Source organism: Haemorhous mexicanus, chromosome 9, assembly GCF_027477595.1.
Source record: "Haemorhous mexicanus isolate bHaeMex1 chromosome 9, bHaeMex1.pri, whole genome shotgun sequence".
Taxonomy (NCBI): Eukaryota; Metazoa; Chordata; class Aves; order Passeriformes; family Fringillidae; genus Haemorhous; species Haemorhous mexicanus.
The window spans coordinates 2095868-2204340 of NC_082349.1; the positions used below are offsets into that span (position 1 = coordinate 2095868).

The window sequence follows — 108473 nt, forward strand, 5'->3', positions numbered from 1 at the left end:
CTGCACACAGGGACACACAGGGACAGCCAGGGACACACAGGGACACACAGGGCTGAGGCCCCTCTCAGCTGGGCTCCTCTCCAGGCTGAGCAGCCCCAGCTCCCTCAGCCTTTCCCGGGCACCGAGATGCTCCAGGCCCTTGCTCAGCTCCAGGAGCTCCTGTTCCTGCTGTGCTGAGGGACAGAGCTGGACACAGCACCCAGAGGTGCCTCCAGGGCTGGGCACAGGGCAGGATCCCCCTGAGCTGCTGGATCTGTATCCAGGGAAGGTGGCAGTGATGGAGATTTGGGGAATGATTGCTGCAGGGTGGGGAAGAGGGACAGTGCCCTCTCCTTGGCTTCCATCAGGATGGATCCTGGGGCAATTCCCCTCACGAGAAAGCCCCAGCTGTTCTCCAGGAGCACCCCTGACCTGCTGGGAATGTTCCTCCTGAAGGAACATCCCCAGCACACTCTGTTGGCTCAGGGACTGCTCGTTGTCCACCAGCACTCTCAGGCCCTTCTCATCACTTCATCCCACAGTAACCCATCCATAGACAGATTTTTGGGAAGGATTTGAGTGCTCTGGAGAACAGCTGGGGCTCTGTTGTGAGGGGAATTGCCCCAGGATCCATCCTGATGGAAGCCAAGGCCAGCAGGAATCATTCCCCAAATCCCCATCACTGCCACCTTCCCTGGATACAGATCCACCTGGAGAGGCTGAAATGCAGAACAGCAACGAAACAAAGCTGATCCCACAGAATCAGTTCAGCTGGGAAAGTGGAAAAGTTAGATTAGTGGGAAATTCTGAAGTACAGAACAGCAACAAAATAAAGCCCTGATCCCCCAGAATCAGTTAGGCTGGGAAAGACCTCTGAGATCATCGAGTCCAACCTAAAATCCCAAGAGAACCAGGAACTCCACTGGAGATCAGCAGGCACAGAGGCCCAGAGTGATCTCATCCCAGTTTTATTCCTCACCAGGAATGTGGCAAACGAATTAAAATCCATGCAAATGGGGAAAACAGCACCTGGCTGCTGTGCTGGTGACACAGGGGGCAGGCACAGGGCTGTGACCTGCCATTAAAAGGAGCCCAGCATCACAACAGGACAATATTCCATGGAATAAGTACAAAACAAATTTCCCCTTCCATGAGGTCTCAGTCAGCACCCATTTTAAAAAATAAAATAGGTTGTTCTTTTGGAAAATCCATTTTTCCTCTAGCATAGTTCCTTGCAATGTCATTTACAGCCCAGTAAATTTAGCTCTTAATGTTGTCATCATTGCTATAAATGAGTGAAGAATAATTTAAATTTTTGTAGCCATTTTTAGACATGAGGCCAACCACAAAGAACAGGCAAAAGAGAATCCAGACCTGAAACATAAAGAGTCTTAAAAAGGAAATTGGAAGAACACTTGAAGTTAAATTGGGTGTATGTGGCAATTCTTATCAAGAAAATCTAATTCTGATGGATAATTCTTGACTAGGTTCAAGGTGCCATTTTAATTATCAGCTACAGATTTAAAAACTCCACCAAATAAATTATTTTAGAAATTGCTTTAGCCCAAACCAAAACAAGTTAAGAACACAAAGTATCTTAGACTTTCATTATTTCTAAAATGAATATTAAAACTACAGTAATCAAAGGGATTTTTGGATTATTATTTAAAAATTGACAGCTGACAAGCTTCTGTTCAAGGGCTTCCTTCCTCTAATTTTTTCTCAAACAGGTAATGTTTCTCCTTTTCCAAAATTTGCATTATTTTCAATAAAATCATTGGAAATGAGAGGTATGAAGGCTTCAGTGATTATGGGATGTAAATAATTCTGGGATCATGAAAAAGGAACAGTTTTCTCCTAGGAATACTGAAACATGAAATATCTCCTCAGAAATTATCACCAGATCCAGCTATTACAACAGAAATCATGGATCTGCTCAAACATCATAAAATTTAGTGATACTAATGAAGGAATTCAAGCAGAGGAATTAATTTTACCAATAATTTTCCAGTTTGAAGGTGGACACTGCTTCACCTGTAACCAGTGCTCATTAATTCCACCTACAGCAGTTGCCTCCTCAAAAAAAGCCTTTTTTGGGTCATTTTTGGTGGGCTGCAGGTGTCCCTGAATTTAAGTCATTGAAATTTGAGGTGCATTGCTGAAAGAATTCAGAAATGAATAGCTTGGTATTAATGGCACAAACAAAATTCCTGCAGTAAATAGTTCCAGAGAAACTGGAGAAAATAGGAATATATTCAGAGAATATATAAGAGAAATATACTTTTTTTTTTTCTTGGTTAGGGATAAATATTTAAAATCTTGTATTTTGTAGGCTAAAGGATTCATCTTGTCCCCCCATGTTCATGTCCAGGTGATACCAGACTCCCAAAAAAGAGCTGTTCCAGGAGAAGAGGAGGCTGAGCCAAGGCATGCAGGTATTTCCTTAAGGAATTTCCTCCTGTTGATTAGAGGTTTCCATGAAATATTTACATGACTTTGACTCCTCTTCTGGAGCTTCCAAACCCAACCCCTCCATGTTTATGCTTTGATCCAAACAGTTTCCCATTTTCTAAAATAGTTTCATTGGGTTTCAATACTGCTGCAGAAGCAAAAAATATTGTTAAATTAATTATTAAAAAATAGAACAGTAACTTCAGTTGTGCTGCTGCACTACTGATAAACCACCTTGTAATAATTTAATTTAGTTCATTAAATTCCCTGCTAATTAAGAGTAATGCTCCCACCCCCAGCAGTTGCATTTGTAGCTCTCCTAAAAAGATAAATTCCCTGTGCTTCTGCAGCTTTGAATCTTTCCAGCCATATATATTTTGTCATTTTTATGGAATGAGGATGAACTAGAATTGTAATTGTAAATTTAAACATTCTTTTGGAATTACAGGTGCATCAGGCAAAATTGTCCAGGCTGCGCTGGTGGAAGGAGTCCCTCCCATGGCAGGGCTGGAATGAAATGGGATTTAAGGTCCCTCCCAGCCCAAACCAGTCCAGGATTCTGGGATTTTCTGGGATTCTACATCCAGAAGTACAAACAAGCTCAGGTCTGTGCACATCAGGTGAAAGCCAAGACTGAGAACATCTCTTGGACACAAGACCCACCTGATATTCCCAGGTATTTGAGCTCCTTAGGTAAGTGATGGCCTAATGAAATAGAAATTAAACAATTCAGTGTTCCCTGCGGGGGGATGTGGGACCCACCAGCTGCTGCACATTCCATCAGAAGAATGGATGTTACCATCATACCTCGTGTCAACAACACAATCCATGCCATTCCCTTTTGGCCCTGCTCTTCCTGCTCCAGCTGCTCCTTTTGTTTCATTAAGACACTGAGATTTTGGATCCAAAAGTTGCAGATTTCATTTCCACACCAATAATTCCTTTGGTGATGATCACCCAGATCACTCACAGTGCACACTGCATCCAAAATCCACCAGAGGTGCCAAAGGAGTTCCTTTATCCTTTTATCCCTACCAATTCCAACACTTCTGGCATTCTCAGGGCCCCATTCCATGACATGCCCAAACTTGGGGTGGTTCTTTACTCCTGCTCTTCCACCCAGGCACAAAAACTCTTTGCCAGACATTTGCAGTGGGACCTGCTGGCTGTGAATTTGCTGCTCCTGAGTTTGGGAATGATGGATTCTCTCAGGATCAGCCTGCTGGGCAGCTTCTCCTTGCTTCCACTCTTTAACTCAGAGTCCTGCAAACAAACAGTGGAAAGGTGGGAGAGTTCAGAGCTGTAACTTCCAGAGTGAGGAACTCCTGCAAGGAAATCATTACTGGGCTCTGCTGTCATGGGCTATTTTGGGACCTGTGCTCTCTGCAGCAGAATTTCAAACCTTTGTTGCCCCGTGCATCATTAGCAGATCTGTGTGGTTGTGTTTAAAGGCAGCAAAATAAAGAGTAAATATTAAAATAAACACCACAAAGCAAAGCCAAGTCCTTGAATAATAACAGAGAACAAAGGAAAATGAGATCAAACAAATACAACTCTCAATAAATGGCCCAGATATTCACAGGGGAACCTCTGCAACACTTTCTCCTGAATCAATGTCCTGCTTTCAATCACCATTCTTCCCACACAGGCTTTATTTTTCCTCATTCAGCTTCAAATTTACTCATTAGTTATTGGAACCAAGTGCATTTTGGCAATTTTAGTATTAAAAAACCTCCAAATGTTCCTCGGATTCCTGGCAAAAGCAGGTCCAGCCCCACATTCTTACCAGGAGTATTTTTATTGGCCAGCCCATGAATGTGCTGCAAATGGGAATTCCAAAGAAATCAGTCTCAGATTCCCTAAAAGCACCAATTTTCTAGGAACTGGAACCCTGACAGTGACAATTCACAGGGAATTACAAAATCTTTTACCACCACAAAACAGGGAAATCATAATGCTGGGGGTGAAAGCATTCCATAGAGTGAATCCATACATCTCCATCTCTGCTCCTTGGATCTGGCTAATTATAAACCTGGAGGAAATTGGCTGGGATTAACTGAGGAGCTGGGATGGACTGGGAGGGAGCAGGCATGGGACCAGCAATTTGTTTGGAGAAGATAAACCAGCCCATGATTTCTCCCTGCCAGCAGAGCCTGCAATTTCCAGCACCCCCACAATATTTTGTCCTTAAAAACTTGTTACACGTGGAAAAAAATGTGTTCAGTATGGAAAACTGGCCTAAAGGAGGTAACACAAGAGAAACATTCCCAAAAAATTTATGAGGCTTTCAAATGTTCTGCTCTTCAGTTATAAAAGGTTTCCATAGGAACTGTCACCCAAGGTGCTGTGCCTGATTTCTCCACGTTCAGACTGAAAAAAATCCATCCCCTTCCTGTTTTCCAGGTTCCCTGGCTGAGGTTTTTTTGCCTTGTTTATGGAGATTTTCTTGGCTCAGCTGCAAGAGAAATAAATGATTAAGGAGGTTTTTATTATTATTTTGCAGCAATTAGATCATGTTAATTACTCAACCTTTAATCCTGCATGTGATTTGCATGAATTATGCCAAGAGAGTGGATATTGGGAGCAACTCTGTGGCAGTGTCAGAATGCTGGAGGAGTGAAAAGCAGGATATTAAACTCTGACTGCATTCCCAGTTTCCTGCTGCTGGTGCCAGCCCATCTCAGGGTGTCTGCCCAATTTCATTACCTCAGTGCAGTGGAAGAGGTTTAAAATTGGAAAAATCCATCAGTGTTGGCCCAACTGGAAACCCTTGGCAGTCTGATGGTTCAGCTGGATTTAAGGAAAGACCACCAGTTTTTCAGGACCTTGCCAACACCTTCCTGCACATTTTTTTTCCTGCAAAGTGAATTTTTTTCTTGTGAAAAGTGTTGACTTGGCAGTTTTGGGGGCTGTTGCCTTTCTCCGTGGAGTTGCTCCAGAGCCAGGTGAAGGTGAGCTGAAAGGATTCCTTCTGCCCTGTGCCCTTGGCCAGCAGGTTCCCTTCCCTGCTGTCACTGCTGCTGTCCCAGCAGAGGACACTGCTGACCTGGTGGATTTGCCACTGCCAGCTCCAAAAACCTCCAACCAACCAGAGCAAACCAGGATTGCTCCTTCCCAGGCCAGCTCCCAGCACAGAAATGAGCCCAGGGATCTTTTTTTCCACAGGATTTAGAAGAGGCCGCTCTGAGCTGAAGAAAACCTCCAGATCCAAGGTGTGTTCTGCCTCTGCCATCACATTGCCAGCCCTCTGCTCACAGCAGGGCTGTTCCACAGGGGTATCAGTGATCCCATGGGATCTTCTCCCGAGGAGGAACCAGCAGTGCTCCTGAGCAAGGCCTGGCACTCACCCCAGCTGTGTCTGGCACCTCACTAACAAGGCAGGGCTTGGAGAACTTCACTCTTGATCTGCAGTGTCCAAATTCCACTGCAGCCTTTGCTCCAGGAATGCCAGCCCTTCTGGGCCAAGGTCCTTCCATGCTCAGCTCAGAGCACAAAGCACAAAATCATCACCTCTCATCAGCCCAAGAGCTGCCAGGCAGGAATATGAACTATTCCGTGGCACTGATGTTCCTTTTTCCCCCTTAGGGTCCCTGGCAAAGGGGGGTTTGTACAGCAAAACAATCCAATGGTTCCCAAGTTAACTGCTGCTGGAATTAATATTCCAAACATCGCTGACAGCCCAGAGCAGGCTCCTTTGAAAACCCCAGCCTGGGGATAGCTGGGAATCTCTTTTACAAACAACTGAAATGGGCAGCCAAGAGCTGGGAACGCTGCAAATTCATCTTGGAACTCACCAACAGCCTTTTGGATTACCTGCACTCTCTTGGATCCAGGACTTTTGCATCCTAGTTTTTTTCTCCTTTTCCATATTTGCTGCCAGCTTACTCCCATAGTTTTTCCTCTGACAAATCCACTTTCTGTGCTCTTGCCCATTTCTGGGTCACTTGACAGAATAAAGCCTTTGAGAGATCTCCCTTTGCCCAGTTATAGTCACAAGTCCTGCTGCATGTGAACGTCTCCTGAATTCCCATCCATCCTCCCCTTCCTGCCCTTGCCAAGCACAAGGATAAAGATAATATTTCATGGCTTAAGTGGCCTTATAAAATCTTCATGGGTAAACTGTACCAGGCTTTGCAAATCCCACTTTTTAGCCAGGCAATAACATAAGTAAATTAAAAAAAAAAATCTTAATGCATTTTCAATCAATATATTCTGCCCAAAGAAATGCTTCTCCATGATTCCTTGGATATAGGAAAATCCATACACTTGGCAGATCTCAAATACTGCAAGCATCGAGTCAATTTAAAACTCATGAACACAAATTAAAGGCAATGCTCATTTTCACTTCAAAAGAACCTTTTTTTTTGTTGTTGGGAGAATGAAAGAAAACCTACAGGAAATTATCACAACTAAGTTGGGAAAATGACATAAGTGGAAGATTAATGGCCGTAAAGTCTTATCAGTCCAGGGAAGGAGGATCCAGGGTTTAACTGCTGCTTTTATGATCTTGCTCCTCAGTCAATACAGTAAAACAATGCTGGGGAGGGAAGGCCATGGCAGAGCTCAGGCAGTAAAAGTGAACAGCTCTCATGCAGCTCCTTCCAAACCCCAATCCCATCCATTATCAGCAGTGCATCCCATTTATTCCTGCTGGGACAAGGTCAGTGCCAGCACTGGAAGCTGGCATTTGGAACACCTGGAAATCAGAGTTGTCCCTGGAATTATTTTTACCAGCAAGAGCTCGGGCTCTTCCCATCACTTCAAGCAAAGCAGGGCAGTGCAGACCCCTCAAATCAAGAACCATTTGTTCAGAGCAAACCAGGAAGAAGAAAAGAGATTCCGGAAGAAAAGAGATGAAGCAGCAGCAGCGAGAAGCTCTCGAAAAGCTTTTAAGGCAAAAGCAAAAGGGGTTTGATTGTTGGACTTCCAAGAGCTGTTCCAAGAGGCTCTGGAAGCTCCTGTGTTCCTGGCAGAGCTGCAAGAGAACCCTGCAAGCACCTTCTGCTGGCAGGGAAGGTGAGGAACCACCAAAACACCTCTCCCTGAAGTAATGTTGTAGTTCAAGCAATGAACACAATGACTTTTTCCAATGGATGTGGCTATTAATGATATTCTGATACATTTTATCAAAAATGATTTGTCCCACAGTATCCAAGCACCGGCAGGACTTTGGATTCCAAACTGGAAATGAATCCCACCCAGGGCATCAGCTGAGAGCTCTGAGAGCACAAAGCAGAGGCTCAGTGGATTCCTGCACTGCCTGCTCAGCAAAAAGCCTCCACCAAATCCTGCACAAACACAGCACAACAGCAAATCCAGAGCCACTGAGGTTTCAGGAGAGGATCAGGAAAATAAAACCCTTAAATTATTTGCTTTGGTGACTCTAAGCAGTGGCTGACCACTTCCAGAACCGGTCATTTCCCAAATAATGACCAACCAGCTAAAGAAAGCTTTAGAACTTCCATCAATACTGTCATTTGTATTTAAAGTTTAGATTTCTCAAGGCTGTTGATAAAACTGGAGGAACTGGAGTGAATTTTCAGTCCTTTTCAGCCAGAGAAGGAAACTGAAGCAGAATCATTTCAGTGCAGCCACTTCTCCACAGATCTATACTTATATACAGTTTATTTCACTAGAGATTTTAATTTTATACATAGTATAAAGGGATATCCTGGTATCACACATAGAGTTATTTTACTGTACTGTTTAAGAACCAATTTTTTACATAATACAGTATTAAGTACCATATTAATTAAAACAAGTGATTTTTTAAAAAAAACCCTACATATAAATGGATGTTTACCATATGCACAGTGCAAGAACGGCTTGATATCATTGTAATCACAAAATGTGAATCTAAAATACAACACTGTGATTGAAAACATATTGATAATTATATGCCCTTTGTTGTAGACATTGATTAATCTTTGTTTGAATTACCAAGCAAGGTTAAAATTCCAGACAAACAGCAGCAGCTTCTCATTATGGTTTCAAGGTTTCTTCCACAGTAACCCAAGTTTTACAAAACACTGGTTTATCCCTACTTGTGGTCCAAGGAAACAGAAGAATGGCACAGATTCCATTTGGGATTATCTGGTAACTAATGCTAAAGAAATTCTTTATTACTTCCACACAGGAATCCTTTAAGGATGAGTGAAGAGATGAAGATGGAGAAGTTTCTGGGCAGAATTCTCTGAATTTTAGTAACGGAGTACAGGATTTCTCCTCTGCAGATAGGAAGACAATACTGGAATAGAAATCAGGCTGTAATATTTACAGGAAACAGGTGAGGAAAAGAAAGCAATCCTAATGTAAACAGCGAGGCAGAGAGGGCTTCTTCATTTTCCCTTTGCAGAGTGGGGCACTGGCTGAAGGTCAGCTCCCAGGGAAGAGCTGTTTTCCTGGGAAGAGCCCCTTCCCCAGCACAGAATGCACGTGGTACTCGTCGAGAATCCCTAACAGGTTTTCTCCCCTCCCTCCCCCCAAAGTTTCCAGTTCAATAAATAGTAGAAAAATAATCCTTTACTTAAAAATCTTGAGATGCATTGTCCCAGGTCCCGCAGAGCAGCGTGGGCACAGGGAGCTCTCCACCTGCAGAGAAGCCAGCAGCCTTCCTGCTCTGTCTGGCACGTCTGGGCTCTCCAGCTGCAGATTCCTGCTCTTCCAGTTAAGGAAACCAAATCATCTCTGGCTCTTTATGCTCTCTCTCTGTGCTCTTGGCTCAGCACAACAAACTCCAGCTGCTGGATAAACTCCCATCCCTGTTCCTGGAGGTCTAATGTGCCTCCTGCTCCATTTTGCTCCATGTTTAGGCAGGTCCATTCATCAAGCAAGTTTGCAGGCCAGAGCCAGCCTTCCATTCGTAAAAATGCAAAGCTCTGATGCCTCAGTTTGGTGGGGAAGCCTGTGAGGTTGTCCCTGAGGAGCAGCACAGTCCCCATGGCCCTGGAGTGGCATCTGTGGTGTCCTCAGTGCACAGTGCCAGCAACCTGCAGGTGGTGGCTGCAGTGTCCTCAGTGCCACAGCCTGCAGGTGGCAGCTGTGGTGTCCCCAGTGCCACAGCCTGCAGGTGGTGACTGTGTTGTCCCCAGTGTCACAGCCTGCAGGTGTGGGCTGTGATGTCCTTAGTGTCACAGCCTGCAGGTGGTGGCTGTGTTGTCCCCAGTGCCACAGCCTGCAGGTGGTGGCTGTGGTGTCCCAAGTGCCACAGCCTGCAGGTGGTGGCTGTGATGTCCTTAGTGTCACAGCCTGCAGGGGGTGGCTGTGTTGTCCCCAGTGCCACAGCCTGCAGGTGGCAGCTGTGATGTCCTTAGTGTCACAGCCTGCAGGTGGTGGCTGTGATGTCCTTAGTGTCACAGCCTGCAGGTGTGGGCTGTGATGTCCTTAGTGTCACAGCCTGCAGGTGGTGTCTGTGGTGTCCCAAGTGCCACAGCCTGCAGGGGGTGGCTGTGTTGTCCCCAGTGCCACAGCCTGCAGGTGGTGGCTGTGTTGTCCCCAGTGCCACAGCCTGCAGGTGGTGTCTGTGTTGTCCCCAGTGCCACAGCCTGCAGGTGGTGGCCGTGGTGTCCTCAGCACTCGGCATCCACGGTGTGCACGGTGACAGCGGCCTGCAGGTGGTGGCTGTGGTGCAGGGTGGGGTGGTGCAGCCGGTAGTGGTGGAATTTGTGGCTCAGCAGCGCTGCCGTCTGCGGGGGCGTGTCCAGCTCCAGGTCCTCGTCGTGGGTCCCCACGTCCACGCCGGCCGAGAGAGGGTCGTTATTGCAGGGGGGGTTCTCGCTGTCCTCCTGGGGGCTCATGGTGCTGTAGCCTGGGAATGAACAGCAGCAGTGAGCACAGCAAGGCTGGGTGCTCAGAATTCCCAGGGCTGGCTGGGCACCCTTCATGGAATCAACACGGGGTGCTTAGAGAGGGAACAAAACTGTTTTCTTACTAGAAGAAACCCCAACAGATTCATCCTCTCCTCTAAGTCTATAACAGATCCCTTTCCCTGCTACTCCCAATTCCCAGGGCTGGCTGGCACCTTCATGGAATCACACAGAGCGCTCAGAGAGGGTGTAAAACAATTTTCTTAACAGAACAAACCCCATGAACTCATCCTCCCCTGTAAGTCCACACTGGAAGCCTTTCTCTGCCATCATCTTTGGTTCAAAGCTTTGGGGATCTGTGGTTTGTGCCACTCCAAACAGTAACAGCACCCACGTGCTCAGCAGTTTGTAACAACAGAATTGCTGGCACTAATTTCAAACCAAAACATCAAAGATACCACCCCCAAAAAATCTGTTAAGATATAACCTGGATTTATCCAAATCAGCTGTTACCACCCAGACCAGGCTGCAGGGCAAACAACTCCCCCTCAGCATCTCTAAATGCAAAACCAAACGAAATTTAAAAGGAAAAAGATCTTGCTTGAATTGGAAATAAATCCTTCTCAAAAAAACAAGGACTAAAGGCTAAGGAAGTGCTGGTGCTCCTGAGCATCTCGCTCAGGTTTTCAGCTGGAGACACCTAAAAAGAGGGTGCTAAAAATAGCAGCTGAGTCCCCAAAGCTGCCTCCCATTTCCCATGCTCTGAGTCATGGCTTGGAGCTGGCACGGAGGAATTGGGGAAGAAGCCTGGGCAGCCCTTTGAAGATGGAATTACAGAAACTAAAAATAGCAGCACACATTCCAGATGGAGGTAGACAGCTCCCCTGCTAACCCAGGATGACTAAAAGATGGGAAGGATTTGCTGGGACTGCAAGGAAAGGAGCAAAGGGAGCATTCATCTGGCAAATCTGCCTCAGCACAGGTAATCTCACCCCAAATCCAGGGTAATTCCTCCTAGAGCAAGATTGTCTAGGAGACATCTGTTCATCCACATCCCAAGGCTCTTGCCTTTGGGTTTCCTGTTCCAATTCCATTAGTGCAACCAGAGTCTTAGGGCTGGGCCAGGTCTGCTGGAAGGTCCCCAGCCTTGCAGAGCTGACAGCTTGCAGACTGCCTTGTCTAGCCCTCCTCCTCCTCATTTCCTAATAAATTAAGCCTCCTCATGGGTCAACAGCATTACACCCTTCTAGCAGCTTTCCAGATCTAAGAAGATTTAGTCTCAGGACAGGGGAGACACATCCCAACCCCCAGAGCCTAATGAGGCCCCAGCTTAAAGGTGCTGGAGGATCACAGAATCCTGGAATGGTTTGGGTTGAAAGGGCCATTAGAGATGATCCCATCCCACCCCTGCCATGGCAGGGACACCTTCCACTATCCCAGGGTGCTTCAAACCCCATCCAGCCTGGCCCTGGACACTGCCAGGGATCCAGGGGCAGCCACAGCTGCTCTGGGCAGAACAATTCCTTCCTAACCTCTGATCCCTTTCAGTGGGAAACCATTCCCCTTGTCCTGTCCCTCCAGTTCCCTCAGGGGGAAGAACCTTCTCCTGATCTCCAGCCATTCCCTGGTCCTGTGCCTGTCACAGGGAGCAGAGCTGCACTTCAGGAGGACATTGAGGACCCCAACGAGATCTCCCCCAGAACAAACCAAGTCACAACTATCCAACAGCAAAGCCAGAAGAAGCAAAGTGTCTTGTCAGGCTTTGCTTCTGCATGGAGCCAGCCTGCTGAGGGAAAGGAGCCCCCAGCCCTGCCAGAGCCAGCCTGCTGAGGGAAAGGAGCCCCCAGCCCTGCCAGAGCCAGCCTGCTGAGGGAAGAGAGCCCCCAGTCCTGCCAGAGCCAGCCTGCTGAGGGAAAGGAGCCCCCAGCCCCCAGCCCTGCCAGAGCCAGCCTGCTGAGGGAAGGGAGCCCCCAGCCCTGCCAGAGCCAGCCTGCTGAGGGAAAGGAGCCCCCAGCCCCCAGTCCTGCCAGAGCCAGCCTGCTGAGGGAAGAGAGCCCCCAGCCCCCAGCCCTGCCAGAGCCAGCCTGCTGAGGGAAGAGAGCCCCCAGCCCTGCCAGAGCCAGCCTACTGAGGGAAAGGTCCCCCAGCCCTGCCAGAGCCAGCCTGCTGAGGGAAGAGAGCCCCCAGCCCTGCCAGAGCCAGCCTGCTGAGGGAAGAGAGCCCCCAGCCCTGCCAGAGCCAGCCTGCTGAGGGAAGAGAGCCCCCAGCCCTGCCAGAGCCAGCCTGCTGAGGGAAGGGAGCCCCCAGCCCTGCCAGAGCCAGCCTGCTGAGGGAAGAGAGCCCCCAGCCCTGCGGGAGGGCCCAGCACTCACCGTGGTCGCTCTCGGTGCCGGAGCGGCCCCAGTAGCGGCGGCGGCGCTCGGGGCTGTGCGCGTGGCGCTCGATGACGGCCGCGATGAACCGCGTGTTGCTGACTGCGACAGACACAAACATCTCAGAGCATGGCAGCCTGCAGCCCTCTGCTGCACAGGGCACTGCCCAGGCACACAGCAGCACAGAGCTGGGCTTTACACGGGGCAGCATCCAGCCAGGAGCCTTCAGCTGGGCTGTGCCAGTGCTGAGGGTCCCGTGGCAACAGTGTAAGGACTTCAAAGGGAACGAAAAGGGACGTGGATGCAAGCCATGAAGCTCAGATATGCTTCACATCTCAAGTATTGTTTCAGTGAGGGCCCAGAGCCAGGGATCCATTCTGACCCTGGAGCTTGGGTGCACCAGCTTAACTTACAGCACACCAGCATCATGCAAAGTGCCATTTTTATTGGATGGCAGAGAACTGCAGGCCCCCAAATCAATGCAAAAAAGATTTACTGCCATGTTTGCTGACCATACTTGCCAGACATGGCTTCTGCTTTTCTAAGGCCAAAAAGGGGGAAGGGTTTTCCATACCCTGTGCTGTCACAGTGGCAACTTTTAAGTTGATCAGAGCTATTTCTGGAAGTGCTCATGACAGGGGGTTGTAAGGGGCAAAACTCCTCCACACCCAATGGAGAATTATCTTTTAAAAGTGAAAAATGCCATTTTTCAGCATGAGACTAAAGGTGCACTAGATGTCTGAATTAAAACATTGCTCTTTCATTTTCTACTGCTGAAGCACAGGGCTTCTTCACATTTTCAAATCTAGGGTGTTAAAAAACAAATGGCTGACTGAATCTCACAGTTTTCCCCAGTTTTTTTGGTACTTACTGATTCCTCTGTCTTCATGGCTGTCGTCATCCCTCTCGTCCCTGTCGTTTTCCAGGTTGGACATACGCACTGACATTTCTGCACAGTGTTACAAACAGAAAATACAGCTGGTGAGAGAAAGGATCTGCACCATCTTACTGCCAGCTGCCACCCCAGGAACAAGAGTGGAAGCACTCTGTGTTACTGGTCTGAGCTGGGGGTGCTCTTCTTCCAACGTGGGTGGGGCTGGGATAGCAGGAAATGTCTCATCCCACCTCCCCCTGAAAGGGACTCGTTTTAAAGTTCTGAAGGAACTGATTTACAACAGAGCTGGGGGTTGATCAAATATAGAGGTGATTAGCTCTGATCACACTTAAATTCCCAGAATGGTTTGGGTTGGAAAGGGCCTTAGAAGCTCATCTTTTTCCAGCCTCTGCCACAGGCAGGGACACCTCCCACTATCCCAGGCTGCTCCAAGCTCTGTCCAGCCTGGCCTGGAACACTTCCAGGGAGGTGTTCTCACCTCTGGATCTTTATCTCTGTACCAGTATCCCTTCTCCCAGCACAATTTTGCCCCTCTGACTTCAGTGGTTTCATCTATGCACAGACATTCCATGAACACCACATGGACCAGAACCAGGAAACACAAGTGAAAGAAGACACATGCCAAACCCAAGGCAAAAGGGGGTGAGAAGTCACTCCCAGCAGCTGGGCAAAATAAACACACGATGGATCTGCTGGGCTGAGCTGCAGAAACCTGGGATTAATGTCTGAGCTCTGGCAAAGCTTAGCTTATCTCCCTCTGGGTCTGGGCAGGTTCCCTGGGCGGCAGCAGCAGCTCTGGCTGTACCCAGGAGAGGGCAGCAAGACACAGCCCCTGCGCCGGGCCCGGCTCCCGCAGCTCCAACACCGACTAAAAGCGGGGAAAAGCTGCCACAAACCCGGGGGGGCAGCTCTGGGGTGGCTTTTCCTTTGGGTTTAGTTGTGCTGCTGGGTTTGTTTCCATGCCCAGCCCGTTGCTGAGTCCCCGAGTCGAGCTCACCCTGTGCTGCCAGCGGGGACATGTGCTGGTGGCTGCGGCGGTGGATCTGGTGCCGGTACGCGTACACGGCCAGCACCAGCACCATGATGCAGCCCATGATGCCTCCAGCCACGGGGCCCACGGGGGCACTCTTGATCATGTTCAGGGTGATCACCTCATCTCCTAAAGCAAAAGGGACAAAGCAGAGGGAGAACAACACCGTAAATGCTCTGCAGGAAGGGTAAAACCAACGTGGAATGCGGAGGAGCTCTGCAAGGATTTCTGGGTGCCTGACTGTGCTCACTTGGAATGGGAGAAGGAACTCAGAGAGGTGCAGGAAGGGTTAAACCAACAATATAGAATATAGAGAAGCTCTGCAAGGATTTCTGGGGCTGACTGTGCTCACTTGGAATAGAAGAAGGAACTCAGAGAGAAGACAGGAACGCACAGTTACACCCAGCCCTACATCAGGGTTTTCCAAAAGGGGATATTCACCACATCTCTGCTGCCTGGTGCCCTCTTTATGCTGAGGTCAATGTTATGTGCACGACCCGCTGCGTGTTCTGGGACACAAGCAGCTGAAGGCAGCACCTGCTCAGAAAGGCAGAGTTACCTATTGCTCCCAGGTCATCCACATAGGGACTCTTGGCTCCCACGATGCCACCAAAGCATTCCTTCTGAGGGGCACAGTAGGACTTGTCCAGGTGGGTCTTCCCATCGCTGTCCACCATGCACCACTCGCAGTCCAGCACTCCAAAGCAATCCCTGCATGGCAACACCCAAGCAGGACATGGTCACTTTCCAGCTTAACACCTCTCCTCTGCAAAGCTCAGTCTGGGTTAAAGCCACGAGACAGAGGGAGGCCAAAAGCATCTGTCAACCCTCAAGTACGTGAGTTTAGCCAGAAAAAATTCCATGGAAGTGCTCAAGTGCTGCAAGGGCAGTTACACAGGGAAGCTGCATTTCCAGCACCCCTTTTCTAGCTCGTCTGCTTTGGCATTTTCCTGTACCACTCAGCCTGAGCAAAGGGAGAATCCTACTTGTGACTCCTGCAATAAGACATTTCTCAGTGTGGTGAAGTCTGGCTGCAGTTCCAGCCTTTCTCTACAGCCTTTGGAAGAAGGATGAAAGGATTTGGGCAGTCTGGTCAGAGCTTGGTGTGTTTTACCCATCTCAGGTCCCTGGAGACTGCCCATAACGAGCAAAAATGAGCCCCCAGTGCCAGGAGTAGAACCTCATTCTGGCATCATGCTTCTTTTTCCCCTCTGTTCTTTTCTTTGAAACATTTAAAGCAGAGCTATTTCCATTGGCTTATTTCCACAAGAGAGTGTTCCAAGGGGTGGGGAAGGCCACCTTACCCACTCTCTGTCCTCTGGTTGCACTGGGTGTTGATGCACTGTGGGAGTGCATCCTGCAGGCTGGGATCAATGGCTGTGAAAGTCATCGGCTCCTGGTGCACCTCGCAGCTGGGATTCCTGCAAGGCACCAAAGAACAGAGCACTCACAGCACAATCCATTCCAATCACCTTCACCTCCTGCAGGTCATCTGCTTCACTCTACTGGAAGTTCTGCCTGTGGGATCTCAGCAGGGCAAACAGGGAGTTTGTTCCTGCAGTGCCCTGGCTCTCACCTGCTCTCGGCGTTGGTCAGGTTCCCAGTGCACTCGTTCACCTCCAGTGGGCACTCACAGGGACACTCACACTCATTCTGTTCCATCCTGCAGGGCAGAAAGCACAGGGAAAACCCATCAGACACCTCTGGGATTTTAACTCCACGGTGCTGCAGCTCTGGAGCAGCAGTTCCCATGGAAAAGGCTGGCAGTGACTCTGCCCCTTCCCTGGGAACAGGGATTGCTCTGTCCTGCATCGGGACTGAGGGTGACCCACCCCTGGAATCCCAAAAGCAGGGAGTCCCTCAGATTTGGATGTGAGGATCCTTCCAGGCAGTGCCACAAACACCTCAGGATGGTGTGGGCAGAACCTCCTGGATCCCCTCAACAAAAAACCCCCAATCCATGTAAAATCATGGGAATTTCTATACCATGGGAATTTCTATACCTCACCCACAGTAACTGCTCTTGAGCCACTGAATCTCTCAGTGTCTTTCAGCATGACCTACCCAAACCCCCCTGGGTTAAACTCTCTGTCAGCCTGGCAGAGATACCCTGCACCTCTCACAGGCAGCACAGCAACTCTTATTTTCCCTGGTTTCACACTGAATGAACTGAAGAACTCGCTGTGCTGTCTGAACCTCAGAGCAGGGCTGAGGACAGCAGTGTCCCAGCCCACTGTCACCTGTGGCAGTTGAGGCACAGCCTGTCCACCATGCTGCAGGCACAGAAGGCCAGCGAGTCGCACGTCTCGTTGACGATGCCCACGAAGGCGTTGGTGCCCGGGATCCTCGTCAGCCTGTACTTGGAGCAGTGACTGCCATGCACCAGGTTGGTCAGGTCACCCTGGGCAAGAAACAAGGTGTCAGATGTTGTTTTAGGGAGCTGAAGACTCTTCCCTTCCCCAGGGATCCTGCAGAGCTGTGGGGACACGGATTCTGCCACGGCTTCCAGAGGTGGTGGTTCCCCTCGGGAGTTTGGTGAGGGAGTGCCACCCTCACAAAACAGAGGCTGATTAAGGGGTGGGTAAGTTCTGCTACCCAGATACTTCTGGGTGAAAAGGCTTTGCTGAAGACAGAAAGCAATTGGCTTAGCTGTGAAAATTGGCTTAGTTGTGAAATGTGGCAGCAGAGGTGACATTTCACTCCTTCCCAGCGCTCGCTGACCTGTCCCCAGTGCCAGCCCTCAGTGACCTCCCCAAGGCTCTGATGGGAGCCACCACCATGGGCTGGAAACCTCCTGAGCCTTAGAAAAAGCCACCACAGCCCTGCCCAGCTCCTGCAGACTCCTTCCTGATTCCTTTCTACAAGCTGCTGCTCCGTCCTACACAATTTCCTTCCCAACATCACACTTCCCACTTGGCATTTCAAGTGTGGGGAAAATGTTTAAGGCAACCTGACAGAAATCAATGTATTCTGACATGACTTGCAAATATTTTCCAGTCTTCTCCCACAGTGTGGCAGCTTTGGAATCATTGTGGAGGGACTTTGGCAGGATGGATCTGTGGCTCTGGGAGGGATGACAGCCCCTGGTTTAGACTCCTCGTGAGGGGAAGCTCACACAGGATCCATGGAGAGCACAGAGGATGTAGGACCCCAAAGATTTCAGTCTCACAAATGACAGCCTGGGAATGCTCCCCAGTAAATGGATTTATTTGGGCACCTAAAGATCAGTTATTAGAGACCTGACAGGAGGATGTGACGCTGGCCAGAGCTGGAGCCAGAGGTCAGCTCAGACCCGAAGCAACACATCCCAGCTACAGCTGAAAAATCCTCACCCAGCAACAGCAAAGTGCCCTTTTTGCCCTGATGCTGGCTGAGACCCTGCAGACAGCAGCCACGCTTGGCCAGGGCTCCCACCCACAACCCCAGGATGTCAGGGGACTCTGTTTGTGCAGCCTGCTTTGTGTCTGGAGAAGGGGAACAGAGGCCAATCCCCACGGAAGGCTGGCTCCCAGCCCCGGCTGCTGAGCCTGGCAGGGACTTGTGTTTCCACCAGGAGAAACCCAACCCAAGCAAAGCCCACTCAAAAGCCAAATCAGAGAGGAACCACGCTCACCACTAAGCTGGTGTTGAATTTGTAGAAGCGCTGCACGGTCCTGTCACTGAAGCTGTTGCAGAGGTTCTTCTTGACAAAGTTGGGGTGGTTCAGGATGTCGTTTGCTACCAGAGGCTCCTAAGGGGGAAGGGCAGGATTTGATGCCTTTGGAATCAGACCCAGGCAGGAATGAAAGGTGTGGAACAAGGCAAGGGAAAGCAGGCAGACCTTGTGTGTGATGTGCTGCTGCTCCACGGGCGCGTGGCCCTTGGGGTCGATGAGGGTTGGATGTGCCACCAGGTACCCCCTGTCCTCCATGATGAAGCACCTGCCCCCAAAACACAGTGAGAGCCTCCTGTTAGACCTCCTTGGGCTTCAGGGCAACGGGGTGAAATAAAACATGGTCTTAAAGGGCTTTAAACGTTTCCATTTAACAGTGCCACGAAACAAATTCCCTGCAAAATGTCCTTAAAGGATGTGTTGGGTATTTCCCCAAAGCTTTTCCATCTGTTACTGCTCCAGAGAGCCAGGGCCATCAAGGAGTTGAAAACAGAGCTGATTAAAACCAGAAAGGAAAAGCCATCAGTGCATTGTCTGATTGGGGGAGAGCCAGAAATGAACAGAGCCTAATGAACTTGGAAAGCTTTAATGGTTTATTAATTTACTATGTGACTAATTAAAGAGAGATTTCACACTCTCCTTTAATGCCTTCCCCCTTCAGAATTCGATTTGAGTGGGGGATAAATCACTCCTGCTCCACTCCCAGCCCTCCCAAGCTTTCCTCTCCCTTTCCAGCTCTCCCCACGTTGGAGCTGTGTCCCAATCCAGAATCCAGGGAGTTCAATCCATCCCTTTTTCCCTTTCTCCCTTTCCCCTCTCTCCCGTTTCCATGGCCACAGACGGCAGCGCCGGGGAAGGCGCAGGAGCCCCGGCCAGGGTGGCACCATCAGGGGCTCGGTGGCCACGGAGGGGACAGGGGGAGGCTAAAACCCCACTTGATGTTCCCAAAAGCTCAGCAGGGTGGCAGCCACAGCCCTGGCACAGCGGGGACCCGGCTGGATCTGGGGCTGGAGCAGCTTTCAGAGGGATTCCCATGGCATGTGTCAGGTACCCACAGCAGCTCGGGGGAGCAGAGAGCAGGGGAAGCCTCTGTGCTCCTCAGGGGTACAAACTTGGGAGTTTTTGGAGGGTTTCCATTAGAAATACACCTAGAGATGTGGTGTTTGCTCTTTTTCCTGACAGGAAAAGCTTAGGAGAGATACACTACAAAACCCCAAACACCTGAGTTCATATCGAGACTGGAAACATTGGATCCAATTTCTACATCAGAATGTCTGAAAAATATCCTCAAAATTCCTCATTTGGGGAATGCAGGAACAGAATAAAGCATCTGACCTTGCTGATCAGCAGCAGTTTTTTACTGGGAGGGAGTGATGCCAAACCAGAAATCCTGATTTGTTTTTTTTTATGTGCCATAAAATATATAGAAAAATACCCAAACCAGAAAAGAACTGGGAGGACGACAGAAAACCACTTCCCTTTCCAAATTTAAGGTTTAAAAACAAACAAGGAACCAACAGCAGTGCCCAAACCACGTTATCAAGTTACTCCAGATCCAAACCAGAATTTATCCCACCCCCACAAGATTTTTCAGAAAAGGAACAATTACGATACCCAGGGGTCTGCCTGAAATTGGATACTCCAGATGAAATCAGACTTCTTCTGCCTAGGCTGTGCTATGGATTTCTGAGAAAAACATCCCAAAGTTGTATTTGAATAATTGGAGTTAAAATAACTGAGGTCCTGTATCATTCTTACATGCTCACAGGAACTAAATAGGTTAAATTAAAACAAACAGGAGAACTGGGAAGTGTGTTCATTTAATAAGGAATGTTTTTTTCTACCCAGAGTTTCAAAGAAGTCTAAATATAACCCAAAAAATCAAATCAAATCAGTTATCTTCTGCTTTTGTAATCCTGCAGACTGTTTATTTAGCTGATGGCAGTCTGATCTGGAATAACAAAAACATCCACATAATCTTTGTGAGAAGGACAAGCACAAGTTCTACTGGAAAGCAGAGAACACACACTGAAAGGATCAGAATCCTTGGAGAAATTAAGTTGGAAACGACCTCTGGGTCACCTGGTTAAAGAAAATAAATATTTTATTGATTTTTACCTGATTTTGTTCCCCCCATCTTGGTTACAAACTGGCAGCAGGTCCATGAGGACTTTGTAGAAATATCTGAGGGTGAAGTCGATGCCCATCACAGCCACGGAGTGTCCTGAGGACATCTGAGCACTGCAGTGAGGGGGAAGGGGGGAAATGATAAATATTATAAATAATAAAAAATAACCTTTATTCAGGGTAATAATAATAATAATAATAATTCCTGGTTTAGTCACCCCTTGTACAGCCAGCACAGGAGACAGCCCAGGAGTGGATCCCACCCTACACACACCCCACCACCCACAGACATTTAATCCTGAGCGACAGAAATTAGGATTAAAAATTCCCCATCCACACAAACAGAGGATGCAGCCCCTGTATTTTCCAATCCTCCCAGCTGGGAGGAGTTACCTGCACCCCTCTCTGCTCAGCCCCCAGCAGGAGGAATGAATGTGAGGGTGCCAGACTTTGAGCTAAATCCCTGAAACTCCAGAGTGTGGGAGTGACCATGAATGGCAGGCAGAAAATGAGAAGAAAATTACATTTCTTAGGGTGAGTTCTGAAAAGGATCCTGTGATGTGGTGGTGTGCAGCAGCCTGAGGCTGCATTTTGTCCTTCCTCCATTCCTAACACCCCAGTGCTCCCAGTTTGCTCCCAGCAGCACTGAGAGGCCACAGCCAGAGCAGTCCCCTCTCACCCCTGCAGGACACAAAAGGATCAGCTCAGGGGTGTGGGATTTGCACCCATGTGGACCTTACACCTCTGACTTGCTGCTCCTCAAAATTCACTTTTCTCCTTTATTTCATCTCTGAAGACAGGAATAAAAATGTTTAGAAAAAGAAAAAAAAAAAAAAAGGAGATGCTGCAAGGCCCAGCTGGACTGCACACACAGCTCTGGCCAGCCCTGCTCCATGGAAACCCAGCTCTGTGTACTGGGCTGAGGTTTGTTTGCTTTCCAAAGAGGTGCAGTGGAGATGCAGTCAAATCTCACTTGTAGACAGATAAATACAGATTTTAAAAACCTGCATTTGATTTATTGTTCACATTTCCTGGAGGAGGAAGGGAAGGATGGCAGTGAAGCAGCCCAGACACATTTCATGTGTGACAAGGCGTCAAGCTCTGAAGTTCTGCTCTGTCCTAACAGACATAAAGCCATTAGGATGTTGTAAATATTTTAGCTTCATTTTCAAGCATTAAATCCTCCTGCTTTGCTGATGCCAACTGCATTAAACCACATCAGGCATAAATCTTCTCTTCCCAGCCTCCATAAAAAGGAATAAGATACACATGAAATGGGAACGAGAGGTGTCAGCTCTGGCTGCCCTGATGTGGGTATTTAAACCCTCCCAGCAGTCCCTAATGCCAAAATTCCTCTTAACTCCACAGATTCCTCCCCACCCCTCTGGATTTGGAGCTCAGGCCTCTTTGGGGATTATAACCACATGTGACTATGAGCTTCAGAGGTCATATTTACCCAGGAATCACACTCACATCTGCCAAACTTTGTTTAACTGCTCTTTAATCATGTTCTAATAACCCACAGGAGCTTTAAGTTCTTAGAGCTGAGTAAACCATCCCTCGCTAGATAAAAATCAGAATTTTGATTAATTGCACTTCTCTCCTTACAGAAGTGTTTCCCCAAAGTAAATTCCTCTGTGAGAAGCACCACGCAGGGGCTGGGGCTGAAAATGCTCCTGCCAGAACACACAGGCAGAGGTGCAGTGCTGGGAAATCCCACACAGAGCAGGGGAATCTCTGGCAGAGTGGAGGAGCCACGTCCTGATCCCTGCTGGCTTTGGGGTCCCTGGTCCCCAGTACAGCACTGGAAGTTCCCTTGGTACTGCTGGGCTGTTGGGTGGGGAGCTTGGAGGAGACTCCATGTAAAATCCAGGGCAGGTAACTGCTCCTCTGGGAATTTGGGAGAGCTTGGGGCAGCAAGGTTGGGTCCATGTTTTATAAACTGGGCTCCTTTAACCATCCTGCATCCCTAATCCTGGCCTCAGCCTGGGGCCTGGCCAGGAGGGAGCTGGAACAGCACCAGCCTGCTCCTCCAGGAAAAAGTCATTTCTAGAACCATGGAATATCCTGAGCTGGAAGAGACCCACAGGGATTGTCCAGCCCAGCTCCTGGCCCTGCTGCTCCCACTCCAATCTGCTCCCAGCAATCCTGGAAGGGCTCTTGGAGTTTCACAGGCTTTGGAAGCCCAGAAGTGCTGGATTGAAGCCCCCAGGAGAGGAGCTCCCCAGTTCCTGGAGTGAGGACAGCTCTGTCCTTTAGCCCCTTTGTGGCCTCCAGCTCCCTTCCAAACACCTCCCTGCTCCTTAAAAGTGGAGGTGTGGGGGACTCCAGGAAATGGGGAGCTTGGCACTCCTGATGGAGAAGGACTGAACTTCCAGCAGAGAGGGAACACTGCCCAAACTGCCTCAGGAGAGCAATCCCTCCCCTCCTCCCCATTCCTTGGACACCCCACCTCGTGTTCATCCAGGAGCACTTTCCCACCAATCAATCCCTTTTTTTTTAAAATATGCTGTTATTACTCCTCTACCAATAGAGGCACAGAATTCCCATATTCCTATAAACTGGATTTCTCCCAGTGTTTCAGTGCCCCATTTCCACAAGGTCAGATGACATTTTAGGACCAGCTTTGCTTTTCAGTTCTTGAGCACACAGAGTCACCCAGCTCTGGTAATTCAGAGTCCTCCTGCCTGCCCCAGGGCCCCAGGAGCCCTCACCTGGAGGAATGGACAGTGTGGCTGATGGTCACCACGTATCCAGCCCCTCCCACGTCCAGGTAGGGCCCAGTAAAGGTGATCAGTCCTGGATTGGCCACTGCATGCAGGTACCTGGGGGAAGCCAAAAGAAATGCTCACAATCAGTGCCAAAGTCTGTAACTTCAAGACAGAATCCTTGCCTTTCCCAAAATAACTCTGGATTTTGGACACTGTGAACAACAGGCCCCAAATTATTGGTTTTTAATATCAAACAAGTGCCTAAACACAACTGGGACTCCAAACTAACCCAGACTGGCTCAGTAAGTGGTCCCCCAGTAGATCCAGCTGCATTAAAAAAGCTCAGTTTACTTCTGCACAGAACACATTTAATGTAATTTCAGACATTTTCCCCCAGAACAATGCAGGATTTGGTGCCAGCAGAGTCTCAAACTCAACCCTGGCAAAATGATTATGTTGCAAACTGAGGAGAAAAAACAGAAGTGAGGCAAGAAAATTCAGAAATATCAGACAGTGAGTATAAATTACAACCTCTTAAAACTTCCATCAGCATTAAATAAGCCACAGTCATAGGAGAGTTGGTAAAACTGTCATAGGAAAGTTGATAAAACTTTTGGCAACACTTTTCTGTAAGAAAAAGTGACCACTCTGCTTCTCCCTGCCCAGAGCACCGACCCACGAGCAGCTTAACCCCCTTCTGCTTTATTCTCAAAGTTTCACTTGCACCTCCCTCCCATAGCACCACAAATGTCAGGGCAAGCAGGGCAGGAGAGCTGCCAGGAGCACTGCAGAGCCACAGGGCTGGGATCTGTGCCCTTCCCAGCGTGGCAGCACCTGGCTGGCTCCTTCCCACACATCCCAGCCTCTGGAGCACACCCAGAGCCTGCTCCCATCTGGAATGTCCCCAGCTCTCTGCCCAAATCAGATGCTGCTGCATAATTAATCCCTCCTTGAAAGCAGTGAGGAATCCCACAGTAAACAAACAAAAAGGCTCAGAAACAAACAACCAGAAAGGGCCCAAGGAGCTCAAACACTCCTGAGTTCCCTAATCCCTGAAGGGGATGCTCAATTTCTGAATATTTATGTCCCCATCTGCCATAGCTGGGCTATGAAACACCAGCTACCCCACAAAATAAAAAGGCCTGAAATCAGAACCAATAAATGTTTGAACTTCATTTAGGCTCTGAGCTTTTTCCCCAAGGCCGAAAACATTTTTAACTAAATTAAAAAAAAAAAAAAAAAACCAACCCAAAAGCCAAACAACACCACAACTCCAAAAACCGAAACCAACTCTAAATATTTCCCTTCTTGCCCTGGGAGATGATTCAAAGCTTTGCTGCAGGGACCCTAAAAGCTCACCATTGTCTCCTGGTGGGATCAAATGCTTTGTCCATGAGGGAGCCGGGGTAGATGCGCAGCACCCCGTTGGGGGTTGCTATGTAACGCCTGACAATGTAACTGTTGAGGCCACTGATCTCCATCTGGGTCATCCATTCATCCGTGCCGTGACTGGTTGCCATTACTTCATTCCTGACAGAGAACTGCAAAACAAAGGCAGGGCTGGCAGGGTTCCTGCAGCACTCGCATGGCCAGAGAATAAAAGCTTCCCCCAGAGCCACCGGGGATCATCTCGGCTCAATTTCTTGGTTCAAGGCTTCTCACAGCAGACATTCCAAGCAGATTGTTAGAATGAAGTGTTGGTGGTGTTATCTCTGTGGCTTTTCTTAACTGGGAGTAAATGTAAATATTGTGCTGCTCGCACAGAAAATAGAGATTTCTCAATCTAAGAACACCAAGGCGTTTCTGCTAAGAACTTAACATAGCTTTGACTTTCCTAGTGTTTGTTTCAACAAAGTTCTGCCCCCTCCTCTGTCCACTCCTAGATCAGATGTTGGGAAGGGATTCCAGGCTGGGAGGGTGAGCTTGTCCAGAGAAGCTGTGGCTGCCCCTGGATGCCTGGAAGTGTCCAAGGCCGGGCTGGAGTGATGCCTTTTTTTGGGGGCTTACCTAAAAACACAGGCCAGACAAAATTCAGGGAATAAAAAGCAGTTCTGTTTATTGAGGGGCCTTTGGGTACCTTTAGGGCAGACAAAGCCTCCCAGGGGCTGCACCCAAAATGAACCATGGGTCAGGGGTTTTCACACTTTTACAAGTTTGGCCCATTTGCATATTGGGGGTCAATGTGCCAATTACAGCTTCAGCTAATGAAGTCGTTCACCCCAAGTCTGCACCCCCAGATCACTTTTGTTTCCATTTCTCAGGGCCTTCAGGTACATCTTGGGCAGACAAAGCCCATCCAGGGCTACACTCAACATGGACCATGGGTCACAGGTTTTTATATCTTTGTAAGTTTGGCCCATTTTCATATTAATGTTCCAATTACAGCTTCAGGTAACAAAGTCATTCACCCCCAGTTTGCTGCCCCAAGTCACTTTTGTTTCCATCCCTGGGCCCTGAGGCAGTGAGGAGTCCCTGACTGCCAGGCCTGGAGAGGAATTGCTGTGTCTGCCCCAAGTGGGACAGCAGCAGCTCCCACTGACTGAGGAGTTCAGAGCTCTGCACTAAAGAACTGCAGGATCACAAATACAGAAAAACAGAAAAGCCAAAATCCCAAGGCATCAGGAGCACCCTGGGCTAGGGGCAGGTGCTGGCCATGGCAGGGATGGGATGAGATGGGCTTTGAGGTGCCTGCCAAGGCTAGGTGCTGGGATTTGGGGTGCAGTGCCCACCTTGAGGCCGGGGTTGGCGATGAGCCGCGTGTTGTCGCTCAGGTAAGCCGTGTAGTGCTCCACCATCCGCTTGGTCTCGGGCTGGCTCAGGTGCTCGTAGGGGGAGGAGAAGCTGCCTGCAGACAGCATCACTGTGGGGCTCTCTGCAAACACCAGACACCAGGAGTTTCAGCGTGGGGAGCTGTACATATGGCAGGGTGGGTGTCTGTACCACGGGAGGGTGCCTGTCCTGCTGTCCTCGTGGCAGGAATGACCCTGCTGCTCCCCCACAGCTCAGCACACAAAGTGCCCAGCTGTGGAAGAGGTTTTACTGTGACTCCTGAGAGCCAGAGAGGAGTTTGGTAAGAGGATCCATGTTCACCCCTGAAAGAATTTCCTGCCAAGGTTGTTGACATAGAAACCCAGACAGAGAGAAGGATCAATAGGAGAACCCTGCAACCATTGCAATGAGCACTTTGTTTGTCTCAGGACCAATGAGTGAAGTGGAAACTTCTGAGCTTTGTAAGGATGTATAAAAAGCGTGCATGCCAGAATAAAATCAGTTTGAAGCCTCCTGGAAATGGAGTGCATTTGTATTGTCTCCATCTCAACTACAACACCCAGCTCCTGCAGGACACTCTGGACTGGGAGGGAGGGCAGGAAACATCCATTTTTCCACCCAAGCCAGAGCACTTCCCAGCACAGTTTCCTCCTAAACTCAGGTTGAACATGAATTCCTCCCCTTCTTGCCTCAAAACACAGAAGTCACAGCATCAGCCCCCTCCCTCTGATCTCTGTGGTCATTTGGTGTTCAATGCCTTTGCTCCCAAAACCTCAACAATTTCTGAATTACTGCTTTCTGTGAGATTACAGAAGCTGTTTTCCCTCAAGAAAAGATCATGGGCTAAAGAAGAAATCAAGTATCCCTGTTTAGGTTAGATGTTCCAGAGGAAAATGAAAATGAGCATTTTCAGTTCCAGAGAATGAACATCTGGAGAATCCCAAGGGCAGAAGAGGAGCTCCCCAACAAAACTGCAGCTCTCTGGAGTGGTTTTCAGGAAAAACTCCAAAGCAAACTTCCATCATGCAAAATCTGCAAACCCAGACAGCTTTTCCTTTTTAAAAATGAGAAATGATTATGAAGATGCAGGGCTGAGGGTTGAGAAGATCTTTTCTGAGGACGTGACCCATGGAACCAAAATTCCCTGTGTGGAATGGTCTCCAGAGGAGAAACTGCAGTGCAGCATGTGAAGTGTTCTGCTTTTAGTCACATTCCTCTCAAACACATCCCCACACATGTGCTGCAGTCTCCACTTCCAAACTTCTGCTCCAGCCCTTCATCTGCTTCCCAGAGCAAGTATTCTGATTTTGTGAAGTTTTTCCACTTGACAGTACTGCATTTTTGGGGTATTCTCCATTTTTATCTTTCTGGATATAAGAGAATCAAGATTAGGCAGCACATTAAACAAAACAAAACAAAAAAATCCCTGTGTTTTAAACAACTGGCAAAGCAATTTCCACAGGTTTGTCAGGTCCCTCCTCCAGTCTGCTCTCACTGAGCTGTTCTGCAGGGCTCCAAAGAGCTAGGAAAAATCCACAACTGTGCCACTACTTCACCATGAGACCTCCAAACCCTGCTACAAGCTGAAGTATTTCATTCAGAATTCCTTAGAGTACAGATCTGAGGGAGCTCCCAAGGCTATACCTAAATATGACAGCCTGCAGTGTAGGATGTTTATGTAAAACCCCTCTGCTCTTGGGATATTTCTAGGTTCTAAGTTCTCCATCCTTCCCAGACACTGCAACTTCCATGGAGATTCTCTCCTTTTCCCAGCAATGTTTGAAATCAGTCAGGAGGAGCAGAAGCAGTTCAGCCTATCAAAACCTGAGAGTTTTGAAGCAGGTGAGGAGGGTCTGGAAACCATCAGAGCACTGGAGTTCTCCTTCTCCCCAGCAGGATTAACCTCTGCCTCTGAAGGTATTCAATGCTTCTGGCAGTGGAAAAACTCCCATGAATCCAAAGCAAAAGAGCAGCAGAGTCCTGCACAGCTGCCTGGGACTTCATCCTACTCTGCTAGTGCTCAGGGAGGTGCTCCAGAGCCAGGAGAGGACTTGGGATAAGCTTGCTGAGACACCTCCACTGCTCCCACTGCACTGCCAGGGACCCTGCTGGACCCCCAGGGCATTTATCTCCCACTCTGACCAGCAGCCCCACTCAATCATCCTGCAAGAAGTGAATCTGTGGGTTAGAACCTGGTGCTGATGGTAGCAAAGTTATGGATTCAACCCCTGGGTGGGCCCTTCCCTCCAGAGCTGGGCTCCTGGTCCCAGTGGGACCCAGCTCAGGCTCTGCTCTGGTTCTGGAGGAGCTCAGCACTGAGCAGGCCACTGTGAGAAGGCAAAAGCTGGTCAGAAAATCAGCCTTGCAAATTAAACCTTCTCAGGGGAAGAGTATTTCCCATGTTTTGTGAGAAGAGCTTTACTTTGAGCTGCCACACTCTACAGAGGAGCTGGGACTGTGCCAGGGTGGCTCAGGCTGGACAGCAGCAGGAATTTCCCCATGGAAAGGGTGGAACTGCCCAGGGAGGGCTGGAGTGCCCATCCCTGGGGGTGGCACTCAGTGCTCTGGGCTGGGGACAAGCTGGGGATTGGGCACAGCTGGGACTGGAGGTTTTTCCCAAGCTGGGGATTGGGCACAGCTGGGACTGGCTCCTGGAGGTTTTTCCCAAGCTGGGGATTGGGCACAGCTGGGACTGGCTCCTGGAGGTTTTCCCCAAGCTGGGTGGCCCTGTGTCCCCGAGGTGGCCAGGCCAGGCTGGCAGAGGCCCTACCCAGGGTGGCCAGCTGCTTGAAGTGCAGGCAGGCGTTGGGCTGGCCCAGCAGGTCCAGCCTGTGGTAGAGCAGTTTGCTGCTGGGGACAGTGTTGAGGTTCTTCAGCTGCTTCACGGGAATTTCTGGCTGGATCACCACCACACACAGGATGAAGGATGTGTCCTGCACCTGCAAAACACCAGCCAGTCACCAAACAGAACCAAAGTGTGGGGATGAACAGAATTTCTGCCTCGGAGCCACTGAGTTCTACCAAAAAACACTTTGCCACAGTAAACACAAAAAATAAAAATACTGTATTTTTTTTCCCCTGAAAACCAAACAAGACTTTCATTTTGTTGCTCAATTAGCAATAATTTCTAATTCTAACACTGTTTCATGGATATTTTTTGTCACTAACAGAGGAGAGGCTGCAGGTTTCCAGTTGCTGGGCACACACTGGTGTTAGCTTTATGGAGAGTACAGACAAATTAACTCTCAAATTCAAGATTTTACTATTTTCACTCTTAATTGTGTGCTGCACGTGCCACATGTTTTACTGGTTTGGGAATTTTCAGGACTCTAAATTACACCAGACCAGCAAACCTTGGAGTGTCCCAGCTGCTCTGCAAGGGGAGTTTGGTATGAAATGCAGAGTTACAGACTTAGAAAATCAACCCCAGACATCTTCCTGTGTGAATTTCTGTTAAACAATGACAGATTTAATCTCTTAAAACTGCTCAGCTTAATCCTTTAGGTTGCATTTAACTTAATACCATGAAATGATCCACAAGTACCTTCTTGAGTTTGTTGGCACAAAGCAACCAGTTCTTGCTGGCACCGGTGAATTCACCTGGATTATGTTTAACCTCAGATTCCATTTTAACCCCAGGGCTGAGATGAGTGATCAGACATTCCCAGACTGAGGGAAGGACAGCAGCAGAGCCATGAATCCCCTCTGTGCCTCCCCACACTTGTTGTCCTCACCATTTTCCAGGCATAGCTGACATTGTAGGCTTCTTTCCCAATTTCCCTCAGCTTGTTGACGTGCCAGGACAGCGAGGAGTTCACAGGAACTGTGATGATCTGGCTGCCCAAGGGAATGCTGCAGTGGCAGATAAAATATCCAGCAGTTTATTAAACACTGAGCAAAACTGTTGGGACTCCAGCAAAATCCTTCTATTGTGTGTTTCTATAATTATCATAAGAATTGAAGGAATTAACTGTTATTTGTGCCTGGTGAAGGAAAGCCTCTGTGTGTGCTGCAAAGGCACTTATGCACCCTCACATTTTGGGCTTAAAAATTCTCAGAATAGGCAAAGGATAAAGAAAAACCCAGACCAAATAGTGGAAAATCTTCCTAACAGGGAAGAGAGAGATTAGAAGGAATATTCCCCAGATCAGCTGGGAAACACTACATAACTGAAAAAAGCTGGGAGGAAAAATCAAACCAGAATTGTTAATGGGGGGAAAAAAAACCCATCCAAGTATCCAGATCTTGCAGGAAAAGGAATTTCACCTTATATACCCTGAAATTCCTCCAGAAATGCTCCCAGTGCTGCTCATTTGGGAGCTGCATCCACTCCTTACCTGAGGATGTTCTGGCGCACCAGCTCGAATTTGGGAATGTTCTCGTAGTGGATGATGTCTGTGTGCAGGGGAGGCTCAGACAGCAGGTAGGGCCTGGTCAGGGAGGGGTGCATCAGAGTGTACCCTGAAACACAAACACACAAAAAGCCTCAAACAAAACTGAGCCCAGGAGAGATATTTTTAGGGGGAAAACAAATATGCAGTAATTCCATGGAATTTTGGCGAAGATGGCAGTGACCAAACAGTCTCGTCATCAAAGGGGTGGCAAATGAAAAGCAGCTTGAAAAACTCAGCAATAAAATAAGCTGGATCAGAGGAAAAGAGCTGGGCACACACATTAACACCAGTTTTCCCTCTTTCCCAGAAAACCTTGGATGGCACAGGTGTAGGAAATCCCCACAGCAAGAGTTTCCAAATCAGAACTCCAGGACAGAAGGTTCAAGTCATGAATCCACCTAAAATCTCCAGGAACATTCGGGCAGAACTAACCAACAGCACGCAATTAAACTTTTAATAAATATTATCACTCATTACTCAGAAATGTGAGGAGTCAGAAGTGGTGCTTCACGGGCTCAGTGGGACTAGAGGAGATGGTCTGAGTCAAAATTACCTTTATTATCAATGAGGAAGGTGTAGGACCCCAAGGAGTCCTGGTAGTAGGTGACATCTTCCAAGATGTAGGCAAGGTTGACATCTACTCCAACAATTCCCAGCAGGAGGTTCCCAAAGTAGCAGGGTTTACTGACAGTCATTATCAGGCCTGGGAGGGAGAGAAACACCACAAAACCATCAGAAATATCCTCCGGGTAATTATTTTGAGAGGAAACAGAGCATTTTGAGATGTTACACAATTAAATTTTGTATCTGTTCCTCACTGGAATGTGGCCAGGGAAGCTCAGCAGGGTTCCTGTTGCGTCTGGTTGTTGTCAGCCACTCTCCCTAATTAATCTGTGCTCCTGAGAGTGACCTGAAGAGCCTTCATCAGTCTGTTAGAACACACACCACAACTGGTGTTTGAGGGGTTGTCAGTCTCCACGTGGATCCCTTATAGATATAAAATAAATTTGTGTGAAAAGCCAACAGAGCATTCTCTTCCTTCAACAGAATTTAAGGCCACTAAAAAATAGGAGGGAAGAAGAAGGAAATGACCTTGTCCTTGTAAAGCAACAGTTGGGATGAGCTGTTTCCCACCTAATGCATAATCAGAATATTAAATCTCTGCTTAACTAAATCCCAGTATTGCCACTGTGCTGGGAATCACATCCATAATTACCCACCAGTTTGGGATTGATCTCATCCCTGAGGTGAGAACTCTGCAACACCTTCTTACTCCTTTTTTCTGAGCTTGGAAACTCAGCAGCTCTTCCCTCACCCCACTATAAAACTCATTTGCATGTACAAGCCTTTAAGTGCACTCTGAAATCCCTGTAAGACAAACCCATCTATTGCATCATTCCCAATCCTTTGTTGCTCCCGTTTTCCCTTGGATATGGCTTTGGGAGAGAGCAAGAACAGAGTTTAATCACTGAGGGAGGGAATGCAGGAAGGAGCAAAAGCTCAGACCCAGATTTCCTCAGGAACAGCCTTAAATTCAGTTTGGGTCTCAGGACAGTCCAGGTGTGCTGAAGCCAAAGAAGGGAGGGTGGCCACCTTGGGACAGAAATTAACAGTAATTAACAATCTTTCCTTGTGCCATTTGCAAGGCTGCTTTTATCATGCTCTTACACAGGGCTGACATGGATGCCATTCCAACCTATTTCCCTCCAGTACAAAAAGAATTTCTCTCCACAGATTAAATTATGGATTATTTGTTCCTATGTACCCAAACAGAGAAAAAAATTTCACAGGAATCCAAACTAAATCTGCTGACTCCATGTCTTGTTAGCACTTTTTTCACAACTAAACCTTCTGCAGATGAAAATGCTACAGACAACAAGGCCTGGAAACACACCTGGGACCAAAATCTTGTGGGATTGTGGAAGAGGTTTTACTGTGACTCCTGAGAGCCAGAGAGGAGTTTGGTAAGAGGATCCATGTTCACCCCTGGAAGAATTTCCTGCCAAGGTTGTTGACATAGAAACCAAGAAAGAGAGAAGGATCAATAGGAGAACCCTGCAATTACTGCAATGAGCACTTTGTTTGTCTCGTGACCAATGAGTGAAGTGGAAACTGATGAGCTTTGGAAGGATGTATAAAAAGCATGCATGCCAGAATAAAATCAGTTTGAAGCCTCCTGGGAATGGAGTGCATTTGTATTGTCTCCATCTCAGCTGGGACACAGGATTACAGGAAAGCAAAGAGAACCTGATCCCTGATGGTTTTACCCCAAACCCAAGGCCAGCACTCACCATCCCCCATCTCATCCGAGAAGGGCAGGCTGAAGACGGCCTCATCGATCATCCTGTTGGGCAGGTTGGTGTAGAACCTGCCCACGGTGGTCTCCAGGTTGCTGAGCTGGTTGAGGACCATCATGCTGCCCTTGGTGACGGGCAGGGCGCTGCGGTCGGGCACGCCGTACTTGGCCGAGTTCTGCTCAGCCAGGTCCCGCAGGAAGGCCAGCTCCTTCAGCCCTGTCACCCCCTCTGCAGGGACACAAAACACAGGCAGACAGCTCTAACCAGCTTCCTTTCCATCCAGGCTCCTGCCCCCTGCTCCAAAGGAGTGATCCGTACTCTGTATCGCAGCACTGAAAATTCTGTATTCTTATTTAAGTGCTTCAAGACTGGTTTGAGGAGAATTAATTACTAACACCAAATTTAAAGAGATTGCAGAAGATTTGCCATGCTGTTCACACCCCCCTTTAAACAAAGCCCTGGAGGAAAGAGACGAGTGCCCCATAAATCCACAGGACAGCTCTTTGTTCTCCACCCCTGGCTCGCCCACAGGCAGGACCAGGAGCAATCCTCAGCCCTGGAGATAACAGCCTTTGTTCTCCAGCTGAAGCATTCCACTTTCACACTTCACTCAAGTCCCAGCCTCAACTCCTGCACACAAATCAAAGCCTTTTGCAGTCTCAAATGAGTATTAAATTTACAACCAAACCATACATTGGGTTAAGCATTCATTTCCTTTCATTTTCAGCAGTACCAGGAACTTCCTTCGTGCTGAAAATGCTTTTTTGGAAGATGGGTGGGTGATCTTCATGTTTAACTTCACTTTCAGGTTGGTTCCCAGGTTATCAAAGCATTTCAGGTTTGGTTTGATCTCCCATTCACCCTCCCTGGCTGATGAAGTCACATTTAGTCCCGGCTTGCTGCCCCTGGAAACCCCCAGGAAGGTTTGCAGTTGCAATAATTAACAAATTCACCTCAGTCTGGACAATCCAATTTTATATCCCTGCAGCTGCACCGTGATACACAAAGATAGAGTGGCACAGTTATAAACACCAAAGTAACAACATCTGGATGCAGCTTCTGGATTAAATGTGCCAAAAATCCATGAAAAAACTGCTCCCAGTGAGGCCTGGAATTACCCTGGAATGAGTTTAATAAACGAGCTGTGCTGTGCCAGGAAAGGGAATTTTATGGCCTGGAACCCACAAGCATCTCTCACCATTCATGAGGGCATAAGTGAGGATCATCACTGAGTTATTGAGGAAGCTGTTCTCCTCGTTGATGACACGCAGAGTGGCTTTTTTATCATCTTCTGAGGACTCTTTTGATGTGATCCCAGCCGAGAGATAAATGATGACCATGTCAGTATCTGAAACACAATCACAGACACAGCACAAAGTGCCTCAGGTTTCTAACTCTGGTGCTGAGAGCCCTGAAATCTGCTCACAGCAGCTTCTCCCGGGGATCCACAGCACTTCCAGGGGATGAACACACTGCAGCCACATGGATTCCAGCCTTTGGTGTTCAAGCTTCACTCTTGGCACTCACCAAACTTGTGTTTGCTTTGGTGCCTGTTGGCCACCCGGGAGCGTGGGGCTTGCTCTCCTGAGCAAACCCCAGAGGCACCTTCTGGCTTTGGAATGGTTTGGGATGGAAGGGATCTTAAACCCCATCCAGTCCCACCTCCCACTGTCCCAGGCTGCTCCAGCCCCAGTGTCCAGCCTGGCCTTGGGCACTGCCAGGGATCCAGGGGCAGCCACAGCTGCTCTGGGAATTCCATCCCAGCCCCTCCCCACCCTCCCAAGAACAATTCCCAGTTCCCAATCTCCCATCCATCCCTGCCCTCTGGCAGTGGGAGCCATTCCCTGTGTCCTGTCCCTCCATTCCTTGTCCCCAGTCCCTCTCCAGCTCCCCTGGAGCCCTTTAGGCACCAAGGTCTCCCTGGATCCTTCTCACTTCCAGGTGAGGAGCTTGGCTGCCTCCAGGCAGGAGCACACAGCACCTGGAGCAGCTGCTCCGATTCCATGGAAAAGACTCCACAAGGTCAAAACCTGCACTTTTCATCTCCTGCCCCTCTGTTCTCCTTCCACCCTGCAATCCTAAGGCATGGAGCTGCACGGGACACCCTCCATGGAGCAGGGCAGAGCAGAAAGCCTGGGAATTCTGGGAATTCTCTGGAACATGACCTGGCCCCTCACACTTTCCCTTTTTCAGGCTGAGGAAGTTCCTGGCCAAAGTCCTGCCCCAGAGCCTTTGAAGCCAACAATCCAGAGCCCTGTGCTGACTCCCCAGCCTGTTCCATCACATTTATCTCAGCACTGAGAGTGGTTTGTGTTGATAATGAACAGATCAAAATCCTCCACAGGAAATCCAGAGCACTGGGCTGACGTGGTCACATCCCAGCTTTCTTCCTTCACCTGGATTTTTGGTGGATTTGCTGCACTGGTTTATTAAACGGGTATCAATGCTTTGATTTGCACATTTTGTCCTCATGGCTTGACCAGAATTTCAGCCAGAACCAGATTTTGAAACTAACAGGAGGTGCTGGTAATTAGGGGGAATTTCTACCTTAGATTTCTGCAAGGGCTAAAAGTAGGAAAAAAAGCAAAGCCAGGTATTAAAGCAGCTTTGGGTGGAGTTTAAGGAAAACTGTTGCTGCGTTTCCTAGGCTACAGCAGAGATGTTTTATCTGCAGCCAGGCATGGTGCTGCAGCCTAAAAGGAGCAACAAGAGCCAGCCCTAAATCTGCATGAGGGACCAGAGCAAGCAGCTTTTGGAGCACTCTGTCACCCTTTGGGATGAGGATCTGCTGAGCAAGACCTGAAGCAGAAAATCCAGATGTGTTGAACAGTTCTCCCACCTCACACCAGCAGTTCCCTCCTGGCTTTGCCAGGGTGAATTTGGGATTGAGGCTGTATCCCAACAGCTTCCCTGACACACCCACACATTGTTCTCTGGGAACAGGATGTGAGAAAATTAACAGTGAAATTAATTTTTTTTTTTTGCTGGGTTTGTTTTTCTTTTAAAAAGATGAAAAGATTATTTACACGAAAATGAGACGTTTTATAAACATCCTCTTCTCAAACCTATTGTGCCTCACCCCAGGAATTCTGAAATTCATCATAAACACGTTAGATCCTCACAATCTTCCACATGTAGAGAAAACCTAAATCCAAAGCATTTGCATTTTAACTTTCTGTGCTCGTGCCCCAAAACAGTTGGTTGATATGAAACCTAGTGAAGTATGAATAAGCCAAAACTTCTAATCCTAATATAAGACAGTGCCAAACATAAAAACATGGAATCCTGGAATGGTTTGGGTTGGGAGGAACCTTAAAGCTCATCTCATCCCACCCCTGCCATGGCCAGGGACACCTCCCACTATCCCAGGCTGCTCCAAGCCCTGTCCAAGCTGGCCTTGGACACTTCCAGGAATGGGGAATATGCAGGAGGATGCTCCAAGGCTCCTCAGCTGATGTTCTTGGAATGAATCCTGATGACAAATTCATCTTATCCCAGCCAGCTGCAGCAGCACTGCACTGTTCATTTTGCATTTCCTGGAGCTGCTCCCCTGCCATCATTTTGCCAGAGGATGGGAAAATCCTGCCCTTGCCAACCTTATCCTTTGTCCAGTCCCACAAAATCTCCCTGTGCCAATGGCCTGAAGCTCAGGAACTGGCTGAACCTTTGGTAGCAAAAGCACCAAGGAAAGTCACGTGGAATGGGGGTATTTCCTCATTCTTTCCAAAGCACTTCAATTCCTGGACTTTTCCTCTCTCTCTGGCTCTGCACAGCCCCTGAGCTGGTGCCCTGTGGGACACTGAGGGCTCTGCTCTCACTGGAGCAGGCACAGGGCCAGGGTGTGGGAAATGAGTTACACAATCCAAGTATCCCGATGGAGATGGCTGCTCCTCCACCCTGCTCCACTCACATCCAAGGAGCACCCAGAGCACAGGATTTGCCTTCCACGCCTTCCTGGCAAGCAAATCTGCCACTCAACTCCACACCCAACTTTTCATGTTTTTCACCACATTGTCACTACAAAAACACCCAGAAAAAACCCCAGTCTTGGGAAGGGGAAGGACAAGGCTCATAATGAGTGCACAGAGTTCAGGGGGTTGTTCTGAGATGAAGGAAAATTTAGCCAGGACAGCTTTGTGCTCCACAAAATATCACCCATAACTGGTATTCTCAAAACCTCATTTCCCTGGGAAGCAAGGGGATCCACTTCCCCAGGATTCCAGCCAGGCACATCATCCATATGCAGATGTGCCAGCACTCATTAAATGAACCTGCAGAAGCTGCAGTTTTCCTGGAAAGGCCCCCTGACCCCATTGGGATTGGGGAAATAACTCAGCTATCACACTGACCAATCCTGCATTCTCCTCTTTCAGTTCAACAGAAAGGCAGGGCAGCAAGAGACACAAATGAGAACGGACACATCCAAGAGCCCCTCATGGAGACTGGACACATCCAAGAGCCCCTCATGGAGATTGGACACATCCAAGAGCTCCTCACGTGGAGAATGGACACATCCAAGAGCTCCTCACACGGAGACTGGACACATCCAACAGCCCCTCATGGACATTGGACACATCCAAAAGCCCCTCATGGAGAACGGACACAACCAACAGCCCCTCATGGAGATTGGACACATCCAAGAGCTCCTCACGTAGAGATTGGACACATCCAACAGCCCCTCATGAAGATTGGACACCTCCAAGAGCCCCTCATGGAGAACGGACACCTCCAAGAGCTCCTCATGGAGATTGGACACATCCAAGAGCCCCTCATGGAGAATGGACACATCCAACAGCCCCTCATGGAGATTGGACACATCCAACAGCCCCTCATGGAGAATGGACACATCCAAGAGCCCCTCATGGAGATTGGACACATCCAAGAGCTCCTCACGTGGAGAATGGACACCTCCAAGAGCTCCTCACGTAGAGATTGGACACATCCAAGAGCCCCTCATGTAGAGATTGGACACCTCCAAGAGCCCCTCATGGAGAACGGACCCATCCAACAGCCCCTCACACAGAGACTGGACACAACCAAGAGCTCCTCACATGGAGACTGGACACATCCAAGAGCCCCTCATGGAGATTGGACACATCCAACAGCCCCTCATGGAGATTGGACACATCCAAGAGCCCCTCATGGAGATTGGACACATCCAAGAGCCCCTCATGGAGATTGGACACATCCAAGAGCTCCTCATGGAGATTGGACACATCCAAGAGCTCCTCATGGAGATTGGACACATCCAAGAGCTCCTCACGTGGAGAATGGACACCTCCAAGAGCTCCTCACGTAGAGATTGGACACATCCAAGAGCCCCTCACGTAGAGATTGGACACCTCCAAGAGCCCCTCATGGAGATTGGACACAATCAAGAGCTCCTCACGTGGAGATTGGACACATCCAAGAGCTCCTCACGTAGAGATTGGACACATCCAAAAGCCCCTCATGGAGAATGGACACATCCAAGAGCCCCTCATGGAGAATGGACACATCCAAGAGCCCCTCATGGAGATTGGACACATCCAAGAGCCCCTCATGGAGAATGGACACATCCAAGAGCCCCTCATGGAGAATGGACACATCCAACAGCCCCTCATGGAGATTGGACACATCCAAGAGCCCCTCATGGAGATTGGACACATCCAAGAGCCCCTCATGGAGAACGGACACATCCAAGAGCCCCTCATGGAGATTGGACACATCCAAGAGCCCCTCATGGAGAACGGACACCTCCAAGAGCTCCTCATGGAGATTGGACACATCCAAGAGCCCGTCACGTGGACCACAGCCCAAGGAAATGCTCCTTAGAACAGAAACGGGGATGGAGCACGTTTTTGTTCCTGCCCAACACGCTCCCCTCCCTCGGGCTCTGCCAAAGTGAGAACGTGAAATCAGCAAACACTGGCAAGGCCCTGCCACAGCCCGGCCTCACGAGGGGCTGGCTTACTTCCTTGTAAGCCCCTCACACAGAGCCCCTCACACAGAGACTGGACACAACCAAGAGCTCCTCGCGTGGAGATTGGACACATCCAAGAGCTCCTCACACAGAGACTGGACACATCCAACAGCTCCTCATGGAGATTGGACATATCCAAGAGCCACTCATGGAGAATGGACACATCCAAGAGCCCCTCATGGAGACTGGACACATCCAAGAACCCCTCATGGAGACTGGACACATCCAAGAGCCCCTCATGGAGATTGGACACATCCAAGAGCCCATCACGTGGACTGCAGCCCAAGGAAATGCTCCTTAGAACAGAAACGGGGATGGAGCACGTTTTTGTTCCTGTCCAACACGGTCCCCTCCCTCGGGCCCTGCCAAAGTGAGAACGTGAAATCAGCAAACACTGGCAAGGCCCTGCCACAGCCCGGCCTGCACGAGGGGCTGGCTTACTTCCTTGGAGCCGGGTGCCGTTGTTGGTGTTCCGCAGGAGCTGGAAAGCCTTCTGGAAGCCCAGGGCGTGCTGCGTGGAGCTGTCGGACGCCTTGATGCTGCTGACAAAGGTGGACATCTTCCTCTTGGTCTCGCTGGTGGCAGGGGACAGGAAGGTCTTGTAGCACTGGTCCAGGGAGCACGTGCGCACCGCGTCCGCCACCGTCAGCACCGAGATCTGCCGGGAAGAGACTCCATGGGGAAGGGGTTCCGTGGGGAAGGGGTTCCGTGGGGAAAGGGTTTCCGTGGGGAAGGGGTTCAGTGGGGAAGGGTTTCCATGGGGAAGGGTTCCGTGGGGAACGGGTTCCGTGGGGAAAGTGGTTCCATGGGGAAGGGGTTCCGTAGGGAAAGGGTTCAGTGGGGAAGGGTTTCCATGGGGAAGGGTTCCGTGGGGAAAGGGTTTCCGTGGGGAAGGGGTTCAGTGGGGAAGGGTTTCCATGGGGAAGGGTTCCGTGGGGAACGGGTTCCGTGGGGAAAGGGTTTCCGTGGGGAAAGGGTTCCGTGGGGAACGGGTTCCGTGGGGAACGGGTTCCGTGGGGAACGGGTTCCGTGGGGAAAGGGTTCCGTGGGGAACGGGTTCCGTGGGGAACGGGTTCCGTGGGGAACGGGTTCCGTGGGGAAGGGTTTCCGTGGGGAAAGGGTTCCGTGGGGAAGGGGTTCCGTGGGGAAGGGGTTCCGTGGGGAACGGGTTCCGTGGGGAAGGGGTTCCGTGGGGAAGGGGTTCCGTGGGGAAGGGATTCCGTGGGGAAGGGGTTCCGTGGGGAAGGGGTTCCGTAGGGAAAGGGTTCAGTGGGGAAGGGTTCCGTGGGGAAGGGGTTCCGTGGGGAAGGGGTTCCGTGGGGAAGGGGTTCCGTGGGGAAAGGGTTCCGTGGGGAAGACAGAGATTCCATGGGGAAGGGGTTCCATGGGGAAGGGGTTCCACGGGGAGGAGGTTCCACGGGGAGGAGGTTCCATGGGGAGGAAGTTCCATGGGGAGGAGGTTCCATGGGGAGGAGGTTCCATGGGGAAGGGGTTCTGTAGGGAAGGGGTTCCATGGGGAAGACAGAGATTCCATGGGATCACCTCCCCTGGAGGTGGAGCAATGCGCTTGAACAGCTCAGGCCGCAGTGTGCTCCAGCCAAACTGTTTTTTAGTTATTCTTATCAGGAGCCTCTGGGATTCTCCAGGTTACTAAGACATAAATTGTGCTACATGAAGAAAGAAGAGGCTGAGAAACAAAATGCCCAGACCACAAGGATTAGATAAAGGAAGGCTGTGAAGCACTGGGCTGTAACCAATCGCATGTCCTGAGAAGTGCATGCAGAGCACGTGGACAAGGCAGAGGCACCAATCAAGAAATATGTGATTGTGTGTGCAGTAGTGTTGGAATATAGAGTTTAATAGAGCTCTATATAAATATGTAAATAGAGCTTAATGTAAAGAAAAAGGGGCTTCTGCTTGATGACCTTGATTAGCTGTCCAGGAGTCCTGGTCTCCTGCATGAGAACACAGCACACATCTTTACATCATCTTTACACACCCAGACACACAACACTGGGAGAAGCCAGCAGAGGAGATTCCATGGGTTTAAAACTGCATTGTTGGAAAAGAAATGCTTGAGGCATAAATGTGTCATATTTCAAAAGGATTATGCAGAGTTCAAGGAAAAGATTTGGGTCTTTGTTTCTCTGCAGAGTCAGCTTCACCCTGCTCCCTCACAATGGTCAATGCACTGCTCTGGGCAGAGCCCGAGTGGGCCAGGGAGAGCTGACAGGGAACCAGCAGAGAGCATTTTCAGGGAAGCCTGGAGAGCCCAGAGAGAAGCTGAGTGCACAGAGAAATGAAAAAAAAAACCAAAAAAAAACACACAACCCCTCCAAGGACTGCTCCCAGCAAAGCTTTTTGTTGTTTTAATGTTTCAGTCAGAGCAAGGCGACTCTGACATCAGCTTTTCCTGTAAGTAAGTTAATGCAAGTGTTACCTCTATGCCTTAATGACATCTAACACACCAGACTCATTAACTGAGTGACAAACTTCATTAGAGAGCATGACTGAGGCAAGACAGCCCCGGAATTAAGCAGTAATGAGGTACCTGTGTAACAGGTTCTGTAACCACTGAGCTACTGACCAAGGAATAGGTGTCTTAAATGTATTCTCTGTATTAACACAAACCCTTCTGGCACTTGAATTTAAGTGCTATTAATCCTGCTGAACTGTAAGATTACTTCACCACATTAAATCTCCTTAAAAGCACCATGCTACAAGTGGTTTTCCCATACTATTCGTCAGAAGACTTAAGGCAAAGATTATCATCGGTTTTCTTCAATTTGATTTAACTGAAACTCCTCCTGCTCTCAAAAGAAAACCCAAGCAGAGAGGCTGATCGAGGTCTCACCAGTAGAGAGTTACTAAAAGACCAAACTGCAGACTTTTTACAGAAGCACTTTATGAATCCATAATTGTCTGTACTGAAAAAAATTACGGTTTATGTGACTTTCTCCCTGTCAAATGAGTACCAGGGACAGAGCAGGAAATCAAACCCAGATTTCTCAGCCCTGTGCTGGTACCTTAATTAGCTGTGAATCTTCCAAACACTAATTATGCTTCAGCTCACACCAGTACTGCAGGAGAATAAACAATTTCCACTTCCACAAGACAGAAGGAGAGGCTCAGAGGTGAAATGAGTTGCTCAAAGCGGTTTAGGATGTGAGAAGGAGTCATGTTTGGAGCACGGTTCCTCTTCCTGTTGACCACCACTGAAATATCTGCTGAGTTTGAGGAGCCTTTAAAGATTGCTCAGGTACAAGATTTTGCCTTAGATCAGTGGGATTTCCCTTCTTTCCCAGCCTGCAAATCCCCAGATGTTTCCCCTGCAGCAGAAAGTGAGCTCAAGGCTCTGTCACCCCTCGGGGCAGCTCCCAGATCCGCAGGAGTCCGTGACTGAGAGCACCACTTTGGGTGAGAGCTGAAAACCCAGGGGAAGCTGGGTTTGCCTGGAGAAAGCTCACCTTGTCGTGCTCATCTATGGAGCTGAGGATCACCTGGGCAGCGTCCTTGGCAATCTGGAGCTGTGTCTCAGTGACAGAGGCCCCGTGGTCCACGATGACCACGATGTGCTTGGACTGAGGGCGGACGGTGGAGACGTAGACGGGCCTGGGGAGGGACAAAACCAAAACCACCATCACCATCAGCCACCCTCTCATCCCCACTGGAATGCTCTCAAGGCAGGAATTAGAACACCCAAGCAAACAAGCAGGGAGAAACAATGAATTATAACAGGATTTTTTTTCCCTTATGAAAACTTGTACCAGGAAAAGCCAGCTGAGAACCTGAGCATGCAGAAATGCCCCTCAGTTTCTGAATTTTTTAACCTCACCAGGCTCTTCTCTCTCTGTCACAGCAAGAGCTTTCAGGAATTAACCCTGCTGCTTACCCAGCAGCATTGTTTGGGATCGCTGCAGCAGTTCACAGCGAGGTTTGAATGAAGCAAGAAATGCTCCTGGTAAATCCTGGCTGCTGGGAACTTCAGCCACACGTGAACTGGGTGCAACAGTGGGGATGTGCTGGGGCCATGGCAAGTAAAAACCTGTGCAGCTGCAGGGAGATGATCAGCCCAGGGTGTCTGGGCTGTTGTAAGAAGGCTCCTGGCCAAGGCAGGGAGCCCTGGGATGACTCTCACCCGGGTCATGCTGCACAAGCCCTTGGATCTGCCCAGTTTTACATCCCAAAGGGAGCTAACACCACTTTCAGTGGTGGGGGTGGGGACTTTCAGTGCTGCCATGAGTCTGTGCTAACACCAAAAATGTTGTTTTCAGATCCAGCTCAATATTGAGTGAGGTGTGAAAGAGTTCACAAGCTCCCACGCCAAGGTTTCAACCTGGAATAAATTAGGAGGATCCTCAACATGGAGGAAGGATTAAAATAAAATGGCAAGTTTCTCTTTCCTCTTTAGTCCAGACACAAAACTAGTTACAGTCAAGGGAGAGTTTTGGGATCTAAATTTCATTATATCAAAGGCAGACACAGAAATCTTATTAAAAGGAAAGGAAAGATTTGACACAAGGCCCTGCAGTAAACAACTGGCACAAATCAGTTCTTAACTGTAAAACAGCCTGCAGCTCTACCCTGGATTAATACCTGCAACTGAAACAGGGCCTTTGATCTTCAAAGCACTGAAGCATTAGCTAATTAATTCACCCAAAGTACCCTCTGAAGTAAATATTAGCAAAAAGAGACCCCTTCTTTAGCCATGGTGGGACTGTGACCCAGACAAGTGGTGGGGGTAAACCACTGATGGTTTTAGAGTCCAAGTTCTGAGCAGGACTGGGCACCCCCAGCTCTCACCTCCTCAGACCTCACCTTTCCAAGGCCCCAGAAAACTCAGTCAGCCTCAGAGCTTTGTGCTTTGATGGCACACTGAAGATACCATCAGTAAACTTTTGATTGCTCAACCCTGACAGAAAACCAAACCCTCCTTAGTGTCCCCAAAAGGTTCCTGGATGTGCTGCTGCTTCCCCTGCACAGACTGATTAACTTGTACCATTAATTAATGTGTGACCAGAGATATTAAAGCCACTGCACCTTCCCACCCTCAAGCCTCCATCAATCCCATGGTACTGACACAAAAAACAGGGAAAAATACTGGATCTCAAATTCTTAGAGAACTGAAATCCCAGTGCAGGAAACCCTGTCACCAGCTAATGCTTTATTTTTATTTTTTTATATTTTAGTGGAAGGAAATTTTCACTGCTGCTTCCCTACTACCCACGGTGTGCCACCTGAACCTGGGGGAAATGCTCCTACCTGTGTGCCCTTCCCAGGCTCCCATCCTTCCCCTCCCTCCCAAAGTGATGCACCTGCCAAATCAGCAGAATGTCTGCTCACTGCTTTATTAACAGGGGTCAAGCATGACTCAAACACAGGTCAGATTTTGCCTGCAGGCTGACCTACAACTTCCAAGTCGCTGCTGTTTACAGCTGATTTCATTTGGGAGACGTGAGGAACCTGTTTGGAATTTTAGTTTAGTTCCTTAGAAGTGAAAAGTGGTGCTTTAAAAAACAGCCCTAAGAAAACCCAAGGGGCTCCATTAGAAGTTACTCATGGATGTTGGCAGCTTGGCAAGGGCCTGAGGAATGCAGTGTGAGTGCTTTTCCCAGGAAGGTGGAAGGAGGCAAACCCTACCTGCTGCGGTGTTCGTAGCTGCCCTTGCAGCGGAACTTGTGGGCTGGGAACACGGTGAAAATCCCTTCCTCCGAGCTGAAATATTGCCACTTGATCCCTGGGTTAGACTTCAGGTTATCAGCAAGGACTGCGGGGTGGAAAGGGAGAAAGAAGCAGAGTTAGAAGCACAAAGACAGCCCAGACTCGGAGCCTCCCGGTGGAGTCTGGAGAGCAACAGCCAGGGCCCAGCATGAAACACAAACTGCTCTGCTCAGGATGGGGAAAACACCCTGGTGAAACTTCACTGATCTGCAAACAGCTCAAGAAGAAACGCAGCACTGGACTGGACAGATTTTGTGAACATGTGATGGCAGTTCCTGAATCTCTGAAGTACACCCAGGTCCTGGAAGGCAAGGCCAGAGTGAGGAAGGACGAGATTAAGGCAATTATGTAAAATATACATACACCCTACATCTCCATGTAATAATAAATACCTTGTCAACATCCTTCCCAAAAAGGAAAAAGCCTTCATGTCAAAAAATCCTGTTCTTTTTGGTGGAATAACTCCAAGATATTCAACAGGTTTGGTGTTCACAGCTTCATAACCCACGAATGGAAAGATCCCATGGGCACAGGAACAGATCCCATGGGCATTGGGAACAGATCCCATGGACACTGGGAAGGGAACAGATCCTATGGGCATTGGGAACAAATCCCATGGACATTGGGAACAGATCCCATGGGCATTGGGAACAGATCCTATGGAATTTGGGAAAGGAACAGATCCCATGGGCACTGAGAAGGGAACAGATCCCATGGGCATTGGGAAGGAACAGATCCCATGGACATTGGGAAGGAATAGATCCCACTGGCACTGGGAACAGATCCCATGGACATTGGGAACAGATCCCATGGGCACTGAGAAGGGAACAGATCCCATGGGCATTGGGAAGAAACAAATCCCATGGGCACTGGGAACAGATCCCATGGACATTGGGAAGGAACAGATCCCATGGGCATTGGGAAGGAACAAATCCCATTGGCACTGGGAACAGATCCCATGGAATTTGGAAAAGGAACAGATGCCATGGACATTGGGAAGGAACAGATCCCATGGAATTTGGGAAAGGAACAGATCCCATGGGCACTGAGAAGGGAACAGATCCCATGGGCACTGGGAAGGGAACAGATCCCACTGGCACTGGGAACTGATCCTATGGACATTAGGAAGAACAGATCCCATGGGCATTGGGATTTCTGCCTCATGGTGCACTGGGAATGTCCCATGGACCTTGCCTGCTCTCCCTCCAGCCTGGATTGATGTTCCTCCATGGAATCACCAGTTTTGCCACACCACTGACCTCAGGCAGCTCTAAGTCCTTGAAAACCAAAGGGAAATGCTCCCAGGAGAGAGGGAATGGGAAACCATTAGCATGGGAGGCACCACAGCAGGATCAGGATTATTTCCCACTCAGGGCTGAACTCCTCTCTGCTTGCAGCAGACTGAAAACAAAACCTGGAAATATTTGAAATCTTACGTCTCTACCGAGCAAATAAAGTGGATCACACCAGCTAAAAATGCATGAAAAAAAAGAGAACATTCCTTTGCCATTTCTCCTTTCATGTTCTCTGATTGCAGAACTCAAAGAACTGGCAGAGGGGGGCTCTGATTTCCAGGGCTTCACCTTCTGCTCAGCATTTCCCTCCAGCATTCCCTCAGGACTGGCAGTGAAAACAGGCCAGTTTCATCTCCTTCATTATCAAATCTGCCAGTATTTGGGTTGGAAGGGACTGCAGGGCACATTCAAAGCCTCAGCCAGACACTCTACCCAAATACCCACAGTGAGGGCAGTCTGAGCTCCACATCCTCCACACTTTAGCACTTACTCGAGTTTCCCAGACTGGCTGTGGCTGGATGTTCTCTCCACATCCAGCCCAGTGTAATTACCCTGCAAAAACCACTGTCCTGGCCTTTCCCCACTCCTCTTTGCCACAGTATTTGACACTTCCCACAGTGCCTACAAATCCCACCGGGATGCTGGGCTGGGACTGCTGAGCTCTGAGCAAAAATGCAGCTTCTCATGGGAACAATTCCCTGCCTTGATGGACCAAGGACTACCAGAGATTCCTCATTCCCCTCCAAAATCTATTTTTCCTCTGAGCTGCTGCTTCCTCCTGCAGACAGAAGGGCCATGAAACTATAAAACATTTAAATCCTTCTTTTTATGCCCAGCCACCAGGATTTCATCGTTCTGGGGCCAAGTTGTTTTGTATAGGCTGAATTTCTGGTGTTGAAGTTTTTGTTTTGAGTTACAGAACTTGAAAAATGTCACTTCAAAGTTGACATGTGAACACTCAGTGAAAGCCTGGATGAAACAACTTGTCCAGTCTCATTTTACCAACAACATTACAATAAAGGAGTTTATAATTTAAAGGCTTTGGCTTTTTTTAATCCTTGCTATATTAAAGATAAACTTCTCATTCCTGCAAGGCCATGAGCTGTATTTATTTCCCCACGAGAGTATGTGGATTTAAAAGTATTCCTTTTCCCCATAAAACAATTGGTTTTGAAACTCAAGCTCTGCTGTTCTTCCTTTTCATACAGTTGTGCTCATGTTTCCTCCAGCGAGTGTTAGTTCAATAACACCCTCCCCAGGGACCACCAATTTTATCCTAACTCTGCTTTTCCTCCTTTTTTTCATTTTCCTATGACCACAGCAGACAATCTCCCTGCAGATAAGCCATGGCTGAAAAATCCAGACTTTTTCTCTTTAAACACATTCTTATTTTCCATCCACTCAAGCTGCAGGAATGCCCTGCAGATATTCCCTCAATTCTTGCCCCTTGCCAGGACACACAGTCGATTTTTTTTTTAACCTAAACCTCACTTACCCCAAACTTTCCACGCCCTCAGTGCCTGCAGTTTATTCCCACCTCCTCCTCCCAGGAAAACCAGCCTCTGGACAGGTTAGTCCATCCAAAAAAAAGCTGATCCCTTAGTTCTGGACACAGACTGGGAATAAAAGTGGCCAGCTGCCCATGAGGTGGCATTGCCAGGTCACTCCAAAGCCTCTGTCCCCTCCACCTCCCCTGCAGCAAGATCTGACCCCAAACCCTGCTGCAGACTGGAAAAGCTGGGCAGTATGAAGATGACAGCATTTGAAATGATGGTTCTCTCTAATTATAAATATCTCACGAGGCAAAAGGGACTTTTAGGAAGAAAGCCCTGTGTGGTAGAGTTTATAAACTTCAAAGGGAATGCGATATGATAACACTTAGCACTTCTAGATACCACTTTACATCTTCAAAGCACAGCCAAATCATTAACTAATTAATCTTCAAAGAACAGCACAAACAGTCAGGGGGAAAAAAAAGGAACTACTGAACATAATTGCTCGTTACAAAAGGGTTTCTCACAGGCCTCCTCTTTAGCATTACATTTGCTGAGCTGCCACCTCGGCTCTCATCCCACAAAAACCAGGGAAGTTTCATTTCCAGCTCTCCTCTGACAAGTCCCTCCACTAAGAACTCTCCTGGTGAAGGAACAGCACAAAGAAATGTGTTTATTGCACGAGTGAAGACATCCTCTGACTCTCCAGACAGATCTGATCCAGGATTTCCCAAGTCAAACCCAACTGCAGCTCCTGTGCTGTCACCAGGAATAAAAGCTCTGCGGCTCAGCCACAATTAACATTCTGCTGGTGGCATGAGCCAGGACAGAGCCCTGCTCAATCCTCAGGACTCTGAAGGGAAAAGAAGCTAAAAAACCCTTTCATTTCAAGGAATGGGACCAGATTCCTCCTTTAAAAGGATTTGGAAGGAGGGGTGTTAACTCTTCTGCTCAAATAACTCCCAAGCATTTCAACTCAGCCCAAAATCAGTGTAAACCACAGCAATTTAAGGAACATTCCTCATTCTGGACTCGACGATCCCTTCCAACTCCAGATATTTTATGATTCCAAGATTTGAGATGATCAACACCTCGAATAAAGCAGACAAAATTTACAGGGCAATCTGTGCCATCTCTGCATATTTCAGGGGAGGAGCCCTCTGCCAAAGCTGCCTGACTTGGAACAGACATTTCAGCACTTTGAAGGATGAGAAGGAGAAAGATTTACTGGTTCCCTGTTTATTCAAAAGGCAAAAAAACCTCCAGAGGAATCTGATAACATAATGCACTGGCTCTGGGGAAGATTTAATAAATAAAGGACTATTCAGAGTGGTGAGGACAGATCTCTTCATCTAACTGCCCAAAGCCTGTGTCTCCATCTGGAGAATAAAGACTTTCTCCTTATCTCTTTTGTAGTAATGGCTAAAAGTAATCCAGATGCAAAACTCCAACAAAGATAAAATAAAATCTTTTCAAGACATTAAACAGCATTTTAAAAGCCACCTAATATCAAGAAAAAACAGTGGTAAAAGTGATATTTTTTAAAGCTGAGGAGGCACATCGATTTCTTTCTCCCTCCCCTAAGATTAATGTTTATTTTAACAAAAAAAAAAAAAATCCAATAATAATGGAAAAAACAGATTTGAAAGCTTCATGAGCTCCACCACCCCTCTTAACACCCTGCCCAGGGTGGAATTTGGGGTTGCTGTCCCTGAGGGCTCTCCCAGGCTCTGTTCCTGTGGCTTTGTGGTGCAAATTCCATTCCCTTCCAACACCTCCAACTTCAGCACTCCCATCCCACCTTTTACTCTGGGCCAAGATTAACATTTCCAGAGCTGAGCCCGAGGTCGAGCGGAGCAGAGCTGAAATTTATGTTTTGCCAGGAGCTTTTTATAGGCAGGATTATTTAAACTGCAGAGCTCACGTGGGAAAAGGGGGGATACTCATGGGAATTTTGTCCTTTATGTGCAGAATGAAATGAAAACTCATTGAGGAAGACAACGATGAGAACACCCAGATGTACCCACAGGTTTTAAAGCATAAAAATAAATGAGGCAGAGGTAGAGCCCAAACCCAAAGTGCAACAGAGATTCCTCCCCAGCTCTGCATGAGGATACTTATGAGAGAAGAAAGAAAATTATGGGATATGGGGAATTTTTTTGTATTTGATCACCGTCTTCCTTCAGAGGTGGTTATGGTTTAATGTGAATATTGATCAATTTATTGAGAATTGACTCCTGTGCACACCAAGGGCTCTGCCCTGAGGGTACCCTCAAAGGTAGGTGGTCCCACAGAAAGATAAAATTAGGTTTTAAGACACAGATACACTAATTAATACTTTAAAACCCCATTTAGAAGGTGACAGCAGCTGCCCAGCTGGGGGGATGCCAGGGCACTGGGAGCACTCCATCCCTCCAAGCAAAACTGCTTCCCACTCCATTTCCATCCCAAGGCAATTCCTGTCCCAGGCAATTCCATCCCAGGAAATTCCTGTGTGCCCATGAATTCCTTTGGGCACACAGGGATTCCCTGGCACAGGTCACAGCCCAGGCGACACCAGCCAGTGCTACAGACACCAGCAACACAACACCCTCAGCACAGACACCCAAACTCTGCCCACAGAACCCCCTGAGCACACACAAACACCCAAATTCTGCCCACACAACCCCCTCAGCACACACAGACACCCAAACTCTGCCCACAGAACCCCCTCAGCACACACAAACACCCAAACTCTGCCCACTGGGTTTATCCCAAGCCCCAGCTCTCCTGCAGTCCCGCATTGTTCCAGCCTGCCCAGCCCTTGGGAAGGGGCTGGCAGCTGGAGAACTGGGTGAGAAGGGACCCCTTTAGCCCTGACAGGAATTCTGTCAAGGTCATGGGCATGGAAACCAGAGGAAGAACAGACAAAGCAGGGCCTGCAGCTGGAGCTTGGCTGAGGACAGTGGTGGAGACTGCTCTGCGCCAAGGAGCGCTGGGTGGATTTGTTGTGAGCAAGAATCAACTTTCCCAAAAGGTAAAACAGGTATAAAGGACAGCCTGCTGTTAAAATAAACAGAGAGAAGCCTTCTGAAGGCATGGTGCTCTTCTGTGTCCCACCAGTGGCACAGCCCCACCCCAGCCGTGCCCTGCTTGCCCTCCTGGCTGTCCCCAAGGGTCACTCTGAGCCCGTGCTGGGCTTGGGCTGGGTGGAGGGGCTGAGATGAGGAGCAGGGATGGGAGGGTGGAGCTGTCATCAGTGCCAGCTGGGGCTGCCCCGGGGTCCCTGGCAGTGCCCAGGCCAGGCTGGAGCAGCTGGGACAGGGGGAGGTGTCCCTGCCATGGCAGGGTGGCACTGGGTGGGCTGGGAGGTCCTTCCAGCCCAACCCCATCTGTGCCTGATCTCCCAGACTTTTAAACACAAGGAGCAAGGATATTCCTTGGCCTCACCTACACAAAACGTCTCTCTTCACTAGGTGTGCACCCAGTACCAACTTCTGTTCCTCAAATTAACCATTTCCATCCCATTTTCCTGCCTCAATCCACTATTTCCATCCCGTTCCTCTCTTACAGACATTTCCTCCCTAATCAAAACCTCCCCCCAAGGCTGATTCTGTAAAAGGAGAGCCAGAGCAGAGTCTGCTGTCAATAAATCCCTGCTCCTACTCTCCCTCAATTCCCCCTCCTCTCCTGCTGCCCTTTCCTGCAATGCCATGTTTTGAAGGTTCTCCTTTCATCAGGAATCTTTCAAGCCAGAGGCAAGGGAAGAGGAGGCACTTGAGCCTCACTGCTGAGCCAGGACAGCAGGAACCTTGAACACTCACTCACTTTATTTCTCTGAGAATTCAAACCAGAGATTTAAATTTTGTTTACAAGAAACTGCAATTTATTTGCTTTTCATCACTCAAAAATAAGGAATATTTCTTGAATACTTTTTTTAGCCTCCAACTTCTGCAGCAGAAAAAGATTTTTTATTTAATTTAATTAAAAACCATGAAGTGATTCATTGTATGCTTTGCTCTTACAACAGTGACTCTAAACTTGCCTTCAAAAATTATTCTGATTAATTAACAACTGCATGTGATTGAAACATTATTTTAATGAGTTGTTTGGGTTTGGTTTTTTTAATAAAGAGATGAGTAAAACAAAGCCCAGCAAATCACAGAGAGTGAACAAAGAGTGCCTGACTTTAGGATGGAAAGCACCACACAAATCATGGCTTGTCAGGAAATCAGCCTGGCCAGCACCTGCATCCAAGATGTGGGATACCATGGATGGGATGGAAAACAATCCATGGGGACTGCTCATTTTTATATTCCATTAGAAATCCAGACAGCAAAGCCATAAGAAGAGAAACAGTAAAGGAGTTTATAAAAATGTGGGGTTCTTTCCCCCAGTTTGTTGCAGGATGGTGAGGGTGGAATGGCAGGGTTGCCACTTCATCACTCAAGTTAATGAAATAAATCAGCATTTTATTCCAAAAGACCTCTGAAAATGAAATGAAAATAAAACAAATCCCAAGTCTGCATTATTCCCCCAAAAGAATGAACAAACAACACCCCCCAAAAATAAAACCCACAAGGTCTGTTAATGTTCCCTAATTTACAGCACCGAGCACCATAAAAAGTTGAAAAGTCAGATGGAACAGCTGGGGCAAAGTCTGACTAAACCCAGCTGAAATCCCTGCATTAATCCACACTGATTAGGATGCCAAAAAAAAAAAAAAAAAAAAAAGAAGAAGAAAACCTTGCTGCAGCAGAGGCCCAAAAGCAGAATTTTTCAGGGATAAGTCCTTGTGCATTTTGGTTCTAAGCACATTTCTAAGTCCTTAAATGTGTTGAGAAAAGGCCCTGACAAGACAAAGACAGGAAATATTTTAGGATGCCCTCACATTTGGTCGTTTTTGCATATCACTGCAAAGGCAGCCTCACAGGGGCTGAACTCAGCTAAGAAGATCAGAGAAACTTCCCCGTGTGGCCCCTGCAGCAGCTGACACTGCTGATGCCAAAGCAGACAGGCCTAGGAAGGAGAAAACCTTTGGGGGGAAAAAAAAAAATAAAAAGGAAGAAATAAAGAGTGCAGAAACCACAACAAAATCATCCACGCTACGCTGGAATAAAATCTTCATGACATTTTTATAAAGTGCTCAGACTGAGGGCATTACTTTAGGTATCAGCTTTCAATCATGAAATCTCAAATTAAGGGCAGTGTGACACTTGCAAGGAGAAATAAAAGCTTGTTGCTATGGCAATCAATGCAAATTCTCAGTGCCAAGGAAATGCTGGAGTCTAATGGGAAAAAAGCCCTACAACAGTAGGAAAAACCCCCAAAGTAGAACTGTGCTGCTCACCAGAATTTAAGTCACGTCCAGGATTGAAGGCTCTGCTGTTGACAGTGGTCGAGAGTCGATCGCAGCTGATGGTCCTGGAAACGTTGGTGTTGAAATTCCCATCAAATCTGGAAGGACAACAACAGGATCAGCAATCAAACATTATTTATTGAACCTACATTTACAATGGGAACACAGCTTTTTAATGTTTCATTGTAAATAACTATTAATAGTAAGAGATTGGTGCTGGAATTCCCATCAAATCTGGAAGGACAACAACAGGATCAGCAATCAAACATTATTTACTGAACCTCCATTTACAATGGAAACACAGATTTTTAATGTTTCAGCATAAATAACTATGAATAGTAAGAGATTGGTGCTGAAATTCCCATCAAATCTGGAAGGACAACAACAGGATCAGCAATCAAACATGATTTATTGAACCTACATTTACAATGGGAACACAGATTTTTAATGCTTCAGTGTAAATAACTATTAATAGTAAGAGATTGGTGCTGAAATTCCCATCAAATCTGGAAGGACAACAACAGGATCAGCAATCAAACATTATTTACTGAACCTCCATTTACAATGGAAACACAGCTTTTTAATGTTAAATAATGTAAATAATTATTTATGGTAACACACAGTTGAAATTCCCATCAAATCTGGAAGGACAACAACAGGATCAGCAATTAAACATTATTTACTGAACCTACATTTCCAATGGAAACACAGATTTTTTTAATGCTTCAGTGTAAATAACTATTAATAGTAAGAGATTGGTGTTGAAATTCCCATCAAATCTGGAAGGACAACAACAGGATCAGCAATTAAACATGATTTACTGAACCTCCATTTACAATGGAAACACAGCTTTTTAATGTTTCAGCATAAATAACTATTAATAGTAAGAGATTGGTGCTGGAATTCCCATCGAATCTGGAAGGACAACAACAGGATCAGCAATTAAACATTATTTACTAAACCTACATTTCCAATGGAAACACAGCTTTTTAATGTTTCAATCTAAGTAATTATTTGTAGTGACACAGAGTTGAAATTCCATCAAATCTGGAAAGACAGCAGGACCAGCAATCAAACTTCCATTTCCAATGGAAACACAGATTTTTAATGTTTCAGTGTAAATAACTATTAATAGTAAGAGATTGGTGCTGGAATTCCCATCAAATCTGGAAAGAGAACAGGACCAGCAATCACACCTACATTTCCAATGCAAACACAGCTTTTTAATGTTTCACTGTAAATATTTATAGTAACACAGAGCTGAAATTCCCATCAATTATGGAAGGACAACAACGAGAGGAGCAGCAATCAAACATTATTTATTAAACCTACATTTACGATGGAAACCCAACTTTTAATGTTTCAGTGTAAATAAGTACTAATGGTGAGAGATTAGTGTTGAAATTTCCATGAAATCTGGAAAAAGAAGAAAAGGATGCAGGAAAAGATGATTATGGAATCAAGGAAGGGTTGGAAAGAGCCTTAAAACTCATCCCATTGCACCCCAACACCTCTCACTGTCCCAGCTGCTCCAGCCTGGCCTTGGACATCCCAGGGATGCAGGGACAGCCCCAGCTGCTCTGGGCACCTGTGCCAGGGCCTGCCCACCCTGCCAGGGAGGAATTCCTGCCCAATTTCCCACCCAACCCTGTCCCTGCACGTCCCAAGTCCCTTTGATCCCCTGCCTTGTCCTCGCTCTCCACAGCCAGGAAGGGGAACGGACAGACGGACGGACAGCAAGGTCTCCTGTCTGTCCTGGTGCTCAGCCCCAGGCTGAAGATCAGCCTGGGATGCCCTGAGAGACCCAGGGCAGCCAGACCTGGAGCTCTGCACGGGCTCATCCCCTCTGCTGGAGCTCTTTGTTGATGTTATTGGCAGCCTCCTCCCAGAGAACTTCCCGACCTCTCTCTGTCGAGGAAAAGACATTTCCCAGGAATGCAGCTCGTGGATGGAGGCTGTGGCTTCTCTTATCACCCTCAAAATGTAACCACTTCAAAAAAAATCAAGGCTCTTTCCAAGAGAGCAAAACTGCTGCTGATTTTTTGTTGGCTGGAGGATCTCCAGCCCAAGATTGATTGGTAACGGATGGGTTCCACAAAACTCGTGTTTATCTTGGGGCAAACCCAAAAAACTGCATATTAAACATCTCCATCCTAAAGAAATATTTCCGAGCAAGGCTGAGGAACAACCCCACAGTGAAAAATAATGACTTTTCAGGATGTAAATGGGTTGTCCCAGAGCCCCCATCAAAATCTATCAGTGATGGCAACAGGATGCCTTGTTAGCCACCAACATTATTCATTTATTGCATTAAAATGCTTCAGCATGCTCCAAAAATCATCCAAGGCCTCAGCTCTTCTCAGGAAGCCACTGTCAGTTACCCACCAGGAAGATGAATTTGTGGATGTTGAAGAAGGAAACAAAACAATTCCTGCAGCCAATCCCATCCCTCCCTCTTACAGCAAAAAGGAAATACAGTTAATGAGGAAAGAAAGTATAAATAAAAGATGAAAAAATTGTTTTCAATCCCATAAATTGAAGACCAGACCTGCCTGCCTTGAGCAAGGGCTATCCCAGACTGGGCTAGGTGGGATGTCTGCCTCAAACCTCCTTTCAGCTGCTCTTTGCCCTAAAATTGACTTTTTGCACCTTGCAATGGAGTGGTTTTGGTTCCATGGCACAAGGACCTGGAGGAGAGAGCAGCTCCCACCACAGCTGAAAATGAGGCCCAGGAACTGGCAGCACTGTGGCAAATCTACATTGCAATATTTGTCATCATTTTAATGCCACTGGAGCCTTTTCCACGTGCTTCTAAGTTTAATTCAGAATTATTATATATTAATATATTTGAGCATCTTCCCCATTAAGGCCACAATTAAATCCAAAGCCCCAGCCCTGCTAAGTGGCCTTTCCAACCAATGTTTGTATTCTTTAGCTGTAAATACTGGTTTTACCTTTCCTACCATGTTCATACCTCACACGTTTTCCCCTCAAGTTTCAAACTGTACACACCTTCCCTTTGGAAAAAGTTACAACACCAAAAAAATATTTGTATTTTAATATTTGAAGAGAAGTATTGACCAGCAGCTTTCCTCTGCACAGAGGAGACAATTTTTACCAGTGTCTCCTAAAACTTTTACCAGCTCCTCCTTTATATTTTACCAGTATCTCCCTACATTCTTACCTGTGTCTCCCCTTTTTACCAGCATCTCCCTTAATTTTTACTTCTCTTAATTCTTAACTGTCTGCCTTAATTTTTACCTGTGTCTCCCCTTTTTACCAGCATCTCCCTTAATTTTTACTTCTCTTAATTCTTAACTGTCTGCTTTAATTTTTACCTGGGTCTCCCCTAATTTTTACCAGCATCTGCCTTAATTTTTACCTGTGTTTTCCTAAATTCTTACCTGTGTCTCCCTAAATTTTTGTCAGTGTCTCCCTTAATTTTTACCAGTGTCTCCCTACATTCTTACATGTATCTCCCTTCATTTTTACCAGTATTTCCCTAAATCTTCACCAGCATCTCCCTTCATTTTTTGCCTGTGTCTCCCTAAATTCTTACCTGAGTCTCCCTTAGTTTAACCCGAGGTTCCCTTAATTTTTACCTGTGCCTCCCTAAATTCTCACCAGTCTCCCTTCATTTTTACCAGTGTCTCCCTAAATCTTCACCAGCATCTCCCTTCATTTTTTGCCTGTGTCTCCCTAAATTCTTACCTGAGTCTCCCTTAGTTTAACCCGAGGTTCCCTTAATTTTTACCTGTGCCTCCCTAAATTCTCACCAGTCTCCCTTCATTTTTACCAGTGTCTCCCTAAATCCTTACCACCATCTCCTTTAATTTTTAGCAGTATCTCCCTTAATTTTTCACAGTGTCTCCCTAAATTCTTACCTGTGTCTCTCCATTAACTTCAGCCTGAGTTTCCTTTAATTTCCACCTGTCTCCCTAAATTCTTACCACTATCTCCCTTCATTTTCACCAGTGTCTCCCTTGATTTTCACCAGTGTTTCCTTTGATTTTCACCAGTGTATCCCTTGATTTTCACCAGTGTCTCCCTTGATTTTTACCAGTGTCTCCCTTGATTTTCACCAGTCTCTCCTTGATTTTCACCAGTCTTTCCCTTGATTTTCACCAGTGTTTCCTTTGATTTTCACCACTCTCCCTCGATTTTCACCAGTGCCTCCCTTGATTTTCACCAGTGCCTCCCCTGATTTTCACCAGTGCCTCCCTTGATTTTCACCAGTGCCTCCCTTGATTTTCACCAGTGTATCCCTTGATTTTCACCATTGTATCCCTTGATTTTCACCAGTGTATCCCTTGATTTTCACCAGTGTATCCCTTGATTTTCACCAGTCTTTCCCTTGATTTTCACCAGTGTTTCCTTTGATTTTCACCACTCTCCCTTCATTTTCACCAGTGCCTCCCTTGATTTTTACCAGTCTCTCCCTTCATTTTTACCAGTCTCCCTTCATTTTCACCAGTGCCTGCCTTCATTTTCACCAGTCCTTCCCCTGATTTTCACCAGTCTCTCCCTTGATTTTCACCAGTGTCTCCCACTTTTCCCAGAAGCACAACTACAAGGCCAACAAAAACCTCTTGAGATTTCACCCAAAATATTCCAGACGACAACACTTAGAAAAACCCTCCAAAATCCTCATCCAAAACCCCACACCAAAATGATCAAGCTATAACTTCGAGGGGTTTTTTTTTAACAGATTTAAAGCTAATAAAAGACATGGGCTGAGATTCCCTTCCAATCCAGCTTCCTGCAGCCCATCCCCCTTCTCCCTGCGCTGCTCCTGGATTCCCTTTAATGAAGAAGGGATGGAAGCTGCATCCCGAGGGAGCCAACAGAGCCGCCACTCCCACTTTGATCTGGTCCCCACGGAGCTCCCCTCTCCCTGCCTGCCTCCCCAGATCCTGCCTTGACTGACGTTGGCTCTGATGTGCAAACTGCTTTGAACTTCACAGATGAAATTCCCACCAGGCCGTGCTCATTCCCATTCTCCTTCCGCGGGATTTACGGGCGGGCGGAGGAGATAAAATGAATCTGCAGGAGCTTTGAATCTGACATCAAAACAGAGCTCCAATTGGATTTTGCTCGGCCTGAATTTACAGTGTAAATCAACTTCTTTTGTGTGTTTGGAGTTTAGGGGGAAAACGAGGGAGATGTGGCACTTGAGCAGCTGCTCAGGGCTTCGAATTGTTTTAATGCTCATTTTTTTCCTTTTCTCTCCCTCCATACAAATTCAAGCTGACATTAATATGCAAATGAAATGACATAAGTTCACTCAAAATTCAGGGTTTCCTTTGAAATTCCCAACTAGGCCTTGCGTTCTTGATTGCAAGGCAAGATTTTAACTCCTATTTTACATAAATACTTAAGTATAGGGTTCTCCCTGCATCTAAACAGAATGCTGCAAAACAATGTTTTTATGAATAAATTCAGCCAAAAAAAAAAAAAAAAAAAAAAGCTACTGATGGTTCAGTTACACAATTTCTTCTGGCAAGGCACCAAAGCTGTTCCCATTATTTCAAGTATTCTTGAAAAATCCAAGTATAGCTGCTCTCAGCTGTAAAGAGAATGTTCTGTTGGAAGGAGGATTCAACTCAGGAACACAAACTATTCCCAACCTCACTTTTTCACAAGGAATTTCTATTCCAAACCCCCTTTTTTCATGAGGAATTTAGCCACATTAGAAGCAAAAACAAGAGCCCAGGAGAGAAATTTCCTAAATACCTGCAGCACTGTATGACAAATGCCAGGACTGTGGAGAGTCCCTACATCTCCTAGAACCCCCTGGGCTGTGCTGCAGCCTGAAACTCTGTCAGAACAGCAAATACATCTTAAATTTCATTTATGGTGGCTCCTCTGGAAGAGCAGCTCTTCAGGTACTGCAGCAGCCCAGGGAACTGAAGGGGACTCTCGTTATCTCCCACTTAACTGCTCCAGAGAGGAAAGGTAAACACAGAAAGAGCTGTGATAAAACTGAACTGCAACAGCAAATATTTAACCATCTGTTAAAAAAAAAAAAAAAAAAAAAAAAGGCAAAAACCAGACCACTTCTGAAGGCAGTATCACAGCCAGGGAGTAAATGATTTTCAAATAGAGGTTTGTAAACTGCCTTATTCAAACAGCTCCACTCATGTTTGCAATGCACCACTGCCAAGCAGGGTGTTTTACCAACAAATATTTCTCCGTTCCAGCTCCTTCCACAAATCTGGATAAATGCATTCCCCAAGCTCTTATCAGCATAGTTAAATAAAGAGCAAAAGCAGATTTCCAGCTGCCTGGCAAGGCAGCCAGAGTGGGAGCATCCATGAACACCAGTGCCCCGGATTTGGGAGAGCTGGGGCAGCTTCCCATGAACACCCCGCAGTGAAATCCATCCAGGGGAGGAGGGGGATGAGTCCAGCAGCACACAGGACCATGTCCAACAAGGAGGAGCAGTGAGGGACACTCAGGGCAGCTTCCTGGAGCTGCCACTCTCTCCCTGCTCACATCCCATGGAAACTGCATTTCCTTTCTCTCCCAGAGCTGAGGACAGGACATGCTGCAGCACATCAGAGGGATGGGTCTTAAAACTGCATCAAAATTAGTTCAGGGAAGACTTTTTGTGTCCCTTCAAAAGCATCACCTGGTTTTTACTGGAAAAGCTGCAGGAGGAGCTGCATTTCCTCACAAAAGGAACTGAACAATCTATTTTCTGGAAGGTGATCCTACTGCAGCCACTGCTGTGTTAGAAACCATGGGCAGGTGCTCTAACACAACCAACTTCCCTGGCAAGCTGCAGCTACAGAAAACCACCTCTGGAAGTCTCCCACAGGAGAGCATCAGTCACAACTTCTCCAGGAAAAGACATTTTGTGTGGTGGGTAGAAGACAAATACTCAACCACTACCCACATGTCCAACTTATTCTTAGAGTGGAAGGGGTTTGATTTCCTTTCATCTGCAAATGTTCACTGTAAACCACCTCCTGATCTGCCTGTTGTCATCCAGGCCAGCAACACCTCCATGAGTGAAGTTATTCCAGTCATCACTCCCCAGCCAGACCATGCAGACCTGCCAAGGTAGAACCCCCTAAAGCTTCCAAACCTGCTTCCCAAAACTCATTTCTTAAATCCCAATTTAGACACTTCCCACAACTGACACACATCCCAGGAGCTCCCACTGCAGCTACTCAGGACTTTTGATAAATAAATTCTGTTTATTCTTTCCCTCCTTTCTTGCTGCTCCACCAGCCCATTCCAGATCCAAGATTCCCTCAACACCTGCTGAGGCCTTTCAGGCACAAAACCCAGGAGACTCCAACTTGTACACAAAGGCTTTTATCCTCTTCAGGAGAGAGACACTTCAATTAAAACACTGTAGGGTAAATCACCACCCAGTTCCATGGTGATAGGAATGTCTGGAGACAGCATGAAACCCACTCCTCACATGGATATTCCTCATCCATTCCTGCTTATTGAGCAGCCTGTGCTGGTGGGGGACACGAGGCTTGTTTTTCCAGCAGGGATTTCCTCCAGGATTAGCAGATGCACCTCACTTGACATCCATTTTCCTTATCTCCCATCAGTTTGCTGAGGGCCCCGAGCACTTGATCCAGATTAACTCTGTCTGCTTGGAGCAGCCTCTTCCCCAGTGCCTGGGAAAAGGAGCTGTGCCCAGGTCTGACCCCAGGGACACAAACACAGCCTGGGTGCTTGGGCAGGCACCAGTGTCCACACCAACCACGTGGGAAGAGCTTGGAAAGCTCTGCTCCCTGCCTGCCCCTGTGCCACTGCCCGGGCTGGGAAATGCCAACAGAGATCATCTGCCTTTGGAGAAAGGATCAGCAGAAACCAAAGGGGAATGGGGGATTTGGAATGCATTAGAGATGGGACCTCTGGGCTGCTGCAGATGAGGGATTTATTTTTTTATCTTCTGCACAGGCAGGAAGGGTGAGTGGGGCTCCCATCTTCACTGCATGGCTCAGAGGGTCACAAGACCTCTACTCACAATCCTTTTAAGGGTTTGTTAACCAATAGAACACTGCCAACGGGGATATTTATGCTTTTGACCCAATCCTTGCATATTCTGTCTTGTGGACTCATGCTACAGCCTGAGCTTTCTTAGTTAATCCTGTTATGGCACACAAACCTTCAGTGCTGCATCCTAAACTTCCTGTGACCTTTGTAACTACTTTTATTTTTTCTACACCTTAAACTCTAAACCTCTAAACTTTCCTGTGCTTAGCTTAACGTGTCCCTGCTTTAAAAATATACATTTATTTCATAAACCCACATTCTCACTTCTGGCACCTCAGTGTGGGAGCCTTTCCCAAGGTCTCAGGTCAAATCCTGGGTTTCATTCCAAGCTTTGGTTTCCAGGCCCAGAGCTCTGAGAGTTCCCTGCACTTTGGATTCCAGCAGGGCACCACAAGTCCTGCCCTGCTCACCCCTCTCAGCAGCCCCTGCACACAGATTTAGGCCTGGGAATATTTCCCTGTGCCCAAGCACATTGGGAGGCTTTGGTAAAGCAGCTGAGTGTAATTTTATCAGGAAATGTTTGTTGAATTAAGGCCTTGCCAAAACCACTCGATAGCCACCAACTGTGCTGCCTCATCCAGCTGGGTTTGCATATTCCAATTTATTTCTTTTCACCACTTTCCAAACCAAGGTAGCTCCATTGCACAACCCTGCCTTGGAGGGGGCACAAACACACGGTGCTGCTCTCACACCAGTGAAACCAGAATATCTGGGCTACAAAACAGCCACCAAAAGCCCAGCCAGGCTGGGGATTCCAATCCAGACTGGAATCAGTGGAAACTCACTCATTTGGGCTCTTCACTGCAAGAAACAACACCGTGTAATGGCAATAAAATAAATATTGCTTTCCCTGTCGTGTCCCACCACTCATTAAACAACCAATTTAAATGCCAGGTTTGTGTTCTAGCCCAGCTTGTGCTTTGGTAGGTCCTGTTTTCTCTCATTTATTTAGAGCCACCAGGTGTGGAAATCTCACAAGCAACATGACAAAGCAGTGCTTGGATTTTCAGAAGAAACAGAAGAAACTCATGGATCATTTTCTTAATGGCAACAACAAATACAAACTGAAGCCAGCAATCCATTTAAAAAAAATAACAATAACAATTTAAAAATCCTTTCCCTACAGGATAGTTCATCCTTCCCAAGTTAATTTTCCCCAGACCAATCCAAACTTGCAGCATTTCCATTGTCAATAAATTGGACAATAAGAGGGTGAGCACCATGTGACAAACAGCCTCAAACGCTGGGGGGAAAACCTTCAAATCTACCTAAAAATACCCAAAAATACACTGAAGGTAATGCACTTCTGACACTGCTCTTGCCCCAAATCTTTGCTCAATGGAGAGGCCACATGAGGAAACATTCAGAAAAAACCCCACAAAAATAAAAATACCTAAAAATACTTTAAAATACCTAAAAATACCTTGTAGATAATGCACTTCTGACACTGTTCTTGCCCCAAACGTTTGCCCAATGAAGAGGCCACATGAGCCAGATAAAGAACACAAAAATAAAAACATGTAAAAATACCTAAAAATACTTTAAAATTCCATGTAGATAATGCACTTCTGATACTGTTCTTGCCCCAAATCTTTGCTCAATGGAGAGGCCACACAAGGAAACAGCCAGAAAAAAACCCCACAAAAATAAAAATATGTAAAAATACCTAAAAATACTTTAAAATACCCAAAAATATCATGCAGATAATGCACTTCTGACACTGTTCTTTCCCCAAATGTTTGCTCAATGAAGAGGCCACATGAGCCAGATAAAGAACACAAAAATAAAAACATGTAAAAATGCCTAAAAATACTTTAAAATTCCATGTAGATAATGCACTTCTGACACTGTTCTTGCCCCAAATCTTTGCTCAGTGGAGAGGCCATATGAGGAAACAGCCAGAAAAAAACCCCACAAAAATAAAAACATGTAAAAATACCTAAAAATACTTTAAAATTCCATGTAGATAATGCACTTCTGACACTGTTCTTGCCCCAAATCTTTGCTCAAATGAAGAGGCCACATGAGGAAACAGCCAGAAAAAAACCACAAAAATAAAAATATGTAAAAATACCTAAAAATACTTTAAAATACCCAAAAATACCATGTAGATAATGCACTTCTGACACTGTTCTTGCCCCAAATCTTTGCCCAATGGAGAGGCCACATGAGGAAACAGCCAGAAGAACACACAGAGTTCAGGAGCTGTAACACAAACATTTCACAACCCTCCAGAACAAAAACCACAGCCCTGAGGACTCAGACAAGGCCAAGGCTCAATCTGAGGCAAAGGATCTCATGGAAAAAAAAAGAAGATATTTTCACAGACAAATCTGGGTCTTTTTCCACGTGACCTCTTCTGCAGTTAATAAATACTTTAACCAAAAAAATTTAATTATTGTTGCTTTAACACTGACATTAAACATTTTAAACACCAAGGATGAGCTGTTCTCAGCAGTAGCACATCCAACTGAACTTCCTGCAAGTGCAGGCCCATGAATTAAACATGGAAGAATTCAAAATATGTCACAATATCCAGGTGACTCAGCTTCTCTCCTGATATTTAACCAAAATGGGGAATCTCCCAGAAAGGTGACGCCACAGGGAAGGAAAATGAAAGGAAGAGCACCAGATGGGAGAGGCAGAAAGGGGAGAAAAACTGAAATGATGGCAGAAGCATTTAGATGAATCAGGCAATGAACAAAGCGTGGAGCTAAAACTTGGATGTTTCAAACAGAAAATACATTTTTATGTTATTTTTTTTTTGTCTTGCAGAGGATTTCCTGCAGACAGCACAGGGTCCAGTGGTCAGAGGAGCCTCAGCCAGGCCTTGCCAAGGTCCAGAACAACCTGCAGCTGATAAACTGGTCTGGGAACCATTTAGTTATTGATCCAGGCAGCTAAATGATGAGAATCCCATAGCAGAGCCTGAATGAGGAGCTGTGCCAACAGCAAATTCCCCCCTCTGCTTTGCCAGCTGTTTGTGCCTTAAACCTCTCACTGGGAAGGATTCTTATGCAAGTTCACCACAGGTAAAGAAATTTCTGAAGGACTTCCAAGAGATGTAATTTTGGAGGAGAAAGTGAAAAGGAATTCACTAAAGTTGCAGACTAAAAGCAGACTTCTCTTTTTAATGAAAAATGAGGCCACACTGACCAGGGGGTGATAAATCCCATTTCTCCTCCCCCTCAGCCCTTGCTTGGAAGGTGTTCCTGCTGCCTGGTGATTCCTGCATGGATTTTGTGATCAGAGCACAGGAAGGTTTTCATCCTCAAAGAATTCCTGACCCTTTTTGTCCACGCTGCCAACAGCCTGGATGTGGCTGCATTTTCCACAGGCACCTTGTCCAGCAGGAACTGCACAGAAACTCCAAACCTGTGCCCTTGGAGTCACCTGATGACCCAAATTACCTTCCTCCCTCTCAAATGTGCTTAAATCAGACTGAGGTATAAACAGCAAAAATCAGTTTGCATAAATGGAAAGTTACTCTTGTTCTTTTCGAGCCCACGTGGAAGCAAATGCTTAAAATGTTCAGGATTTCAAGAAAATGACTCCTCTTTAATTGGAAAAATCAGGGCTTCCATCGCCCATTTTACAGTTAGAAAACCCAAAGAAATTTCTGCAAAAATGCAGCACAACAGAAATGATTACAGACAGCCAACTGCCTGGATTTAGCCTCCTCAAAACTCCTGTACTTGGAACCAAACCGAACTGAACAGGAGCAGGCGCAGTTTCCAAGCAATGGACTGGATTTCATTAAACCTCTGCAGCATGCCAGCCTGACTGGGTTTCATTAAACCTCTGCTATCAAACAGCAGCATGCCAGCCTGACTGGGTTTCATTAAACCTCTGCTATCAAACAGCAGCATGCCAGCCTGACTGGGTTTCATTAAACCTCTGCTATCAAACAGCAGCATGTCAGCCTGATTAAAGTGGAGCACAGTGCTGCCCAGCATGTGAGGGACTGACCAGCTCGTGACTTTGGCCACTTCAAAGGAGAGGAAGAGGTCCCATGAGCAGCCTGAGGAGAGTTATTCAGGGCAAGCAGTGCAAAAAGGGTGTCTTGGATCTAGAAGGACTCTTTGTGTACAGAGCACTGTGAACAAGCTTTCTTCCCTTGGCTGCTTCCAGCTGATTCCCAGCTCTTGTTTAAAGCCCATCCTTAAACACTGGTGTGGCAGAAATGTAGAAGAAGAAGAGGACAAGATAAGAGGCACCTCTGGAGTTTTTCCTTCTCTGGTTTTACCCAAAGTAGCAGAACACTCAGGAGTAAGAGCCTGAACGAGGGATGTGGGACTCCAGGGGCTCTCCAAAATGCAGTTTATTCCATCCAAGGTGTCACAGCAGTGCAGGGTGGTGGGTGACAGAGCTGTGCCCACAGCTGTCAGCTCCAGCTGCAGGCAGGCCTGCAGACCCTTTGGGTTTGGTTAGAATGCATTATTTACTTTTCTTTGCTGAGCATATTAATATAGTAGAACCAATCTATACCATGACTTTTATCTATAGCCTATCATAACTATTGTGATTACCATATTCTTGTTACTGCTCTCCAATCACTAAAAGTCAGTACATTACAGTTTCAGCTAGAAGTTGTTTTTCAGTTTTCTTGCAGTGGGAAATTCTGAGACCTTTTTTCTACTTGCCACTTCAGCAGGCTTGTTTGCCTGTGCTCTCTTCCTGCTTGGTACAAACATCTTCTTGTTTGAGGTGGGCTTATCCTGTGCTCTAGGCCATAAAACCCCTTCTCACTAACACACCCTTTGCTCCTTGGTTAGCCAGCAAGACTGGCTCAGCAATTCTTTCCTTCTCTATCAAAACTTGCTTCCATCTCTGTTCCTTCATCAGATTCTACATTCAAAAATCTTTCTGCCAGGCACACATATCTGTGAGACTTCCTTGTCAAACTCTCATCCTTCCCAACACTCTGTTTTGCAAAGAAACCTTTTTCTTCCCAGAGTAAACGAGGGCATGAGGAATTCCAGGATGTCATACTCACTCCATCATGGACGGGGGGATGGTGCAGCAGTCCTGGATGGCAGTCAGGGGTGAGGTGAGGTGGGCAGTGTAGGAGGCTTCCACCACCTGCTTGTTCCGATTCACGACGTCCAAGTAGCGGTTGAACTTCTCACGGATTTTTTTTGCCAACTGAAAAAAAAAAAAAAAAAAACACATAAGGAAGTTTAAAATCAGCCCAGTTTCTCTGTATGACCCCATTCCTTAACCAGCAATTAGAACTTGTGGTAAAGACAATTTTTTTCCTGATTTGCTTGCTGTGTACAGCCCACCCTTAAACACTGGTGTGGCAGAAATGTAGAAGGAGGAGAGGACAAGATAAGAGGCACCTTTGCAGTTTTGACTTAAATTTTTGTGGCTTAAGCAAGAAGTCAAGTAATTAATATTGGCTGTAGCAGCAAGGAGACTATGTAAGAGAATAAAATACATTTACCATCCAGCAAAGGGTGCTTCAACAGAGTTTTGCATGAGTAATAAGTGTGATTTCCATTATACAAACTTCCCTTTCCCTAAGAACTGACAGCTGGATGTGACACTGGTGCTTGCTCCAAGGCCTGACAGGGATGTGATGGAGAATAAACCAGGCCACAAGTGAATTTATTGAAGTTCTACACGTGGACACTTCAGGAAAGCCCAAATAATGGTGTTAGAACTGTACAGAACTCCTGAACTCCTGCTGCTCCAGGAGCAAAGAGCAAATCTCCCACGGATGGGAGCAGCCTCAGGATCCAAGGAACCCAAATAACCCCAAATACTGCCATGAACATTCCTCTTCATCAGGTGGATCTGTGCATTTCTCCACTCTTTCGTGGAGATCTGGCCAAAACAACCACCCCAGCTTTTGCTTTCCAGCTGCATTCCCTGCTGCTTTCCTGGGAGGCTGAGCAGTGCCTGGGGGGTTTCCTCATCGATCCAGGGCTCGCTGTGCCAGCTCACAATCCACAGCTTCAACCACAAACTGAGAAATCTCCAACTGATGCTGTACCACAGCAGCAAGAAAATAATGACAGAAGTCTTGCACCAGGGAAATTCCTCCTGAAGCCTTTGGTTGTCAGAGGGACACCTTATAAATCAGGACAAGGTTTAGAGGTGACACTGTGATTTGTAGGAGCCAGTTTTTGCTCCTTTCAGAAAGTGAAAACAGGTTGTGGCCCCTCCCATGCAATTCTCAGACCATTAAAAAAAATCACTTTGGAACTAGCAAATCGGGTACTTCAGCCCTTTTTAAAAAATACTTCTGAAAAAAATTAAAATAAAAGTAAAATGAATGATTTTTTTCTGGCAAATACTTCCAAGCTGGTGTGATCTGAGGGCTGGTGGTGCCTGTGCCCTCTGCATGCCAGGCAGATTCCAGGCACTGGGAAGGGCTGAGCCTGCTGGGACACATCCCAGGCTGCTGCAGTGTCAGTGCTGTCACAGAAGAGCTCGTTTGTGTCCCTGCATTAGGCACTTCCCAACGAGCCTGACTAATGACTGCCAGGGAAAATGAGAAAGGAAAATCTGTGGCTGCTCCTGGAGAAACGTGGCAGTGAACACAGTTATCAGGAGGTACCAGGTTTTACAAGGAACATTTACTGAGACTTTCTCTCCTGTTCTTTCACCAAAGGCAGGAATTGATGAAATGGATCAGAAATGGATCAGGCTTATTTTTGTTAATCTGCATTTTCTGCATCCCTTTCACACCAGCCAATGCTATATTTAATAATCAGCCAGACACATCCCAAATGAAAGAATCATCTCTTAAGCAACAGACAGAGGTGTTGAACAATCAGAAATACTGTTTTGCATTTCTGCAAACTCCTCCAGAGCTCAATCAGCTCCTCAGTGCACAGCACTCCTCTCTGCTGCTCCCTGCACACCCCAGACCCCACAGGGGTGAGGGAACAGTGCTGCTGCTCTTGTGCTGGCAAACAGCCCTGCATTCTCCAGATCCCTGCACTAACAAATGTCTCTCCCAGCTCCCACCACCAGGCCATGATTTACCTGGTTCTGGGGCGCAGGAGGCCTCCCTGATAACAGCACTGCTCTGCCTGCCTGCTCCAGGGAATGCTGGAGACCGTGACAGGTCTCCAAGGAGCACAGGTTTAATAGCACCCTGCTCAAATGACTTGCAGAATTACACCTAATTAGTTCTGTGGAATGATTTATTGCCAAGGCAGCAGAGGGCTGCTAATGGGTTCCTCCATGTTCGACATCCAGCACTACTAAAGTAAATTGTTCCCAGTTGTTAGGATAATAAGCTGTTGGGGAGATCTTTCGCTGGTTTCCAGTAAACTTTCTTTTTGTCTGGCTGTACCCCTCAGATGTGGAGTCTCCTGGAATTGTTTAAAGCCCACCCTTAAACACTGGTGTGGGAGAAATGTAGAAGAGGATGAGGACAAGGTAAGAGGCACGTTTGGAGTTCTGCCATCTCTGTTTTTATCCAAAGTAGCACAAAACTCTGGCTATTTTGCAAAGAATTCCTCCTTTTCTTTACAGATTAAATGACAGCACGAGGAATTCCAGAATTTCAGACTCACCCCATCATGGGGTAGGGGATGCTGCAGCAGTCATACAGCACAAATTGTTTGTGCTCTCAAACAAACACAAGCCAAGTTCCCTAAATCAAAGCACTCAGATTTGGTGTGTACAAAGTTCTCCTCTCAGGCTGGGTGAGTGAAATGCCAGGGCAAGCCAGACATTTGAATCTGAGCTTTCCCTCTTGGTTTCCCTACCTGAAACCAGGAAGAGGGGAGAGAGCTGAACTTTGCTGAGCATCATGAGCAGTCATAAAACCATCACAGGGCCCCAGAACAAAAGGCCTCTGGTTTGGAATCAGAGCTGCTCTCTGATAAATGAATGCTGCTCAAGCTGAGGGTTCGGTGTTGATGAGTTTTCACCTTCTAGGTTGAGCGATAAAAGCGCCCCACAGCCTTTGAATTTCACCCTGCTGTGCCGAGCCTAAAGATCTGACAAATCTGTTTTTCAGAAGATCCTGTACTTCAGAAGCTGACAAAAAGCAAATGCTTTGTTCCCAAACTGTGTCTCCCATGGAAAAAGCTCGGAATGGCTCAAAGTCGCTCTGTTGTTTTTCTGGAAGGGGATCCAGCGCCTCGCTCGGGGCAGGGAGTCAAGTGCGTGTCAGCAGCGAGGGATCTGAAACCTCCCAGAGCTCCAGACACCATCCCCTGCCCACAGCTGCGAGATCTGACTTTGTCTAATCTAAAGAACTCCAAAAATATTGCCCTCTGATACCAAGACAATGCTCCCAACAACCCAGACCACTTCAAAACCAGCAAACCCAACAAAGTCACCGAGGGCAAGGCGATCCAAAAATAATTTTCCATTGAAAATTTCTTCAAAGGAATGAACTGTGATAAGAAACTGAGGGTAAAACACCAATGAAATACTAGAAACAAACGGTTCTAATTAATCAAATTGAGAAGCATTGCCCAGATGAAGCTTAACAAAACAAACCTTTCTCCCATAGCTGGGCTTCTCTTCCCTCCCCAACTTTATTCCCCTTGCTGGGTGATGGAGCCTGTCACAGTCAAAGCTGCAGGCTTAAATCACCTTCTCCTCTTTCTAAATAAAAACCTGAAGTTTTTATCCAGCACATACCCTGCTTTTTTTAACCTGCCTGGAGCTGGAGAGCTGCTGGATGCTGATGGATGCCAGACCCACAAAACCTCCAAAGTAGAGAAAGAGAGATAACAAATAATGAAAGGACAGAAGACTGAACCATGAAACCATGCTTACATAATTGCTGAAGTATTTTTAAGGCAAAATGGAAAACTGTGCCCTCAGTCAGGCCCAGGAAAGGGGCAGGGGTGTCCCACACCTGGGTGGGTACCAGGTGTGACAGACATTTCCTGCTCCCACAGAAATGCTCCAAATTCACCCCTTTGAATGGAGACTGAAATAAACCTGGATACCTTGAGATTGACATAAAATATTCTTATCCCACACAAAGTGCTCTTTGCCTCATCTCAGAAACAACAGCAAGGGGAAGCCTCTGTGGGCATTTTTGAGATTTCTGTGTTTTCTCCTTGATTTTAATAAACAAAACAATGAGCAGGGAGTGCTCTCTGTGAACAATGCAGCCATTAGCCCTGTTTTCCCTGGATTTCCTCTGGCAGCTGACACGCAGCCAAAGCCCCTGGGTTTGCAGACAGGTTGGACTGTAACACCTGTTTCTATTACTGCAGCACCCCTGGGTAATGCACTTCAATTGTCACCATCTCCACTGACAACCTTTCATCACAACATCACTGAGCTCCTCTAATTTTCCCAGAGACATTTCCCTCATTTGCATCCTTCCCTGGAGCTTTCTTTTAAAGCTTCTTCCCCTCAAAGCTCCAAAGCTTCCCTTTGCAGGGAGCTCTGAGGGAAAGCAGAGCTCCGAGGTGAGGTTTTATTTCTGGCTGTAGCTTGAAAGCCAAGGTGTGTTTCATGTTTCCAAGCCTGTATATAAAATATGCATCAGTGGGGTTGACAGGCAGGGATGCCAGGACGGACTCACAGACAGGGATTTGACACTGTCAAGCTCCTTGGAAAGGATGGCTTACACATGGAAGAGCTGAGTTAGAATTCTGAGGTTTAAATTTCCTCTGTAAACCAGAAAAATCTGGGAAAAAAGCACCTCTCTCCAACACCTACCAGGCATTCATCCTGCTGCTGTATCACAACTGTGCATCCACAGGTTCCTGATCTAGGAAACTTTTAATGTTATTTATTTTAAATAACACATGGCTCTTGAAGCAACCACTGGTTTCATACTAGCCCTGAAGAGCAAGAGGTCAGCAGGGACATGGCTCAAGGAAGGATCACAGAATCCCCTCCAGCTCCATCCCACACCTCTGTTTTAAAGGATTCTAACCATTCATGGAATCCTGGAATGCTTTGGGTTGGGAGGGACCTCAAGGGTCATCCTGTTCCACCCCATCATGGGCAGGGACACCTCCCACTGTGCCAGGGTGCTCCCACCTGGCCTTGGGCACTGCCAGGGGCATCCACAGCTTCTGTGGCCTCCCCACCCTCACAGAGAGGAATTTCTCCCTAAAATCCCATCTAAACCTCCCCTGTTTCCATTCAAGTCCCTTCTCCCTTGTGGAAAGTCCCCGTTCCTGCTTCTCTGCACGACACTGGGAATATATTTCATTATTGCCCCCAGGATGCAGGAAACCACTTCCCAATGTGCATTTTGTCACGGAAACCAGCACTCATTTGAGGTTTTCTACTGGCCAGTACCTTTGGCAAAGCTTCCCAAGACTAATTCCAAGGAAGATGTTAAACAGGATGCACAGCAAAACCTAGAGAGAGGTCCCAGTTCCTGAATCATTCTGGAAGTACATTAAACCCACAATAATTGCCTTTTATTGTGAGGCTCACAATTCATTCATGTGTGTGAACACACCACTTCTCACAGCCAGGGAACATGCTAAATGCAATTTTTTCAGCACCTTTCAGATCTATTTCCTCCCCAAAGCTTTCTTTGCCCAGTCCAAAACCAAGCAAACTAAAAATCCAACCCAGTGGCAGCATGGTCTGAGCTTTTCAAGCCTTTTCTCCTCAAAGTTGGTAAATCTGCTCCTGCTTGAGAGCATTTCAGCCCCTCTCCTGCGTGGAGCCCGGATCCCTGCTCTCCACATCATGGAAAGCAGATGTCTGGCAGGACACTGAGCACACTCTGACTTCCCTGAACTCAGCTAATGCAGATTTTCCCCTCATAAAACTCCTCCTGTCCCACTTTATTGACATCACCAACTCACAGCACTGCACTCTCATATCCTATGAGAGCTCTCTGATACTGAAATAACTCCCAGGGAAGGGATCCAAGTTAGTTTTGGCCATTGCCATCCCATTTTTAATGACCTGCTCAAAGCAGAAAAGGTTTTATCTCTCAGGTACAACAGTAATTCTGTAACTGCAGACCTTAAAAGTGTAACCAGTCCAGTGCTGAGAGGTAAAACTGCTCCTTGTGTGGCACGAAGAAAGTATTGAACAGTCAGGCCTGAAGGCCAACAGCTGGAATCTTTCACTTTTTCAATAAACTGAGAGTCATTATTTACATGGTTTGGTACAAAAACCCACCACCCCCACAACAATTCAGTGCTCTGCCAAAAAAAAAGAAAAAAAATCCCAGCTGACATAAAAGTGTCATTGATTGCCTTTGGATATCAGTTGCTACAAAAGTGTTAATGAATGAGCAAAGCAGGAATGAGATTTCTCTGGCAGGGGGTTTCATCTGCTTACATTTGTTTGCCTTTGCTCAAGATGATCCCATTCAATGTCCTACTCTTATAAAATCCAGGTTCTGTTGCTGGGGATTCATTAGGGCTAAAAGATCTGGTTATTAATGAACCAGGAGTGCTCAATTATTCTTCCACCCACTTCACTGCAGAGCTTTTAAGCACAGTAATTACACTTTAGCAGAGCCCCGTTTTCTGCCCTGACAGCCCCAAATCCATCACCCCACCTCCAGTGTTTGGACAGCTCTTGAAATCCACTTGGGGTGAACACAGACATCTGCTCTGGGAAACAAGGACTGTCTTTTCCGCAGTGGAGAATCCCTAGTCAGGACTTCAAAGAAGTTTTAATCCAGTTTCTTGGTTTCCCAAAAACAGTTTTGCCTTTCAAAAGCCATCTGATCCATCTGATCCAGCCCACATGGCCCTGCTGTGGTGCACAGACCACCCAGAAACACTCCTGGAAATGCTGCTGCCCTCCAGAGCACAGAGCCCCAGAGCCCATCCTGAGGGATGCTGGGATGGTTTGGGATTTTAATTGCTAAACTCAGGTGACAATTACATCCCCATGGCCCCTCTGCTTGCAAGCACCCACCTGGGCATGCCAAAACCTCCAAACAGCTGGGAAGGGGCTGGAGCCCCAGGAGAGGCTGAGGGGGCTGGGAAGGGGCTGGAGAATTCCTGAGGGAGCTGGGAAAGGACTCAGCCTGGAGCAAAGGAGGTTCAGGGGGCCCTTGTGGCTCTGCACAGCTCCTGCCAGGAGGGGACAGCCGGGGGGGTCGGGCTGTGCTCCAGGGAACAGGGACAGGAGGAGAGGGAACAGCCCCAGGCTGGGCCAGGGGAGCTCAGGGTGGATATTTGGGAAAATTCTCCACAGAAAGGGTTCTCCAGCCCTGGAACAGCTGCCCAGGAGTGCCCATCCCTGCAAGGATTTAAAATCCATGTGGATGTGGCACTTGGGGACACGAGGTGGCCTTGGCAGTGCTGGACTCGATGGTCTTAATTTCCAACCTAAAAGTTCCTCATGATCCCACTTGAGCCAGCTCTGCTTTGACTTTTCCCTCAGTAAAACAATTAGAGAAGACTGGAAATGCCACCGTTTCCAGGAAGCACACAACCTGGAGTGTAAATGATTTCTGTATTCCAGGAGCAGCCTGAACCCACATGGACATGCCATGCTCTGGGAAACCACAGTGGGGCTTCCTGCAGAGCTGGACTGAGCTCCCTCTGCCCCAGGGAAAGCCCTGCCCTGAGGAGCTTCTGGTTTCTCTGAACATTAAAACTGGTTTGATAGGGGTCTAGGGAGGTCAGGTTACTCCTGGATGTTGAGCAAGTCCATGCTCAGACTGGCAAGAAAAGCTGGTTCTTTGTTCCTTTTCTTTGACCAAAACCCATCACCTTTACCACAAACTTAACTGGGACTTTAATGTCTGAAAGGATAAAACATGACCTGCTTGATCTGTTTGAAAACTGATCCAAAATTAATTTTAAAAATATACACATGTATTAAAATGCAAGCTGCCCATGCATTACCTCAGTGATAAATGTTGAAATGTGCTCCTGTAAAACCCCACAAAATTACAAGCACCCCTCAACCCCACCTATGGTGCAGCAGGCAGGAGCTGTCCCACACTTCCACATCATAACAATATGAATGGGTTTACTTTGAATTTGAAATTTAACAAGAGACCCTTCCAACATGAAAGCCTGACAATCAATGGGAGCTCCTTCAGGAGGGCCCTTTTGTTTCCACGGGACAGCCCCACCCTAAGCAGGTGGAAAAGCTCTGCAAAATCCTCAAAAGCATCATCAGCACACGCACCCACCCCCAGTTCCATCCTGTTCCTGGCTGTGATCTGAGCCTAGCAAGGGGCCACAAATGCAGACAGAAAGAATTCCCTGAGCTGACTCTGCCACTGGAGGTGGAGGGGCTGGGACTCACCTGCTGAACTTCGCTTTCTCCATTTGAGATTTTCTCCGTGTACACGAAGGAGTTGAATATCCTCTGCAAGAAAAACCAGAGAGGAAGTGTGAGAGGCTCTTCTGTCACCAGTGTCCCAGGAAAGCAGCTCCAAGGGGTGGGTGGGTGAGGAAATGGGGGCAGAGAAGGGCCTGGGGACTCTCCCAGCGCCAGGCTTCCCAAGGGAATCACGGCTCCATGTGGATCTGCAGGCAGAGGCTGACTTTGGAAGGCAAAGACACAACAGGGTTTTTTCCCCAACATCTGTTTATTTACCAAACTGACCTAAGGTGCTAAAAACAGTTCCACGTGCAAACCATGACCCTTCTTTAGCTAAACATTCCACTCAATATAACTACGTTTAAAAGCACTTGTTTCCAACTAAAACAGGAGAGGCTGGGAGCCAAATTCAGACAAAAGTAATATGGGGAAAAGAGAGGAGTGAGACCCAAATTGAACACAACCAGATCAACCTCATCAATAGCAAAAAAAAAAAGCAACAGAAGATAGAAGTGAGAGCTGTGTCCTCCTGTGTGTGGGAAGCTCAGTTCCCAGGGGGACAGGTGACAGCCACGCCGCCATCCCTGTTTACAGACACAGAGGAAAAAACACCCAGCACCGTGTCACATTCTGCCTCCAGGCTGAAAAATAAGGCTGGAAAGATTTGGGGTTCCACCAAGAGCATTGCTAAAAGGTTTGCCCGATCATCTGAGCTTCTCTTCCAAGATTTCTCACTGCCAAGGGCAGCTCTCCCCTTGGGGACAGTGGGGCTGCTCCCATGGAAAATGTACAATATCTCCAAAATATTCCTTTGCTCTCTTAACAGCAATCAGTGGTAACAACAGCCGTATTAGCAATAAATGGAGGCAATTTAGGCTGCTAAGACATTTCTCCAGGGGAGCTGGGGTTTCACAGAGGGGATGGATCCCAGTTCTGCCAGTGCTGAGTCACACACCACATCTGGCCAAGGACAGGGATTCCTAAACACCCTGGATCGCATTATCAGCACTAACAACTGCAATTACTAAAAAGTTTCAATTTCATCCAAATTCATCTCCCTGACAACTCTTGGAGTCCACAGTTCCAAGTGTTTTTTTTTTTGATGCAGGTTCAGCTGATTCCCTCCCAGCAGTTACAGGCAGCAAAACCAGCCCGGAAAATCCTTTGGTGTGCTCCCCATCATCACTTCCCCTTATCCCTCTCCCTCCTGAGGACTTGAGGAATTTCAAAAATGTGAATTCTTCATTCTGAAGAAGCATTTGGAAGGGCAGCAATAAATCTCTTTGGCTCACAAGGCTCAGAGAGCCAAGAAAGGGGGGAGCAGGGAAGGGGAAAAAAAGGTTTCTACTCTTAAAAGCTGCCTGTACATCGAGACTTCATCGAGACCTTTGTTTAAAGTTCTGCTTGGGTACTTTAACTACAAACACGTTGGCTTTTTTCTTCCCTCCCTCACCAGATGAAAAGATAACTTTAACATCAGAAGGAAATACATTAAAGCGTGTCATTTTGATGCAAAATGTTTTAAATGAGTTGAATTTTTTCTGTCCACGCGGCGCTTAGTGTGCAGACATCAAAAGGAACGAGGAGGAAATCAACTGTCAGCTCCTGAGAATGGAGCTTTCTGTCCCTAACACAAAGCTGACCCTTCTTCCACCCTTCTCACATGGAGCCCATTTATGAACTTGCAAAATAATGCCAAAGAACATCACCCCATGGTTATGTAACAGTCACAATGCCAGCAGGAATTTATTTGGCTCGGGTTTAACCTATTTTGCTTGACTTTGAATTAGTTAATTTCTTTAAAATGCTCTGGTATATTCTGTTGCTTTAATTAAAAGCACTGTGCATGGCTGAGGGGGGGAGCAGGAATTCCTCAGTCCAACTAAACACACATAATGAGTAAACCAACAGTAAAAATCGAGTAAGGATTGAGAATCCAACCCCAAGGCTACACATGAACTGCTCAGCCCCTGCCTGGGTCCAGTCCCTACTCGGGATATCTGCTGCCTATTCAAGAATTCCTGGGCACAATTCCACCCTAGGGGGAAAAAAACATCTTTAAGCTAATTTCACTGACTTAAAAGTGCCCTAACTCTAACCAGAAAATCAGAGCTAAGTGGCAACCTCAAATGAAGTGGAGGGAACTTCAGAGAGCGGAGAGAAAGTCAGCCCCACACACAACCTCAGGAAAACAGTCTAAATATTTAGGAGAACTTGCCCTGCAGTTTACACAGCCCATTAGCATCTGTACTTCATTCTCCCCACCCCTCTTGTTTCATTGGCTCTGTGGAGCAGATGGCAGCAGGCTCAGCTCCCTCACAGAACAACCCCACACGTGTTCAAGGAGATGCTTGCCCGGCGCTCTTTGCCATCACCCATCAGCACTCGCCCTGCCAACGTGGGAAGGCTCTGCTGGATCAGCATCTGGATCAGCACCAACCTCTGCTCTGGATCAGCACCCAGCCTTTCTCCTCATTCGGTGTCCATCCTCTGCTCTGGATCAGCACCCAGCCTTTCCCCTGGATCAGTATCCAGCCTTTCCCCTAGATCAGCATCCAGCCTTTCCTCTCATTCAGTATCCATCCTCTGCTCTGGATCAGCATCCAGCCTTTGCTCTGGATCAGCATCCAGCCCTTCCCCTCATTCAGTATCCATCCTCTGCTCTGGATCAGCATCCAGCTCTTCCCCAGCCTGCATCCAGCCTTTCCTCTGGATCAGCACCCAGCCCTTCCCCTCATTCAGTATCCATCCTCTGCTCTGGATCAGCGCCCAGCCTTTCCCCTCATTCAGTATCCATCCTCTGCTCTGGATCAGCACCCAGCCTTTCCCCTCATTCAGTATCCATCCTCTGCTCTGGATCAGCGCCCAGCCTTTCCCCTCATTCAGTGTCCATCCTCTGCTCTGGATCAGCACCCAGCCTTTCTCCTCCTTGGATCAGCATCCAACCCTTTCCCAACTCAGCACCCAGCCTTTGCTCTGGTTCAGTATCCAACATTTCCCCTCATTCAGCATCCAACCCTTTCCCAACTCAGCACCCAGCCTTTGCTCTGGATCAGCACCCAGCCTTCCCCTGGATCAGGATCCATCCCTTGCCCTGGTTCAGCCTCTTCCCTTGCCCTGCTCCTCCCCCAGCCATGGAATATCTCCATCCCCACCATCACGCCCAAAATCCCAGCAGACACATCCTCAAGCCCTCAAATGCCAACTTATTTCCTTCATTTGCCTTTGTATGCAGTAATTAACTGGGAAAAACCCCTTTAGTTTTACATCCAGGTGGAACTATCCCAGTGCTGTGACTGCAGCAATGTCTACTTTCCAATACTAAAAAATTAGTGCTGGAGAGTTTGATTCATCCTGACACTTTCCACAACAGCAAGAGGACAAGTGCAAAGAGCCTGAAGTTGAGACAGGAGATTAAAGTTTGATACTAGCAAATTTTTTTCATTGTTTTTGGGGTCAGGCATGGGGATAGGTTGCTCCGGGTGCTGCTGGAGTCCCCATCCCTGAAGAGTTCTGGATCTGGGAGATGTGGTTTAATGTTCCAGTAGGGGTGGGGAAACAGCTGGACCTGATGATGTTAAAGGTCTCTTCCAACCCTGATGATTTTCTAATTGTACCATTTCAAAGCTTATTCTAATCTTCCTAAAGATTCCTTTGGGATTATTCACACGCTGGAGAGCAACAGCACTTGCCTGGCTGTACCTGCAGCCCTCTGCTCAGGTTTAGGCTCAGTGCTGCTGCCAGGGGCTGAGCACAAAGCCCTGAACCATCCCCAGGGCCTCTGGCAACACCCAAATCCTGGGCACATCACTGCTGCTCCAAACCCTCCCCAGCCCTCCTGCCTGGCCACACAAACACAAGCCCAGACAGAGAAAACCCTGGGATCTGCAGGGATCCATGACAGCTCAGGAAAGCTGGGAGATGTGGCCCTGTGAGCCTGCAGGGAGCCCTGAGGAAGCTGAGGTTTGTTTTCCAAACACACATTCCCAGAGTATCCCACTCTGGCTTTCCCAAACTCTTGAAGTACCTGGCTGGGTCAAAGCACCTGCAGCTTCCCAGGGAATTCTTCTGTGGTACCTCCATACATCCTTCAATGACTCCAGCTGCCTGGACAGCAGGACAAGTACTTGATAAGAGAGAAATCAGGAAGGAATGAGGAATTCAGGAGCAGGGGGCTGGGACAGGGAGGATTTGGGCCACCAGCATCTAATGCCAGGCACAGGTGGGGTCTGACAGTGATGGATGGGCCCAGCACCCCACCCACATCTCAGGCTGGGATGGAGTCAGGTTTCCCACCAAGCCAGAGATAAGCTGGAGTTTAGCTCTGTGGTGTCCCAAAAAATCCTTTTACTTGAGAGACTTTTATCTGAAACTGAAGGAAACTCAGTTTTAAATCCGGGAGAAGACTCTAAACCAAGCACAGCATAAAAAGTAAAATGCTAACTGGCTCATTCCCTCAGGATGAAAATGCACTGCAGTGAGAAAAACACTTCCAAAATCCCCAGTCTGACTGTCAGCACAGCATCAGAACAAACAGGAAAATCCAGCACCCCCAAATCTCCAAGGCCCCCAACCAAACATGGGCACCAGCTGCCCTGCAGAGCACTCAACCATTTGCACATCACTCTATTTGCCAGACAAGGCACGAATCCATCTCCCTGACAACAAAAATAACATTTTTTTGAGACAAAGAGAACGAGGGAAAACAAACACAGGATTAGTAAAGTAGCCACTGAGCTGTAAATATATCAAAGCTGCTTCACCATCCATACAAGCCATTTAAAAAACCAAAAAGACCCCAAAAAAACCCAAACCACCCTCCTTTCTGCAGGTTTAGGGCACGGACTGCTGTTAGCTGTCATGTGTGGGTAAGGACTCCATGACAAAAACCAATAATATTTAAAAAGTTACGCAGAACAATGAAATGTAGGTGTGTAAAACACGGGCAGAATCAGCTCAGCAGGGCTGTGGTACTCTCTAAACTTCAAGCAGCCCCTAACCAGGGTCTGCTTCCTACTTGAAAGGTTAATGTTTTAAAAAGTGGTGAGCCAACAAATATCCAACAAATCCTTTTCCTGGTGGAGCTCACCCCGTGAGGTTGTTTTCAGGGAAACCTGCGGCTTCTGCCTGGAGTTTATTTTTGCAGTGTCTGAAGCCATCTCGTGTTCTGTTTTGTTACCATTTTCTAAAACCAAGGAACATTCACTGGAGACTTCCCAGGAGATCAGGGACACGCTCTGTGCTTTCCTCCAGGAATTTCCAGTGAGACACGGAAGAAGCTGAAGTGAATTAGAGGAAAACCCAGGGAAAGGCAAATCCAGAGGGATGGGAGCACCGAGGGCAGCAGCTACAGACCTGAAAGGAATATCCCAGCACCACCCCTCAAATGCCTTCCTCCTCCTGTGGGTTTGGAAAAAAAAGCATGTTTTCAGAAGGGTTTTAACTAATTAATGCTCTTTCTCATTACATTATTTATGGAGCAGCCACAGACACCTGAGTCAGAGAGAAAAGCGATGCTGAGCTCAGCTCAGGCCCTGCCTTCTCTTGGAAATTAAAACTTTCCTAATTCATTTTTCTAATTAATTCACTTTTCTAACCAATTGTTTTAATTAATCATCAGCAGTGTGATTTCCACTTTAGCCAGCATGTAGCTACCTTTCTTCTCAGACTCACATTATTGGAGTTTGATTGGAAAATTGCTGAAATTTGAAGTTTTGCTGAACTAACCCTAATAAGCCTCAACGAGGCTGAGAACTGGACACCTAAAATGCAGATTTTATATCCCTCCAAGGAAATGCTGCAGAAAGCAGAAGGTAATAAGGAGCCTAACAAAGACAATCAGCATGGACTGTAAACTCCATGTTTGGGAAAATTATACTAAAAATATACTAAAAATACTGAAAAATGTGGATTAATTAACACGAGAACTGAGAAATCAATAACCATCAGAGGGTAAAACACTAATTAATAAAGAGAATTATGTGAGTTAGAACCAGTGAACATTGCAGGCTCCTAACACACCTCTGGGTGCACACATTCCCCAGTATTTAAGATTTTAAGTGGGAAAACATCATCTCCCTTCCCATTTTTTAATTTCATGAAGATTGCTCATCGAGTCCCTATTTGGGATTTATCCCAAATTTTGAGTCTTATCCCTACAAGGCTCAAGCTCCCACCACCCTCCACCAGGTGCCCATCACATTTCTGCAGCAGTGTCACATACTCTGGGCAACACAGGAGAGCTGGGACTCAACTTTGACCTTAATTTTGATGGCCAAAAGCATCTCATTTTTATATTTATATATAAATATATACAGTTCACATTTCTGTATCAGCTGTGGGGGGTAAAACCCCGTGGGATCATTTCAGGCCTCAGAGGGGAGATGGGGAGCAGGCACAACACTGAAAAGGAGCAAAGGAGAGCACAATCCTCATTAATTTGTTTCCTTGGAAAACTCTGGGCATTTGCAAGGAGAGAAAACTCTGGAAAACTGAGTAAGTGCCAAAAAATGCAACCAGGAACCAGCAGGTTTTTGGGGTTTTTTTTGTCCTTTTTTTCAAGGGAGCAGAGAAGAGGAAGGGGAAAAGGGTGAGAGGGGAAAATACCCCAAGAAAATGAGTTGCACATGTTCAAGAGATTATTCATTTAGCCAATGTAACTTGACTAAGGTTATTCTCCTGACAATGTGTATGGCAGAAAAAAAGAAAGTCATGCTACCCAGCCCTTAAAACACAAAGCAGATGGGCTTCTCAATGGCACTGGATTTCTTTTCCCTGCCATTATTCCTCATTCCAGCCTCCAGGACGTAAAACTTAAATAATTTTTATGGTTTTTTTTCAGATTGAGAACATTTTGATTAGTGAGCTCTTTTCACCTTACTGCATCTCGTTGCTCCTTTTCCTTTTAAAAGAACCTAAAATTGAGCATTTCAAAGGAGCAAAATTGACCAGAGCCTTCATTCAATTGGGAGAACTCTGGGTTTCAGTTTTCTGGTTTGCTTTCAAACTCATGCCAAAACGACTCAAAACTGGGACAACGTTAAGCAGGAGCCCAAGACTTGTAAATAGCTGCAATCCTAGAGCCAGAAGGGTTTGATACCACTTGAAGTGTAATTACTGTGCTTGTCCAGTTTGTTCATAATTCAACGTACAGCAAGTCTGCAGGAAAAAAAACCATGGATCAACTGATGTAACATTCCAGGCAGGACTGTGTAATTTTACAGTAAAGTCAGGAAAAAATCCCAAAGCACAAAGGGACAGACACACCAAGAGAAGTGATTTTTCCCTCACCAGTTTTACATAATTCAGGATTTTGCTTGGAGAAATGCTGCAGCACGGGAACTGTAAAAAAACAATACCCAAGCAGACAACCTTAAATCCAGGGATTTAAAGACCATAAATCACAGGGCTGAACTTCTGTGCATGAAATGAATGGGCTGATGGCAACCTAATTACAGAAATGTTTGCTTTAAATGTCCAAGAGTATAATTTTTCAGGATCTCTCAGCAGGAAACCATCAGCATCCACAGGATAAATGTCCCAAAAGCCTTCCCTACAACCCCTCTGGAACGGGAGCTGTCTCCCAGTGCCTGCCCTTGGAGAGACACCCACCTTTAAAGTTGTAACACAAACTGCAGTCCACGTGCAGGTTCTTGCACCAAAACAGCCAGACTTTTGTCAAGAGATAAATAATTTATGAGCAGTAACCTGAAAAATGCTGGCAGGACATAATTATCTCCCCGTGAGCCAGTGTCTGCAATAAAAACCACAAGGCTGCTCTCATTTATAGTATTAGTTGTATTAATAAGTGCAGAAGTTTTAAGGTCACCTGCTTAAATACCTCATCTGCATCATTTTTATATGATATTTGTATATTTGACTATTTGTACATTAATTATATTTGATATAATCCCCACCCTTCCCTTCCTGAGCAGAAACGAGGGGGTGCAAATCTGTGCCACTTTAAATTCCCAGGCTGAATCTCTCACTTGAAATTTAAAAGAACTTTAAAAAACAACTCGGGAAGATAAAACACTTTGCATTAATCATGTCAATCACTCCCCGGGTGTAAAGTTATTCTCCAATAAAAAATTCCATTCCAAAGTGACTCCAGACACAGCAGGAGAGGTGTCCTGGCCAGGCAGGGCCTGAGGAGCTCAGCAGGTCTGGGGCCACCTCAGCTGCCCTGCAGCTCCCTGGGGACACGAGGCCAGCCCAGGGCTGTGACCCCACCTTTAGAAGGGGGGTCAGTCCCAAACACTTCCAGAAGCAGAGCAGAGGCCATTTAAGCTGCACTGGTCTGACCTCGGGATTTGAAATCCCCCGGGAGGCTCTGTGGGCTCCAGGAAACACCATTTTGCCACACTCCAGTGCTAATGAAAAGGGAATCACTCATCCACCAGCACTGGAAATGGGTTATTTTCCCCTCTGCTCCCAAAACAGGGGAGGAATGAACTCAGACGTTGAGCACAGTGATGGATCTGACATCTTGGCATTCCATGGGCCAGAATTCCACCTGGAACCACTGGTGCCTTCTTGGGGCTACCTAAAAACAGAGGCCAGACAAAATTAAGGGAATAAAAGGTGGCTATATTTTTTGAGGGGCCTTCAAGTTTAATCATAACTTTGATGGCCAAAAGCAGTCAACATTTATATATCAGCTGTGGGAGGTAAAATCCCATGGGATCATTTCAGGCCCCAGAGGGGAGACGAGGAGGAGGCACGAGATGGAAAAGGAGCAAAGTAAAGCAAAATTCTTATACATTTGTTTCCTTGGAAAAATCAGGTACCTTTAGGGCAGACAAAGCCCCCCAGGGGCTGCACCCAAAATGGACCATGGGTCAGGGGTTTTCACACTTTTACAAGTTTGGCTCATTTGCATATTGGGGGTCAATGTGCCAATTACAGCTTCAGCTAATGAAGTCGTTCACCCCAAGTCTGCACCCCCAGATCACTTTTGTTTCCATTTCTCAGGTCCTTCAGGTACATCTTGGGCAGACAAAGCCCATCCAGGGCTACACCCAACATGGACCATGGGTCACAGGTTTTTATATCTTTGTAAGTTTGGCCCATTTTCATATTAATGTTCCAATTACAGCTTCAGGTAACGAAGTCATTCACCCCCAGTCTGCTGCCCCAAGTCACTTTTGTTTCCATCCCTGGGCCCTGAGGCAGTGAGGAGTCCCTGACTGCCAGGCCTGGAGAGGAATTGCTGTGTCTGCCCCAAATGGGACAGCAGCAGCTCCCACTGACTGAGGAGTTCAGAGCTCTGCACTAAAGAACTGCAGGATCACAAATACAGAAAAACAGGAAAGCCAAAATCCCAAGGCATCACCACCAACACCCTCCACACACTGACAGCACTGACAAACTGCATCCTGCAGCCCAAAAAAACAACAGGCAGGTGCAAAGTAGCAAAAAATTCCAGGGTAAGTAAAGCAAAGAAGGTGATCCCTGGAAGGAAGTGCTCAAGCACCGTTCCAAGGTGCTGAGCTGTCTCACAGCACCCAGAGGTCCCCACAGCCCCTGGGACTGTTCCTCCCTCATTTTTCCAGGGAGCTGTGGCCCAGCACAAAAAAAATTCCCATTACCAAAAGCTTGGGAATGCTCACTGGGAGCTGCTGAACTTCTCCCTCGTGTTGAACTCATTATCTCGGGACACAGGAGGAGGCAGAGCAGCCCTCAGAAAACAAATGTAATCTCCTGGAAAGAGCACAGCCATTAGATGTTATCAGTGTGCAAAAAAAAATTAAAGACTGAGACTGGAGGAAGCTCATGAATTGAATTCTTACAGCACTTCAAAGCAATTTGTGCATGAATGCAAGCATTTATTCTTCTAATTAAAAAAGGAGAAAAGCAAGCAAAATAGCAAGACATCATTTACATGAAAGAGGGGGGAGTAAAAAAAACCCCAAAAAAACAACCAACAACCAAAACTCAAACAAAACCTCCAGTGTTAATCAAGCCCAGTGTGGATTCCAACCCAGAAAAAGGAGAGAAAGCTCCAGATTTAATGAGGGAAGGCGAGGATGAAGGAGAGGAGCAGAACTCGCCTCGGTGCTTTCTCAGCCATCCCACAGGAATTTCCACAGCCAGCCTTTGGGAGCAAAAAACCATCAGATGCTGTGCAAAGCAGGGATTTGATTTTATTCCTGCCCCCTCACTGTTTTCCAAACAAGCCAAGGCTGGGGGCTCTGGGGTCCTGGCTCTGGGTCCCAGGGGATGGGATGGTCCCACCACAGCAGGGATGGAGAGGGGGTTTTGAAATATGTTTCATCCTAAATAAAGGTAAGGATCCCCACCTTCTACAAAAGAGCAGTGCTGAAGTGATAAGGAATATATTTACCTTTCAAACAGCCAGTAGCAAGAAGCTACCCTCAACTCCAGTTTAAAAATCATGGTGTGCTCTTCTGAGGAGCTCTGATTAACAACCCTGAATGATTTCTCTGTCTCAAATTAGCCTCAAATCAGCAGCTGAAATTTGTAAGAACTGCCCCCCAAAAAATCTCACTAAAGGCATCATTTCACCTGTGCAAACACAACCCCTCCATTCCTATGCAGGATTTTTTCAGTTTCCACTCAGGCATCTCCTCCTTAGCCAGGGGAGGAGTTTTCTGCAGTTATTTCAATGCCAGGGATGCTCTTGGCCTCCAGCTTCCCACAAATTCCAGCCACACATCCTTGGAGTCACTGCAGGAGGAGAGTTCTGCTGGGTTATCCCAGATTTCCCACTGGGTATCCTCAAGTTTCCAAGGGAGAAATGCACTACCTGCAGCTTCAGCTCTGCTTGGAAGAGCTGCCCATTTCTATGAGGTCAGTGTTACTGATCAAAGACAGAGGAAAAGATGGGAGAGAAATCACAGAAATCACAATGCAAAAAGGCTACAGAGCACAGAGGGAAAAGAAACCAGCTTTCAGGATGTTTAGAGACAGCCTGGGCTCTTTTGGAACATTGTTTTTTCCTCTGCTCTGAGTTGTTTTTACCTCCCCAGTGCGAGGAACAGGCTGGGCTGAGAGCTGCACAATCCCAGCTGTGGAGGATGGAATTAATATCTCAAATTGATATCAGATTCATGCTCTGCAACCTAAACCACAGCAGACCTTGCCACAAACCAGTAAGCACAGTGCTGGGACCCTGCCCGTCCACACAGTCTTGTAATTTCTGGCCAGCAGAGCACAACATCACGAGGACAGGGCAGCCAGCAGAACGTGGGAGCAGATTTCTACTGTAAAAAAGGGATTGAAACTAGAGGGAAGCAGCTTTTCAGAAAAAAACCAAGGCAGGAAGTTGACAGTGGCAGCATAAATTCCTTTCCTGATGTGATGTCACTGCCAGCTGGGTTGTACCTATTAAAAAGATCAAAAAGGCCTCAAGTGCACACACACTGTTAAAATTCAAGCAGTGACAGAGGCAATTATTATTTTCCATTCCCTCTATAAATATTACCACAAGCTGCTTTTTCACAAAACGTTTACAAACTAGGAAGCAAATCCATGCTCCTAGTAATGAACACAAACCAATTTCTCTTTCAAAACAGGAGAGAATGGTTTGACCTCTCTTTTAATCTCCAGTCACGTTGAACTTTGTCTAAATAAAAATATTTTGGAATCCCTGGAGAAAAGGCTGCTCGTTTACTCCAAACAAATCTCTGCTGTGATTTCCTTCTATGAACTCTCCTATTGGAGAAGCACTCGTGCTGATCACGGCTAGTGTCATCTCCATTAAAGATAATCAAGAATCCCCAGGCAGATATTTGCACTTGAAATGAGATGTTTCATAACATTTCAACGCTTCCTAACATCCATTCATATTTAATTCTGGAGGGTGCTTCAATGCACATCAAATATGGATCAGCCCAAGCAGTTTCCCAATTAGAACTCGTTCTGAGCACGAGGCCAACAGGACTGAGCGGCAAACCTGAAATTGAATTAAGGCTTTAAGGCAGGATAGAGACCCCCTCCAGCTCAGCAAGCAAAGACATTCCCTTCCTGCTGCCTTTCTGTGCAATTATCTGTGTGTTGCACATCTGTCTGAGCATGCAGGAACGCCACCATAATCCACTTTGGGATCGGGATTAGCCAGTTCGGGCTCCAAGGAGAAATAAAGGCATTAACACTGCTTTGAATGGAGAATGGAAGTGGATTAATGCTGCTCAGGGAATGAATATTCCTGTTGTCTCACAGTTACTCCTGCACTGGTAGCTGGATTTCACTGTCAGGAGGCTGAGGGAGGGAAAAAAAACACTTAATGGGCTGAAAAACTTTCATTACGCTGATAGTGATAATTAATCTTCACAAATTAATGAATAAATTTTAACTTTAATAAATTGTTAATACCCAGGAATTAACTTAGGTTTCTGTTTCAGCATGGAATCTGTATGTTAATTTCCAGATTCCATGTGTGTTTTCAGTAGTTTTTGCACTGAGAGACAGTGGAACAGCTCAAAACTCCTACCTCACCTCCCCAGCTGGACTTTTATTCTGGTTTTTCACTCCTAACAAGGACACAAACACAAGGCTACAAAGCCAAAAGCATCAGGAGATACAAAAGTTCAAAACATTCCAAAAAGTGATGCCCATCCTCAAACACAGAGGATGAAAATGAAGGAGTGTAAATTTCAGAGTCAGGATGATTTGAAAAAATATTGAATTTCTTATGAAGAAAAAGTAAATGACGAAAATTCTCAGAGCCATGCAAGGCAAATCCTTCCTCCAGTGTCTCATAGCACATTCAGTCAGGGTTATAAATTAGGGGATGTGCTCCTGTTTCTCACTTGCAGATGAATGAAGTGGCAACAGGAAGCAGCTGCCTGTATCTTACTGTGTGTGAGTGGTAAGAATTCAGGCAAAATTTAAAATAAAAAGGACAATGTGGCTGCTGTAACAATATCACCAATCCCAAGGGCCACTGCCACCAGTTCCCAGGGTCTTTTCCACATTTCCTGGCTCTGCAGTCCCTCATCCCCCCGTGCCAGGCTTGGCTCCCTCCTCCACAGCACGTTTCCAGTCTGAGCATTGTCTGTGGGAACACCAATTGTCCCCACAGAAAGGGCCCCAGGGTGTGTTTGGGTTTGCTCTGCTCCACGTGCTTGCAGGTACTGCAGGTGAGCCCTGCCCCAACCCAAAAAATGGGGAATGCCAACCCAATCCTCCCAAACACCGAGCCAGGGGTTGATAAATGAGAATTACTGCACCCCAGCACAGTGTAGGAGTGCATTCTCATTGACAAACACAGCAATCACTAATTGCTTATGTTAATTGGATATTTTTTTATGTGTTTGCATCCAATTTCCAACATTATTAACCACAAGCTACTATTTCTATAAAAGTGATTGGATCCTCTCATTTAACTAATCAAAAAAGAGCAGGAGACTCCCACAATGAAGCTAAAAAATAAAGTGTAGAAGAAACTGGGGGAAAGAAAGTTCCTGAATTAATTTTGCTGTGTTCCTTGTGGAGAGAGGGGACACAATGAAACAAGTGGTTTCGACAGTGTCAAGGCCATTTTAAGTTAACAAGTTGCAAAAATAGTTTTGTTTTTAGAGTTTGGCATACCCTGATCAGGCACTAAAACTGCCCTGAAAGACAAAACCAAAACAAACCCACACAAAACAATAACACCCAACCTGCTCGGTTATAATTAACCTATTAATTAAAAGTTAATATTCAACTGCTGACAAAACCCTAATGAAAATTGAGATATTGGTTTTAAAAAAATCCCAAAGCTGCATTTAACATACCCCCCCCAATTAATCAGCTGTTGTTCCACCTGGTCTGAAGATTCATTTTACATTAATTTTACAGCCCTGAATTAACAAAAAAAGAGGTTTCTTTGACATTTGTGGAATCCCAGACTGGTTTGGGGTGGGAGAGACCTTGAAGCTCATCCAGTTCCACCCCATGCCACGGGCAGGGACAGCTTCCACCAGACCAGGCTGCTCCGTGACTCAGGAGATAAAACCCAGATTATTTCACTTAGTTTGAAGTAAGAAGATGAAATATTCTGCATGGAAACGTCAGGAGGAGAACACAATGCTTGGAAATAGCACCGAGGAGCTGGGAACACTTCCAGGACCAGCAGGGCCATGGAGAGCACACCAGGTCCCCATCTCAGACTGCTCCTACAAGTTTCCTGCCCAGGTATTCAGAACTTCCTGGGAAAACCAAGGTAACCCGCACAAAGTGACAAGAAACCCACCAGGCACAGCTCTGTGACACCCCAGGTGCTGCAGCAGGAGCAGCCACCACCACCTGAGCCAGAGGCTGCCCCCTGAGCAGTCCCAGCTCCTTCCACAGCTCAGCTTCAGGGGAGTCCATCAGGATTTACCCCTCCACTCAAAACCAGTCCTGAGATTCCAACCATTCATCAAAAAGTCCTCATGCTACACCAAGGCTTGATCCCTGCATGGGTCCTTTCCAACTCAGAATTATCTCTGCTGGCATTTCCCTCTGTTTTAAATATTTATCCCCTTTGCCACACCAGGGGTGATTGCTGGATGTCAACAGACACCAGAAGAGGCTGCTCAGATTTCAATTTCTCCACCAAAAAGACACATTTCTACCTCCTTCTGCACAGGGCCACAGTGGCAGAGGAGGAGCCACAGCCACGGAGAGACGTGAGGAGCCCACGACCTGCAGCTCATCTGAGAGCAGAAGAGCTGCAAACAGCCTCCAACCACTCGTTTTCTGGGGTAGAAATGCACTGAGCAAAGGAAAAACACACACAAAAAAAGACAAAATTGCCATTTTCTTGCCCAGACAGAAACAAATCCCAGCACCACATCTCACAGAACAAGAAGCTCTGCTCAGATTTGACAACTCACATTCGTTCCAGCAGATTTTTATTTTAAATAGGAGCTTCCCCCCACAAAAAAGCCACATTTAGGTTTTCAAAGATTCTTAATTTTCCTTTCTGTGGGGTATTACTGTATTTCCTTGTCCTTGGAGAGTTTTATCTGGGATTACACACATGTACCAAAACACAGCTGTTCCACTTCTTGGCTCCTTTATTTCTTTCCCAGAGAAAAACCTGCCTCTATCAGGCACCCAATTAGCTGCTCACTATCAAAAGGCTGCTTGGGCCTTTCATCTGCTTGAAAACTGGATTCAAGTGAGAGGGTGTCATGGAAACTGTGGCTGGGGTCATTTCCTGTTGCAGTTTTTCAGTCACCAAAAATAAAATAGCAATAACAATAATAGAAGGTTTTTTGCTGATTAAAAAAAAAAAAAAGAGTATTTGTTATCCCAGCTTGCAAAGCAGCAGCTGTGTGAAAAGGAAAATTATATTATTTTTCATGAGAAATCTTCATCTGACAAAGTAGAAGCTGATTTCAATTCAAGGTTCAACACTCCCTTAAAAAACTGAAGATCACACGTGCAGAACACAAAACTTGCAGCAAATATGCAGTGAAATTAATGAAGAATTTAAAATTAAAAGGCCAGCTCACAGACTACCACAGACTGTTTGTTTCTCTAAGTATTTCACAGAGCAAGTGGGATAGAAAATGACAAATAATTATATAGGAGGTTCTAGCTAATGAGCTAAGGATGGTACTGAAAATTAAAACAGAAAAAAAAAGGGAAAGTTTATGAACCAGGGAGCTTTTTGGCCTTAAGATGAGTCATAAATAGAGGTAATTTAAAAAAATTAGAAAACTTCAGTCCTTTGCCAGACTTTCTTCTATTTTGATGAAAAAAAGAGGGAGAGAAAAAAAATTTGCACAAATTCCCAGAGAATGGATTTCTTAAACACGGAGTTAAGTGGGGGGAAACAGGGAAATACAAATAAATTCCTCTTAGAGAGGAATTAAAACACGGATCTGACTTCTGCAAGTGATCTTTGGTGAGAGAAGCTTGAGGAATACCTGGCACACATCCATTGATGAGCACTCCTAGGAAGGTCCTCACTTGGCTTATACAGAAAACGCCACAAGTTCACTTGGCAAGAAGGCCTGGAGTGCTCCATCTCCAAAAGCTTCTCCCAGCTATTCAGATGAAATTCTCCTCAGCTCAACACCTCCAGATTGGCTGACCCTGAGACAGAAGGGCTTCCAAGCCCTCAAAGAGCAGAGCCCAGCCCTCTGCCTGTTCCCCATGGCCATGCACGTTCCCCTGGCAGCATTTCCCAGCTGAATTCCCTTCCAACCCCCCTGAAGGGTTGGAAGGGAATTCAGGAATCAGCCCTTGGTTCCCTCTCAGCCACCACACACCCAACAGCTCTGCCCTGGCAGGAGCTGCAGAAGCTCAGCTCAGGGCAGACACAACAACTTTGGCTCTCTCGACACCATGGAATCTCCAGCTTGGAACAGCCAGAGCAGACACATGGATGAGATGGAGACAGGCAGCCCCAGGCAGGGGAGGTTCACTGTGGTATCCACACACACCTGCCTGGAGCTGTCCAAGCGATTCCTGGACCTTCCTCTTAGGGATATTTCCTTGGGAACGCACAAACAGCGTTTGCACACTGACCTTCCCACCAGGGATGGCTCAGGGTGGACACCAGCAGGAATTTCCCCATGGAAAGGGTGGCCAGGCCTTGGCAGAGGCTGCCAGGGAGGTCTGACTGCTCCAGGTGGACACCAGCAGGAATTCCTCCATGGAAAGGGTGGTCAGGTCTTGGCAGAGGCTGCCCAGGAAGGTCTGACTGCTCAGGATGGACACCAGCAGGAATTTCCCCATGGAAAGGGTGGTCAGGCCTGGGCAGGGGCTGCCAGGGAGGTCTGACTCCTCATGGAGACACCAGCAGGAATTCCTCCCTGGAAAGGGTGGTCAGGCCTTGGCAGAGGCTGCCAGGGAGGTCTGGAGTCCCCATTCCTGGAGGTGGCACTCAGTGCCCTGGGCTGGGGATGAGCACAGCTTGGACTCCACGGTCCTGGAGGGCTTTTCCAACCTTAATGATTCTGGGATCTGACCCAACTAGAATCACACCTATCCAATTTCTAATTTAATTAAATACCTGCATTTTCTTGTGTATGTTCCCCCATCTCCACAGTTTGGGGGTTTTTTGTTAACAATCTTCTCTCACTTCACCTTTACTCAGCCATTTCCAAACTGGAATAGATTTCCTGAAGTTCCTGCAGGAGCTGAAACTCTCTCTGCTTGTGACCCCACAAAGCACCACGTGAATTATCAACAACAGACAATTGGGGTCTTTTTCTTTACCAGACAAACCAGGATTTTTTTTTTTTTTTTTGCTGAAGTTTCCATCCTTTTGTTAATGGAAAGCTAAATGTATGTCCATTAAATTCTTGTTCTCGTGAAGATTATTGCCAGGCCATGCTGAGCACATCCATGACCTCGCAGCCTTATTTTTTGAGGATGAAAGACAAGGTTAGAAAAAGGATTTTTAAGAGCCACAGACAGGAAACAAAACGTAGCTGAGAGATTAAACAGAAGATGAAAGACAACATCAAATCTCAGCTGACAAAAATAATAAATAACAAAATATTAAATTAATCAAATGCTGTTGTGCTAAGTGGCCATTACAGACAAACCTGAGAAATAAAGGACTGAGAAAAGGTGTCCCAGTGTCCCCAGGTGTGGGGACACAACCCGGGAAGGTCATTGGGAATGCAAAGCCCCAGCTGGGGCAGGAGGAGCCCTCCCCCACTGCCATCCTGCTCCCCATTATTCTCCACTCGAGCTGAAAGCCACAAGGGCTTTTCCTCGGCCCCGCCGTGTCAGGCAGACTTGGGAAGCTGGGCAGGAATTGCCGAGGGATCCAGGAAGGCACAAAAGGCTCCTGCCACAAAGGGCCCTTTCATCTGGGCCATGTGGCCATTAAACACGTCCTGCTAATGTGCATGAGCTTTATAAAGTGATTATAAAGTGAGGGCTCAGTCACTAACTCAGCTGCACCACGAGGTTTTTAAGTCTGTCACTGGAAAACTGGGATTTGAAGCGAGGAGCTGGGAATGCTGCACAGGGCCTGCTAACTCAGCTGAACGTGGATTTTGTGTGTTTGAAGGCTTCCACTTCTTCATTTAGTGACACTCAGGCACCTCACACTGCTCAGGAAAACATGGAAAAGAGGATCCAAGCCCTGACACTGCTCCTGCACCAATGATGCTCTGAGGACATTGGAATCGCTGCTCTGGCAGGCTGGAAACAGAAAGTTAATAAACTAATAAATAATAGAAATAATAGATCAGATCTTGCTGTTACACCACGGATCAGGATGAACTGGTGAGCTGCCACCCCTGCTCTTACCAACACCAAAGCAGTGCACGGCCTCTTTCTCCATCTTTTGCCTCCCTGTCCTCTTCCACCAGGGGCTCAGCATCTCCTGAGATTTTGAATAACTAAGCTAGGTATAGACTCCTGCCAGCTCTGTGAGAAAGAAAGTTACCTTCTGTCCACCAAAAGGAAAAAAATCTTTTTAAGAAAGTAATTTTTAAAAAATCTTTTTCTTTCTACATCACCAAGCAAAGGCAGAAGTTGGGAATCCTCCCCAGCATGGGTGTGGCTGTGGGCCAGCTTTGCATTCCAGCCTGTGCAAACCACAGCCTTGCTACAGCAAGGTTTCCAGATTTTAAATCTGTTTTTAGACTCGGGGCCCGATGCTGACACTGGCTCCAACTTCATTTCCGAGCAGGGATCCCAAACAGGCTGTGAATCTCTTCTCCTCTCCCAGGGGCAGCAGCTAAATTCCAGCCCAGCTCCTCATGGGACAAGGAGGAAGAGTGGATGGTGGCAGAGCTGCTGGGGTTTGTCACACACACCAGCATCAGGCGTGTGCTCCATCCACCCCCATCCCTGCAGGAACAGGGAATCCTGGAATGGTTTGGCTTGGAAGGGCCTTCAATCCCATCCCATCCCACCCTGCCATGGCAGGGACACCTCCCACTGTCCCAGGGGCTCCAGCCTGGCCTTGGGCACTGCCAGGGATCCAGGGGCAGCCCCAGTGCCAGGGCCTCACAAGGAACAATTCCCTCCAAATATCCCAGCTAAACCTGCTCGCTGTCACTTTCAAGCCACTCCTCCTCTCCTGTCTCTCCATGCCCACCTCGAAAGCCCCTCATGGATATCTGCCACCAAGCACCAAATTCCAGGGCATCTGGTGGCATCCTGTTATTCCATTCCCTATTGGAGGAATAATAATAATAATAATAATAATAATAATAATAATAATAATAATAATAATAATAATAATAATGATGATGATGATGATGATGATGATGAATAAATGTAATAGTGCACATAAAAATAATGTGTATAATAATAATATGTTAAAATTATTTATATCATTTATATACATACTAATGTATATACAAATAATACATTAAATATATATTTAATAACATACATAATAATGTATATACATTATTATGCATATAAATGATATAAATAATGTTATTAATATCATTTATATACATACTAATGTATATACAAATATTGTATATAGGAATAATATATAAAATTGATATATAATTTATATATCTAATGTATACAAAATAATAATGTCTATATAAATTATATATTAAAATTATATATATAATTTATATACAGAACAATGTATATACAAATAAAAATGTCTATATGAATAATATATTGAAATTCTATATATAATTTATATACATAATAATGTACATAGAAATAATAATGTATATACAAATTATATATAAAATTTATATGTATAAATTATATACATGATAATTTATATAAAAATAATAATGCATATACAAATTATATATAAATTATATACATGATCATGTATATAAAATAATGCATATAGAAATAATAATGTATATACAAATAAGATATATAAATTATAGATATATAAAGTATATACATGATAATGTATATAAAATAATAATGTAGATACAAATTATATATATAAATTATAGATATATAAATTATATACGTGATAATGTATATAAAAATAATAATGTAGATACAAATTATATATATAAATTATAGATATAGAAATTATATACATGATAATGTATATAAAATAATAATGTATATACAGATTATATATATAAATTATAGATATATAAGTTATATATGTGATAATGTATATAAAATAATAATGTATATACAAATTATATATATAAATCATAGATATATAAATTATATACATGAGAATGTATATCAAATAATAATGTATATACAAATTATATATATAAACTATAGATATATAAATTATATACATGATAATGTATATAAAATAATGATGTATATACAAATAATATATATAAATTATAGATATAAATTATATACATGATAATGTATATCAAATGATAATGTATCTACAAATAATAATGTATCTACAAATAATAAATAGAAATTATATATATAAATCATAAACATGATAATGTATAAAAAAATAACAATGGGTATTATGTATATCCATTATATAATGTATATTATTTGTATATACATTATTATTTGGATAACGTATATACATTATCCAAATAATAATGTATATACAAATAATATATAGACATTTTATAGATGTAATTTATATATAGAGAGATAATTTATAAACATGATAATGTATATAAAAATAGTAAAAATGTCTATAAAAATACCACTGTAGGAGAGGTCCCTGGCACCTCTGGTTTGGATCCAAGGCCCTGGACGAGCAGGGGCAGCTCTTGTGGCAAAGCTGCAGGGAGATGTGGGGAGATAAAAACAGGGAAGAGCCTGGAAGGAGCCTGTCCTACACAGGGTGCACCTGCACTGAACATCCAGAGCAGCTTTCTTTACAACTCCAAAGAATCCCAAACTCACACCTTCCTGCACTAAATATTTCAGTCACTGTTATCCCCATCCTGCTGGTTTTTCCTCCTCTTCACCCTGACTTTTCAGGCTCTGTGAAGCCACCAGACAACACACACAGCCCCCAAGCAGGTCTGAGGTTTCCAAGGAGCCCTCCCAGAGCAGCTCTGCATTCATTTCACCCCCACATCTCCCCTTCCCAAAATAGCTGCTGCACCTTGGCTCCTCCAGGAGAAATCCACCATTCCAAGCACTGGACACCGTGGTGATGGATGTTGGGTTTCATTTATTTTTGGAGGCTGAGATTCTATTCTTGGAAAGGCAGGAAAAAGCAGCATTTCAAAGTCTGAGGTTGCAATTACCAGAATATACTTTTTTTAAAAAAAAAAAAGGTATTTCTAGACTTTCAGCCAACCCCTTGCTGAATAAATACATAAATAATGAAGGGGGAGGCAAAATTCTATTTATGTGACATCACAGTGAGTCGATATTTTAAAATTCATGAGATTGAATTTCACAGCAAATAAAAACAAACAACTGGCCATTTCTATTTCTATTAAACAAGTTATCTCCTATCATGGCTCTGCTGGGGTTGCTTTAATTTTGGCTTTGCAGCCAGCAGCTTTAATGGAAATACAACATCACCAGTATGTCAGTGTTTAAAATTTCAGAAACCAAACACAACTTTTGGAATAAAATTCTGTGTTCCCAGTGGTGAGCTCAGCACAGCAGAGGTTCCTCTCTGCCAAGAACAGCTGCATCATCATGAACTGAATTTAACAACTTCAAGACCATGGAGCACATCCATCAAAGCAGCTACTGAAATGATCTAGGGATTGTAAAATATAACAGCAGCAGAATTCAAAAGGAAGAGCCAGAATAAGATCATTCATAATTATAGCTTCATTACAGTCAAAAATAAAAAATTAAAGAGAAGATTTCTTGTTTTCCCTCATTGCACTAATGAGAAGCTTGGCTACTTGGTGCCATTGGGTTTGGATTTGCAACCTCCACCTTGGTGAAGCTCATCTGCAGCTAAAAAACTCTCAGAAGGTCACAATTTCCATCCTCCTCCTGCAATGCATGCAAATATCAACTCTCTTCCATTTTTAAAATCAAAACCTCCTTCAAGGAAGACACAAGAGACTGTGTACCCAGGAATAGGAATTTCTAATTTCAGTCACACAGATCAAAGACTGAAATCCACAGTTTAAAGCCAGCTGCCTGACCACAGCTGCCTGATGTGACAAACAAGCATCCTCAGGGCTTATTCCTGCCTGCTCCAGAAAGTGCAGTTTTCCCTCTAAAATGCTGTGTGCAGCTGAACTCCACCAAAAACAGACCCAGGGAATAAATCCCACAGCACACCTGGCAGTCCTGGACAGCCACTGGCAAAAGGAATCAAAGGCAATTCTGAAATTCGTATTCCAGACAATTCCTTGGGCAAACAATGTGCCCAAGGAAGCTGAACTACCTCCAGCTGTAGCTTATTTGAATTAAATATCCTTTCTTTGTTAAAACTGCTAAGTGTATTAACCTCAAATTAAAACCCTATTTTTATCCTTCTGTGCCTTCCATACCACACAAAAATCCTGTCTCCAGAATGGTGGTTTGGCCCCTCTGGAACACACCTGTCCATGAGGGCTTGACCAGACTGCTGCCAACTGGAAATAGAGAATGGAGGAAAAAAATTGCCTTTTTAAAATTTTTTTTTTTTTTTGCAGTTTCAGCTTCCAGTAACAGAATATGAACTGCAATTTAGGATCCATGGAGTGGAAGTGGTTTTTCCTCCTCATTTCACACTCCCTGCAATGATGATCCTTGATCCTGCAGCATCCTTGATGATTCTGCTTCTTTCTTATTCTCCCATTAGTCTTTATCAAAAGTCAGAAATCCCACATGATTTCAATATTGGAGAAAAGAGGAAAAACAATCTGTTAATTCACTGGCCACCAACAAGGCAACAAAAATATCCTGGATGTGACCTCCTTCTGTACCCACCTCCCACCAGCAGCCTGGGCTGGCTTGCCATGGACAGGCAGCCAAAGAAAACAAAAGTTACTTTTAGGAAAATTTCCTTCTGCTCCCACAAAATGCACAATTCCATGGCCGCCCCAAGGAGTCCATTGCAGGGAATTCCCAAAAAGCTCTCCTGGCTTCCAGCACATCCAACACCTCAGCAGCCCAAGAAACCTCACAGCACTCGTTTTTCTCTTCCAGTACAAGCCAGTCACGACCACAATCCCAGGTTCTGGGAAGCACCAGGAGCTGAGCCACCATCCCACACTGGAGCAATCCCACCTGACACAGCTCCAGGGAGGGTCCCTGGGCAGGAGCAGCTCTGCTGGCACCCCACACTCTGCTCAGCTGCAGCACTGCTTGCCCAGCTCCCAGCTCACCATTGCAGTGCCCAGTGCTGCTCTGACACTCCTGCCCCACACGGTTTGGGGCTCTGCTACAGACATATTTTATGAACATTTTTTCTGCTAAATTTTTTTCTTTTGAGAAGCTGAGATGCTTCAGCTTCTCTATGTTTTGTTGTTTTGGAATGTGATTTAGAGAATTGTTTATTTAGCAGGCAAAATTGTTTTTACTTAATAACTAATGATAGTTACTCCTGTTGAAGCTGTGAGCAGTCACAAAATTTTATAATCATTCCATTCTTTTCTTTTCTAGCCTTCTAATGAAATCCTTTATTCTTTCAGTATAGTTTTAATACATCATTTTCAAACACCTCCCCGGGGTTTGTCTGCCACTGAGGTGAAGCACAGCCCAAAAGGAAATGTTCCCAATTCTTCCTTTGCTGAAAGGGACAGAAGCAGGGTCTGAGCAGGGCCAGGGAGGTCATGGCAGCACCTCAGCCCTTTGCTGTGGTGCCACCACATCATCTCTGCCAGGCTGAACTTATCTCTGTGTGCACTTTGGTGTGAAATCCCCCAAAAACAGCACAAAAACAACCCTACAGCACAAAAACAACCCTACAGCACAAAACCAGCACAAAACCAGCCCTACCCGGGGGAACACACCAGAAATTCTGCTCCAGGCATTCCAGCTCCTAGGAACTTTTCTGGCAACTTCCAGATGTGTCTATTTTGAAGGGTTTTTTTTGTTTTTTCCCTTGGCCTCATTCCCACCTGTGACAAGCCAAAGAATAGCCAGAAATTCCTACAGCATCGCAGGGATATGTGCAAGAGAAGGTCAAAGCTGGACAGGGAGCATGGCTAGACAGTTCTGCAGACATGCTGAAAGGAAAATTGCAGTTTTTTATCCAAAAGGTGGAAGGGAGCTCAAAACAAACAGTCCAAGTTGTGCAGATCTGTGAGCTCAGAGGCCAAGAGCAGCACAAAAAGCTGTTTTTATCAGCTGCTCCTGGCTGGGAAGCTGCTAAAGGGAGATGTAATAGTTTGCTTTTACTAATTATTGTAATTGTGCAAATATACTTCTGCAAAGCCTCTTGGGAGACTCTCCATGGAGGCAGTTGATAAAGTGACTCCATTAACACTTTTCCTGGGATTGGAAACGAGTGCTCCTGATTTGTGGCACCAGGACTGTTTCAAAAGTCAGCTCGGATTTTCACGGCTAAAGCAGACCCGTAATTTCATCCAGATTTCTGCAGAGCACAAGACTCAAGCAATAACTTGGCTTATGCTTTATATCAGAAAAGGAAAATTTCCACAACAGACATTGCATAAGCAGCCGTGTTTTTATACTGTTTTCCATGGAAAAGAGAACACAAGGATATCCTTTCAGATTTCACTAACACTGCAGGGTCTTGAACAACAACAAGCTACAGGAAAATGATGACTGAGGAATGCAGGCTCTCTATATTTTTACACTTTATTCTGCATTAAATCTACAATGCAAGAGCCATTAATCAAAACCTCAGCAAAATTTTTGACATACAAAACAAAGATTGATGCATCAGATAAGTCGCTAAAATTGCAATTATTAAGTTATATTATTCTTCTACAGAAAAAAAAAAATAGAAAGTAAAAAGAAATCTAGTATTTTCCTATTCAGATGCACCAAAATAAATCATTCCTGGGCCACGATCCAAGCCTTATCCAGGAAGTGTTGCCATTTCCAGGCTTCACAGAGACCCAAGCTCGTGTAGCCCCAAATCCCAGTCCCAGCTATGGAACAACCCAAGAATGGAAAGAAACAAAATTTGGGGTAATTCCTTAGAGCTGGGCAGTTCCATACAGGAGGGCAATGAACTGACAAGGCTCTAAGCATTCCTTGGCCAATTCCTCCCCAAAAACCCACGAACAAAACAAATCTGTTTACTCTTCATTCTCCCTTTTAACACACAGGAATAAAAGAAAAACTGGGAAACACACACCCAAGAAAACTTCCTAATTTTTTTCCAGTTCAAACACAACTTGCCTCTCTGAAAGAAGAGAATGTCTCTATGTTTTTTACAACAAAAATCAGGGTTTTTTTTCTCCCCATCGCCTGCCCAGGCTATGACAGCAGAGCAGCTTCTCAGGCACCAACCCCTCCAAAAAAACCGAGTGCATTTCCTTGTGTGCCTTCCCTGTGTTATCAGCCCTGCCACAGCTGAGATCCCCCATCACCTCCCGGGATATCTGAATTCCTGCTGTCCCCGGGAGCGCGGGATCCTCGGGCACAGCTCACTCATTATCTGCCAGCCCACCTTGCTGCTCCGCAGCCCAACTTTTATCTGGCCGGGCCAGCTGCATTCCCGGTGTTTGAAGTGGAATGTCAGCCCTGGCTGGTGCCACGGCACTAAGGATGCCCCGAGCCCTTGAAGAGACGGCTGGAAGCCGAATTAAAAATTCAGATTTGGTCTGCCCTTCCACCAGGACCTCTCGCTGTCTTTTGGAAATGTTTCATGGTAGGAAAAAAAAAGGAATATGTGTGGGAAAGGATAAAAAGCTTGGGCTGTGAGAGAGCCTGGGATGAAGCTGCTGTAGCTGGACTCAAACTAAGGCACAGTCGTGGAAAACAGATGAGGTTTTGCTTTACTGGTTTCTGCTCTGTAATTATTACTACAGCACACACTACTTCCAAATAATATTAAAATAACCCAAAAAGGTACAGCTGAACACTTAACAGCCTTCCTGACTTATGGGGTTTTTTTGTATTTCAGCTTCACAAGATGAAAATAATAGGAAAAATAAAAAGGAAGCAGTTTTTTGTGCAGAGGGTGCACAAGGTCCAGGTTTCAGAGCTGGAGGACGTGGGGTTTTACACCACTTGCTGTGCAAGTGCCTCACAGTCACCACAGATTTATTTATAAAGAGCCATCAAAAGAAGTGGAGAAATGTGTGAAATTTCAGAGATGGAGGACCAACATTCTGGCATTTAAACTGGTCAGCAGGACAGCTCAAAATGGGATTTATCTCTTCTAAGTAGTAAATCCATTAGCCAGAAGACAATCCCATTGGAAAAAATAAATATTGCTGCATTCTGTCAGCGCTCATTTTCAAAAAGATCGAATTAATGGACAGTTCTGGTGACTCCAACTCTTTTCCATCACCCAAAAATCCTCAAAGAACGTGGATTTTTCAGCCCATACAAACCCTTGGACGTGTCTCTGTGTTGTGCTTGTCTGAGCACAATCTGTTCTTCTCGAAAAACATATGGCCAGACAAGCTATTAGGGAGACAAATAAATAAAAAATATGCTTGCCAGTCAGCCAGGAGAAGCCTGTACTAAGCTGTTATTTTACACACCACTGCATCACCTGATGTATTAACACATTATTGTTTGCACAGTAGCAATATCAAAAATAAACAGGGAAAAAAGTGACCAGCAAACTGCTTTTTTTTCTTTTTTTTTCAGATTCAAAATGCATTTTTTTAATTCCAGCCCCCAAGATCAGTAGCAGACAATGAGAGAGGGCTGTGCTTCCCTCTCAGAGTAGGAGCTAAGGATTAGGATGGCAGAGCTGCCTTCACAAATATTCGAGGCCCTGTGGGCCTACAACTTTTGTTACTGTCTGGCTGGAAACATCAACATGCATTTTGAGAGTTATAGAGGCATTTAATGCTTTTCATCTTCAAAGCATTTCTCACTCCTTTCAACTCTGCCTGCAAGTATTATATCCCTGTTTTGGAGATGGAAACGTTACCTTGACCCACAATACCAAAAATATTCCTCACCTCACCCAGAGCAGATTTAGAGGGTTAAACACCCCCAAGACCAAACCAACCACTCACAAAAGTTCTGGTGTATTCTTTTCCTTGCCTTCACCTCCCAACTAAAGAATTTGAGTTGTTTCAACCAACCACCTACTCTGTAATTTCAGCCAGGCCAGAGAAGCTGGGATCAGACGAGCCAGGTAACAGCAATGGTAAAACTCCTCCCGCAGACCAGGTCATGCCACAACCACCAATTTAGCTGTAATTTTAGTTAAAAAAGCCTCTTAACTTTTAATTAGTGCTGAGTGTCAGCTCTGCCCAGGAGAATATATTCCAGGACTGTCACACAAGTAGTCATTGAGCGAGCTGCAGCCCTTGGCAAGCCATGCCATGGGATATTCAGAGTTTGCTGAGGAATGACAAGAACACGGAGCTGGGAGTGCACACTGCCTCCCAAGGATGCAGCCTGCTGCCAGAAGCGTTCCCTGGAATGACAGGGATGCTGCCGAAAAACAAAGGAACAGTTACAGGTGACCGTGGTACAGCACAGCCCACAACCCTCCTCCAGCACCCTCCGTCCCACAGCAGGGAGAGGGAGGGAAGAGGCTGTGGGGAGGTTGTTTCTGCTGCTTTGGGAAATCATTTTGGACAGAAACACAAACAGATCACCCCTCCTGCTCAGGGCAAAAATCCCTGTAAAGATGGGTATGTACACATCGCTCACACCCCAGTGTGTGAAAGGGAAGACACAGAATATTAAGACACAGCAACGTCATTAACCGGGGGTTTGGCAGAACTGTCAGACAGGGGGAACAATAATTAATCAGAGCAAGGGAGAAAATCAGACAACTGATGAACTTCCAATATTTAACCACTCCTGGAGAAAGAACACAGAGGCAGACAGCCAGGAACCCACACACACTGCAGAGCCCAGCACGTGTTCTCACTAAGGGAATCCCTGGTAGGGTACAAACGTGTACCTTCTAATTGGAAATTTAAATAAGAAACTCTTAAGCTCCTGTTCAACACATCCAGCAAATGATGCAACTCACGAGTTGTCACCTACACTACATGATCCTCAGCTGCTCTAGGCAGTGCCATTCAAGGAATAAATTCATAAATGAAACCAGAGCATTGCATGGGCGAGGAAACAAAGCACTCCCCAAAGGTAACAGTCAGACACTGCCCTCATGCAAGCCTCTGGAAATAGAAAGCAGCAGTGTGAGAGCCAAAACCAATTGTCACACTGGTGTGCCACCAGAGACCTCTCTCATCCTCAGCCTGCCTGTAGCTTCAACCTCCCTTCCAGCTGTACCTCACTCCTCTCAACAATGTAAAACGATGTGATTTTCTGAGAAACAGTCAGTCCTGACTGCTGCTGGAGCAGTGCCATGAAGCACAGGTAGGAGAAGGTGCCACAGGAAGGAACCAGCAGAGAAGGAGCTGGTTCACAGCACCGCCAGCACTCCTGCAGAAATCTGATTTATTTCATATCCCACAGCTTCCACACTCATTACTCCCTGCCCCTCCAACAGGCATTTAAGGCTCACACATTCCATCCTTCTCCTCTTACCTCTTCCACTTGCTCCTCTGCTGTCTGCTCTGGAGACTCCACCTCACCCTGCCTTCCTGCACTTACAGAGGCTCTGTCCACACTTTCCTCCTTTCCCAGACTCAAAACACACCCAACCAACCTCTCACCTTCGCTCTACTGAAGCCTTTCCACCTGCTCCCGCACTCATTGGATGCTTCCTCCCCACCTCCAGCTCAGACCGACCCTTCCTGCAAAGCCCTCTGGTGCCACCACCTCCTGCCTGCTAGCAGGATGTGCAGATGTGGGAGCCACAGCTGGCAAGGACCAGAGCGTGGGGAGAGCACACAAGGGAAGCACTAAATCCTGCCACTTCCTCCTCTCTGGTTTATGAAGCGAAATAAAACTAAGGGCTGGATGTCAACCCTTCCTCCCACCACCACAGCTTCCCCTCACCAGTCCTGATTTGGGACCTGTCACCCTCTAAACCAGGACAACACCCTTGGGTTTGTATCCAGTTAAAGCACAGAAGGGTTCTCACTCTCCTTCCAAAATCCCACACCTTTCTTTTCTGTCTTTTTCTGCAAACACAACCTGTCTGCCTCACCCCAAGTATCCCCACAGGGGCACCTGGCACCAGGTGCTCACCACCACTCACCAACTGCCCTGAACACGCAGAAAAAAAGGGGAATTCTGTGCCAGCTACACCCATTCCTGCCTGAGCAGGCTTTGGAAATTTCAGCCCTAAAACCAAGTGAGAAGCACGGGCTGCAGTGACACATGTCATAACATTTTTTATTCTACTGTAGGAGGTCAGCAAAAAAAGCTTCTAAAATCAGGGGAGGTTTGTTCCCACCGGTTTTTAATCTTAAACAGCTGTAACAATGTTCCAGGGGGGAGCAAAGGACAGGCTGGGCATTAGCGTGATGAGAGTTGAGACAGTCAAAATATGAAGCATATAAAAATAGAGCTGAGTACGAAAAGGCTTTCAGTTTAACTACCAGTTCCACCACATTAAATTACTTCAGGGCCTTAAATATCCAACTAATAGCAAACAGAATTTTGACATTATTTGCATCTCGGTGCACTGGAATCCAGATTGTTCCTGAGCTCGGATCATCGGTGCAATTCTTGGAAAGAAAACCTGGCTCATCCTATGGTTAATTCTTGCAACAATGTATATTTCTATGAGCTGCTTTTTCAAATACAACACACGTTGAGGTGATCGCATTATAATTTTTTTTAACGCCAAAAACGGATTTAGCAATGCAATTATACTGCCTTAATTTGCATTAACAGAGACTCCACCAAAGCAAAGGATTATGCTTCTATCTTTTGAGGGCAAATACACACATGCGTATGCACGGCAGAAGGGGGAAAAAAAGGACTTCCTTGAATTCAGTACATCAATAATGTACCTTGTTAAGTGAAGTCATTTAAATCCGCGTCTTCTCAGCATCAAGGACAAGAGACAGCTCAGTGTTTGCCCGGACAAAACGAGCCCTAGGAGGCCGCCCAGCACAATGATGGTCCAGAGGTGAGAGAATGCAGCCAGTTTAGAGAAGATAAAAGGCCATTTGGGTAGAGACCCCCGCTGATCCTATGAAAGTGTCTCCTTTTCAATCTGGGAGGCTTTTAAAACTGCATTTGCTACTGACCATACCTTCCCCCTGAAAGCCGCCCGGGATCCGATTTCACTTTTCCCCCCTCCAGAGAGGGTCGGCAGCCGCCGGCCGCACCGCAGGTACCAGCGCTCCCTGCAAGTCCTACCAGCCCCCGGCAGAGCACCCGCAAACAACGCACAACTCCCGGCAACGAGAACAGCCTTCCCCCGCATCCAGCATCCGAACAAACTCCTCCGGCCGCACTCTGAGGCCGGGAACCATCATTTCCCCCGATCGCCCCGCAGCTCCTGCCCGCGGGATGCTCGGCCGGGACCGGCTCAGCGCCGAGTCCCCGCCCGGAGCTGCCCCGGGGCACGGCGGGCTCAGCCCCGAGCCCGGCCTCGGGCCCCTCCGCGACCGCGGGAGGCGGTTTTGGCTACTGCTATCGTGTAAATCGCAAATAAAAAGAAAAACTGCCCGTGCCCCGCCGCTACGGCCCCACTCGCCTCCGGGCGGGAGGTACTGCGGGGGAAGCGGGGCCGGGGAGAACCGGGGCTGAGGGAGCGGGGCCAGCGAGAACCGGGGCTGAGGGAGCGGGGCCGGCGAGAACCGGGGCTGAGGGAGCGGGGACTGGAGTGAGGGAGCGGGTCCGGGACCGGGGAGAGCCGGGACTGAGCGGAGCCGGGGCTGAGGGGAGCGGGGCCGGGGGAAGCCGGGGCTGAGGGGAGCGGGGGCTGAGGGGAACGGGGCCGGGGGAAGCCGGGCAGCCCGCGCAGGGGGGAGGGAAAGTTTGCGAAGAAGAAAAGAACCGATGGAAGAAAGAAAGAAAGAAAGGAATGGAGAGAGAAAGGGCAAGGCAGGAATCGGGAAGAGCGTGCGGAGGAGGGAGGGAAGGAAGGAAGGAGGGAAAACCAGGCGAGGCGCGGGCCGGGCCGGGCCGTACCTGCATGGTGACGACCCTCAGCTCCTCGGTGGCGAGTTTCCTCATCTGGCTGGCCAGGACTTGCGCCTCGTCCAGGATGGAGAACTCCGCCTCGGCGGCGCCCAGCGCGCACAGCAGCGCCAGGCACAGGAGGCCGAGCGGCCCCCGGTCCTCCCGGGCAGGGGCAGCGGCGGCGGCGCGGGGCTGCAGCCGCCCGCCGCCCCGCGCCATGCTGGGGGAGCGCCGCGGGCAGCGCCGGCCGCGGGCAGCGCCTGCCCCGCTCAGCGCCGCGGGCCGCCCGCCATGCAGGGGACGGCGGCGGGCGCTGCCCCGCGCCCGGCTCCGCGCTCACGGCGCTCGGCGGGCCCCGCGCTCCGCGGCCCCGGCAATGGAGAGAGACGGAGAGACGCAAACTGCGGCGCGGAGGAGGAGCGGGAGCGGCGGGGCCGAGCGGAGGCGCCGCGGGCAGGGGGAGGTGTCTGGGGCCGCCGCGCTGCGGGCGGGGGCCGGGCCGGGCCCCCCGCGCCAGCCCCGCCCCGGAGGCCGCCGTGCCCCCGGACCGGGAGGGGGGAGCCGCGACACGGAGCGGGGCGGCTTCCATCGGCCGTGAGCGCGTTGCGAAGAGTCACCGCTCCGCCTGCTTTGATTTTTTAAAAAATCTTTTTAAACTCTTTTAAAACTTTTTTTCTTCCCCTTTTATTTTGTTTATTTTGTTTTATCGGCGTGCAACGTCTCCTTTCGCAACCCCGAGCGCGAAGCCATCCGTCCCCGGGCACGGCACCGCCCAGCGCGGCCTCGTGTCGAGCAGCGAGCCTTGAGGAAATGTTTGTAGTGCAACTGACATGGGCAATAAACAAATAAATGAATGGAAGGAACGGCGGCAAACACACAGCTGCACTCCCTGGAAGAGCAACACGGATAAAACGACAAACTGAGATACCTGGAGAAACATCTCCTTTGGGGCAGGAAATAAAGAATCATTGAATGGTTTGGGTTGAAGGGATTAAAAATACATCCACTGCCATCCCTGCCATGGGTAGGGACACCTCCCACTGTCTCAGGTTGCTCCAAGTCCCAGTGTCCAGCCTGGCCTTGGGCACTGCCAGGGATCCAGGGCAGCCCCAGCTGCTCTGGGCACCCTGTGCCACGGCCTGCCCACCCTCCCAGGGAAGGATTTATTCCTGATTTCTAATCTACACCTAATCCCCTTCAGTTTAAAGACATTCCCCCCTTGTCCCATCACTGTGCCCTTGTAAAAGCTTGTGCACAAGCACACGACAAGCCCTGCATCCAGTAACCTGTAGCAGCACATCAAAGTCTAGAATCACAGGATAAGTAAATTGGAAAAGACATCGGAGATCATCAAATCCAACCATTAACCCAGCACCACCAAGCCATGTCCCCAGGTGCCACCTCCACTCCCGACCATCAGGAACCAAGCTGCAACATCAGGTTGTGTCAGAAAAACTCAAACAAGGAATACATTTTGGACCTGGAGGTACCACCCAGCAACCAACAAGCCCACGAAGCCAAACACCAGGCCCACACAAAACACACACACCCTCCAGATTTACTCTTCGTTAATTAACACTTAATAATTGTGCAGGTGTAGATAATGTCTAAATAAATCTGGCCTGTAGAGACACAAGGGCTTCAATAACCCTCGTGCACAGTAACATTTTTAGAGTCCTACCAGAGCCACTCGTGTCCTGTAGCAGTAAATTCCTCGAGTTAGCAATTCCTCCAAGCATTCATACAACACATTATTTACCATAATCACATCCTATTTCCTTGAAATGTGGTTTCTATCTGCTCTAATGGTTGATTTTTTTTGACTTCTCCCAGGTGTTGGTGCCCACAGCAATTCCTCATCCCACTTTGTCAAGGATGGGAGCTGAGAGCTGGAACTTGCTCCTCCCAGCAGCACCTGCTGCCATCTCGGAGGGACATCAGCAAAACCCTCTCTCATTTGATTTTAATAAATGAAATTTAATTCTTCCTATGCAAAAGCTGCATCAGCTTTTGTTCATTTAGGTGATTTATGAGCCGAATATTATTTTTGTTTTATTTTTATTTTATATATTTTTAGTCAATACTCCTGAGAATCCTGGTTTAGCCAAAGCAATCCAAACCCAAAGGATGCCTCTCACAGCTGCCCTAATTGTTACCTTGTATTTCCATTGCTGGAGCGGCCTTTGCTACCTGAAAGTCAAGGATACTTTCTTTCCATCGTGCTGAAGCTTCTGGACTTTTGCTGGAAAATCTCCCCTGGTTCCAAGTGAGAGGCAAAACTCAGCCAAATTCATGCTTAGCAGTGGTCATTTTCATATTATACTTTATTTTATTAGATTCACCAGTGTAGGACATGAAGATTTAGCCAAGTGGTTTTTCAATATCCTGTCTGAACCACACTTTTAACAAATTTATTTTATTTCTTATGTAGCTGCATGTTTGAAAACTTCGTATCTGAACTTTGTTACATAATTAATTGTCAAATCAAGGTCGCAGCCAAGCTCAGGCAGTACCCAGCTGCATTTGGAGCTGCAAGGATTTCCAAGTCATCCCATTCCTGCAGCCCATCACAAGGTCAACACTACAAATAGAATTTTTTTCATAAACTGACCCCAGGAAATGAGTGGGGCAGTTGTCCCTGGGCTCCCAAAGCCCCGGGAACCCACAGAACAGGTTTCACCTTTTCCTGCACAACCAAAACTCACAGACTGCAGAGCCCTGGAGGCAGAGCCGGGCTCCTCCTGGAGTTCCCAGTGCTTCCTGCCTCCTCTGCCTCCCTGGAGGAGCAATCCCCGGGGGAGTTGTTCCAGGATGTGGGAACCAGACCCGAGGCAGAGTTCCAGCCCCGGGATCACCAGGGGGGTGCTCCTGAACAGGCTGGGCTCATGCTCAGTCACTGCCACGTGACAGAATGCTGAGGGAAAGAGAGGAAAAATCGCCCTCCAAAATGCCAAGGGGAAAAGAGATGAAGAAAGGACCCCAAAATTCAGATTCTGTGAGTTAAAGCTGCCAATTCAGACAATCTGATGTTTGTCACCTTCTCAAACCTGGACTTTCAGGGCTGTGGATTGAGTCTGTCTCCTCCTATCACAGAATCGTGGAATTGTTAAGGCTGGAAAACCTCCAAGATCATCAAGCCCAGCCCCAGCTCCACGTTTACCATTAAACCATATCCTCCAGTGCCACATCCACACATTTTTGGACACTTCCAGGGGGGGTGACTCCACCACTGCCCCAGCCGAGCCTTATCCATGAAGAAATTCCTCCTGCTACCTAATCTAAACTTCCCGGGTGCAACATGAAGCTGTTTCCTCCCATCCTGTTATTTTGCTTTGGAATAGACCCTGGAGAAGAGGAGGATCCCCCTAGCTTGGCTTGTGGCATCCCAAAATTGGAGTGTGTGCTGCTGCGGGCTGGAGAGGGAAAGGACCCGAAGGACCAAGAGCTGAAGGCTCTGCTCTGCTAAAAGCATCAAAAACTGAGGCCAGGCTTGAAAAACATCCCTTTTTCTTTCAGAGAGCATGGAAGCAGAGCTGGAGTGTGAGTGCTGGAGTGCTGGGAAGAGGAGGAACACGTGTCAGATATAAATCCCAGCCCTGTGGTGGGAGTGAACTCGCTCTGACAACAGCACAGGCAGATGCCAAGCGGGTCAGTCGGGACACAGAACAAGTGGGGTGGCTCTGGAATAGCTGGAGCATGCAATGGCCCTGGAGAAAAACACTATTCCTGTGGGGAATGACTCAAGGGGGCTTATTAATGGTGCATCCCCTCTGCAGGGATCAGGGTATTGCTGATGTATCCTCTCCAGTTGCTCTGCAGATAAATATTTCATTTCTGTTCTGAAATTTACCTGTAAACACAGATCCACATGGATGCAGAGGTCTCCTCTCTGCCCAGGCTGCTGTGCTTCCTTCACTCCCTGGCACATCCCTGTACTCTCCCAGCAGACTGGGAGCCCCACATGTTAAAAAAACGTGGTCAGACCATTGGAAAATCCCTTAAAAGGGGCACTGTTTTATGATACTGACCTTCAGGCCTGCAAGCAACACCATACACACTCCAG

General features: G+C 46.8%; 1 protein-coding gene across 1 annotated transcript; it reads right to left on the minus strand.

The window, feature by feature from the left end:
• Positions 1 to 8038: 8038 nt before the first annotated feature.
• Positions 8039 to 104629, minus strand: CACHD1 (cache domain containing 1). The gene is made up of 27 exons (XM_059853613.1): positions 104420 to 104629; positions 73496 to 73558; positions 65310 to 65458; positions 52283 to 52389; positions 44085 to 44211; positions 41912 to 42056; positions 38886 to 39102; positions 33681 to 33830; positions 32477 to 32710; positions 30739 to 30888; positions 30129 to 30252; positions 29526 to 29643; positions 28562 to 28730; positions 25752 to 25894; positions 24382 to 24563; positions 23026 to 23136; positions 20303 to 20425; positions 18353 to 18452; positions 18146 to 18262; positions 16773 to 16933; positions 16109 to 16195; positions 15837 to 15953; positions 15092 to 15243; positions 14500 to 14661; positions 13479 to 13556; positions 12608 to 12709; positions 8039 to 10237 (listed from the first exon to the last, which is right to left on the minus strand). The coding sequence occupies exons 1-27, from the start codon at positions 104627 to 104629 to the stop codon at positions 9999 to 10001; spliced, it is 3837 nt and encodes a 1278-aa protein (XP_059709596.1). The 3' UTR covers positions 8039 to 9998.
• Positions 104630 to 108473: the final 3844 nt, after the last annotated feature.

What these genes read in the sequence shown, in the direction of transcription:
- CACHD1 (XM_059853613.1), bottom strand. Translation starts at nt 104,629, where the DNA reads ATGGCGCGGGGCGGCGGGCGGCTGCAGCCCCGCGCCGCCGCCGCTGCC. An exon ending in TGGACGTGACTTAAATTCTG is followed by an intron (nt 44,212 to 52,282) that starts GTGAGCAGCACA and finishes TCCACCCCGCAG; the next exon opens with TCCTTGCTGATAACCTGAAG. An exon ending in AGCAGCACATCACACACAAG is followed by an intron (nt 18,263 to 18,352) that starts GTCTGCCTGCTT and finishes CTTCCCCCTTAG; the next exon opens with GAGCCTCTGGTAGCAAACGA.